Raw genomic sequence first — 144,179 nt, forward strand, 5'->3', positions numbered from 1 at the left:
CTACCACAGTCAATTATGGAACAATTTTCCCCTCCATAATCATTATTCATGTAATATATTTCACATACTTGCAAAAATGTATGTAACAAAACTTTCACCAGTTCAACAACTTCTGCATGTGTAATTCAGTGCCACTGACTATTCTTTTCATGTTGTACAACCATTATTTTAATCTCCCTGCATATTTTTCCACCACCATTAAAATTAATTCACTATCCCCTAAGCAAAAACTATTCCTCCTTCACACATGGTAACCATAGATCAAGTCCCCCCCCTTTCTTTTGTAATGTTCCTGATATAACATTCAGATTTCCATACTTAAAACACTTCTAGAAAAGAGTTGTATATCCATTGTCAAATAAGCTTAATGCTCACTCGTGCCTCACAGATCCACTAATTACTCCCTAATTCCCCTCCCCCTTCCATATAAACCATTGCCTCAGTTATTGTCTCCATGCATCCACTTCTTTTTTGCTTCCAAACAGGGAGACAATAGCAAAAACAATTAAAAACCCAAAAAAGAAACATAAAGAAAAATAATAATAACATAAAGATACAAATTTAAGTAGAGTATAAAACAGAGAAGGCACCTACTTCTCTTTTCCTGTCCTCCTCTTCATCTGCCTCCTTGGTTGCTGTGGTAGTTGCATAATCTGTTGTCAATTTGAGACTTAAGAATGAAGGGGTGGAGTTTAGTCTGTCAGTGCGGGTGCAGTTTGATGACCTCATTTGGAGGCATTGAGGAGATAAATAGTTCCCTGGAGGCGGGACACAAGCTCATGCCCTGTGAGACATTCCTGTGAACAAGACACATGAAGCGACACTAGAGCCCTGGAGCTGAAGGAGCCACGTGGAGACCCTTGACAGCATTGAGATGTTTCCGCCTCCACTGGATCCAAAAGAATTTCCACTCACTGGCATGTGGTCTTCCTGCATTCGACATCATTGTATATGTTGTGTGAGTCTGAAAAGAATTTATAGTCTGGTATTGGATATATGGGCTAATTTCAGACTTAGTGACTTCAACTGGACTGGGCAGGTATGCTTTCTTAATGTACAATTGCTCTTTGATATAAAGTTCTCTCTTGTACACATATGAATGTCTATGAATTTTTTCCCTAGTCAACCCAGAGTAACACAGTTGTGGAGTTTCACATGTTCACTTTCCAGGCACTAGGTAGAGGTGCCCATGGTTTATGACAAGATTTAGCTAGATCCAACCTCTAGGTGATCATATTCTGGGTACAAGATCTTAACATGGCTCTGTTCAATACTTACCTTCATTGAAAAATGAATGAAGATAAGGGCATTGCAGCAAAGTGGGGTGAAAAAAAAAGCAGATGGTGCCAGGCTATCAATTATCTGGGGTCTAAAAGGCTTGTCTTCAAAGAAGCAGCCATCTAAGTCAGGTGTCAAGGAAGTCCACAATGAAGAAGCACACCAGCATGTGGGATCCAAAGATAGTGACAATTAAATTCAAATGTAATGAAGGAAAAAGTCCCAGAGCTCAAATGATGAACATCCATCTTGTCGAAGGGTAGGTGAACAGCGAGAACTCAACATCCATCTGAAGAATATCTAGTCATATTAAACCTCTGGTACATCCCCTTGAAAAGGTTTACCATCAGACAGAGATGATTGTGAACTTGATCACAGTGGATCAGACCATGGCATAATATGACAATTGGTCAGTTGACCTACCTCTCGATCCAACCTGTACTTGCTCTAAGGTAAAGTATTTCCCACTTGTTCCATAACAGTATTTTTTTTTGCTGAACTTTAAAATATTGATGGTAGTCTTTCCTTTCTCATTCTTTATTTTCATTTTTATCTTTATATTATTATTATTTTCTTCTTGCAGCTTTATTTTAGTTTTGGTTTTGGTTGTTTCTATTGGGTTTCCAAAGTTGTAACGCACAGACACGGATCCCTAGAGACAATAACTGATGCAATGGTCTATAGGGCCCTAGGGGAGTAGAGGAGTAGCAAGGGTGAGGAAATTTTGGGAGCAAACAATGAATGTGGGAGGGGGAAAGAACATAAGAATTCATTATGATATATATGCATATATACATATATATTTTACAACACTGTAAACATTAAGTCAGTGAATATTTTTTTAACATTTTATTTTATTTTTTCAATCTTTTTATTGGGGCTCATAAGGCTCTTATCACAATCTGTACATACATCAATTGAGCAAAGCACCCTTACACATTCGTTGCACTCGTCATTCTCATAATTCACCTTCCACTTGGGTTCCTGGAATCAGCTCGGTTTCCCTTTTTTGCCCCTGTCCCCCTCCCTCCCGGATGCCACCCCTGGTCCCTTGATAGTTTATAAATAATTATTATATCTTATCTTACACTCCCCGGCGTCTTCCCCTTACCCACCTCCCCATTGCCCATCTCCAAGAGAGGAGGTTACACATAGGTCTCCGAGATCGGTTCTCCCTTTCTACACCCCCTTCCCTCCTGGTGTCGCCACTCCCACCGCTGGTGTTGAGGGGTTTGTCTGTCCTAGATTCCCTGTGTTTCCAGATCCCTACTGCACCGCTGTACATCTTCTGGTATAACCAGGCCCGCTAGGTAAAATTGGGGTCATGATAATTGGGAGGGGAGGAAGCGTTCAGGAACTAGAGGAAGGTTTTTAGTTTCATTGTTGCTACACTGAACCCTGAGTGACTCATCTCCTCCCCACTACCCCTCTGGAAGGGATGGGATGTCCAGCTGTCTACAGTTGGGCATTGGGTCCCCATCATGTACTCCCCCTCTTTCACGGTGATATGATTCTCACCACCACCCCACCTTTGTTGTTGGAGACCTGGTCTCCTCTGCCCTTCATGGTCACCTATATGTTGGTGTGCTGCTTCCGTGTGAGCTTGGTTGCTTCTGGGCTAGATGGCCGCTTGTTTGCTTTCAAGCCTTTAAGTCCCCAGACGCTATGTCTCTCAGTAGCCGGGCACCATCAGCCTTCTTCACCACACTTGCTTATGCACACTTTCGTCTTCAGTGATTATGTGAGGAAGGTGATCACACAATGATTGTTTTTGTTCCTTGGTGTCTGCTACATGGTCCATTCAACACCTTGTATTCGTTTAGGCCGTGTGCTTCTTCTCTTTGGGCTTTGTTGCTTCTGAGCTAGATGGCCGCTTATTTGCCTTCAAGCCTTTAAGACCCCAGACGCTATATATTTTTGATAGCCGGGAACCATCAGCTTGTCTGCTAGCTTAAGGTGGGTCTCTTGCAGGAAGCAGATTGATGGGTTATGTTTTCTAATCCAGTCCTCCAGCCTCTTACTTTTAATATACGAATTGAGCCCATTGGTATTCAGAGTGATTATTACTATCTATGGCTTCATAGTTTCCATACTCTGTTTTGTGTTTTGGGTCTTTACCTATCTCCCTTCATATCAGTGTGCTGCGTTTGAGTGAGGGTTTCTATCATGTCCTCTTTTCCATCTGAGACCCTGTTGTCCTGGTACTTGTTGCTGGCATGTTAACTTCTAGATGGAGATGGGATATATGGTGGCCTCCCGATGGTTCTAGTTGGAGCTTGATCTTCTGGCCATAGTGAGTCCGCCAGTATCTTCTGCAGGGTCGGGTGACTTGAAGCATATTTTTGAGTTCTTCCTTGTCCTGGAAGACCCTTACCCTCTATCTTAATGGATAACTTGGCAGGGTATAGGATTCTGGGTGAGGCATTTTTATCTTTCAGTTTTTGGAAGATGTTGCTCCATTCTCTCCTCCTTCATGGTTTCTGCTGATAAGTCTGAGCATATTCTTACCTGCGCTCCTTTGTATGTGACTGTCTTCCTTTCTCTTGCTGCTCATAAATTTTCTCTTTTTCCTCTAAGTTGGATATTTTTACTATTATATGTCTTGGCGTGTTGCTCTTGGTGTTTACCTTAGCCGGCGTCCTCTCTGCTTCCTGTATGAAAGTCTGATTCTCCTTTGCTAGGTTGGGAAAATCTTCTTCCAGAAATTCCTTTGCTATCTTTGCTGTCCATTTTTGTGTTATGTTGTGTTCCGGTAGACCGATTATTCGAACATTATTCCTCTTCATAGCATCTGTCATTTGATCTCAGGCTGTCTTCTGTTTCGTTAATTTTCCCATCTGATTGTTTTTCTTGCTTGCTTCGTTCGGTTTGAGTGTCCTCAGTTCACTGATACGGTTCTCAGCCTCCTCAAGCCTAGATGTAGCTTCTGTGACCTTTTGTGTGGCCTCTGCTACCTCCTCTGTTAGTTTCTGCAGTTCCCTTTGGTGGGTAGAATTCATCCCCTCTATTGTGGACTTCATCCCCTCTATTGTGTATTTCATCCCTTCTATTATTGCATCCTTATTCTGGGTTGCTTCTCTTAGCTCCTGTATTACTGCAAGCAGAGTTCTGAAGATTTCCTTTTGTGGCTGATCCATATCTGTTTCTTCTATGAGTGACATTAGGTCTGTTTAAGTGCCTCATTTCTCTTCTTTCTTTGTTGGGAGTGATGTGGTCTGTTGATTTTTTCTTGATTCTTTCATAGGCCCCATGCTTCTGGGAGACCGAGGTAACCTTATCTATGTTATTGTTAAGGATTCTTTCAGGCAAATGCCTATGACCTACTGTAAGGGTGGGTCAGACTGCTGTGTAGACCGAGTTCCCTGTCGGGTTGGTAACCCGCAGTGCAGAGATGTATCAGCAGCTGGAATGGGGGCTGGAGCCTCAGTGAGTGTCCTCAGGCTGCTTTGACCAGGTGTGACAGGGTACCCTTAGCAACCCCTTTATGGGGAGTGGAGGTTAGTAATAAAAAGGATTTAAAAGGTTAACGATTTAAAAATAGTTTTTAACAAAATATTGGGAAGGAGGAAGAAAAAAATTGGAGAGAGAGGGAGGAGAATCTGTAATAGAAGAGGGACAAGCTGTGATACTAGTAGAGGTGGAAGGAGAAGAAAAAAAGAGAGAGAAGGAGAATCTATAGAAAAGGGGCAGAAGAGAAATAAAAGCATTATTGAAAAAGTAGGAAGGAAGGAGAGAGAGAGTACAGCACAGAAAGTAAAATAACGGGAAGAAGAAATTAAAAACAAAACAAAAAACACAAAAAGGCAAAAAAAAACCTATGCTAGATGGAGGATGTGTAGATGTGTATATCTGAAAATTTCCCCCTTTTCCTCTAAGCGCTGGTGATGCCTAATAGAGCGCAGAGGTGGGTGAGTTCGTGTTGTCCCAAGATATGGTGCTGATCTATGTGATGGTGGGAATGCTCTTCAGCTCAGCAAGCCCTTCTAGGTCCAGCCGCTCCCCACTGGCAGTCCTTGTGCTCTAGCTGGGAAGTGCTAGGACAGCTAAGGGTACTGTGGGGGGGCACAGGCCACTGTGCCCGTCTCCTGTGGTGGCTGGGGAGGGCTGCGGCAGGCTTAGGGCTGGCACTGGGGACCCCACAGGGCCCCCAGGTGGTGAGAGCCGGCTGGAGCTCACTGACGGCTCCGCAGGGACTGCAAAGCTGAGTCCTAGGCTCCACCGCAGTTGGAATGTTTGATCTGCCCGGGCTGTGAGCGGGCACGGGAAGGCCCCTTGGACAGCAGCACGAAACGGCAGGGGGCAATGGCCCCTGTTCTCCGCCCAGGCTCAGAGCTCAGAGCCGTGTGGACAATGGCGGCTTGGCGCGAAACCGCAGGGGGCAATGGTGCCCGTCCTCTGCCCCCACTCAGAGCTCAGAGCTGTGCGGACAGCAGCGGCTTGGTGCGAAACTGCAGGGGGCAATGGCGCCTGTCCTCCGCTCAGGCTCAGAGCTCAGAGCAGTGGCTGCCGGGGTCCCTGCAGCACCCTGGGGAAGGCACCCACTCTTGTGCCTGGCACCGGGAGGGGCCCTCGGGCAGACTCAGCAGCGCGGGCCACGGTGCTCTGCGGAAGCGCAGGGTCCGGGACAGGCGCGGGTTGGGCTATGGCTCCCGCCGGCGGGAAATGCTCAGCGCAGGGTCCTTGCCGGGAGTGGAGCTGTTGCTAGGCTGCAGGGGGTGGGTGGGGGTGGGCGGCCGGCACACAGAGGGCCGGTGGAGAGGTCCTCGGCAGCAGTGTGAGTGGTGGTCACCCGTGAGGGTCGCCAGACAACCTGCGGGTCTGCCCCCCAGAGCTTGGATAAATGGAGGGAGGGACACGGCCCCAGGGTAGATCTCTGCCTTGAAGGGAGAGGGGAACCACGGGAGAGGAAAACTTCTCTCCTAGTGGGGATCCGCGAGTGGGCCGCTGGTGTAGGGGAGCGCGTGACCTGCTGCGCTGGTCTAAGCAGGGCAGGCAAGCGACTCTGGGCGGGGGTCCGGTTTGGGGATGGAGCTTAGGCTAGTCGCCAGTGAGATGGTGGCAGCTTAGTGACCAGAGATGTCCCACGAGTCCGGTCCTGTTTCACCTAGACCCCTGCTCAGGACAAATGTGTGGGGTGGTACTGGGGTGTTGTCCCAGGGGGATATTTCACTCACCAGACCCCTACTATTCAGCTACCTGGACACCAAATCTGCTTTGTTTGGAGGAGCTCTCAGAGTATGCAGGTGTCCAGGTCGGCCATCTTCCTGGCTTTAAACATTTTATTAGGGACCTATACAACTCTTAATACAATTCATACATACATCAATTGTATAAAGCACATCTGTACATTCTTTGCCCTAATCATTTTCAAAGCATTTGCTCTCCACTTAGACCCTTTGCATCAAGTCCTCTTTTTCCCCCTCCTTCCCCGCTCCTCCGCCCCCCTGTAATGTGCCCTTGATAATTTATAAATTATTATTTTGTCCTATCTTACCCTGTCCGGAGTCTCCCTTCACCCCCTTTTCTGTTGTCTGTCCCCCCAGGGAGGAGGTCATATATAGATCTTTGTGATTGGTTCCCTCTTTCCAACCCACTCACCCTCTACTTTTCCAGTGTCGCCCCTCACACTTTTTGTCCTGAAGGTATCATCCACCCTGGATTCCCTGTGCCTCCAGCTCCTATCTGCACCTGTGTACATCCTCTGCTCTATCCAGACTTGCAAGGTAGAGTTTGGATCATGGTAGTTGGGGGGAGGGGGGGAGGAAGCTTTTAGGTACTAGAGAAAAGCTGTATTCTTTATCAGTGCTACATTACACCCCGACTGACTCATCTCCTCCCCTAGACCCCTCTGATTGGGGATCTCCAGCGGCCTACAAATGGGCTTTGGGTCACTACTCTGCACTTCCCCCTTCATTCACTATGGTAAGATTTTTTTTTCTGACGCCTTATACCTGATCCCTTCAACACCTCTTGATGGCACAGGCTGGTGTGTTTCTTCCATGTGGGCTTTGTTGCTTCTGAGCTAGATGGCCATTTGTTTACCTTCAATGCTTTAAGACCCCAGACCCTATCTCTTTTGATAGCCGGACAACATCAGCTTTCTTTGCCACATTTGCTTATGCACTTGTTTGTCCTTGGCGATCATATCATGGAGGTGTGCACACAATGATATGATTTTTTGTTCTTTGATGCCTGATATGTGAATATTATATACATCTATTTTTAAAACTACATAAAAACAAAGCTTGACCAAGGGTTACCGTGGGTGGAGGAGATAGGGTTGTTGCTTAGGGGGAAGTCAGTTTATATGAATGGTGGCGGGATAATTTTGAATAGGATATCAATAATGGTTGTAAACATGAAGAGTATAATCAAAGACACTCAATTGTACATATAATAGTGGTTGAATTGGAGAATGTTTTCCTGTGTACATTTTGCCAAAATAAAAATGTAATGATATGAACAAAGAGGAAGAAAACATTTTAATTGATAGTGATGATAATTGTATACCCCCCACTTTATTAAAAAAAAAGAAACATATTTATTAATAAAGTATTTATTTGTCTTTCCTCTGTCAAACTCTGAGCCAATTATTTTCCCCAGACTGCCCGGGGAGGTGCAGAGAAGGGAAATTTTGGGCAGACAGACATGGGACAGAGAAATGTGGGGGGTGGATATGGCTCCTTCACATGGCAAAAGGGATGAGGAAGGCCACCATCCGGCAGAAAAGCCTGAGGGCCTTCAAGAAGGCAAAGTCCAGGATGGCATAGGAGAAGGGTGGCTGCTTCAGAGAAGGGTTCCTGGCATAACCCAGGATGAGGCTCCCAAACCCAGTCCCAATGTGGGCTCCATAGATGCCACTCTAACTGTGGCAGCCCCAATGAGCTTGGTTGCTGTGTCAAAGTCCATTGAGATATGCTGGTTTGAAAGCTGTGACTAGAGATCAGTGAGGTCAGGGAATGTGGGGCTGCCAAGCTGCTGAAGCGCTCCTCTGTCAGTGCCTGTGCTGTTTCTGCGCGACAGACAAGGGTCACCTCATCAGCTGGGAGGCGCTTCTGACCAGAGGAGGGGTGGAGAAGAATTTGGCGCTGACAAAAATTTTTAAGGGATGAGGGTAGTGGCAGGCGAGCTGCTCCTATGCAGAGAAGACTGACGTGTATGCCTCTTCTTTGTATGATTGAATTATATCATATGTGCATGAAATTCCAATAAAACTGTTTTTAGAAAAGAAACAGAAGATCATCTGTTACTTACACAGACCCTCAGTGTAGGGCTTTGGTTAACAGGCTCATGGCCCAGTTCCTGTCTTTGTGAATAGCATTCTATTATCACACTGCTATGCCCTTTTCTGCTGCCTGCTGTTGTTTACACAATCAGTAAGGTTGAATATTTGTCTCCAAGTCTATATGACCAATGCAATCATCAATTATAGTTTTCAGAGGTTTTTTTGAAAAAAAATTTACTGACCCCTGATCTAGGGGAAGAGTCTGGATGAAAAAGAGCAAGGCTTCATGAAATACATAATTTTAAAGTATGGTGATTTTTGACAGAATATAATACTTAAAAATTCACTAAAAATATGTCAGAACTACCAACCCCAGTTAGAGAGTGGTGACTTGCCTAGCTGTTAAATGAAAATTCAATCTTTCAGAACCACCAACTTCTCTGTGAGAGAATTAGTGGTAGAATAATCTCATAAGGAAATACAGGCTTGGAAATCTTATGGGAGCAGTTCTAGTTTGTCCTATAGGATTACTATGAGTTGGAACTGATCAATGTCAACAGAATTTTAGTTTGGGTGAAAAGCAACTTTTTACACTATATTATACTTGAATAAATGACACCAAGTTTCAAACCACCAACTGTACAGCCATTAGTTGAAGCCATAAGAGTTAGCACTACCCAGGCACTCCACTGAGTCTGCCTGAAAGATTCTTCGACTGGCAGTTACATGAACTCTTGTCAACTTAAGAAGGGGTGGAGTCTATCCTGTCAATCAGGTCGCATCTTAGTGACCTCATTTGGAGGTACGAAGGAGATAAATAGCTCACTGAAGGCTAGATACACTCTCTCCCTGTGAGGCATTGCTGTTGACAAGCCACATGGAGCTATGCTAATGGCAGCCAGAACCTTGGAGCTGGAGGAGCCATGTGGAGGCCCACGCCAGCAGTAAGATGCTTCTAATGCCACTGGATCCACAAGACTTTCAACCCACTAACCTGTGATCTTCTTGCACTCAGCGTTGTATCATGTGTTGCATGAGACTGAAGAGGAATTACAGGACGGTATCAGACATATGGGCTACTATTGGACTCATGGGCTTGTCTGGACTGGAGTGATATGTGTTCTCAATATGCCATTGTTCTTTATATAAACTTTTTTCCTATACAGGTAAGCGTGTCCATGAATTTGTTTCTCCAGTCTACCAGGACTAGCACATTGACCTTCTCAAAAGAGATGCTGATTACCCCTGGAAAATTTCTACTATCTATGGAACAAGCTCATTTTGGTTGGCTGTTTTTCTCTCTATGAGAATGTTTTCTTTTCTTACAATACAACTTTGAATTCACAGATATTAAGGGTAGGCACTGAATCATAAAAAACAAACAAACATAAATTCCTAGTGTGAAATAATGAGATGAAGAACCCTGGATCACAATAGAAACACAGACTAGAAACTCCCTTTCCAAATACTCATGATCCAGAATCCTTCCTTCTGTCCATGCTCTTACAGAGCCCTGCAAAACAGCTCCCTCCCTCCCTGCATAGGAGGTTTGTGTCTGTATTCACTATGACTTCTCTCTGTGTCTCTTCCCCACCATTATACATGGATGTGTGATTGACTTTTAGACTGTCCTTTAGCGGATACAGTGTGTTCTTGGCAATGTCTCTGGAGATGGTAAACCAGCTTTCATGGAATCTGTACAATACGTGATATAAACAGTACTGATAAGATACCCTGCAGGCCTTGAACTTGGCTGCTACAGGTCATGGAAAAGTTACTAAATGTAAATCCAGAGTTTGCACATTAGAATCTCAAAGATGTCTTATGCTCAATCAAGTCTCCTTCAGACTCATCCAGTTGCACATTACACACTCATCCAGTTGCACATTACAGTTGACATTTTCAAACAGTATATGCCGGTCATGAAAACGATCACACATGTCAACTGTCTGTAACTCATGCCCACTCACACACACTTGCTCTCAATAATAATACTTATTGAAATAGCTGCCTGAAAAACACAGCTTAGTACAGACTCCATGATGAGTCTGTGTTCATACAGATTGCATAATAGGGACTCTTGTAGATTATGGTACTGAGGATCTTCTCCAAGAACTGTATTGTTGGGATTGGGGTGTTTTTTTTTTATCAGCAGAAGGAGGGCCTTTATTTGCATATGCTTCTCCTTGAGAGAAAGAGCCAGGTTCACAAATAAAGCAGTCACAACACCTCATGCTTCAATCCCTGAGCGTTTCACCTCAGAGTTTCCCCAAGAAGAGGAAGAAACTGACATACTGGCAATGAGGCCTATTATCCCAAGTGTATTATTCAGAGTGAGTAAGACCTCAATTTGAATAAATACATCATGAGACTATATCTGATGGGCTATGTTGGTATGCATGCGATTTGTAAGTTTGTAATAAAGTTTAAAAGGAATCAATCTGGGATGAGAACCTTGACTGCTTCCTCAGAGAACACATTCCCTTCCATGATTTTTCCATTCTCCAAGACCAAGCTCCTGTTCTTTCAGGCCACAGAGAGTGATGAAGAAGATGGTTGAGAAAGGTGAGGATGACTAGGATGACTTTAGGAATAAAGGCAATTGTATTCTTCTCTCGGGGACTTACATCTTTATAAGACACTCAGAACAAAACCAGGAATACTTAAATTGTCAGATACACATTTTCTCTTCTGCAATAGATTATGGAAAATCATTAGATACTCAAAAGTTTGAAGGTCAGCTAAATCTAGAAATCTCATTGAATTCAGCCCAAAGTGGCTCCCATTCAATGTATGCTGTAAATAGGAATGGCTTTTGTAAGTCACTAAGAAGGAAGAGCTTTCCTTTGACAACTATACTCTTACATCTGCTCAAGAGTCATTCTAAGGTGAAAAGAGTACCTGCAACAATGAAAAATTTACCTTTGGCACAGGAAGACATTTCTTGTCCACAAAGTCATCATTGATAAAGTTATTCACACATAATCTTACATTTTATACAGGATCTTATACCAAAATAGCTGAAATTCCTCACCTACAGTTGTGTGTCACTGCATACTGGGAATGTTACCGGTAACAAACAGCAAATTAACTAGCAAAGCCACCAGGAGGATGAGAAGCTGATTAACAGGACAAATGTGGATTCTCTGGGTGAAACCAGAAAGAGTGTCCGACATTTTGTGCGGCTGTGAAGATGAAGATACAGCATCCAGCATGAAGAACTGAATGATCCTGTTTGGCCCTAGAATTCTCCCCGAATCCTGAATTTTCACAAAAGTTAGTATGTTTCCTGGACTATCATGGCCTGCAGGTTCTGAAGGATAGACTGATAGAGGATATTAGCACCCAGGTAATAAAATGCAATTGGTGAATTTATGTGTTTTTCAGATGGGATTGCAGAAAAGACACACACACACACACACACACACACACACACAGAAACATTAGGCCACGAATGTTAGGAAAAACAACCAAAGCTGTGCTGACTCCTGAGATTCCCAAATTTTGGAGACTTGACTGCAAAATTTGTGGTAATGGGGCCCTGAGTTTGCGCTCTCCCCTGGCGGGGAATAAAAGGAAAAACAACAAAAGCAAAAATCAGCAACAACAAAAATTGTGTCATTTGAAGAAATTCAATATAAAATAGGCAGACTGCCTACCTTTTAATTAAATCATTAGCTAGATCATTGCCAGAATTCCCCACAGAGTGTGATGGAAGCACATACTGTTAAGACTGTCAGCCAATACTCAAGCACCATTTTCCTGAAGTCTGACTGGAAAGTATTTTATCTGAGCGTCATGAGAACTCTGATGCAGGGACCACTGGCAGAGTCATTTCGTGTCCTTAAAGGTTAAGAAGCTGATTGTTGCTGTAGGACAGAATATATTCTTTTGTTACAATATAACTTTTTAATTCATAGATGCCAGGAGTAGGCAGAGAAGAATTATTTTTTTTGAATTAGAGATCTGTGAGGAACTGTGAGATTTAGAAGAATCCACATATAACCACAGGAAATCAGCCTTGAAGCTCCAGCTGCTCCTGGGTCTGAATCTTGTGCTCTGTGCATCTGGAGTGCCCCCTGGAGACCAGTATTCTCCCTGCAGGGGAGGTTTGTGTTTGGGCTCTTACTGACTTCCCCTCACTGTGTCTTGCACAGTAATACATGGCCGTGTCCTCGGCTTTCAGGCTGTTCATCTGCAGATGCAGCGTGTTCTTGGCATTGGCTCTGGAGTAGGTGAATCGGCCCTTTACTGAATCTGTATAGTATGTACTACCCCCAGTACTAATGCCTGCGACCCACTGCTGGCCCTTCCCTGGATACTGGCGGACCCAGGTCATCCAGTGGTCACTGAAGGTGAATCCAGAAGCTGCACAGGAGAGTCTCAGAGACCCCATGCTTTCTCAGATCGCCCACAGACCCCACCAGCTGCACCTCACACTGGACACCTGCAAACAGACACTCTGATTAGATGACTTACACACCAACACACGCACACACTATTATACACACACACAGCAAGCTCTACAATGATTACCATGTAAAATGGCCAAAATGAAAGCCAAGTTTGGTACGAAATTCATTATGTGTCCTCTGGACTAGCTCCTGATTTCAAAATATTAACAGCAGAGACCCTTGAAACTGGCACTGTCCTCTGAGATGTCCCACATCAGAGGTTGTGGTTGTTTTATCAGCAGGCAGAGAGCTGCATTTGCATGTCCCCTGATATTTAGAAGCAGATGAGTAGAGAATATGGACAAGAGTTCTCCCTCGAACTGAGAGAAACATGAGCACCTCCAACAGAAAACAGCTCTTAAACAGGTTGTTTATCAAGCATTGCTTTAATTGTTATGTATTATCAATCTTTTTAAAAATAGTTTTCAATGTGTGAACTTTATATTACATACATAACAGACTTCCTGTGTCGTATGAGCATTCACAATGCATCCTCTCTTGTTCACCTTACGGACTGGATACACATGATAGTAGACCATTCTATTACCTCTTTCTTGTGTGGGAACCTTACTGACTTTTCTTTCCTTCTAAGGCATTTCCATATTTCAGTGATATTTGTACAGTGTGGACAGGAAGTTCTTCATAAAGCATGTCCACAAAACATGCAGAATGGTGTCTCCTCTCTGGCTTCTGATCTGAGATTCCTGCCCTCCTGCTCTTGGGATGATCAGGAAACCTGGCTATTGATCACTTTTGTTCATCTTCTAAAAAAGTCACTTTTCATATAATCAGATTACTGGTTGTGTTCCTGTTATTTCATTTATCTTGGTTACTTTTTTATTGCCTCTCCCAGGCGTGTGCTACCTATGCCATGGATATTACCTATGCATGCTCATCTTTTTCTAGTTCCATTACTTGGAAACTGAACTAATCCATCTCAGTTTTACTTCTATACTATACAATTCTGTGTTGCTATGAATTCCTCATTAAGTTCTCTTCAGATGAACCCCACGGTTTGTGATCTTGTGATTTAATTTTCATTTAATCCAGTACAGCCATCCAGGATGTGAAAATCATTAAACACATGTTCATGATACAAATAGTATATATCCATATATTCATCACTCACACTCACTGCCATGAGTCAGTGCAGACTCATAATGACCCTATAGACAGGGTAGAATTGTCCTTGAGCACTTCTGAAACTGTAACTCTTTATGGGAGAAAATAGACCCGTTTTTCTACTGTGGAACAGCTAGTGCTTAAGAACTCCTGAAATTTCAGGTCTCAGCTTAATGAGTAACCAAAACACCACCAGGGTTTATTTATGCATACATGTATTTAAATGTGTTTACGCATACAACATATAAATGAATTAATATTTAAATTGATGTGGTGTTTTGTAATATTTAGGAAGACAAGATTTTCAGAGAAGATATTTTGGAGGGAAAGGAAACCCTAGTTACTAACAGGAAGCTCCTTGCTCCCATCCCTCCCCCATTGCCCTTGCCCAGAAGTCTGGCTCCTGTGCTTTGTGCAGGCCATGAGATCTCTATAGACTGAGGTCATTATTGCAGGATAGGTTGTGCCTGGATGGTACTGAGTCTTCTCACTGTTCCTCTCACACAGTAATGGACAGCTGTGCCCTCAGTGGTCATTGCGCTCAGCTGCCGGGAGAACGGATTGGTGGACATTCTTTTGGCGCTTGAGAGTCAACTCTATTGAAGCGGGTAATTGTTTTCTGCTGCTCAGACATACTGATAACAACCACTGAAAACTTTTTTGCAGGTTGTAGTAGATCCAGCTCCAAAAATATGGAGCCACCAGAGACAGAAAATCTTAAGGGGGAGGATTTGTGGTGCATTTGTCACTCCTGGGCTCAAATCCTGATGCTGTACCTGTAACAGGACACTCAGGGCATGGAAAAAATCCATGATGACAACTAATGCAAACCTCTTTTGTGTCAACCCATTTTTAGAATCTCTTGATACTATCAGGCCAAAGAATACCCAAAAGAAAATAAAAACTGATGAACAAGTGATGTAGTTCCTACAGAACTCTGACGACTATGTGGTGTCTTGCACCAAGTTTTGAACTTTAATCTGGAAATTGAAGGGGTGATCTACATGTTAGAATCCCAGGAGAGAAAAGTAGAGAAATTTTCCATCTTTTCTCATAAATCACAATGAGAAAGTCTAATGCCTTCCTTTTCTCTGGGATTACCGCTGTTTATTGAGAAATCAAGATTCTTAAGCAGAAGACCAGAGAAACTATTGGGACACAGAAAGCACAGAGAGTGTTAGGAAATTTGGATTATATTAAGACCCACAATTGATAATGGATATTTATTCTACCATGTTTTCTCAGTTCTCTGCATATTCTCTTGAGAGTTCTCTCCTCTTTCTTCTTCCTAACATCTCACTAAGCATCCGTTTGGAGAGTGAAACATGTACAGAATTTTGAGACTCAAAGTGGGTAAAGGACATGAACTTGACCAAAGGAAACATTCAAGTTGCAAAAAAACACATACAAAGATATTAACTCCCATTATTTATTAGTGCTGTTATTGTGTGGTCGGTTGGCTTTGTTTGGTTTTGAGATCATTTCTTGGAATGGTTACAGAATGCCTGGCCATATTTTCTGGAAAACATTTTAAGTACTTTCATAGAATTAAAAAAAAACATGTTCAATGCAATCTATAGTGTGATTTGTTTATTGTTTCCACTGATTTTCATTGTTCATCACAGTAATACAGAATCTTTGAAAACTTCAGCAGGTTCTTTATGCAACATGCTATACTGAGCAAATAAACTGAGAAGCTGTACAAAATGAAAACAATGACATCAAGATTGTAGGAAGCTGTATTAATAATCTGTCATGCAAGTAACATAGTACTACATGTTGTAAGATAGTATGACTTGTAAACCTTACTGATGAAGATCAGGGACTGCTGATTTCACTTTAGTTTAAAATTCATTGTAAAGATATTAACTGCCCACTAAGGGACCAATAGAAAATATCAAGATAAATGGAGATAATATTGAAGTTGTGAAGGAGTTCATCTTGCTTGTATCTACAATCAATACTCATGGAAGCCACAGTCAATCAAATGATGAAGTTCATTGAGCAAACCTGCTGCACAGAACTCCTGAAAGGTTGAAGATCAAGGATGACTCTTTGAGGACTGAGATGTACCTGGCCCAACCTATGTGGTTTCCAATTGCCTCATATACACGTGCAACTCAGAAAAAGAAAGAAAAATAAAAGATTAAACGGTGTATTTGAATTATGGTAATGGTGAATAATTTGATGGTAGGATGGACAGCCAGAAAAACAAAAAAATGTATATTGGATGATGTACTCTTATAATGCTTACTTGAAAGAAGTGAGGAGGTGATTACTTCATCTCAAGTACTTTGGACATGTATCAGGAAAATCAGAACTTGGAAAAGAACATAATGGTTGATGAAGCACAAAGTTATTTTTAAAACTGACCTTTAGCAAGATAGATTGGCACAGTAACTGCAACAAAGGCCTCATACATGACATCTGTGAAAATGAAGCATGACCCGTTTTTCATTCTGTTTTCTCGATTGTTGCTGTGAGTCCAAACTGAGTTAATATGATTTTAAACAGCAAAATGCAATGCCAGTGACAAATATTGTACTCAGTGGAGAGGGAGTGAAAGCATTCCCCTTTCAGATTGAAACCAGATAAGGATACCATTAAATACCAAACTTATTTCATATTGTGCTGAAACTCTATGATAGTTACATAATCTGGTGTCAACTTAAGACTATTAAAAGTGAAGGCGTGGAGTTTAGCCAGTCAATCAGATCGTAGACTGATTACCTCATTTTGGGGCGCTATGGAGATAAATAGCTTGCTGGAGGCAGGATACACACTCACTCCCTGCGAGACATTCCTGCTGATAAGAAACATGGAGCTACACTAGAATCCTGCAACTGGAGAACCACTTGGAGACCGCCTGCCAGCACTGAGATGCTCCCACCGCCACTGGATCCACAAGACTGCCCAGCCACTGGCATGTGATCTTTCTGCATTCAGTGTCATCACATGTGTTACATGAGTCTGAAGAGGAATTTGTAGATTGGTATCAGACATATGGGCTAATATCGGGCCTAGGGACTTGATCTGGACTGGGCTGGGATGTTTTCTCAGCTTTTTTTTTACACTTGCTCTTTTTATATAAAGCTCTTTCTTAAACACATGTTTCTCTAGTCAACCCTAACTAACACAAACTCTTAACTACAGCTATCAATTAACACATGTAAAACAAGGGCATTCAAAACGGCAACAAAGAAGTAAAACTCTTCTATAGTTGCTGATGGCATCATTCTAAACATAGAAAAGCCAAAAGCCATAGAAGACAATTATTGAAAGTAGTTGAAAGATTAAAAATTTTCACAGGTTATTAGGTCAACATAGAAAATCAGTTTGAGTTCCACATACCAATAGAGAAAGTTCTGAAAAGGAAATAAAATGTACACTGGTGCATATGGGCACTGGAGGCACAGGGAATCCAGGGTGGATGATACCTTCAGAACCAGGGTGTGAGGGGTGATACTGGGAAAGTAGAGGGTGAGTGGTTTGGAAAGGGGGAACTGATTACAGGGATCTACATGTGACCTCCCTGGGGGATGGACAGCAGAGAAGTGGGTGAAGGGAGATGCCGGATAGGGAAAGATATGACAAAATAACGATCTATGGATTATCAAGGGGTCATCGGGGGGGGGAATGGGGAGGGAGGGGGAAGAAAAAAAGAGGACCTGATGCAAAGGGCTTAAGTGGAGAGCAAATGCTTTGAAAATGATTAGGGCAAAGAATGTACAGATGTGCTTTATACAATTGATGTATATATATATATGTATGGATTGTGATAAGACATGTACGAGACCCTAATAAAATGTTTAAAAAATAATATAATTTACAATAGCCACCTAAAAGTTAAAATAAATTGAAATAAACCTAAGCAGAGAAACAAAAGTCTTACATAAAGAAAACTATAAGAAAAATACTACTCCTCCCCAACACCACCACAATAAAGAAAATTTAAAAGAAAAAGAAAAACACTTCCAAGGTACCAAATGACACACAAATAATTAGAATAATGGACCATGTTCAGGAAGATGAAGGCTTACGTATGTGAAAATAATACACTCTAAGTGATCTATAATTATAATGCACTTCTGAACAAGATACAGCGTCGGTCTTTAAGGGCATGGAAATTGCTGACCAAATTTTAAAAGAAAATACTCATCAAGTTAAAAAAAATGAAACAGACCCATGATAAGCAAGGTCAGAACTACCCACCCGTCATACCTCAGAGATCCTGTGGTGTTGTGGATTACACAGTCGACTATTAATTGAAAGTTCTGCTGTTCATGAGCACCATATACTCCTCAGGAGAAAGATGACACTTTCTGATCATTGAAAGTTTTAGTCTCAGAAATCCAAAGGGACCTTATGTTTTCTCCTGTATGATTTCTATGAGTCTTCATTGACTCAACAGCAGCCTTACCCATTTTCTATCACTTATTTTAGTGTAGTATATTTCTGTTTTTCTGTATATTTGCTTTCACAATAGTTTTTCCTCTTCTAAGTTAAGACAAAATAGAAGAGTTTCTACTGGAGTTTCCTCTCAATCAGTTGCTTAGCGGTGGGAAAAAAGCCAAACCAAGATACAGCAGAAAATCTCATCTGTGCTCACACACACACACCTGCTTCTGGTTCCTGGGCCTGCTAATTTGGACCTGACCTCCCCCTGCTGATCTTTACATCAGTCGCCCCTCCAATAGCCACCCCCCCACACACCCCAGCTGTCCTGCAGGGTTGTTTGTGTGGGGGCTCACACTGACTTTCCCTCTCCTTGGCTCCTTCCACAGTGGTCGTCAGGGGTCACAGAGCTCAGCTGCAGGGATGTGTCTGGATGAGGGACACTTGGTAGACCAAGCAACTAAGCGACAAAATGAGCAATCTCTTCCTCCAAAACCAATCCCACTGTGATTGCATCTATTCTGACTCATAGGAAACAGAAAACTGATTGGAACTGCTTGTTAGGCTTTCTCTGACTGTAATTATATACAGGAATAGAAGTCATCTTACTCAGGGGAACTGTTGGCTGGTATGAATCCCTGACCTTGTGTTGAGCAACCAAATCTTATCCCACAGCACCACCATAGCCCTTTATATCTCTGCACCAACAGACCCATATTACAGGGTTTCCTAAATGTCACTTTTAGAATCCAAATCATAATATTTTCAACATTATTATATACATATGAACTCTGCACTATGAATAAGCAAGGTCATAGTATAAATGATGGCCTTTGACTTGTGATGCTGAAAAAGAATGAGGAAAGTGCTGTGGGGAGACCTGGCACTATAACAATCAGGTCTGTTTTGAAGGGAGAACAGCCAGCAAGTTCCTTAGAATCATGGATGGTGAGACTCTTGATACCAGTCCCTTGAGAAAGACATCATCCATGATAAAGCAGGAGATCAATGAAGAGTAAGGCACATCATGAAATGGATTGACACATTGGCTGTAACAATGGGCTCAAAAATATTCATTGTGATTATGGTGCCGAAGAAGGCATTATTTCATTCTGTTGTACATGGCATCACTGAGAACTGGAACTGACTCTATGGGACTTAACATATTCAAACACACCACATTCTTCCCACGTTGAATGTCAGTGCTGGGGAAAAGGTATATATTTTATGTTGGAAAACACACATAGCAAAGGGAAATATGTAACAATACACTGTCTTTATAATAATTCTTATGTTGCCATTCACTTTGTCTCGGGTAATTACTCTTGTAAATGTCTTGTCTATGTAATGATATGACTATAAGCAACCAAGGTTGTTTGGGTGCAGGGTGGTTATTAGACCCTGAATCAAATAAAAGAACTGTCCAAATAGGATTTTCTTTTCTGTAATACTGATGGGAGACAGTTATCAGGTCTTTAGTCAACGGACTCACTGAGTGGTTTTAAACTGCCAATCTTTTGGCTAAAACTTGAGCATTTAATCATTGTGCTACATAGTTTTGTGGTCCAGGTTCACCTAAGTATAATTTACACGTACCGACCTTTACTTTCTGAAGATGAACATTTCTCTTCATGTTGACCAGAGTTAAGATTATATAGATTTCTTCAATGTCGGCACTACTGCTGAATTTTGATCCTTGAGTATTTATTGTAGGATGCTGTGCTATACATTGTGTGATTTTAGTAACAACCTGAACGTTATCTCTATTGCCTGAAACAGCAACCACAGTTGTGATAACCAAGAGTGACTCTAATAAAGGCCAATTACCCTATAAGAAATATCAAAGAAGAATTGATGCATTTGGGTTTTGGTGCTAGAGAATAATATTAAATATATCACAGGCTGCCTGAAGGACAAGCAGGTCTATCTTGGAATAAGCACATCTTGGATGCTTCTTGGAAGCATTCAGATAAGACTTTATCTCACTTATTTGGGCATGTTATTAGGAGGAACCAGAACCCGGAGAATGGTCTTGTGCTTGGTAGATTAGACTGTCAATGAAAAGGAGAGAGACTTTCAAGGAGGCGGATTGTCACAAAGGCTGCAACGATGAGTCAAACAGAGGAATGATTCTGAGTGCACTTCCGGGCAGCATTTCATCCTGTTGAACACGGGTCTCTGTGATATGAAGCCAGCTCAAGGGTGCCTAACAATATCAACGTATACAATTATGGTCCAGATCATTGTAAGTTCAAGTCATTACATAATGTACACTTGAGAGCATTCACTGGAATGAAAACATTGAACATCTACCTGATGGCTTGGAGACAATTTTGGGCTCACATGAGAATTTTTTCTGCATTAATATTTTTATAACAAGGCTGGTGGCATAGTGGTCATGTGTTGCGCTGAGATCTGCATGCCAATGCCCACTCCAAAGAAGAAAGACAGGGTTTTCTACTCCCATAAGCAGTTAGAATCTCAGAAACCCACAGGGTGCCACCATAAATTGCCATCAACTCGATGACAGTGAGGTTTTTTTTTTAATTATTTCTAACTTTGACAACACACAGCTCTTGCTAATCCTCTGAATTGTACACTGAGATCTCGTTGATACCTATTACTATTGAAAGGTGAAACAGACAAATCCTATTTCACTGAAAAGATGGCAGGTTCAGATACATGAAGGTTCCCTAGAATCTGTGCTTGGTGGTCCCTAGAGAGGTGCTGACAAGGTGGGGAAACCACAGCTTTTGAGAGGAAAACATCACTGACTTGTCTTTCACATCTGCTGAAACCATGCCTGATGTACTAAGGTTTGTGTTTGGGCTCACACTGAATTCCCATCACTGTGTCTCTAGCACAGTAATACATAGCTGTGTCCTCAGGATTCACGGAGCTCAGTTTTAAATAAACGTCGCCCTTGGAGGTGTCCCTGGTGATGCTGACTCGGGACTGCAGAGCTGGATTATAGTCTGTGCTCCTATTACTCCACATCACCCCAACCCATTTCAGTCCCTTTCCTGGAACCTGGCGAATCCAGTGCATATTATTGCTGGTTAAAGAGAATCCAGAGACGGCACAGGTAAGAGACAAGGTCTGTGAGGGCTTCACCAGTCCAGGGCTTGACTCCAGTACCTGCACCTGGGCCAGGACACCTGGGGATAAAGAGAAACACAGTGAGTCATGTGGTCAGATGCTGCATCCCCAGACTTCATGTGTGAATCCCTGAAGCACTTACCTTCCGGCGTCGCCACCAGAAAGAGAAAAACCCACACACAATTCATGATCATGTGGATAAGAATCGTTACACCCAGAAAATACTCTCCAGTTTGCGAAGGAATATGAATTTAAGTACATGCATGCTGTGATTTTATGGGACTGGTATTTGCATGTGGTAGGTGCACTTGTATTTAAAGGTGGAAAGGGTTGAATGGAGCTTGTAGCTCTGGGACTCAGACTATTAAAGTGATGCTGGTGGAGTCCTTGGGAGAACACAGTCTTCTCTCTGAGGTCTTCACTGTACCAATCACATGAATATCTGTGCAGATTTCATGTTCAATGTAACTTCATGTGCATTCCCATCAAAAGTACCCAAATGATCTATTGAAATTCAAGACAATCTTTATCCTCACCATGCTTTGGAATCAAGACCAGGTCAACCTGAATCTTTTTGTACATCTGAACACACAGGGGAAAAAGTGTATATCATCCCAAATTCTTCTTCCCCCCAATACATTTTACAATATTTGGAAAGAGGTAAAAAATACTTCAATGTTATTTTCTATATTTAGAGTTGGAATGAAAAGGTTTCCTAACAGCAGGGCTATTTGTGAGGCTAAAAGAAACCACAGAAATAAGAAGCTCAGTTTTCCACCCATGAATTAGTACCCGGGGTGGGTTTTGGGTCAATGTATTCTGAGAACCCCCTGTTGACAGCATCCCATCACATACAGGAGAGGTGTTTGCTGGGCTTACACTGTCTTCCAACTTCTGTGGGTCGCACATCAACATTTTCTCTGGCCCTAAGTGTTCAGACTATTGTCAGGAGTGTTACCTGGAGTTGTCTCAGCAGGTTTCCTGCCATGGGCAGTAGAGCTAACATAGTGGTCAGCGCAGCAGTTCTAGCTGACCAGGCACTGCAGTCCTTATCCAGGCTCCTGTCCTCACTTCTTTCTTCACTTGGTCCAGAGCTGATGGGTCCTTAGCATGCCTGCAGATAGCTTTCTCCCGGAGTTTTGTTTTATGTTTGGTCTCACACTGTCTCTCCCTCACGGTGAACAGCTTTGGATGTAGAGAGTGCTACAAGTTTCAAGCTCTATGAATTGTTTCCAGTGTCAGGAAGTATGATCTATAGATGTTTATATAGAGATTGAGATAGAGAGATATGCCACAATAAAATACTGATTTCAAAAATCTGGCTTAAAGACAATGGGGCATTGAACAGAGTTTAGGTTGCTTTCTTTCCAGAGGAAGAGGAAAAGTACTTAAATCAGAATTCTATTCAAAACAAGTGAAACAAGAAATTGATAGACTAATTTATTCCATGGTAGTGTGGAAGGGTTAAGTCGGAGTTCTTTCCGCAATTTCTGTTAAGTGTGACAGGAAATTAACAGATGTTGGTAATCATTGAAGCAATGATAAATCTCATGCCACTGAATTATGCATGAAACGTATGTTGAAAATATTTTTGAATATATATGTGCAATGAGAAAAATTTAAAATAAATGACAGATATATTTGTTCACACATCGTCAGAAACTGATGGAAATCTTTTTTTTCACATTTTATTAGGGGCTCATACAACTCTTATCACAATCCATACATATACATACATCAATTGTATAAAGCACATCCGTACATTCTTTGCCCTAATCATTTTCAAAGCATTTGCTCTCCACTTAAGCCCTTTGTATCAAGTCCTCTTTTTTCCCCTCCCTCCCCACTCCCCCCTCCCTCATGAGCCCTTGATAATTTATAGATTGTTATTTTGTCATATCTTGCCCTATCTGGAGTCTCCCTTCCCCCCTTCTCTGCTGTCTGTCTCCCAGGGAGAAGGTCACATGTGGATGCTTGTAATCGGTTCCCCCTTTCCAACCCACTCATCCTCTACTCTCCCAGTATCGCCCCTCACATCCCTGGTCCTGAAGATATCATCCACCCTGGATTCCCTGTGCCTCCAGCTCCCATATGCACCAGTGTGCAACCTCTGCCCTACCCAGTCCTGCAAGGTAGAATTCAGATCATGGTAGTTGGGGGGAGGAAGCATCCAGCATCTGGAGGAAAGCTGTGTTCTTCATCGGTACTACATCGCACCCTGACTCACCCATCTCCTCTCCTTAACCCATTCTGTGAGGGGATCTCCAGTGGCCAACAAATGGGCTTTGGGTATCCACTCTGCACTTCCCCCTTCATTGACTATGGTATATATATATTTTTTGCATGATGCCTTATACCTGGTCCATTTGACACCTCGTGATCGCACAGGCAGGTGTGCTTCTTCCATGTGGGCTTTGTTGCTTCTGAGCTAGATGGCCGCTTGTTCACCTTCAAGCCTTTAAGACCTCAGACACTATCTCTTTTGATAGCTGGGCACCATCATCTTTCTTCACCACATTTGCTTATGCACCCGTTTGTCTTCGGCGATCGTATCATGGAGATGTGCAGCCAATGATATGATTTTTTTGTTCTTTGATGCCTGATAACTGATCCCTTCGGGACCACGTGATCACACAGGCTGGTGTGTTCTTCCATGTGGGCTTTGTTGCTTCTGAGCTAGATGGCCGCTTGTTTATCTTCAAGCCTTTAAGACCCCAGTAACTATCTCTTTTGATAGCCGGGCACAACTGATGGAAATCTGTGGGTACAGCAACATTTCAAATTACACTTTAAAATATTGAAAAGGAAAAGTGATTTTCATATAATTCAGAGCCTTGAAATATGAACAGTATTATCAATGGAATAAGTAAAGTCTATATTCAATATATTATTTGTTTAATTGCACTAAAATCACTCTTAAAACAAGAGTACTAGCCATACATTATTATATAATTATAGCATATGAAAAAATGAAGAGATTAACCAAAGGACAAGGGATGTGAAAGTAGAATTGGAAATTCTACTATTATTTTAGGACCAAATGTGGGATCCTGGCTACTTGAACGTGAAGATCTTGCAGATTGACTACCTTTCCCAGGGCTTCTGGACCCAAAACCATCCTTTAGCAACTGTTGTCCTACAACATACTCTCTGTTCTGCAATAAAACAAGTATTGTCGTAAGTCTGTGCTTCTGGGAGATCCTATTGACTTTGACACAAGAGGCTTTAAACTATTAAATATTTTAGAAAAATCTTTATGCAGTTCCAATGTCATCTAAGACATCTTCTCTAGCAAAGTTAAGACTTTGGTGTGTTTCTGTCCTAATGGGAACGCTCTCACTAAAAATATGATATTTATTGTTAATATTACAATTGTGTTGAAGAAAAGTTTACTGTAAGGCCATGTCTGTTACTGTGATTTCTTGTAATATTAATGTGAATGCTTTTTTCTCTTCTCTTTTATTTCAACCCAAATAGTAACTTTCATTATAAAACCAGAAATGAGAAATAACCTAAATGTCTAAAAAGAGATAAATTGTAGTATATGCGTGTTCCTTCTCTAAGATGTTAAGCATTAAAATCAATTCATGCTGACTAGATATAAACTTATGGGTCTATTGCCACATAAATGAAATAAATTGAGTTAAATATGTTAAGCAAATGAGCATACATACTGTCTTAAATCAGCTATATATAAATCGCTTATTGTGTATGAAACAATATGAACAGGACTGTATTCTGTGTATCGCAATCACATAATAAGGAACCATTTCCAAGTAATAATCCCAATGAATCCTTCTAGGAGACTCATTTACGTTTAAGGTGGAACAGTGAGCATTTTGAAAATATTCAGCCATAGTTGCCACTGTATATTAGGAAGATATGCAAATACCGCCCCCCCCCCTTCTGCTAATAAAATCCACACCATTCCCAACCATACAGCTCTGGGAAAAGATCCTCAGTACCAGAGTCCCCAGGTAAGCTCATTCAGTAGTTTGTATGAACACAGACTTGTCTCACTCAGGTATTTTAACAAGTCATTTTATTGAGAGCTAGTGTGTGGAGCAGGAGACTGGAAATATGTCATGGTTTTCATGACCAGCATATTTTGTGTTTGCAAGTGTCAACACTAATGTGCAACCGGCTGGGTCTGAAGGAGACTTGAGGGAGATTAAGATGTCTTTGAGATTCTTTTGTGCAATCTCTGGATTCACTTTCAGTAGCACTGCTGTGACCTGTATCAGTCATGCTCCAGGCCTACAGTGGGTTTCACATATTAGTACTGTTGCTATAGCATATTATGTAGATTCCGTGAAGGCTGGTGTACCATCTCTAGAAACATTGCCAAGAACACACTGTATCAGCGAATTGACAGTCTAAAAGTCAATCACAATTCCATGTATTACGGTGGGTAAGACACACGGAGGGAAGTCAGTGTGAGTACAGATACGAACCGCCCATGCAGGGAGAGAGCTGTGTATTGTAGGGTGCTGTAAGGGCCTGAAAAGAAGGAAGCATTCTGACTCTGGAGCATTTGGAGAGGGAGTTTCAAGTCAGGTTTCTTACTTTGATCCAGGGTTCTTCATCTCATAGTTTCCCACTTGGAATCTATATTGTTTATGATTCAGTGCCTACCCTTAATATTTGTGGATTCAAAGTTGTAAGAAGAGAAAACATTCTGTTGGAGAGGAAAACAAACAAATGAGCTTGTTCTACAGGGAGTGTATATTACTCTGTCAGGGGTGATCAGCATATGTCTTGAGGTCAGTATGTTAGTCTGGGTGGATTGTAGAAATCAATTCATAGGCACTTCTATGTGTATAGAAAGAGCTTTATAGAAGCAGCAATTGTAAATTGAGAAAGCATACCAGCCCAGGACAGATCAAACTTATAAGTCCAATAGTAGTCCATATGTCTGACACCAATCTGTAAATTCCTCTCGATTCATGCAACATATGCAACAACGCTGAGTACAGGCAGATCACAGGCTAGTTAGTGGGTGGAAGGTCTTGTGGATCCAGTGGCCTTGAAAGCATCTTAGTGCTAACATGGGTTTCCATGGGACTCCTCCAGCTCCAAGGCTCTGGCTGCTATTTGCGTAGCTCCATGTGACTTGTGAACAGGAATGCCTCGCATGGAGAGAATGTATGTGGCCTCTAGTGAGATGTTTATCTTATTTGCACCTCCAAATTAGGTCATTTAGCTGCAAACTGATTGACAGGCTAGAGTTCATTCCTTTGCAAGTTGACAGGAAATCACTTAACTGCCACAGTCGAATAGCTTTCAGGCAGACTCAGTGAAGTTCCTGGGTAGTGCTAACTGTTAAGGACTCAACTAATGGCTGTAAAGTTGGTGGTTTGAAAATTGGTGTCATTTATTCAAGTATAATATATTGAAAAAAGTTGCTTTTCACCCAAACTAAAAGTCTGCTAAAACTGATCATTTCCAACTCCTAGTAATCCTATAGGACAGATGAGAACTTCTCATATAAGAATACCAAGCCTGTAGTTCCTTATGAGGTTATTCTACCAAAAATTTCTCCCACAGAGCAGTTGCTGGGTCTGAATGATTGACTTTTCATTTAACTACTGGGCAAGTCACCACTGTACAACCATGGTAGGTAGTTCTTACCTATCCATTCAAGTGAAAATTTTAAAATATTATATTCTGTCAAATAATCATTATAGTTTAAAATTATATATTTCCGAAAGTCTTGCTGTTTTTCTTCCTGACTCTTCCCCTAGATCAAGGATCAGCAAATTTCTTTTTTGAAAAAGGCCTGAAAATCATACTTTATGATTCCACTGGTCATATACTCTTGGAGACTATTACTGAACCCAACTGATGGAGTGTGAAAATAGCAGCAAGCAGTAGAGAAGGACATAGCCATGGGCTGATAGAATTTTATTCACAAAGAGAGACTCTTGGCCATGAGCCTGTTAACCAAAGCCCTATCTGAAGGTCTGCATAAGTAACAGACAACATTCTTCCTTAAAACATTTTTTTTGGAACTTCATGTACATATGCTTCAATTCAATAATTCAGTCATATCAAGAATAGGTGTAGAGCTGTCTATCTTCTCTGCACCAAGAGCAACTCCCCTGACACTACTCCTCATCCCCTGAAAATGTATGCCTGCACCAAATTCATCTCCACCCTTTCCCTGGTCAGGAACACCTCCCAGTTGTTGACTCGACCCTTGTCTGTGTAGGTGCCGAAATAACTGGAGACACTGACAGATGAGCACTTCATCAGCTCGAGAGTCCCACATTCCCTGACCTCACTGATCCCTTGTCGAAGCTTCTAGTCAGCACCATCTCAAGGGACATTGACATAGCAGCCAAGCTCATTGGAGCCGGGACTGGAACAGTTGGAGTGGTGTCTCTGGAGCCGGCATTGGGACTGGGTTTGGGAGCCTCATCCTCGGTTATGCAGGAACCCCTCTCTGAAGCAGCAGCTATTCTACATCATCCTGGGCCTTGCCTTCTTGATGGCTTTTAATGTAGGGGTTTTTAATATAATATTCACATGTAATACACTTGCATAGTTAAATCACTTTTTAAAATAATTGTAAATATATATATACCTATATCATAACAAATTCTTATGTTCCCTCCCCCTCTTGCATTCATTGCTTGCTCCCCAAATCCCCTCACCCTCCTGACTCCTTTGCTCCCCACATGCCCCAGACCAATGTATCAGTTATTGTCTCTAAGTATCCACTCCTTCTGTGCTTAACACACTTGGAAACCCAATAGAAACAATAAAACACATAGAAACAATAAAACACAAAAACAAAACAGCAGGAAGAGAATAAAAACATTATAAAAATGAAAGTAAAGAGTAAGAAAGGAAAGTTCACCTTCAGTATTTTAAAGTCCAGAGGTGAGTGGGGATCTGTTGTAGAACAAGTGAGAAATACTTGACCCTAGAGCAAATTCAGGTTGGGTCAAGAGGTAGGTCAACTGACCAAGTATCATATTATGCCATGGTCTGATCCACTATGATCAAGTTTGCAGTCATCTCTGTCTGATAATAAAGCTTGTCAAGAGGATCTGCCAAATGCCTAATATGACTAGATATTCTCCAGATGGACTTTGAGTTCCCACTGTCCACTTAGCCTTTAACAAATTGGAGGTTCACAATTGTAGCTCTGAAACTTTTCCCTTCATCATATTTGTATTTTGTTGTCACCATCTTTGGATCACACAGGCTGATGTGCTTCTTCAGTGTGGACTTACTTGACGCCTCACTTAGACTGGTGCTTGTTTGATGACAAGATCTTTAAGACCCCAGATAATCGATAGCCTTGCGCCATTTGCTTTCTTCACCACACTTTGCTCTAATGCCCTTATCTTTAGTGATCTCCCCATGAAGGCGAGGATTGTGCAGAGCCATGTTATAAGATCCTGTCCTCAGAATAAGATCACCTAGAGCACTGATCTAGCTAAATCTTGTCACAAACCATGGGCACTTCTATCGAGTACCTGGAAAGTGACAGGTGAGACTCCACAACCACCAAGGTAGATGAGGAGGACGAAATGAGAAGAGAAGTGGGTGCTCCCCCCTTTTTTGTATGCTTTATTTATTTATTTTTAAAATATTTTATTAGGGGCTCATACAACTCTTATCACAATCCATGCATATACATACATCAATTGTATAAAGTACATCTGTATATTCTTTGCCCTAATCATTTTCTTTCTTTTTTGTACATTTTATTAGGGGCTCATACAACTCTTATCTCAATCCACACATATACATGCATCAATTGTATAAAGCACATCCGTACATTCTTTTCCCTGATCACTCTCAAAGCATTTGCTCTCCACTTAAGCCCTCTGCATCAGGTCCTCTTTTTCTTCCCCTCCGTCCCTGCTTCCCCCTCCCTCATGAGCCCTTGATAATCCACAGATTGTTATTTTGTTATATCTTGCCCTATCCGGAGTCTCCCTTCCCCGCCTTCTCTGCAGTCCATCTCTCAGGGAGGAGGTCACATATGGATCCTTTTAATCAGTTCCCCCTTTCCAACCTACTCACCCTCCACTCTCCCAGCCTTGCCCCTCACGCCCCTGGTCCTGAAGGTATCGTCCACCCTGGATTCCCTGAGCCTCCAGCGCTATTATTCTATCTTTCTGTATTTGTTTATAGTTTCTGTTATTTGTTTCCTGTTTGGAGCACAGAAGAAGTGGATACATAAAGACAACCACTGAGGCAATGGTTTATCTGGAAGGGGAGGGAGAAGGTAATTGGGGAGTGATCAGAGGGTGCGGGAGGCAGGAGGAAACATTAGAGCTGATTGTGATGATGCATATGGAACTCTTTTTAGGTCTGGTTTAACAAGGGAAGTGTGAAAATTATATCAAGAAAATTATTTTTAAAAAGAAACCAAACTTTTTACTGTGTGTGAAGGAGGAAGAATTTTTGCTTAGGGGACAGTGAATTCATTTTAATGGGTGTGTAGCAATTCACAGAAGAATAAAAATAATAGTTGTACAACATAAAAAGAATGGTCAGTGGCACCGAAGCACACATGTAGAAGTTGTTGAATTGGTAACTGCTTTCTTGTGTATATTTTTGCAAAATAAAAAGTTACATAAATGATAATGATTATGGGGGAGAAAATAATGTAAAATTGATTGTGGTAAGGATTATACAACCCTTTTGATATGGTTGAATTACTGAATTGTATATTATGTGGATAAATTATCAATAAAATGTCATTTTGTTATTTTTTAAGAGAAGTGGATGCTCAGAAATAGTCATCATTTTACCCTCACTTTACCCAATAGCCTGAATCTCTCATAGACTAACCTTGTCCTTAGGATAGGATGGAGCTACCAAGAAAGAAGGTCACCAAGGAAAATGGCATCCTCGGGAATTTCCTTCATTGTGGCTCACAGCTCAGGCCAACCACGTGCATTTCTACCAAACTGCCCATGGTTTTCAGGGAGGACTTGTTTGTCCACAGTCAGTGTGAATGATGAAGAGGAGAGATTGAATCACAGAACGCGGGTCAGGAACATCCCCTCCAGGGGCCATTGCTCAGCCTTTCCTACTCGGAGCCAACCTTCTGCTTCTACAAACACAGCACACGTGGATCACCTGCAGTGTAAAATATGGCAGCACAACTCAAACTCATATTCTTCCCATGTTGATCAGAGATACCTGTGGCGGTGACACCCTTCTGGATTCTTCTTGGTGACATGGATGTCTTACCCTGTGAGCACCTTGAACATCAAACACAGTGCTTTTCATCTTAGAACTCTTTTAAATTAGATCTCCTCTGTACTCCTAGGTGTAATAGTGCAGGTAGAGCTGCTACAGACCAGTGATGGGCTCAGAAAGCTTTCTCAGAGGGCTATGTCTCACTGCCATGTCTGCAGATAGCAAGTTTCTAGATCTATCAGGCTCTGGGAAACAAAGCGTGTGTTATGTGGCAAAGAAGCCTAGTGATGACAATTTTAGCAACAGCCCCGTCTTCAAAATCAACACACTGCAACCATGATAGCTCAGCCAGCTAAGCATGTTTTAGCAATAATCTGAAACCTGGAGACACTGGCATGTATTATGTGGGAAAAGTACCAGGAGGCACGGTGAAAGGAATGTGGACAAACATCTCAAGCGTCAGGAGACCAAGAGGGCAGCAGAGGGAGCTCAGGGTACAGGGGACACAGTTTTTGCCATGGGAGCAAGGACAGGGGTGCTGAGTGCTTGTTTCCTCTTGTGTCTAGACTTTCCCAATTTACCCAAGCCGAGAGCCTCTCCGGGAACTCCTCCGGAAGGGCAGTTCAAATATCTCTTATTTTCCTGCCCTGAAAATGAAAATCCATCGTTCTTCCTGAGAAGACAGGGAGAAACACATCAAACTTGGGATAAGTTGAAATCAATCCCAGAAGGCCCAGTGTTCTCTCAATGTCATTAAATTCTGCCCTCAATGTGCTTCTTTCAACACATTCCGTTTCTCTCCACTGTTGTATTTTTCCCCAAATGCCAGTTGGTTGAAACTGTATGTGTGCACATCTGACGCCAAATATCTTTTGAAGAGAAAACAACTCAAAACAAAGCATGATTTTACAATTCCTGAAATAATTTATACTTAAATTATTAAGCGCCGGGAGGCACTGAACTGCATAGTGTCTGCTGGGAGAGAGGCGTAGTCTCAAAGTTTTTGGCATTTTCAGGGCCCCAGTTGGGAGGCGTGGTCGACCATACTGGTTAAACCCATTGGCTGAATCAAGCCCATCTGACCTAGATGGCGTCTCAACCAGGTGTGCCGGCTTCCTCCCACAAAGACCTGAATGTGAGCATGCCCTTTAGCCTTAAGCAGCTTCCAACTTCCTGTAAGGGTCGAGAGAGGCTTTGGCACGTAGAGTGACAGCCCATAGTTCTGCCTCACAGCATCAGTGTCTAAAGAAGACATGGGTGTTGGAGAGTGTGGGGCAATGATGATACTCTCGGGTGGACCTGATGGTTTCAAGGAACTCCATACTGCCCAGTCCTCGACACACAGGATAATTCCATACTGTCCAGTCCTCGACACACAGGATATACGGGAGCCTCAGTCAGGGCAGGAGCAATGAAGGCTGGAGGGAGAGAACACTGGGCTCAGAAATGCTGGGTTTTCCTTTGGCCATTCACACACACCTCTTAGGAAAAGAGATCTCTCATTGCAGCCTAACACACAAATAAGTTCAAAAGAAGAATTACCCTACAATGGCCTCAGAAGAAACAAAAGAACCTCTATTGATAAACACAGGGTTCCCTCCTATGCAAATCATTCTGCAGGCACTAGGTTAAAATCCCAGCCTTGGGTACTGAAAGCTATCAGTTCTCTTCTGACAGGGCTGTGGGTCCCTTGGGAAAGCAGAACTGTGGTCTAAAGATGCCATTTCTGTGAGTTCTGTGCCTGGTGACAGTTCCCCAACCTGAGGGTCTCATATATCAGTGTTGATTCTATGGGGATGGTTGTAACTGCAAGTGACTGACATATTCCAATTATTTTTATTTACAGGCGTCCTGTCCCAGGTGCCGCCTCAGGAGTCAGGGCCAGCACTGGTGAAACTCTCCCAGAAGCTGTCCCTCACCTGCACTGTCTCTGGTGTCTCCATCACCAGCATTGGTTACGACTGGAACTGGATCTGCCAGACCTGAGAGAAAGGACTGTGGTGGATGAGATACAGAGATTATGATGGTGGTACAGATTATAACCCGTCATTCCTGAGCCGACTTTCCATCACCAGAGACACATGGAGGAATCAGTTCTCCCTGCAGCTGAGCTCCGTGACTGCTAAGGACACCGCCATGTATTCCTGTGCAAGGAACAGTGAGGGAAGTCAGTGTGAGCCGACACAAGCCTCCCCTGCAGGGAACACATTGGGCAGCAGGGGGCGTGCAGGACCCACTGAACACACACACCCAGTCCTAGACAGACACATGAATGACAGGGAGGATTTCCTGTTGAATGAGGGTTTCCTCTCTTACCTCTCAGCCACACCAGGGACAATTTATTTTCTCTCCACTCACCTCTAAATTTACAGGCTTTTTAATTTCCTCCCTGCATACTTGAACGGAGGAACAAATATTAAAGTTACTCTGATCCTTCATACTCATCTTGTATGACCGATTTTCCTTCTCTACAAACTGATTATCATGGTCATTCTCATCCTATCTGTTACTCAAAATCTGTTGACAATGAAATACAGGCATGCACAGATTCATGAGTGCAAAGCATGATTACAAATGTCCTGAGCTCGCTGATCTATTACAGCCCGGGCAGGCCTCTGGAGTTCTTTCTACAATGCTCCCTGTGCACTGTGTGTGATAATTGACTAAAGATCTCTAAGTCTGAGAAAATAAATGGGTGACTTCTGGGGTTAAACTTGTGGCATATCCTTCATAATGCTTGCTCTCCACTGTCTCCCTTGATGCAAAAACAAGTGTTCCAGGCACAGAGGGGAACAGGTGAACTGGAATGAGCTGTCTGGTTCGCGGACTCCTTTGTAAGATTACTCATTGGAGTCCCAAGGAAGTGAACGCTTGTTGGAATGAAAACTTTGATTTCCAAAAGAAAGCAAATGTGTCATAAGAGGAGGACATTCCACACTCATATCTCAGAATGCTTTTTAGAACTGAGAATAGTGTGACTTCACACGTATTTTGAATCTGTGATCAGGGGAACTGGTTCCTAGAGAAAGGACATCCTGTTTGGTAGAGTGTCAGCAAAACAGAGGAAAACGCTCAGTTAGAAGCACAGACAGAGTGGCTGCAAAAATGGTATCAAACTTAAGAGCAAGTGAGGATGGTTCAGGACTTGGAAGTTTACTTATTTGCTGTAAGTCTTCATGAGTAAAAGTGACTCAAAAACACCCAGCATCTTTGATGGCCTGAGGTGCAGAATGGTCAGCTAAGTGTAATTACCTAAAATAATCTGAAACCGTTTTTTAAAATTTTAAATGTTAAATAATTTTAAAATTATTTAACATTTAAAATTTAATAAATGTACCAGTCCTAATTAAATTACAGCTATATGTTTTTCAATCAGGAGAACAAAGTATAATAAATAACTAATATATAATATATGCAAATAAAGGTTATTTACAACTCCACTACCCTGGTGGCATAGTGGATTTCACATTGGGATGCTAAGTACAAGGTAAGCAGTTCAAAAGCATCAGCCACTCCAAGGGAGACAGATGAGGCTTTAAAAAGATTTACAAGGAATGTAAATTATATAATCCAAATCCAAAGAAGCCAATAGTATCAGAGCTTAAAAAACAAAAATTTTTAAATAGTATCAGAGCTTAACTTGTGAGATTCTGGCATGCAGAAGGCCATGGATGACAGTGGAAGCTCAAAATACATTTGCAGGATCTCCACAGGGAATACACCTCCTGTGATTTCCCTCTGACCGTAACTGAGGAGTGGAAAAAGCTGGTGATCAGAGAGTATTGGAGAGATGACTATAGAATTTCAGAGTGACACATCTGACTTTGATGGTTAAAACTTTTCACTTGATCTCTCCTTTTATGAATTTTGTGCTGAATCTGGGTTTTAACATTTTATGTGATTTTTACAAATTTAAGGGATTATTTCTGCTGTGTTTTGTTATTGTTGGCAGCACTTTTGATCCTCATATATTTTTATATGTTTCTTAATGTATGAAGCACAGGGTGGGTGACTCTACAGAATAAGGGTTCCTGGGGGTTTCAGCAAGAGAGATGGTGGAGTTAATAGGAGTTGAAGAAGGAAAAAACATGTTTTCTAACTCTAAAACACTGCTGGATACAATTTAACTGTAGAATGGGATGATGTCTGGATTAGGTCTTGATAAAAGGGTTTTTGTTTGAAAGAAATAAAATGTTAAAACATATTAGTTTTGAAAAAATGTTTTAAAATATTTTTATTTTGAATACTTTCAAAATTATTTTAACAAAATAATATTGAAAATTAAATAAGAAATCTAACATCGATATATTATCTATTACATATTTCATAATAAAATTGCCAATTTCTCAATTTAAAAAGTTTTACAGTGCCTAAAACTCTAAGAGGCAGATTTACTCTACTCTAGACAGTCACTATGAGTCAGTGCCAGTGAGTTACGTTAATTGTGTTTCCAATTTGAATCTTATTTTGGTTGCTTATGTTCATTAGTTTATTTTCTGTATTTTGTTTAAACATATTTAATACTATTGTCAGGAATTGTTTTTTCCCCATTACCATGGTCTTCATAGAATTTCCTACATTGTGTTTTTAGGTTAATAATCTCATCTTTTCTGTGACATCATTTATGATATTGTTTATATTTATTAACATGTTAATGGTTTTCCTTTTAAAGATATTTTTTCTGGTTGTGCTTCAATTTACAAAGTAGCTTGATAAAAATAACCTTATTCTTCCATCCATTTGCATTTTCCCCTTCTTTTATAGTGTAAGGACGACTTAACAGAATATTTCCGTTCAACCAATGTCTGAGGTCACCAGAAAAAGCACACCTTATTCACAGGCATTGGATGCAATAGTTTTCTCACAGAGAGAAGAGACAGAGCCGGCTCATCATCAGGAATGGGCACCAGTCTCCACAGCCAGTGGTTTCACACTGTGGCCAGTGCAGGAATGGAGGTTTGCAAGCATCCCTCCTTTGTGCTGAAAGTGAAGAACAGTGTTCCCTCCTCAACAGCAGAGATAGAGAAATAAGGTTGTGCTATAAGGTGGAATCTACTGGAAGGCTGTGCTATAAGGTGGAATCTACTGGAAGGCAGTGATATGGTTTTGTTGTTGTTGTTTTGTATATTCCATGTAATGTATGTAACAATCAGTTTGGGGAATGTTGGCTTATGTTCAGAAGAAGGTAGGTGTGTTGTAGGATGCCAGCTACTAAAGAGTATTTTTAGATCCAGAAGCCTTGGGAAAGGCAGTCAGACAGCAAGGTCATCACATTCCAGTAGCCAGCCTGACACATTTGATCCTAAGCACACCTGGGTCTGTGATGGACTCTGGGGAAGGGCAGCAGACTGCACTTGGACTGCCTGCTTCTTCAATTTCCAATTCCTATTTGGGTTTATCTCAGATGTATTTTTGTCATGGGCGGTAACATTCTTGAATATTTGTTCTTTGTTTATCTGTTTTACATTAGATGACACCCAGAATTGATGAACATATCGAGATAGCAAAGAGAATAAGAGATTCTGGGGCCTACAGTAGGGGGTGGCGGGGATAAAAGGGAGCTAATGCCAAGGAGTTCAAGAAGGAAGGGGGTGTTTTGAAACTGATTCTGGTAACAATTGTTCAATGCTGCTTGATGCACTTAAACTAAGAATTGATATGATTATAAGCACCAAATAAAATGGTTTTGGAGAAAAAAATGAGAAAATAATTAAATAAAGACTATTCCATTGCTAACAATTTTTTAATTTCAAATTTCTGGCTTATATCATAATCTCTTTTCCAGCTCAATATTTTAGCTAGTGTTTTGAAGTGTTGTACCAGCAAGACTTTCCATCAGTTTCTGATTATGCATGAAGAAATTATCTTTCATTTTTAATTTATTTTTCTCATGGTACATGTATAGGCAACAAAATAAATTTTCAACAATTCTTTTCATGAATGATTCAGTGGCCTTAGATTATCATCATGTTCAACAATTGCCAACAGCTGTAAGCTTTCCTATCACACACATCACAGACACCCATCAAAAAGAATTGACTTGACAATTCCCTCCTTTACATGGGACAAATAACTTTTACTTTCTTGCTTCACTTATTTTGAATAGAAGTCTGCTTTAAGTATCTTTCTCTTCATGTGGAAAGAGTGAAGCCTACACTCTGTTCAATACCTTCATTGTCTTTCAGGCAGATTTCTTTCTTAATCAGTATTTTATTGCGGAATATATCTCAATATAATATCTATATAATTATCTATATCTATAGATCATACTTCCTTCCACTGTACCCAATTCAGATTGTCTTCAAGTTGTAGCACTCTCTACCTCCAAAGTTTTTCACAGTGAGGGAGAGTCAGTGTGAGTCCAGACATAAAACTAACCTCAGGGAGAAAGCTGACCTGCAGGAATGCTAAGGACCCATCAGCTCTGGACCAAGTGAAGAAAGAAGTGAGGACAGGAGCCTGGATAAGGACTGCAGTGCCTGGTCAGCGAGAACTGCTGTGCTGACCACTGTGGTAGCTCTACTGCCCATGGCAGGAAACCTGCTGAGACAACTCCAGGTAACACTCCTGACCAATATCAAGAATACTTGGGACCAGATGACGGAAGGGAGGTTCACTCCGCTATGGGAATGTGCTAATCTGTTCACTGAAATGTTGAAATCCACAGACACACGTGTATAAAAGAGAGTTGTAATTAAATATTAAATGCACATCAAGAAAACTTCCCTAAAAGATCTTTTTAATCTCATAAGCCCACCATTATGCCATAGGCCCCCCAGAATCCACAACCATCTACAAAAGAGATGGAATGAGGCTGACTGCTATTAAGAGCAAAGTCAGAGAAAGCAAAATAATCTCATATTTGGTGGGCATCTGCATATAGCTGGGGAGCACCCAAAGCTGTTTCACGTAGATAATGTGGCTTCTGCTCAGATATGTCTGAGTGTACGTGAAGTTTGGAAGGAGTAACATTTAACTGGCTAAGGCATCATCTCACTTTACTGAATTTCAAAATCAAGATGCTCAAGAACTTGCAATGCTAAAGTGACCAATGAATGAATCATTCCGCCCTTCAATTAACACCACCTGTGCATTTTGGACATTTGGCATGATAAGCTAACAATATGAGTGAGCATAACCTTTTGTGAAAAACAGGAAGATACAGAAAGCTCCACTGTTTAATGTAATTATTGTATACGGGAACATGCAGGATGTAAAATTTCCCATATGTATCTGAAGATGGAAAATGACAATGCCCCTTAACCAAACAAAACAAACAAACAAAAAAAACCATGTTGAGGCACTCTCAAAATGAAAAACGTAAATCTGGGTGAGGCAACACAGAAGGCAGCCAGTGAAACGCGGCATGTTAAGATTTCCTTCACATTCAAATAGTTGAAAATCTAAGGCATGAGCTGAGAATAGTAAAACTGTTTGATGCTCCATAATCGGTGCAGAGAAAACACCAGAATAATTGCCTCTTCCTTAATATACTTGAATCTGCTGGAGTTACATTTGGAGGTGAGATATGGGAAACTGTTTGAATTACAATAGTATAGAAGTAAAAGCAATTTTACACTGTGAGAAGCTCAAGTGTTTTCATTGGAATTGGTTGTCTGAATGACACCCACCTGGAGCTTTTTTTTTTTTTTCAGTTGTAGCTTTTGATTCTGTGTCTTCTCTTCTGCAGGCTAGGTTTTCACGGTATTGACTGCTCTTTCTAGACTTTTGACAAACCTTTAGTCTGCAGGTTTAAGGTCTGGTGCTGGCTGCACTTTTGTCTATGGGAAGGAGAGGGACACAGAATCAAAGGGTTTATTCAGATGGTCTATGTGTCCTAACGTAGAAGTCAGACAGAACAGTGTGGTTACTGTAATTACCATCCGCCTGGGACTGAGTTTTGGCTGCAGGAGAAGAATGATAGGGATAAAAGTGATGCAAACAGAAGCAAGTATCTTTAATATATTGATGCGTTCAGACTCCAGCCTAGACACTGATCCTTTCTGGGGACATTATATGCAGTCTCCCCTGACTCCAAAACAGTTCTGAGGAGTCGGTGATTGTGACTGTGTAGGAGGGCTCACTGCCTAGATATCACACGTCGTAGGTCCACATGAGGGCTATTCCACGTCAAGCGGTGTCTTAGTGTGCCTCAATCAGTGTTTCCACCCAAATCCCTAGGCTTCTGAATTTCCTAGTACCCTGTGTCCTGCAGTCCCTTTTACCCAATAACCCTGGTGTTTATACTTTATAACCACATTTTCATTTGTGGAGATTAAAAATTGTTGTTAAATAATGTGGTTTATGGAAATTGAAAAAATAAGCCACTAGAAGCTTACTTGGCTAAAAAAATATGCCAGTTTGCATGGAAATGGCTGGAGAGGCTGCGTAGGCAGTAATAGAGCCGGCTCAAAGTTGGCAGTCAAGAACTTGCTTCATTGAATGTGTGTCACTATCCACAGTGTTGGAAGTAAATTGGCGTCATGAAACAGGTTCCTGAAAGGTCCCCAAATCACTATTCCAAGGATTTAAACCATACTTTCCCCCATTCCATTTAACCTCCAGATCATTCAAGCTTTTAAAAAACAGGTCAATTTCACATTCAGTTCATCAGCCCACATCTCAATTGGCTCATATCAGTTCAAAGACCCAGAAAACACAATCTCTGAGTTGTGCTGTATTACACTTATGATGAGCTGCATTATGACCGTCTGCTTCACTTTCTGTTTTTAGATAGTTTATCATAAGTAGCATGCACTCATGCTATACCACACACCTCTAATGCCATTGTAGCTGTAAGTTTATATCCATAGTATTCAAGCCCCACAGACTGATGATGAAGGTGAGATATATAAAGCTAGGGGGTGGGAGTCCCCCATCCAGAGATTTTTCACTTTTTTTAATATTAACAAATACACACATTAGTTTCTCTTGTTAGTTTTTTACAATTTTTAAAAAGATGCCCAGTTACTGTTTTGTTGGGGATTTTATATTTTGTGTTTGTTTTTATTTTTTACCTCTTTTGTATAAGTAGGGAATTTATAGGGAAATATGTACTTTATGGAATAAAGTTTAAGAACTAATATATATTTTATCTTAAATAAATTAACGTATCTTTGATCTTACAGCTAAATCACTGATTATATATTTGCAGAGCCGACTTAAAGGATGAAAGAAAATTCTATCAAGAGTGTCACTTTTGACTTCAAAGCCTTCCTAATAAAGTCTTTTAACTACCTGTGGAAAAAAATAAGAAAAGATAAGCTAGTATCATGAGGTATTTGACTTTGGTCAGAACTGCCTCATGACAGAATCGTCAGGATGGGGCCAGTCATAACTCAGGACTGAGTATACTTGCATCCAAACTGTTACTGTTGGGTAGATTCCAAGTCATGGAACTACCAGGTGTGCAGAGCCAAACTGAACCTTGTGAGATAGGGGCTGCAAGGCTCTGTGAGGGTTCAAAAGCAAACCACCAGGTCTGCCTTCTGAGGTACCACGGTATGGGTTCAGATGATCGTTTAAGTTATGAATTGAGCACTTAACTGTTTGTGTCACCCAGAGATGGCATGGAGGAAAATAGCTTTTCACTGTTTAGTGACTTTCCTAAACGGAAACGGGTGCTTATTTGTGTCCTGCATTTTCTTATATTACTTGGGTTAGTCTGAGTACATTAGAGTACATGGAGAAAAAATCCCAAACCAGTGCAGCCCAAGTCTACAAGTCCAACATCAGCGCATTTGTCACACCTCAATCCACTGTGTCCTCCAACATCTTAACAAACACATGCAGTGAGGTTGGCTACAGGCGGAATGAACTGCCCATCTGGGTTTCTGAGGTTGTTACCTCTTTACTGGAATTAAAAGTGCCTTTTTTGCACCTGGAGCGGTTGGTGTTTGTAACCACTCAGCCACGAGGGTTCCATCTCCTTGTGCAGGACTACTCGTGATTTATTATCTACCCTAATGCTGCTCCCAGGGTGGTACATGGGCCGGTGATAAACTGTGAACTGTTTAAAATCTGTCCATTTGTAGCTAGGTACAGAAAAGAAGGTCAGAGGGCAGGTCACTGCTATTTCCAATTCCAGCAATGTCATGTAAAGGGCAAAGCGCATAGCAGGGATTCTAGACTAAGGACACACTGAGGATGACGAAATACATCGGGGAAAATTACTTGTGATAAATCAGAGCTCCTGAGAGGCTGGGTCAAAAGTCGGGGAGGGCCAGACTCCAGAGTGGGTGGCCTGGGTTCCCACCCTGGCTTTGCCAGTCGTTCACTGTATATCCTTGGCAAGGCATCTCACCTCTCTGGGTTCCACTTTCCTCAGCCATGAAACAAATCAGCCAACGAATCTAAAAACAAATAACCTCACTGCTGTTGAATCCCTTTAGACTCACAGTGACCCTATAGGACAGGGTAACACTCCCCATATGGGTTTTAGAGACTGGAACTCTTTATAGGACTAAAACTGCACCTTCTGCCCTCACCCCAAACTTAACATGTTTCTAATCCACACAATGTTTACAGCTTTAGGTTCTCATCCCTCTACTTCTTCCAAGACACCGAGGAGAATGGAGTGTTCGAGCAATATCCAGGTCACATGACCGTCTTTCTCAGTTCTTATCCCGCCTTTTCCTCTCCTGAGCACAACTGTCATGTTTTCATGAGCATCTGTGGCTATGATAAAGAATACACGTTTATGGGAGGTAATCAGGGCCTGGGTCTTCCATAAACCAGTTGCCAAAGACTTTTTACAGATAGGTAATAGTAGACCCATATGTTTTACTTACCTACTGCTGCCTAGTGACTTTCAATCCCACTCAGTGTGTTATTTGCTCACAATTCTGTAATTTGAGGAAGGTTTGACCAGGGCAGCTCAACTCCGCTCCACATGGCATTGACCAAAGCTGCTAAGGCAGCAAGACCGGGCAAGACGGGTTTGCTTTGGTTCATAGGTCTAGGGCCTTGGTTCTTGCTGTTGCATTGGCTCCCCAATTGTCCTCCATGTGATCGTACCATGTTCTTACCTTTAACTTCCTCACTGCAGGGTGATTTTCAAGATAGATTTTTTGTCAGGATAGTTGGGGTGACGGCCCATGAATAAATCCCTTAAAGGGATTAAATTGAATACACAATTTTATATGTGACTGCCGAATATCCCCCAGAGCACACAAGTTGAAGCCACAGGACATTCTCCCTGAGAGAGGTTCCTTGTAGCTTTTGATTGTCTTCTAAGTCTCTTTTCCTTTTCCACAATAATGTCTGGGTTGCTTTATCAATTGTCTTCCTTCTTTTTATGTGGCACAATCTCTGGCTGTTTAGTCCAAGCCAATGCAGTTCCTTCCCAAACTTACTGGGTTTCCCTTGCACTGGATTACATGATGCACTCCATTTTATGAAAGCCTATCCCCACATCTCTTTGAGATGGATCTCTCTCTGTTTTAGGCTGCAATTCAGCCTACTTAGGCTGTAGCACAGCCTCCTGAAGACTCTTAGAAAATATTTTGTGTATGTACATGAGACTGTCTACAAGGCACTGCATTACATTCTTTTGTGATCTCAATACAGGGTATTATAGCTATCTTGATCTGATCCAACACAGAAGCCATGCTTTCTTGGCAGTGCAGAGGCCATTCCTATTGTGAGACATTATTTTTTGGCAAGAAAGACTTGGGGTTGCAAAATAGGTTTATATTTAATTTCAGCAAGTCCCTTCATATTTTTTGCTAAAAACACAACTAAACCTCAAACAGAAGTAACTTCGTTAGCTTTTCTTTATCCTTCTGTAGTTTATTATTATTTGTCTGTTGTCTAAATTGTTAATGACGCTGAGAGTTCAGATTCTAGATAAAGGAGAAGAATGGCACTGCCGCCCAAAATAGTTGTTCTTGGCGTTAGTTGGTGTAAATCAATTCCAGCCCATCCACTCACTTACTGCCATTGAGTCAATTCTGACTCATGGCAACGGAGTATAATTGCCCTGGTAGGTTTCTGAGACTATACATCTTTACAGTAGAAAGCCTCAGCTCTCTCTCTCGGAGCAGCTGGTAGTTTTGAACTGCTGGCCTTATGGGTAGCAGGACAATATGTCACCAGGGATCCTTTTCAAGACTGTGACCTTTCAGTATCAGATTGTCAGGCCTGCTTTCTTAGGAACCTGTGGGTGGGTTTGAAGCATCAACCTTTTGGTTTTAATATGCAAGTGCTTAGCAAATGGGCTTTATCCTGGTTTGGAAAGCCTAAGTCACTGGTCTTTTGCCTAAAGATTCACTTTCAATGGCCCTGGCTTGTTTCATGGGAAGGGCCAGTTCAGGGGCTCCCGGACAGATGGTGGGGTAGGATCCTTATTTAGTAGGGCCATATTGGGTGGGAGCGGCGGGGCAGTGTGTGTGTGTAATCTGCATCTTTACCAAATGGCCCCCCAGAGACTCAAATGAGAAACACGGGCCACAATTGTCTTCTGCATCTCTTGTTGCTGCCTTTTGGGGATTTTTCTGTCTTTTAGCAGCCCTGGAGGCCCCTCCTATCTAGGCAGGAAAAGGAGCCAATTAATAAATACACACTAAGGTGTTAGACAGTGATAACAGCTAATCGCTTCCAAGGACAATTGCTCTCAGAAAGAAAAAAAAAAGAGAGCTCATGGGGAAAAAAATAAAAAATTATTTAACTCCAGTGAATAGTGTCTCCTGGATGATTTGTGTGTGTGGGTGTCTGAAGTCCCTCACATCAGGCTCTTCCTCTGCTTTCATGTAAATTGAACTTTAAACACATTCCCCAGGAAGGGTTTGAATGCCTCTGTGTATGGAAGCTTCTTGACAGAAGAGGGATTTTTGTCTCTTTTGTTCACTGAAAGAGTCCCAAGGCCTGGCACTTAATAAGTAAATAGCAAGCTGTTTGAATGAATGAGTGATTGAGGTAAAGAAGCCTTCTGCAGCCATCCAGGTTGAGACTGCCCTCTCAGAAGCCTGACTCTTGTCTAAAGTGAGGTACACCTCTCCCCCTCCCCATTCATGCTTCCCCGTGGTCTGCCTGGGATTGAGCTGAAAAATGATATTTCATACATGTCGTCCTCATTATAACATCATCCCTCAGAGCGAAGCTCTCTGACCACCCTGAAGACCTGTATTTAATGTGAGGAAAGGTGATTTAATGGAGTGGAGAGTGAAGCATAAAGCAGACAACCCTTTCAGAACAGCAGAGCAGGCTGATCTTCCAAGGGGAAAGGGACAAAAAGGGAAAGGAAAAAAATGGGGGTGGGGGGAAACCCTAACTCTCACTCTCCTAATAGACTGAAATTAGAAGTCCTTTTGGTCAGCTCCATAAGAAGACAAAACTGAAAGGGGGTTCATCCCACCCTCTTCCCCACCCCGCCAGCGCATAGCTGACTTACCATGCATTTACCTTGGAGCTGATTATGTGCTGAGTTGAGGCAGACAGGGAGAATTTATTGGCATTTGGTCTCCCTTCACACATTTTGTTACAGCCAGACATCAGGGACTGAGCTGCGGGATATTAAAGGATTTGGAAGAGTTATCAGGGAATGTGACATATTTATCAAAACCAGGGAGATATTAGAAAGCTGGGTTGCTGCTACACCTGGGTGTGTTACATGATTAAAAAAGTAATGACAATGCATCCTCTTGATGGATTTTGCACCTGGGTGAATACTGAGCAGGTCTGCTGGACCACCGTGGGTGGAGAATTCACACCTAACAACCCCGTTGGTCTCGGAAGAAAACTGTGGCTGCTAGGTCACACTTGGAATCCAGGTAGGGTCTTGGTTAAGCATGACTGCTAATCAATAGGACGGCACTTGGAATTCACCAGCTATCCCAAGTGAGAAAGATTACAGTCTTGGAAACCTTCCGGGAGGTTCTTCCCTGGCCTACAGGGTTGCTGTAGTCAGAATTGACCTGACTTCCATGGCATTGAGCTGTTTTGAGTTTTGAATGGCTGAATTGGAGACTTCAGGATTGGAGGAAGACTTGAGAACAACCTGAGATATGCAGGCGACTCACCTTGCTTGCTGCAAGGGAAGAGGAGTAGAAGCACTTACTGATGAAGTTCAAAGATGATAGTCTTCAGTATGGATTACAACTCGAGGTTAAGAGAACAAGAATCCTCACCACTAGACCAATAAGCAACATGAGAAACAGAGAAAAGATAGAAATGGTGAAGCATTTCATCTTACTTGGACCAATCCACAACCAGCGCTCATGGAAACATCTGTCAAGAAATCACTGGACAAATTGCATTGAGAAAATTTGTCACCTTAAGAACCCAGGAGCATCTTGACTCAAGGCATGATTATTTTCATGTGGAAGCTGGAAAATGCATAAGGAAGTCCCAAGAGAAGAATTGATGCATTTGAAATACGGTCTTTGTGAGGAATATTGAATACACCAAAGAACTTCTAGGAGAACAAACAAATCTATGTTGGAAGAATTACAGCCAGATTGATTCTTAGAAGCGAGGATGGTGACACTTGGCTTCATGTACTTTGGGTGTTATCAGGAGGGACCAGTCCCTGGAGAAGGGCAGCATCTTGGCCAAGCCAAAAGGAGGACAAACCTCCACAAGATGGGTTGACACAGTGGCTCAAATGTAGGAATGGCTGTGAGAATGGCGCAGGGAAGCGTGCTGTTTTGTTCTGCTGCACATAGAGTGGTCATGAGTTGGAACCAAATTGACAGCACCTGGTTACGCAATGGACTAACAGCAAGATCAACCATTCAAAACCACCAGCCACTCCTCAAGAGAAAGATGAGGCTTTTTTTACTCCCATAAAGAGTCACAGTGTCAGAAACTCACAGGGGGAATTCTACCCTGTCATATAGGCTCACTGTGAATTGGCATCGACTCTATGGACGTGAACAGCAGCAACAACAACAACAACAACAAAACACTAATGGTGGCTGGGTGCATGCGCAGACACCCATCCACTTGCACTGGGCTAAGTTAGTGGTTTCAGCAGGAAGCTTACCTCGGTGGCTTCCAGAACTCCCCTGGACTGAACCAATTTACACCAGGTCCTTCAAATATTCCTGGTACCCTGGGTATCTTTCATTTCCCGGAGTTGGTTGTGTGACTTAGGCTTGATGATCATGGGGCCACATGAAGGACACCTATGTGTTCCAACCACTGCCTTCCGAGAGAGTGCTGCGGCCCATTGCCTTCAAGTCAGTCAGCTCCTGACTCATGCGGTCTCCATGCGCTACAGAACACAATGCCCACTGGTCCTGCCCCGTTCCTTCAGTGGGTTGTAGATTTGGCCCCTTGTCAGCTGGGGGGTTTTCAGTGGCTGATGTCTGAAAGGAGGTCACCAGGCCTTCCCTCCTAGTCTGACTGTAGGCTGAAACCGTTGCTGAAATCTGTTCAGCATCATAGTAATATGCCAGCCTCCACTAGCAGATAGGTGGTAGCTGTAACAGGAGGCACACTGGCCAAGAATCAAACCCAAATTTCCTTCATGACTAGTGAGAATTGTGCCATGGAGCCACCATTTCCTCTCTTCTGGTTTCTAGTGTTTATGTATACAAGATCACAGTACCTTCTAACAAGCAGTAAATAAGACTGTACCACGAGTCACCTCTATTTAGCACTCCCCCCATTTTTCCACATGAATTATTCAGTGTATGACAGTTTCAATATGTCTGTCTTTTTAAAAATTGCTGGGTGAACTTAAAACAGCACAAGGAAGTGCCAGCATAGCAAAATGATACCCACCTGCTTATTTATCTTAAGAGAAGAAAAGTCTTGAATGCATTCACTCAGGTGAAAATATCATTAACAGAAAGAACTGACTAATGGTCACCAGGACCCATGGTTAATCCAGGCTTGGTCATCTGATTCCAATCCATCAGACCTAGCTATAAATCACTTATATATCTGGGTAATAAAAAGCAAATATAAATTTTCAAAAAGATTAACATTGCATGGGATATAAAGAGACTCCATAACAACTACAGGCATAAATATGTCTCAAGACAAACTCATTGTGTACATCTGGAATACATATTATCTCTTGCTGAAACACGTTTCCCACTAGACCCTACCCCAAGCCAGTAAAAGTCATTAATTCTACAGTAAACTCTGGATTCTACTACTCTGAAATGGGAGCTGTGTCTCTAGACCTAATTTGGGGCTGTTCATACTGAGGACTCACCAATACCCTTCTGTAGGGACCACAGTCCAGGTGAGAATCAGGAAATCTGGACGACAGGCAGGATATAGGAGCACTGAGACCTCAATATGCTTCTAGGGGAGCATGGCCCAATGGAATTCCATTTCTGCACCCCTGGCAGGAGGAAGTTGATCAGGAAAGTAATGGTTTCTAAGGCAGTATTTCTTAAACTTTCACATGCATGCACTTACCCAGGTTCCTGGAAATCAGGGTGGGAGGCAGATTCTGATTTTGTGGGTTCAGGGTGGGACCTGGGATTCTGCAGTTCTAGAGGCCCTGGTACTTTTGGGCTGTTAACCACAAAGACAGTAGTCTTAAACCCCCAGCCACTCCTTGGGAGAAATATGAGGGTGTCGACTCCTGTCAAGAGTGACAGTCTGGGAAACCCACAGGGGCAGTTGTACCCTGTCCTATAGGGTCACTATGAGTCTGCCAGTCCTGGGCCACCCTCATATCTGTCTGATGTTTGAACCCATCTTTGCAGCCCCCGTGGCCATGCGTCTTGCAAACGGCCAGGCTCTTTGTCACTGGCCCTCTCCTTTAATCTGACCAGAAGGGTTCGTCATCTGGCCCTCTCTCTGACAAGGTTCTGCCTTGGTTTACTAGTCCTCCACTACCTGACAGTGGTTCCATGATTAGCATAAGGTTTTCAGTGGTGTATTTCATCATCCTCAGTGTGTCCTTACTCTAGAAACCCTGCTGCGGCATTGCCCTTTACATGACAGAGCAGTGACCTGCACCCTGACCTTCCTTTCTGTACCTAGCCACAAATGGACAGATTTTAAACAGGTCACAGATTATCACCGACCCATGTACCACCCTTTGATCGGCATTGGAGTAGATAATAAATCACGAGTAGTCCTGCACAAGGAGATGGAGCCCTCGTGGCTGAGTGGTTACAAACAACAGCCGCTCCAGGCGCACCAAAGGCGCTTTTAATTCCAGTAAAGAGTTAACAACCTCAGAAACCCAGATGGGCAGTTCTTTCCACCTGCAGCTACCATCACTGCATGTGTTTGTTAAGATGGAGGAGGACATAGTGGATTGGGGTGTGACATATGCGCTAATGTTGGACTTGTAGACTTGGGCTGCACAGGTTTGGGATTTTTTCTCCATGTGCATTTACCCTTTATCTAAAGCTCTATTTTATACATTTCAGTTTCAGTGGATTTATTTCTCTAATGTACTCAGACTAACCCAAGTAATATAAGAAAAGGCAGGACACAAGTAAGCACCCGTTTCCGTTTGGGAAAGACACTAAACAGTGAAAAGCTATTTTCCTCCATGCCATCTCTGGGTGGCACAAACAGTTAAGTGCTCAATTCATAACTTAAACGATCATCTGAACCCATATCGTGGTACCTCAGAAGGCAGACCTGGTGGTCTGCTTTTGTAACCTCACACAGCCTAGCAGGCCCTATATCACTCGGTTCAGTTTGGCTCTGCACACCTGGTAGTTCCATGACTTGGAATCTACCCCACAGTAACTGTTTGGATGAAAGGTACTCAGTTCTCAGTTATGTCCGATCCCATCCCGACGATTTTGTCAAGAGGCAGTCCTGACCGAAGTCAAATACCTCATGATTCTAGCTTTTTTTTTTTCTTATATTTTTTTCCACAGGTAGTTAAAAGACTTTATTTAAAAGGCTTTGAAGTCAAAAGTAACACCCTTGATAGAATTTTCTTTCATCCTTTAAGTCGGCTCTGCAAATATATAATCAGTGATTTAGCTGTAAGATCAAAGATACGTTAATTTATTTAAGATAAAATATATATTAGTTCTTAAACTTTATTCCATAAAGTACATATTTCCCTATAAATTCCCTACCTATACAAAAGAGGTAAATATAAAAACAAACACAAAATATAAAAACCCCAACAAAACAGTAACTGAGCATCTTTTTAAAAAATTTTAAAAAACTAACAAGAGAAACCAATATTGAGTGTCTTAGTTAATATTAAAAAAAATGAAAAATCTCTGGATGGGTAACTCCCACCCCCTGGTTTTACATATCTCACCGTCATCAGTCTGTGGGTCTTGAATACATTGGATATAAACTTACAGCTACAATGGCATCAGAGGTGTGTGGTATAGCATGAGTGCATGCTACTTATGGTAAACTATCTAAAAAAAGAAAGAGAAGCAGATGGTCATAATGCAGCTCATCATAACTATAATACAGAACAACTCAGAGATTGTGTTTTCTGGGTCTTTGAACTGATATGAGCCAATTGAGTTGTGGGCTGATGAACTGAATGTGAAATTGACCTGTTTTTTAAAAGCTTGAATGATCTGGAGGTTAAATGGAATGGGGGAAAGTATGGTTTAAATCCTTGGAATAGTGATTTGGGGACCTTTCAGGAACCTGTTTCATGACGCCAATTTACTTCCAACACTGTGGATAGTGACATACATTCAATGAAGCAAGTGCTTGACTGCCAACTTTGAGCCGGCTCTATTATTGCCTACTCAGCCTATCCAGACATTTCCTTGCAAACTGGCATTATTTTTTTCAGACAAATAAGTTTCTAATGGCTTATTTTTTCAAGTTCCATAAACCACATTATTTAATAACAAAATTTTTTTTAATCTCCACAAATGAAAAGGTGGTTATAAAGTATAAACACCAGGGTTATTGGGTAAAAGGGACTGCAAGACACAGGGTACTAGGAACTTCAGAATCCTAGGGATTTGGGTGGAAAAATTGATTGAGGCACACTAAGACACCGCTTGATGTGGAATAGCCCTCATGTGAACCTACGACGTGTGATATCTAGACAGTGACCCCTACTCAGTCACAATCACCGACTCCTCAGAACTGTTTTGGAGTCAGGGGAGACTGCATATAATGTCCCCAGAAAGGATCAGTGTCTAGGCTGGAGTCTGAACGCATCAAAATATTAAAGATGCTTGCTTCTGTTTGCATCACTTTTATCCCTATCATTCTTCTGCAGGCAAAACCCAGTCCCAGGCGGATGGCAACTACAGTAACCAGACTGTTCTGTCTGACTTCTACGTTAGGACACATAGACCATCTGAATAAACCCTTTGATTCTGTGTCCCTCTCCTTCCCATAGGCAAAATTGCAGCCAGCACCAGACCTTAAACCTGCAGACTAAAGGTTTGTCAAAAGTCTAGAAAGAGCAGTCAATACCCTGAAAACCTAGCCTGCAGAAGAGAAGACACAGAATCATAAGCTACAACTGAAGAAAAAAAAAAAAGCTCCAGGTGGGTGTCATTCAGACAACTGATTCCAATGAAAACACTTGAGCTTCTCACAGTGCAAAATTGCTTTTACTTCCATACTATTGTAATTCAAACAGTTTCCCATATCTCACCTCCAAATGTAACTCCAGCAGATTCAAGTATATTAAGGAAGAGGCAATTATTCTGGTGTTTCCCCTGCACCGATTATGGAGCATCAAACAGTTTTACTATTCTCAGATCATGCCTTAGATTTTCAACTATTTGAATGGGAAGGAAATCTTAACATGCCGCGTTTCATAGGCTGACTTCAGTGTTGCCTCACGCAGATTACGTTTTTCATTTCTAGAGTGCCTCCACATGAGTTTTTTTTTGGGGGGGGGGTTAAGGAGCATTATCATTTTCCATCATCAGTTGTTGATGGGAAATTTTACATCCTGCAGGTTCCCGTATACAATAATTACATTAAACAGTGGAGCTTTCTGTATCTTCCTGTTTTTCACAACAGGTTATGCTCACTCATATTCTTAGCTTATCACGCCAAATGTCCAAGTTGCACAGGTGGTGTTAATTGAAGGGCGGAATGATTCATGCATTGGTCACTTTAGCATTGCAAGTTCTTGAGCATCTTGATTTTGAAATTCAGTAAAGTGAGATGATGCCTTAGCCAGTTAAATGCTACTCCTTCCAAACCTCACGTACACTCAGACATATCTGAGCAGAAGTCACATTATCTACGCGAAACAGCTTTGGGTGCTCCCCAGCTATATGCAGATGCCCACCAAATATGAGATTATTTTGCTTTCTCTGACTTTGCTCTTAATAGCAGTCAGCCTCATTTCCATCTCCTTTGTAGATGCTTGTGAATTCTGGGGGGCCTATGGCATAATGGTGGGCTTATGAGATTAAAAAGATCTTTTAGGGAAGTTTTCTTGATGTGCATTTAATATTTAATTACAATTCTCTTTTATACACGTGTGTCTGTGGATTTCAACATTTCAGTGCACAGATTAGCACATTCCCATAGCGGAGTGAACCTCCCTTCCGTCATGTCTATAGGTATTTCTCCTTCCTATGGGCAGCTGGACAGTAATTTATCTGGGGAACGTCTGGTAAACCAGGACAATGGTGCCTCCCCAGCATTCTGTGATGAAGGGCCAGGCCATTGGTTACCTTTATAAAAGTCTCCTGACACGTCCTAGTGATGTCTGTTTCAGGGACCATAGTGGCTTCCTCTTCCTCGGTTGGTCTTGTTGGTAGGTGCTGTCCAGTTGGTCTGCTTCAAAGCAACCCCAATGTACAGGACAAGGAAAGGCTTGCCACTCCTGGACCACCCTCATTTCTTTCTGATGTTTGAACCCATCGTTGCAGCTCCCATGGCCATGCATCCTGCAAACGGCCTGGCTCTTTGTCACTGATCCTCCCCTTTAATCTGACCAAAAGTGTTCGTCATCTGGTCCTCTCTCTGACAAGGTTCTGCCTAGTTTTACTAGTCCTCCACTACCTGACAGTGTATAAATGATTAGCATAAGGTTTTCAGTGGTGTATTTCATCATCCTCAGTGTGTCCTTATTGGGGGCTCTTACAACTCTTTTTACAATCCATACACCAATTGTATCTGACATAGTCATACGTATATTGCCATCATTCTTTTCTAGACATTTACTTTCTATTGAGCCCTTGGGATCAGCTCCCCCTTTTTACCTCCTCCCCCACTCGTGGTTCCTTGATAGATTATAGATTGTTATTATTTTCATATCTCACATCGACCATTGTCTCTTTTATCCTCAGCTTTCTGTTGCTCCTCTCCCTGCGAGGGGTGTGCAGTTATATGTCATTCATTGCTATCGGTTCTCCTTCCTCCCATCCTCTACCCCTCTTCCCCCTACCCTTTTGGTATCTCTATTCCCATTCCTGTTCCTGGGTTCCATGTGTTGTGAGTTTTATCTCTTGCTAATACCTATGCACTCTAGTCCAGAGTGGGAAGCGGCACTGGGGTGATGATAGTGGGGGGTGACAAGGCCTCAAGGGGTCAGAGGCAGATTGTGTGATTCATTGGTGCGATCCATGTCTCCTCAGGGGGGCCTCTACCCAGTGGGACACAGCATCTGGGAGGCTTGTGGCTTTCTCCTGAGACAGCATGGTGGCCAAGGACCCGGGCATTGAGGGTGGGACTCTGGGCCTGGGGTGGCAGCACTTGCCGAAGCCACCCCCTCCCCCAGGCACCCACCTGGATATGGACGAGCACGTGAGACAGTTGGCTGTGAACTTTGAGGGTGGCCTCAGCGTCACAGAGCAGGTGGGGTCTGGCCTGAGTCAGCTCCCACAGCTCCAACCAGGAAGCCCTGCCCCCAGCCGGGGATCAGCAGTTATCCCAGCATGCTCATTCTTCCCCCTCAGCTTCTGTCTGGTCAGCCCTTCAGCTTCCTGGCTGGGTTTAGAACTTGTCCTAAGCTCCCAGAGGGCCACCGTCCTGAGATCTTGCTCAGCGCTTCAGGCCTTTCTGCAAACTCTCCTCCCAGGAGCCCATTATCACTAGCAGTTTACCCCTTGCTCTAACAATGCTCCAGGAGGCCTGCTTGGGAAGTGTTGGGCTGTTGCCTGGTTCAGTCCCACTAACTGCTCCTCAGGAGAAAGAAGAGGTTCCCTGCTCTTGGAAAGATTTACTGGCTTGCAAACCCTCTGGAGGATCCCCATGAGTCAGCAGGTGGGGTCATTCTAAAGCCCGGCACTCCGCAGGTAGCCACGTTGTGTGCCACCCAGCCATGCTGTGTGTTTGGAGGAGACTGCACACCCTTCAAAGGTAGAAGCTGCACCCCTCCATGGTTCTTGCATGCAGCAAATGCAGGGCCCCTGAGACCCCGGGCCAGCCTCTGGGCTAGGATCATGGGCAAATCGTTATCTCGCCTAAGCTCCATCTGGGCTGGAAACGCAGTAGCTTGTACTGTGACCTGGGTCAGCCTGGGGCTGTGCAGGGCATCCTCAGCCCAGCTCAACTCTTCCCAGAACGCCCTTGCAGTTGTAGGGAGCCCCTGGCTTGGGAAAGTGACCCTGCTAAGTGGGCTTTGTGACCAGGCTCCCTGATCCACCGACCCAGGTTTGCCTCCTCCACAGGCTGCAGACAGCAGGGGCTGCCCTGGGTTTCCTGAACCCGGGTCCTTTCCAGAGACAGTGTGGGCAGGACCTGGAGGGTGTGGAAGTGAGTCGTGCTGGGAAAGTGGATGGAGGAACGGAGGGTAGGGTAGATGCTGGGTGGGCTGAGGGGGCAGGAGATGCCCTGCAGAGTTCTAGAACCAGGGCTGAGGAATGTGGGAGCTGTTGGGGCCAGCTGGCACTTTCGTGAGTTTTAGGAGCTCCCTGAATTCCATCCACATTGACCCTCTCCAGCCCCACCTTTGGCAGATGCTGGAAGAGAAGTTCAAGGTCTTCCGGGAGAAAGGGAAGAGTGTGGGGCTGCCAGGGTGCAGGCCCTGAGGGAGCTGGCAGGTGCCCTGGAACTCGCCTACCCAGCTCCATGGCCCAGAGTCAAGTCCACAGGAGCGGCGTTGAGGCCACATGGGTGAGGCTGGACAAGGCAATGAAAGCCCGCACAGAGGTGGGTGCCCAGAGGGACAGGCCAGTGACAGCCAAGGGGTTCTGGACACAGGGGCCTACCCCAGATGTGTGTGCATGTGTGTGCGTGTCTGTGTGTGCTCATGTGTAGGGGTGGGCATGTGGGTGTGTGCATGCATACTTCTGTGTGTATTCTCGTGTGCACATGTTTGTATGAAGGGGCATGGCTGACTCCAGCTCCCAGCATCAATCAGCCTTCCCCGTCCAACCACGCTCCTTCCTGCCCCCAGTTTGGAGTCGTTCAGCGCAGGTCACTCCTTGTGGCAGGACCACGAAGTGGGCTCTCCCAATGCTCCCTGAGCACGGGCCGCAGTTTCGTTGGGGGCACAGGCCCTGCTGGTCTTCTTGCTGACCGCCACTCTTAGAGCTCCCTGCCACCCCTCCCCACACCCTCCTTTCACGGGATCTGGTGTCTCAGTGCACTGAGCACCTGACAGGTCCTGCAACCGAAATCCTGGGGCTGGGTGGCCCCGGGGCCAGCCCTCTCCTCACTGACTTTTGGAGGTGCTACAGGCAGACCCCCTGACAGGCAGCCCACTCGCTCCCTGAGCCGCCGTCCTCATGTGCTCAGGGCTCCCCATCTTTTTGCCTTCCACCCAACATGCGTGTCAAGACCCTTGCCTCCCTCGGGCCCTGCCTGTGGCCCCCGGGCCTCATCAGGAACCTGCTGTGATCAGAGGAAACCATCCATCTTCTAACTACCGAAGGGCCAGAAGGCGCGAATGTACAGCGATGATAATAGGTAAAGGTCACGGTAAAGTCACAGAGGACAGGAAAGACAGGGGCGAGAGAATACAATACAGAGTCAGACATGTTTTATTAGGCATGCTCACTTCAGCTCCTTTGATGGACCACGTGGAACTGGGAGAAGTGGAATCTTTGCGATCTTGGGACGTGTATAGGGAGCCTGGAGACACACATCTTCAGTAGTGACATGGTCACAAGGTGGGCGGTATCTATCGTAAGGCCCCTGTACTTGAGCTCACCAAGGTGAGGAAAGCTAATACCTGCATTGGGGGAAGCTACAAGGGGGGCTGGGTGTCACGGGGGGAAGAGAGGGCAAAAGGATCATATCTGCTTCTACACAGAGATACAATCAGCCATGTGCTCACATTATGGCAGCCTAGCTGTTAACGGAGAATCCGTGGGAATGATTTTTAAAGCAGGATAATGTACTTGGACTTTACCTCTAACTTACCAAAGTAGAGGCTTTCCTACCGTGGGAATACCAGCTTTCCAGACTCTCCCTGTTATAAGTTAGGGAATAGAGTCTTCGTCCTATTTCCCTCCATGTTAAAGCCCCACAAATCCCCAAGCCACAGTCTGCTCAAAAGGAGGTGGCCCTGTTCTCAGGGAGAAAGTTGCTAGCCCTCCTTCCCGCTGTGCCCTCGACTTCCACAAGGCGGCGATCGAGCTATGGGGCCACATGCAGAAGGTGGTCCTGGTGGAGGGTGCTGTCCTTGGCCACGACCTGGTGTCTTTGGAGGTCCTGCAGCGCCAGCACTGCCTCCTGCAGGGGAGGGCCCCAGTCCCTCCCCCCCGCAAGAACCCCTCTTCTGTAGGCAATGGATGGATGAGGAACCCTCACCCCCAGCTGACCCCAGGCAGGATTGCAGCCCGCCCCTTCCCCCTCTGGGATGGGGGGTGACGGGCCTGGGCTTGACCTAGGCTAGGGTACAGCCAGGATGGCCTGCAGAGTCCTGGGTGGAGGAGCATTCAGCCTGCTCTCTGCCAGCTGCAGAGGGAGCTGGTGGCTGTGGACGAGGTGGTGGTTCAGATGGGGATGGAGGCCATCCAGGTACACCCTGCGGTCAAGGAGGGCCTGGCCGGGCAGCTGGCTGAGGTGCTGGAGGCCTGGGCCACCTGAACATGAAGGCCTGGGAGAAGGGCCAGCAGCTGGAGTGGGTAGCCCATGGCCACACCTTCCTCAGGCACTGCCAGGAACTGCTGTATGTGCCACCCCACCTGGATGGGGGCTCGCTCTGTCCCATGCGGGTGGGGGCACCCAGCTCTTCCCTGCCTCCTCCCTGTTCTGCCCTCTGGCCCTGAGACCTGTTCCCATGCCCTGTCCCCCACCCAGTACTGGGGCTCAAGAGAAGCAGGCGCTAGTCTATATCCTCAGAAGGGCCAGCTGGGGCCAAGGAGACACTGGGGCAGGAGCTCTGCCTGAGAGCACAGGCAGTGCGGCCGGCGGGGTAGCAGCTGCTGGACATCAGCCACGTCATGGCCCCAGAGATGTGCGCGCTGAGGGCTAGGGCCAGGGTGGTGCGTGGCCAGAGCTCCCTTTCCTGCTGCTCCCTGCTCCACGGTAACCCAGCCCTGCCCCACCCAGGCGACACCCTTGGCCCCTCCCAACAGCCCTCTGCCCCCCAGGTCACAGTGTCTCCGGGAGCTGGACAGGCAGCTGCAGGAGCTCCGGACGGCCTGGGCCCTTCACCAGGAGCACTGCCAGGTGAGTCAGGACTAGGAGGAGCTGCGTGGAATGCTGGGTCAGGCCGAGGTCTGGCTGGCCTCCTGAGAGGACCTCCTGCTAGACCCTGACTGTGGGGTGAGCAGGGATCCGCCCCTTAGAGGGCCACATGCCTGGCACCAGGACTTGGAAAGGCAGCTGGCGGCCCATGAGGAGAAGCTCACCCAGCTCCAAATGTAGGTGAGAGTGTGGAGGGCGGGACTGAGGAGGGGTCGAGGGGCCTCCACCTGTGGTGGGGTCTCCAGAGCATTGATCTACCCTGAGGGGCACCCCTTCGGGAAAACAGCCACAGGGTCCTGTCCTCCATGGGCAGTCTGGCTCTGTGGGGTCCATCACAGCTTCTTCTGCCCAACTGCTCCCTCCCCTCCTCTTCCTGGTTTCGCCCTCTGAGAGCTTCCCCCAGAGCAAGCCCTGTGGGACACACAGGGTCACTATGGGTGGAAACCAATCAATAATCTCATGGGTGCAGAGCACACTCTGAGGAACACAGGGGAGGTGACACTAGCTACAGAGAATCTGAGTGGAGCAAGGGTTTGTAATCCTTGTGTAGGTTGGGGGTGGGGCTGATAGGGGGGGGATTGATACCACAGGATCCTGTGGGACTGAAAGTGAGGACCTGAGGGTGGACGGGCAGAGGGAGTGCCCCATCCTCTGAGGCAGGAAGGTGGTCAGCTAGGGTGAGTACGGAGAAAGATGAGCAGGGGCTGCTGCAGTCACGCAAATGTCACGTAAGAATCTCACTTTAGTATAAAATGTTTGTCTCCATTGCAAAGCCACCTCTAGCAACTAGGATCCCCTCTCTCCCCATCTGGAGTTGACGAGTGAAGAAAATCAAAAACTGAAGTAAAGCAGTCCACAGGACTAACGGACCACCAACACCACAGCCCTCCATCCTTGTCCTGGAGACCAGGAGAGTTAGATGGTGCCCAGCCACCGCCTCAAACTGCTCTGGTTGAGCTCAAACTGGCAACTTGTGCACAGCTTGAAAGCCAATGGAAGGTGACTTCATGAAGAGAGGGCATTACAAGTTTGACAGGGACTGCTGGAACCCCGAGACCAGGGCCCTTCAAATTCAACACAGAGCCCAGCTCCGGGAATCACCCCTGCCCAAGCAACAGTCGAGCTGATAAAGTGAACGCATGGCACCTGTGAGGCAAGTGCTTCCCAGAGCAAAGAGGAGCATTTGCCCTCAAAGTTCAGGAGGGAGGGAGGGGCCAGGGAGAAGGCAAGAAGAGTGCTGTGTTATATTATGAGGGCTGCAAACAAAATGTGTATAAATTGTTAAACTGCTCTGCATGTTTCCATTTAAAACAAAACCCTCTATATTAAAATTCATATATATATGTGCATTATATGTGTGTATATATATATATATATTAGTCAAACCCAAGGTCAGAAAAAGGCATGCCTTGGGCTGCTGCTCATGGCAAGGTCAGTGGTCTGAAACCCATCACAAAGACGCGGCTCGGCTGTCTGCTCCCGTAGTGACAGCCTCAGCGACACAGGGGCCGTCGTGTGCTGTCCTACAGGGCCTCGATGATAGAAATCGACTCGATGGCAATGATTTGAGTGCTTTGAAGGTCAGAAACTGTAGACAGTGATCTATAAACGTCCTTCTCTCCTGTAAGGTGTCTGTAACACAATCAAAGTAAAACAATCGGTCTGCTCTCCAGATCTTCAATGGCACCATTTCCAGGGAGCCTGGTCATACCCTGCCAGACTGTGCCTTCTCAGATCCGCTGGCACTGATAGGAAGGTTGTGGGTCCTGCAGGGATGGGGGACTCTCCAGTCTGCTCCCCAGCAATAGAGGCACTAGGCCAAGACTGGAAGAGCCCTGGCAGGGGAGAGTGGGGAGGTTGAGGCAGTCACTGTGCCCTGCTTCTGACACTCTTCATATGGCTGCTATGGTAACCCTTGACCTCAGGGAAGGCCAAGGGTCACCAGGGCAGAAAACACTTCCTTTTTATGGTGAGGGCCATATCGGGTCTCAACTTCACTGCTAATTAGCTGTGGTCTCTAGCAAGTAACCCAGGCCCTCGGTGCACCCAGTTTCCCCAGTGCTATCTGGAGTCCCGAGAAGGGCCAGGTACAGCCAGGCTGCTTGCAGCTGGGGCAGAACCAGCAGCTGCCCTCACCGTGCCCTGAAGCCAGAAGCCCAGAACTCAAAGGCTGAGCTTTGCTGAAGGTCGTCTGACATGGCCTCTCAGCTTAAGTAAGGGGTCCCAACTCCAGGCTGCACAAGTTGCTCCCTGGAACACGTGGCCCGGGCCCCCAATGTGGGCACACAGAAAGCAAGTTCACCTCTCAGGGGTTTGGCAGAGCCGCAGCACAGCAAGGGTCTCCCTGGAAGCCCTTCCAGCCCATGCCCAACACCTCCCCCAAACTCACCCCGGCTCCAGGCTGCTGGTACTCACTGTAGGTCCTGTCACCACTGCTGGGCCCTGGGGGCAGTGCTGGGCCGCCACTCCAGCAGGCTCTCCGCTAGTGGGGCAGGCTGCCCCCTGGTGGCCACCCATCTTCACTTGGTGCTGAAACATTGCAAACTTGGTTAAGAGGAGCTGAGAAGAGAGGAGAAGGGTTCCAGGGGGCCCTGGCTGGTGTGGTTGTGAGACACCTCAGTGAGTGACTGGGCAGGGCAAGACTGGACAGCCACAGAACTTGCCCCTCTACGCTGAGAGGGGAATAGGAAGCCACAGCTGTCCTCAGTCCAGACTGATGTTCCCCATCAGCCCCTTGTGCATGCAGCCCCCCCTCCACCACCCGTCTTCCTTCGGCTCCTGGGCACCTTCCTTGCCCCTAGCCCCTTCCTCACTAGGGTGTGCTCATAGTCCTCTCTCCTCAGGCCACCAGCTGCTGGCTGCTCAGCCAGCTCTGCAAGTCCTCGGCTTCCCTCAGGAAGCCCTGCAGTGCCAGCATCCTCTTCAGATCCTGGCCCCTGTGGTGACAGCTGAGTCCCCCAACAGTTAGTGTGCATGTGTCCACACTCTGCAGGACAAGGGACCCAATCAAAGGGGCTCCCTGAAGGACAAGGTTCTTCATGGTCTTTGCCCAGGCTGCTCCTCTGGATTCAAGAAGCAAACCCAGGGCAGGGGGAGTTGGGGCTGGCGAGGGTGTGGCTGTGGGGAAGGGCAGGTGACTGGATCCAGGGAGCCGAGCCCCTGCCCTGCAGGCTCTCCTCAAAGGTTTGTGGGAAGAGGAAACAGTGAAGGACTCATCTTTTCCTGACACATGTCTACAGGCCTCTGTTACGGTTCTCTTCAAGGCAGGGGTAGCATCTAGGGGAATAAGCAACCCCAGCCAGTTTTCTGGTACCCCCGGATGCAGTGACCCTCACTGTTGGGCTGCCAACTCCCACAGTGTCTTCAGCTGCTTCCAGAGCCTCCCCTGCATCACACCCAGCTGCTCTGAGACCTCAGTTACAAGGATCTACATATAACTTCCTCCCTGGAGGATGGACAACAGAAAAGTGGGTGAAGGGAGACAAAAAATGTAAGATCTGACAAATTATCAAGGGTTCATGAGTGAGGGGGGAACAGGGAGGGCGGAGAAAAATGAGGACATGATGCCAAGGCCTTAAGTGGAGAGCAAATGTTTTGAGAATGATGAGGGCAATGAATGTACGGATGTGCTTTACACAACTGATGTATGTATGGATTGTGATAAGAGTTGTATGTGCCCCTAATAAAATGATTTAAAAAAATTAAATCATTTAAATTTCTTAGGACAATGCCATTTGTATTTCAAAGCAACATTCACGAAAACTATTTTTCACCTTCACTATCTTCTATTTAGTTTTAAACAGTGCAAAAACAATTCTTATGCCTTTTTATGAGATGTAATGCAAGTAGACATAAATTTATGCATAATTAAAAATGTGAATGAACAAAATATTTTGTTAAAAAATTTGAACTTTTGTGAAAATCATAGAAAGCATATAGCATTTTATTGAAGGGTTGGGAATGTTTTCCTCTATTTTATTCTAGTATTTGGTCTGAGGTTCTTACGGCATATTCTGATTGTTGTCGTGTAAGAGAATGTACATTCCATATAAGAAAAAACTTTCCTTATAATATTTTCCTATCCATTGCTTCCTGCTGAATCTCTCATTTGTTCTTTTATCATTTTTCCTATAAAACGCCCAGGCTGCTTAATTTTATTCTTATTAATCATTTATATAAGTTAGGAAAATATTTATTATATATACATTTTTATTAAAAATCTTTTATTGGAGACTCTTACAACTTTTGTTGCAATCCATATTGATTGCATCAGGCATTTTGTACATATGTTGCCTTCATTCATTTATAGACATTTCTTTCTTTTTCTTTTTTAAAATCATTTTATTGGGGCTCATACAACTCATCACAATCCATACATACACCAATTGTGTAAAGCACACTTATACATTCGTTGCCTTCATCACTCTCAAAATTTGCTTTCCGCTTGGGTTCCTGGAATCAGCTCATTTCCCCTTTCCCCTATCCCCTTCTCACCCTGCTCCTCTTCCCTCATGAACCCTTAATAATTTATACATTATTATTTTCTCTTATCTTACACTGCGCGGCATCTCCCATCACCCAATTTTCTGTTGCCCATCTCCCAGGGGGGAAGTTATATGTAGATCCTTGTGATCGGTTTCCCATTTCTATACCCACTTCCCTCCCAGTATCGCCACTCTCACCGCTGGTCCTGGGGGGTTCATCTGTCCTGGATTCCCTGTGTTTCCAGTTCCCGTCTGTACCGCTGTGTATCTTCTGGTCTAACCAGGTTTGCAAGGTAGAATTGGGATCATGAGAGGTGGGGGGAGGAAGCATTTAATAACTAGAGGAAGGTTGTGAGTTTCATTATTGCTATACTGAACCCTGAGTGACTCATCTCCTTCCCACGACCCCTCCGCAAGGGATGTCCAGTTGTCTACAGGTGGGCATTGGTCCCCCGTCATGTACTCCCCTCATTCACGATGATATAATCCCACCTCCCGCCTTTGTTGCTTGAAAACTGGTCCCCTCAGCCCTTCATGATCACACATGTTGGTGTGATGCTTCCATGTGGGCTTTGTTGCTTCTGGGCCAGCTTGTTTACTTTCAAGCCTCTAAGACCCGGGACGCTATATCGCTTGATAGCCGGCCACCATCAGCCTTCTTCACCACACATACTTATGCACACATTCATCTTCAGCGTTTATGTGGGGGAGGTGATCACACAATGATGGTTTTTGTTCTTTGGTGTCTGCTACCTGATCCCTTCAACACCTCGTGCTCACTTAGGCTTGTGTGTTTCTTCTCTGTGGGCTTTGTTGCTTCTGAGCTAGATTTCAGCCTGTTTGCCTTCAAGCCTTTAAGACCCCCAGAGTTTCATTATATTGTGCAAAGAGTGGCTATGAGCCAAACCCACTAGACTGCACCCAACAACAGTAACAACAGGACTTGTGCTTCTAACAATATGCTGAAGAAGACCTTAAGAGAATCTCCCCTTCGTTTAGAGCAGCGGCTCTCGACCTGTGGGTCATGTCTACTTAGGGGGTCAAACAGCCCTTTCATGGGGTGGCCTGAATTATAGCAGTAGCAAAATTACAGCTATGATGTAGCAACAAAAATAATTGTATGGTTGGTTGGTCACGACTACATGAGGAACTGGATGAAAGGGTCGTGAGTAAGAATGTTGAAAACCACTGTCCAAGAGGAAGACTCAATTCTTGATACAGTTGAAGGGCAACAAAATAGACTCAGCCCCAATATAGATGGGATAGCACAGTGGCTGCAACAATAAACACAAGCCAAAGAAACACTGCAAGGATGGCACAAGAAGGGGCAGTGTTTCATTATATTGACATAGAGTTGTTATGAGTCAAAACACAAAAGAAAAAAAAAAACAGGACTTGTTTTTCTAACAATGTACCTAAGTAGACCTTAAGAGAATCTCCAATTAGTTTAGCGCAGCGGGCCTCAAACTGAAGGTCGTGACCCCTTTTGGGGGATGAATGACCCTTTCACGGCAGTGGACCGTTCATTAAAGTGGAAAAATTAGAGTTATGATGTAGCAATGAAAATAATTTCATGATTTGGCAATCACCACTACATGAGGAATGGTATGAAAGAGTCGTGGCATTAGGAAGGTTGAGAACCACTTCCCTAGGGCAAGACACAAATCTGGTACAGAAGGGAAGGAAGAGAGCGGCAGTCTCCAACAAGTTGGATTAGCACAGTGGCTGCAACACTGAGGCCAAGCACACAAGCACGGTGAGGGTGGCACAGGTCAGGGCAGCTAAGAGTCAAAACCCACTCGACAGAACTTAATGACAATAACTACAGGACGTGTACTTCTAACAATATGCTGAACTAGATCTTAAGAGAAACTCCTCTAAATTTAGAGCAGTAGTTCTTAACTTGTGGGTCGCGACCCCCTCTCACAGGTGTTGCCCAATTCATAACAGTAGTGAAATCACAGTAATGGAGTAACAATGAAAAAAAAATTACTGTTGGAGGATCACCACAACATTAAGAATTGTATAAAGGAGCCATGCCATTAAGAAGGTTCAGAAACACTGCCCGAGAGGAATACACAAAACGTGGTACTGCAGAAGGGCAGCAAGTGAGAGGCAGACCCTACAAGATGGAATAGCTCAGTGGCTGCAACAATGAGTGCCATCAACGAACCACTGTGAGGACGGCACAGGACGGGGCAGCGTTTCATTATCTTGTGCTTAGAGTTGCTGAGAGTCAAAACCCACTCGACGGCAACTAACAGCAACACAAAAAGTACTTGAGCTTCTAACAATATGCTGACGTAGATCTTAAGAGAAACTCCTCTTAGTTTAGTGCAGGGTTCTCAGCCTATGAATCACGAACCCTTTTGGGGAGTGAGTGGGTTGAATGACCCTTTCACAAGGGTTGCCTGATTCATAAGATTAGCAAAATTACAGTTATGAAATATCAGCGAAAATTTTGTATGACTGGGGGTCCACCACTATTTTGGGAACTGCATGAAAGGGTCGTGAATTTAGGAAGATTGAGAACCACTGTCCGAGAGGAAGACACAAATGTTGGTAGAGTAGAAGGGCAGCAAAGGAGAGGCAGCCCCTCCAAGTTGGAATAGCTCAGTGGCTGCAACAACCAGCGCAAGCAAAGAACCACTGTGAGCAATGCTCAGGATGGGGGAGCATTTCGTTATATTTTGCATAGAGTTGCTATGAGCCAAAACCCACTTGAAGGCACCTAAATAAAATAACAACAGGACTTTTGCTTCTAACAATGTGCTGAAATATATCTTATGAGACATTCTTCATAGTTTGGAGCAGAGATTCTCAACCTGTGGGTCATGACTCCATTAGGGTGATGAACTACCCTTGCACAGGGGTGTCCCACTTCATAGCAGTAGCTACATTACAGTTATGAAGTAGCAATGACGATAAATTTATGACTGGGATTGTACCCACTACATGAGCAGTGGTATAAAAGGCCTGTGGCATTATAAGAAGGTTGAGAGCCACTGTCCTTGAGCAAGACAGAAATCTTGGCAGAGCAGAAAGGCAGCAAATGAGAGGCAGACCCCCAGATGATAGATTAGCGCAGTGGCTGCAACCATGAGTGCAGACAAGAAACCACTGTGAGGATGGCACAGGACGGGGCAGCATTTCATTATCTTGTGCGTAGAGTTGCTGAGAATCGAAACCCACTGGGCAACACCTAACAACAATCACTGTAGGACTCATGCTTTTCACAATATGGTGCTGTAGATCCTAAGAGAAACTCCTCTTAGTTTAGAGCAGTGGTTCTCAACTTGTGGGTCACGAGCCCTCTGGGGGGGGGGTCAAATGACCCTTTCACAGTGGAGGCCTGATTCATAACTGTAGCAAAATTAAAGTTACAAAGTAGCAATGAAAATAATTTTATGATTGGGGGGTTCATCACTACATGAGGAAATGAATGAAAGGGCAGTAGAGGGGCAGCAAAAGAGAGGCAGCCCCCCAAAAGTTGGATTAGCCCATGGTTGCAACAATGACAACAAGCAAAATAACCACTGTGAGGGTGGCACGACACGGGGTCACGTTTCATTATATTGTGTATAGAGTTGCTATGAGCCAGCACACACTCAAAGGCACCAAACAATAACAACAGGACTGTCCGTCTATGAATATGCGGAAGTAGACCTTAAGAGAAACTCCCCTTAGTTTAGACCAGTGGTTCTCAAACTGTGTCACAGTGCCTTTAGAAGACTAATGAACCTTTCACATGGGTGGCCTGATCCATAACAGAAGCGAAATTACAGTTATGATGTAGCAATGAAAATATTTTATGGTTGGGGAGTCACCACTACATGAGGACTGGTATGAAATAGTAGTGGCATTCAGAAAGTTGAGAACCACTATTCTTGAGGAAGACACAAATCTTGGTACGGAAGGGCAGGAATTGAGAGTTAGTCCCTAACAAGATGGATTACCACAGTGGCTGCAACAATGAGCGCAAACAGAAGAACCACCGTGAGGATGCACAGGGCAGGACAACGTTTCATTACATTGTGCATAGGGTTGTTATGAGCCAAAACCCACTCGAAGGCAGCCAAAAACAAGAACAGGATTTGTGCTTCTAACAATATGCTGAAACATACCTTAAAAAGAAACTCCACTTAGTGTAGAACAGCAGTTCTCAAACTGTGGGTCGTGATGCCTTTTGGGGGGTGGGGGGGAGAATGACTATATCACATGGTGGCCTGATTCATAACAGTAGCATAATTTTAGTCATAAAGTAACAAAGAAAGTAATTTTATGATTGGGGAGGGGGCGTCACCAATACATGAGGAATGGTGTGAAAGAGTCGTGCATTAGGAAGTTTGAGAACCACTGCCCTAGAGGAAGACACAAATCTGGGTACAGTTGAAGGTCAGCAAATGAGAGGCAGTCCCCCAAAAGATGGATTAGCACAGAGACTGCAACAATGAGTGAAAACAAAAGAAAAGTGTGAGCGTGTTAGAGGATGGAACAGTGTTTCATGATACTGTGCATAGAGTTGTTATGAGCCAACTATGAGCCAAACCCACTCGACAGCCCCCGAACAAAATAAGAACAGGACTCTTGCGTGTAATAATATACAGAGCTATACCACAGGAGAAACTCCTCTTAATTTAGAACGGCAGTTCTCAACCTGTGATTTGTGACCACTTTGGTTGGTTGAACAACCCTTTCACAGGGTGACTAGATTCATAAGACTTGCAAAATTACAGTTATGGAATAACAGTTGAAAAAAAAACTTTATGCTTTGGGGACCACCACTACACATTGGGAAGTGTATGGAAAGGTCGTAGAAATAGGAAGGGTGAGAAACACTGTCCTAGAGGAAGACGCAAGTACAGTAGAAGGGCAGCAGAAGAGAGGAAGTCCCTACAAGACAGATTTGCACGGTGGCTGCAACAATGAGCGCAAGCAAAGAACCACCGTAAGGATGATGCAAGACTGGGCAGGACTTTATTATATTGTGCACAGGGTTGCTATCAGCCCAAACCCTCTCCACGGCCCGAACAACAATAACAGGAGGAATCATACATCTAACAGTATGCTCAACTAAACCTTGAGAGAAACTGCTCTTAGTTTAGAGCAGCCGTTCTCAACTTGTGAGTTGAGTGGTATATCCTTTGGGGGTGTTCAAATGACCCTCCCATAGGCGTGGCCAGATACGTAACAGTAGCAAAATTACAGTTATGAAGTAGCAACAGTACAATTTTTTTGTTTGGGGGGTCATTACTACACGAGGCACTGTATGAAAGGGTCGTGGCATTAGGATTGCTGAAAACCACAGTCCTACAGGAAGACACAAGTCTTGATACAGTTGAAGGGCCGCAATATAGAGTCAGCCCCCAAATAGATGGAATAGCATAGTGGCTGCAGCAATGAGCTCAAGCTAAGGGAACACTGTGAGGATGGCACAAGATGGGGCAGCGTTACATTATATGGAGCATAGAGTTGCTATGAGTCAAAACCCACTCGACTGCACCTGACAACAAAACAACAGGACTTGTGTTTCTTATAATGTGCTGAAGTAGACCTTAAGAGAAACTCCTATTAGTTTAGTGCAGCGGTTCTCAACTTTTGGGTCACGAGCCCTGTTGGGGGATGAATGAACCTTTCATAGTGGTCGCCTAGTCATAACAGTAGAAAAGTTAGAGTTACAAAGTTGCAATGAAAATAATTTTATGATTTGGCAGTCAGCACTATATGAGGAACGGTATGAAAATGTTGTGGCATTAGGAAGGTTGAGAACCACTGCCCTAAAGGAAGACACAAGTCTTGGTAGAGTAGAAGGGCAACAAAAAATAGCCAGCCCCCCCAAATATGGCTCCAACAATGAGCACTAGCAAACAACCACTGACAGGATGGCACAGGTCTGGGAAGCATTTCATGATATTGTGCATAGAGATGCGATGAGCCAAAACCCCCTCCGCAGAACTTAACAACAATAACAACAGGGCTTCTGTGTTTAACAATATGCTGAAGTAAATCTTAAGAGCAACTCTTCTTAGTTTACAGCAGGGTTCTCAACATTGGGTCGTGAACACTTTCAGGTGGGGGGTGTTTCGAAACACCCCTTCACAGTGATGGCCTGATTCATAACAGTGGCAAAAGTACAGTTATGAAATATCAATGAATATAATTTTATGATTGGGGTCCACCACTACATTGGGAACTGTACGAAAGGGCCGCAGAATTAGGATGTATGAGAAACATTGTCCTAGAGGAAGACACAAATGTTGGTACAGTAGAAGGGCTGCAAAAGTCAGACAGCCCCTACAAGATGGAATAGATGCAGCTTGAGTGCAAGCAAAGGACCACAGTGAAGATGGCACGAGATGGGGCCGAGTTTCATTATATTGTGCATACAGTTGGTATGAGCCAACACACACTCAAAGGCACCAAACAATAATAAAAAGAACTTGGGCTTCTAAGAATATTCTGAAGTAGACCTTAAGAGAAACTCCTATTCGTTTAGACCATTGGTTCTCAAACTGTGTGTCGAGACACCTTTGAGGAGAGTAACGAACCTTTCACATGGGTGGCCTGATCCATAACAGAAGCAAAATTACAATTATGATGTAGCAATGCAAATATTTTATGGTTGGATGTCACCACTAGACGAGGAATGGTGTGAAGTGGTTGTGGCATTTGGAAAGTTGAGAACCACTGCTCTAGAGGAAGACAGATATCTTGGTACAGAAGGGCAGGAAAAGAGAGGCAGTGCCCAACAAGATGGATTAGCACAGTGGCTGCAAAAATGAGTTTGAGCAAAAGAACCACTGTATGGAAGGCACAGGACGGGAAAGCATTTTATTACATGGTGCATAGAGTTGGTATGAGCCTAAACCCATTCGAAGGCACCAAACAACAGGATTTGTGCCTCTAACAATATGCTGAGGGAGACTTTAAAAGAAACTCTTAGTGTAGAGTAACAGTTCCCTAACTGTGGGTCACAACGTCTTAGGAGGGAACAATGAGCATTTCACATGGGTGACCTGATTCATAACAATAGCAAATTTATAGTTATGGAGTAACAAGGAAAATTATTTTTTGATTGGGGGGGTTACTAGTACGTGAGGAATGGTGTGAAAGAGTCATGACATTAGGAAGGTTGAGAACCACTACCCTAGAGGGAGACATAGATCTGGGTACAGTAGAAGGGCAGCAAAAAGAGGCAGCCCACAGCACAGTGGAATACAACAGTGGCTGCAACAATCCGCGCAAGCAAAAGAACCACTGGGAGGATGGCGCAGGACAGGACACCTTTCCATCATATTGTGCTTAGAGTTGCTAGGCGTCAAAGCTACACAACAGAATCTAACAATAACTATAGGATTTGTGCTGCTAACAATAGGGTGAAGTAGATATTAAGAGAAACTCCTCTTAGTTTAGACCAGCGGTTTTTAACCTGTGGTTCGCGACCACTTTTGGTGATCGAATGACCCTTTCACATGTGTGAAATGATTCATAACTGTAGGAAAATTACAGTTACGAAGTAACAATAATATTATGATGGGGGTCACCACTACATGAGAAACTGTATGAAAGGGCCATGGCATTAGGAAATTTGACAACCATTGCCCTAGAGGAAGACACAAGTCTTGGTACAGTAGAAAGGCCACAAAAAAGAGGCAGCTACCCAAAAGTTGGATTAGCACAGTGGCTGCAACAATGCGCACAAGCAAAAGAACCACTGTGAGGATGGCATAGGATGGGAAAGCGTTTCATTATATTGTGCATAGTGTTACTATGAGCCAAAACCCACTCGATGGTACCTAACACCAATAACAACAGAACTTGTGCATCTACCAGTATGCTGAATTCTATCTTAAGAGAATCTCCTCTTAGTTTAGAGCAGGGGATCTTCAGCTGTGTGTCACGACCCCTTTGTGGATATGGAATGAAAATTTCACAGGGGTGTCGTGACTCATAACAGTAACAAAATTACAGTTATGAAGCTGCAATGAAATCATTTTATGGTTGGGGGGGGGGTCACCACTAAATGAGAATCGGTATGAAAATATCATGGCATTAGGAAAGTTAAGAACCACTGCTCTAGAGGAAGTCCCAAATCTTGGTATGAAAGGGCAGGAAAAGAGAGGCGGTCCCCAACAAGATGCATTAGCACAGTGGCTGCAACAATGAGCGCAAGCAGAGAACCACTGGGCGGCGTTTCATTATATTGTGCGTAGAGTTGCTATGAGACATACCCATTCGACGGCACCTAACAACAACAACAAATGGACTTGAGCTTCTAACAGTATGGTGAAATAGACCTTAAGAGAAACTCCTCTCAATTTAGAGCAGGGGTTCTCACCATGTGGGTTGTGACCCCTTTGGGGCTTAGACGAACCCTTTACAGGGTTGCACTATTCATAACTTGTAACAAAACGAGAGTTACGAAGTAGCAAAGAATATAATTTTATGATTGGGGTCTACCACTACAAAGGAAACTGTATGAAAGTGTCGTGAATTTAGGAAGGTTGAGAAGCATTGTCCTAGAGGAAGATACAGATATTGGTAGAGTAGAAGGGCAGCAAAGGAGAGGCAGCCCCTACAATTTGGAATAGCTCAGTGGCTGCAACAATGAGCGCAAGCAAAGAACCACTGTGAGGAATGCACTAATGGGGCAGCGTTTCGGTACATTGTACATAGAGTTGCTGTGAGCCAAAATCCACTCGACGGCACTTAACAACAACAACAGGACTTGGGCGTCTAACAATATACTGAACTACATCTTAAAGAAACACCTCTTAGTTTAGAGCAGCGGTTCTCAACCTGTGGATCGGGACCTCTTTGGGGGTTGAGCTACCCATTCACAGGGGTCGGTCTCTTCTTCATAGTAGCAAAATTACAGTTATGAAGTAGCAACGAAAATAATTTTACGAATGGATGTTCACCACAACATCAGGAACTTCATTATAGTGCCAAGGAATTAGGAAGGTTGAGAACCACTGGTTTAGAGCATAGGAAATCTGATGCAATACTGCATATTTTAACACACATGAAGGTGGAAAATAAAGGAAATTGGGAGAGGACAGTAGTATCAAATTCCTATGAGTCAGAATTGTTCTATATCATAGAGTAGCTAAGACAATGAGAAGAAATGACAAAGTCAAAGAGCTGAAGAGAAAATTCCATAGGACACGTGGCAACAGCTTTATGCTCTTGTTAGACCCTCGGGACCTCCTTATCTTTTGCTGGTGCACCTCCAAGATCCCAGAATCCCTAGTTGACAGTGGAATTTGCATAGCGAACTGGCTCATTGAGCCAAGCCGGAGGCCTCTGTCTGCGGAAGAGACCAAGCCCTGTGCTGCAGCTCCTGCTCCCATATGCAAGCAGTGGGGTCCAGATGCGGGTCCTGTGTCTGCTTCCTGTTGTAAAAGAAAGTGTTGGGACAAGTAGCCTTCTACTGAGTCTCTCCTCCGTCTACCTGGGGGAGCAGGCTCCTGGCTTGCTGTGGCCAGCTAATAGCAATTAGTAGGCATAGCGCTAATGAAGAGAGGGGACAGCTGGGCAGAGGGCCTAAACCTGCTGAGCGCCATGGCCCCTGAGACACTGGCGAGCTGTTGGCTCCCAGCTCCTTGTCCCTGACTCTTACCTGCCTCCCTCTCTCGAGTTCACTCTTGAATTTCAGTCTCCATGCAATCTCACCCAGCCTTGCTGCCTGACTGGAGAGGGAGCCTGGAGGCTGTTAGAATAGTGCTGCTCAGGCTCTTTGGGCTAAAGAGTCTGATGTGGGCCAGGAGCTCCATGAAGTTCCCTCCCTCAGGCAGTTTTCTGCCTCTCCATCCCCCTTAGTCTCCCTGCAGGCCTGGCCCTGGGCCCTGACCTTCCACTTGCTTCCTCATCCAACATGTGGAGGGCTGGCTCTTGCCATGTACACACATGGGTGCAGACATGAGAGATCCCACTCTCTCCTGGAAACCAGGAGGTCTGTAAACAAGGGCACAGCTGAGGCCTGTTCTTACGCAAATCATGTGCATCCTTCTCTCTGCCCTCTGCCCTGGGGTAGGGACAAGGGCTCTGGGAAGACCGGCCACCCCATCACTATGGGGCATGGCCCGATGGTACTGGTGCACAGAGCACTGGGCAGGCAGGGCTCCCTACAGGCCCTTGCACCGTGTGGGGCTACAGAAGGGGAGAAAGGCAGAAGAGTGCTGCCAGGAGCCAGCTGCACTCTGGCAACGTGGGGTCCTCTGGCTGGGCCACTGAGGTGGGGTGCTAAGGCTGTGCTCCCCTCTCCCTCTCCCCAGGTGTGTGGTTGTGCTCTTCAATCCCCGGAAACACAAGCAGCACCACATCCTCAACAGCTCCAGGTAAATGGGCTCTGGGGCTTTGGGGAGTGCCACCATTTCCCAGGGACGGCCAGAGGAGTGCCACCTGCTTCTCTGTGGCATTGGGCCCTGTTGGGCCCCAGGCCTGCAAGGGAAGCAGCACAAGGAGGGCGGATTTGCTGCCCTTTTTTTGAGAGGGGACTGTGAGAGGCCAGACCTGGGCCAGGCTGTCAGTGCCTCTCTTGAGCCTGCCCCCATTCCTTTCAGGAAAACCATCACTGCCTTTGCCTTCTCTCCTGATGTCAAGTACCTGGTCACCGGCGAGGTGAGTGAGGAAGGAAGCTCAGGCACTGCAGAGGGGGTGGCCTGGCCTTAGCAGAGAGTGACAGCCTGCAGCCCGCATAGGACTGGTGCCAAGTTTGACTTTCTGTACTGGTGTCAACTTTGGGTGTTTGGTCTGCCCTAGAGCAGTGTTCTTAGGCTGTAGCCTGCATCAGAAGTGCTATGGTGGCCCCGTAGTACAGACTGCTGGCTCTCGGGCTCAGCAGGTCTGGGGTGGCTCTCTTCAGTTTGCAATGCTAACAAGTAGTTCCAGATGAGGCTGAAGCTGCCAATTTGGGAACCACATTTTGGAAAACACCTCCTTAAAACATTCCTTATCCTGGAGTCCTCCTGTTGGTCACAGTGTGGAACAGGGCTGCCCTCCCATAGACTTGCCCTGTGAGGCTGTGGGAGCCAACCGCAGTAGTGGTGGTTCTTGCCCATCCAAATCACGCCAGGAGCCCATCTCTGAGAGTCCCTGTTCCCCAACACTGATCACATTCCCTCCGGGGGTGTCCTTGATTCATGTGCAGGCACATTAGGTTAGGTGTGCTTCATTTATGTGCAGGCTCTTGTCCAGTGGCTGGGAGAGCCAGGCCTCCTTGGATGGGGAGGGAGCTGGCTGCCTCTGGCCTTTACTTTGGGGTCTTCGTCCCCGCAGAGTGGACACATGCCTGCTGTGCGGGTGTGGGACGTGTCGGAGCGCATCCAGGTGGCAGAGCTTCAGGAGCATAATTATGGCATGGCGTGTGTGGCCTTCTCACCCAGCGCCAAGTACATTGTCTCAGTGGGCTACCAGCATGATATGATCGTCAATGTCTGGGCCTGGAAGGTGAGTGGGCTGCTGGCCTCAGAACAGGCAGGGCCGGGAGGGGAGCCAAGAAACTGCTGACAGGTGGCCTTCACTTCCGCCTGCTGTCGTCAGTCCCTTTCTAGAGAACTCTGAGCAGAAAGGAGCAACTGTGTATCTAGGATGCTGAAGAAGGGGCAGAAGGAGAGGTCAAGTTCACAGCTTGTCTAACCTCCTTCAGTGTGTAAGTTTCTTTTCCCTCAGCTCCTAGAAGCAGAGCCTTGATTTCCCTTGACTTTCTCTCCAGAAAAACATTGTAGTGGCTTCCAACCAGGTGACCAGTCGGGTGAAAGCAGTATCCTTCTCTGAGGACTGCAGCTACTTTGTCATTGCAGGCAACCGGCACATCAAATTCTGGTTCCTTGATGACAGCAAGACCTCAACGGTGAGGCAGCAAGTAGCCACCAGGGTGGGGTCTGCCCAGATCTGTTCCACCTGCGCCCCCTTCTGCATGCTCAAAAGCCCTTTGGAAGTCTCAGCTGGGCCAGGTGCTATGTCAATCTGCAAGGGAAGCCTTTTCCCTCTCTCCCCAGGGCCTGCTTTCCAGGGGGTAGCCTGCAGGGTGGGTGTGTGGGTGGCACCTGTGGTGTGCCTCCACAGGTGAATGCCACTGTGCCCCTGCTGGGCCACTCCGGGCTGCTGGGGGACAAGCAGAACTACCTGTTCTCTGATGTAGCCTGTGGCCGCGGGAAGAAGGCTGACAGCACCTTCTGTATCACATCCTCGGGGCAGCTGTGCGAGTTCAGTGACCAGAGACTGTTGGACAAGTGGGTGGAGCTGAGGGTAAGTGAATGCTTTGTCGGCACCCTCCCGTCTGTCACCTCCAGGCTCCAGGGGTCCTGGGGTTAGCAGCGGGGTCTGCATGCACGCTGGGGGAGGCCCCAGGCAGAGGAAGGTGTTTGGGAACCTCTCTGCTCGCTCGCGCTCTCTGTCTCTGCCGCTTCCTCTGCTTTCCTCTTCTGCTCAGCACAAAGACAGCATCACAGTAAGTGTGCTGGCCCTGTCCGCTGCCTCTGCTGCCTTTCTCTTGGCCGGCCTTTTCTGAGTGTGTGTTTGCCTAAAACTCAGGTGGCTTATAAGGCTTGCTGACTCCTTCTTCCTAATTGCATGGGGCTGTGGGCCCTCTGGCTAGCTGCTGTTAGAGGGAGGGGCATTGAGGGGCTCTGGCCAGGGCAGCTGTCCTACCTTGCACTTGTCCTTGCCTCTTGGCTCATGGCTGTTGAGGTGGGGTGAAGGAGTGCGCAGACGCCCTTGCTGAATGGGGCTTCTGTGCTCACAGACCACAGTGGCCCACTGCATCTCGGTGAGCCAGGACTACATCTTCTGTGGCTGTGCTGACAGCACCGTGCGTCTTTTCAACCCCTCCAACCTGCACTTCCTCAGCACGCTGCCCCGGCCCCATGCCCTGGGAACAGACATTGCCAGCATCACAGAGGCCAGGTGAGCGGTGTGGGTGGGCCCCTGAGTCCTGTCAGAGCCCCACTCTGTGCCAGGCCATCCTTGGCATGCTGCAAGGAGAGAAGGGCACACATAGGCCTCTGGGAAGACCCTTGCAGTCAAGCACAGGTGGGTCTTTTAGCATTTCTTGCTCACTGTGGGCAACCGTGGTAATCTGAGTCTGCCGTGTGGTAATGCATTGTCCTGTAAAGACCACAGCTGGGACAGACGGGCAGTTCCTTAGGGTTTCTGAGAGAGACTGGAAACCTGATGGAGCAGGCCTTTCTCCCTCAGGGTGGTCCTGGGTTGCAGCTGCGGTAGGAGGGGCTTATTGTAGCCTCGGGCCTTGGGTTGGGTGATTGCAGGAAGTGAAGTTTTGCTCTGGTTTCAGTGCTGTCAGGAAGCGGGGCAGTTCTGCAGTTGGGTATATTAATTTCTCTTTCAGGGCAGGACGGGACTAAATCTGCAATTGGTAGGAAATGATATATGACCATGGTTGTGGCTTGCACAGTGTCCTTCCTTGTCCTCTGACGTGAGTCTAGAAGGGCCTGACATCTGCTTGGCTGCATCACGGCCACACACTGTCCCTGCCTGACGTTGGGGGCTATGAAATAACTTGTGTTCTTTTGGAGAGCCCCATGGCAAGGAATGCCAGGCCAGCTGCTGCGTTCTTTCTCCAGTGACTGCTGGCCAACCTGCTGCTCCTCCCTTGAGTGCCCCATTTCATTAGCGCTCACTCACCAGTTTGCCCTGTCTGCCCTGGACACCCCGTCCCCCTCTTTCCTCAGTCACCTTTGCGCTGCAGTGGCCAATGCGAAGTATCCGGACACCATCGCCTTGACCTTTGATCCTGCAAATCAGTGGCTGTCTTGTGTGTACAATGACCATAGTATTTATGTCTGGGATGTGAAGGACCCAAGAAAGTGGGCAAGGTGTATTCAGCTCTCTATCATTCCTCCTGCTTCTGGAGTGTAGAGGTACGTGGGCCAGGTCTGCTGAGACTGACCGTGTTTCCTGGGCTACTATTAGGAGCTGGAGTTCCTCAAGTGTGGAATTTGTTTCCTCCAGCACCCTTGCTCCCCAAGCTGTGCCCCTGGGTCCTTTTGTATCTGTTAATTGGCTCTGAGGATGGGAGGGGATTTTAGTGCTGACTCATCTCAGACGTTTTTCAGTATGCCCTGTGCAGTCTGAGCTTTGCCTCTTTGGACATGTTCCTGAACTTGACCAAACCTTAGTTTCTGCAATTGTGAAATGACATACCTGATGCATTTGATTTTTACGAGAAGGAGACAATGAAAGTTGGAGATTTAGAATGCCTAGTACTTACTAGGTGCTTGGTTAATGTATATTCCTTTACTTGTTAAAGACAAGAGCTAATCATTATGACTTGCTTGCTCTGGGAAAAGCCTGGGGTTAAGTCTTGACCAACCTTTTCTCTACTCTCATCCCGTCCCATCTCTGTGGGCAGCCAAGGTCTGACCCAGGTCCCTCTGGTCCTTGTGCTCCTCCAGGTCTACCCTGAGGTGAAGGACAGTCAACAGGCCTGCTTGCCCCCGAGCTCCTTTATCACCTGCTCTTCTGACAGCACCATCCGCCTGTGGAATACAGAGAGCTCTGGGGTGCATGGCTCCACCCTGCACCGAAACATCCTCAGCCACGTGAGCCTGGTGCCCCCACACCACATTCTCAGGATCTGAGTCTCCAGACCAGACTCTTCCAGATGTTTCTGCAAGTGTATGAGTGTGAGTGTGTGTGTGTAAAAAGGACCCGAAGTCAGAAGCACTCTAGACATTCTGCAAGGTTGTGTGAGTGTGTGTGTGCGTGTGTGTGTGTGTGTGTGTGTGTATGTAAAAACGACCCGAAGTCAGAAGCCATTTACATTTTCTGCAAGTGTGTGTGTTTGAGTGTTTGTGTATGTAAAAAGGACATTAAGTCAGACACCCAACAGAGATTCAGAAAGCGTTTGTGTGTGTGTGTGTGTGTGTGTGTGTAAAAAGGGCACGAGTCAGAAGCCCTCTAGAGATTCTGCCATGGTGTGTGTGTGTTTGTGTAAAAAGAACAAGAAGTCAGAAGTCCTCTAGATGTTCTGCAAGGGTCTGAGTGTGAGTGTGTGTGTGTTTGTAAAAAGACACGAAGTCAGAAGCCCTCCAGAGATTCTCCAAGGGTGCGTGTATATGTCTTGTGTGTAAAAATGAAACAAAATCAGAAGCCCTCTAGTGATTCTGGAAGGGTGTGTGTGTGTGTGTCCTAAAAAGGACACGAACTCAGAAGCCCTCCAGAGATTCTGTAGGGGCATGAGTGTGTGTGTGTGTGTGTGTGTGTGTGTGTGTGTGTGTAAGTAAAACCTACACAGTCAGAAGCCCTCCAGAGATTTTGCAAGTGTTTTTGTGTGTATGTGTGTGTAAAAAGGACATGAAATCAGACGCCCTACAGAGATTCTGCAAGGGTGCGTGTATGTTTGTGTGTGTAAAAAGGACACGAAACCAGAAGCCTTATAGAGATTCTGGAAGTGTGTGTGTGTGTGGTTTTGTGTTGGTAAAAAGGACATTAAGTCAGAAACCCTCCAGAGATTCTGAAAGTGTGTGTGTGTGTAAAAAGGACACGAAGTCAGAAGCCCTCTAGAGATTCTACCATGGTGTGTGTGTGTGTGTGTGTGTGTTTGTATAAAGAGTACAAGAATTTCGAAGCCCACTAGGGACTCTGCAAGGGTCTGAGTGTGAGTGTGTTTGTGTGAGTGTGTGTGTGTGTAAAAAGTCCATGAAGTCAGAAGCCCTCCAGAGATTCTGCAAGGGTATGAGTGTGAGTATGTGTGTGAGTGTGTGTTTGTGTGTATGAAAAGGACACGAAGTCAGAAGCCCTCCAGAGATTATGCAAGGGTGTGAGTGTTTTTCTGTGTGTGACTAAAAAGGACACGAAGTCAGAAGCCCTCGAGAGTTTCTGCAGGGGTATGAGAGTGAGTGTGTGTTTTGTGTGTGTAAAAAGTACACGAAGTCAGTTGCCCTCCAGAGAAACTGCAAGGGTGCGTGTGTGTGTGTGTGTAAAAAGGACACGACATCAGAAGGCCTTCAGAGATTGTGCAAGGGTATTAGTGTGAGTTTGCGTGTGTGAGTGTGTAAAACGGACAAAGTCAGAAGCCCTCCAGAGATTCTGCAATGGTTTTCTCTCTGTGTGTGTGTGTGTTTGTGTGTGTGTAAAAAGACATGAAATCAGACGCCCTACAGAGATTCTGCAAAGGTGCGTGTGTGTGTGTGTGTGTGTGTGTGTGTGCTTGCAAAAAGGAAATTAATTCAGAAACCCTCCAGAGATTCTGCAACCGTGTGTGTGTGTGTGTGTGTGTGTGTGTGTGTGTAAAAAGGACACGAAGTCAGAAGACCTCTAGGGAATCTGCCATGGTGTGTGTGTGTGTTTGTAAAAAGGACACGGAATCAGAAGCTCTCTTGAGATTCTGCAAGGGTCTGAGTGTGAGTGTGTGTGTAAAAACGACATGTAGTCAGAAGCCCTGCCGAGTTTCTGCAAGTGTATGAGTGTGAGTTTGTGTGTGTGTGTAAAAAGGACACGAAGTCAGAAGACCTCCAGAGATTGTGCAAGGGTGTGTGTGTGTGTGTGTGAGTGTGTAAAAAGGAAAGGAAGTCAGAAGCCCTACAGATATTCTTCAAAGTTTGTGTGTGTGTGAGTGTCTAAAAAGGACACAAAATCAGAAGCCCTCCAGAGATTCTGCAAGTGTCTGTGTGTGTAAAAAGGACACAAAGTGAGAATACCTCAAGAGATTCTGCAAGGGTGCGTGCATGTGTGCATGTGTGTGTGTAAAATGGAAACGAAGTCAGAAGCCCTCCAGAGATTCTGCCAGTGTGCATTTGGGTGTGTAAAAAGGACAGGAACTCAGAAGCCCTCCAGAGATTCTTCAAGTGTGAGTGCTTGTGTGTGTGTGTGTGTGTGTGTGTGTGTATAAAAAGGACACGCAGTCAGAAGACCTGCAGATATTCTGCAAGAGTGTGTGTGTGTGTGTGTGTGTAAATTGGACACGAAATCAGAAGCCCTCCAGAGATTCTGCAAGTGTATGAGTGCGTGTGTGTGTGTGTGTGTTTTAAAAGGACATGAAATCAGACGCCCTTAAGAGATTCTGCAAGGGTGCATGTATGTGTGTGTGTGTGTGTGTGTAAAATAACACGAAGTCAAAAGCCCTCTAGAGATTCTGCAAGGGTCTGAGTGTGAGTGTGTGTGTGTGTGTGTGTGTGTGTGTTTGTAAAAAGGACACGAAGTCAGAAGCAATCCAGAAATTCTGCAAGATTGTGTGTGTGTTTGTGTAAAAAGTAACCAAATCAGTAGCCTTCTAGAGATTTGCAAGGATGTGTGTGGGTGTGAGTGTAAAGGAGACGATATCAGAAGCTCTCAAGGGATTCTGCAAGTGAATGAGTGTGTGTCAAAAGGGCACGAAGTCAGAAGCCCTCCAGAGATTCTTCAAAGTTGTGAGTGCTTGTGTGTGTGTGTGTGTGTCAAAAAAGGACATGAATTCAGAAACCCTCCAGAGATACAGGAAGGGTGCGTGATAGTGTGTGTGTGTGTGTGTGTGTGTGTGTAAAAAGGACAGTAATTCAGAAGCCTTCTAGAGATTCTGCAATGGTCTGTATGTGTATGTGTAAAATGGAGAAGTCAGAAGCCCTCCAGAGATTCTGCAAGAGTGCGTGCATGTGTGCATCTGTGTGTTATTGTTCAAAAAGGACACGAAGTCAGAAGACCTGCAGATATTCTGCAAGGGTGTGTGTGCGTGTATGTGTACAAAGGACACGAGGTCAGAAGACCTGCAGATATTCTGCAAGGGTGTGTGTGTGTGTGTGTGTGTGTGTGTGTGTGTGTGTGTAAAAATGACACGAAGTCAGAAGCCCTCCAGAGATTTTGCAAATGTTCACTTTGATAGTCCAAATGCCGCTAGTTAATCTACATAGTCCAAGGGCCCGTTAGTTAACCTACATAGTCCAAATACCCGCTAGTTAACCTAGATCGTCCAAGGGCCCGCTAGTTAACCTACATCGTCCAAGGGCCCGCTAGTTAACCTAGATAGTCCAAGTGCCCGCTAGTTAACCTACATAATCCAAGTGCCCGCTAGGTAACCTAGACAGTTCAAGTGACCACTAGGTTACCTACATAGTCCAAGTGCCCGCTAATTATCCTAGATAGTCCAAGTGCTCACTAGTTAACCTAGATAGTCCAAGTGCCCGCTAGTTAACCTAGATAGACCAAGTGCCCGCTAGGGAACCTACCTAGTCCAAGTGCCCCATAGGGAACCTACATAGTCCAAGTGCCCGCTAGTTAACATAGATAGCCAAAGTACCCGCTAGGAAACATACATAGTCCAAGTGCCCGCTAGTTAACGTACATAGTCCAAGTGCCCGCTAGGTAAGGTAGATAGTCCAAGTGCCCGCTAGGGAACGTACATAGTCCAAGTGCCCGCTACGTAACCTAGATAGTCCAAGTGCCCGCTAGTTAACCTACATAGTCCAAGTGCCTGCTAGGTAACCTAGATAGTCCAAGTGCCCACTAGTTAACCTACATAGTCAAAGTTCCACCTAGGTAACCTAGATCGTCCAAGTGCCCGCTAGTTAACCTAAATAGTCAATGGGCCCGCTAGTTAACTTACATAGTGCAAGAGCCCGCTAGCTAACCTAGATAATCCAAGTGCCCGCTAGTTAACCTATATCGTCCAAGTGCCCGCTAGTTAACCTAGATCGTCCAAGTGCCCGCTAGTTAACCTACATAGTCAATGGGCCCGCTAGTTAACCTCCATAGTGCAAGAGCCCGCTAGTTAACCTAGATCGTGCAAGTGTCCGCTAGTTAACCTACATAGTCCACGTGCCAGTTAGCTAACCTAGATAGTCCAAGGGCCCGCTAGTTGACCTACATAGTCCAAGTGCCCACTAGGGGACGTACTTAGTCCATGTGCCCGTTAGCTAACCTAGATAGTCCAAGTGCCCGCTAGTTAACCTAGATAGTCCTAGTGCCCGTTAGTTAACCTAGATAGTCCAAGTGCCCACTAGGGGACGTACTTAGTCCATGTGCCCGTTAGCTAACCTAGATAGTCCAAGTGCCAGCTAGTTAACAATGATCATCCAAGTGCCCGCTAGTTAACCTAGATCGTCCAAGTGCCCGCTAGTTAACCTACATAGTACAAGGGCCCACTAGTTGACCTAGATAGTCCAAGTGCCCGCTAGTTAACCTAGATAGTCCAAGTGCCCGCTAGGTAACCTAAGTAGTCCAAATGTCCGATAGGGATCCTACATAGTCCAAGTGCCCGCTAGGTAACCTACATCGTCCAAGTGCCTGTTAGTTAACCTAGATAGTACAAGTGCCCGCTAGGTAACCTAGACTGTCCAAGTTCCCGCTAGGTTACCTACATAGTGAAAGTGCCCGTTCGTTACCCTAGATAGTCCAAGTTCCTGCTAGGAAAACTACATAGTCCAAGGGCCCGCTAGGTAAACTAGATAGTTCAAGTGCCCGCTAGGTAACCTAGAGTCCAAGTGCTCGCTAGTTAACCTACATAGTCCAAGTGCACCCTACGTAACCTAGATAGTCAAAGTGCCCGTTAGGTAACCTAGATAGTCCAAGTGCCCGTTACCTAACCTAGATAGTCCAAGTGCCCGTTACCTAACCTAGATAGTCCAAGTGCCCGTTAGGTAACCTGGATAGTCCAAGTGCCCGCTAGGTAACCTACATAGTGCAAGTGTCTGCTAGATAACCTAAGTAGTCCAAGGGCCCGCTAGTTAACATACATAGTCCAAGTGCCCGGTAGTTAACTTACATAGTTCAAGTGTCCGTAGGGAACATTCATAGTCCAAGTGCCCGCTAGGGAACCTACATAGTCCAAGTGCCCTCTAGGGAACCTACGTAGTCCAGGTGCCCGCTAGGGAATCTACATAGTCCAAGGGCCCGCTGGTTAATGTAGATAGTCCAAGTGCTGCTAGTTAATCTACATAGTCCAAGGGCCTGCTAGTTAACCTACATAGTCCAAGTACCCGCTAGTTAACCTAGATGGTCCAAGTGTCCGCTAGTTAACCTACATAGTCCAAGTGCCCGCTCTGGAACATACATAGTCCAAGTGCCCGCTAGGGAATCTACATAGTCCAAGGGCCGCTAGTTTATCTACATAGTCCAAGGGCCCGTTAGTTAACCTACATAGTCCAAATACCCGCTAGTTAACCTAGATCGTCCAAGGGCCCGCTAGTTAACCTACATCGTCCAAGGGCCCGCTAGTTAACCTAGATAGTCCAAGTGCCCGCTAGGGAACCCACATAGTCCAAGTTCCCGCTAGGGAACCTACATAGTCCAAGTGCCCGCTAGGTAACCTACATAGTCCAAGTGCCCGCTAGGTAACTTACATAGTCCAATTGCCCGCTAGTTAACCTACATAGTCAAAGTGCCCCATAGGGAACCTACATAATCCAAGTGCCCGCTAGGGAACCTACATAGTCCAAGTGCCCGTTAGGTAACCTAGATAGTCCAAATGCCCGCTAGGGAACCCACATAGTCCAAGTTCCCGCTAGGGAACCTACATAGTCCAAGTGCCCGCTAGGTAACGTACATAGTCCAAGTGCCAGCTAGGTAACGTAGATAGTCCAAGTGCCCGCTAGGGAACGTACATAGTCCAAGTGCCCGCTAGGTAACCTAGATAGTCCAAGTGCCCGCTAGTTAACCTACATAGTCCAAGAGCCTGCTAGGTAACCTAGATAGTCCAAGTGCCCACTAGTTAACCTACATAGTCCAGGTTCCCCCTAAGTAACCTAGATAGTCCAAGGGTCCGCTAGGTAACCTACATTGTCCTAGTGCCCCCTAGTTAACCTACATTCTCCAAGTGCCCGATAGGCAACCTACATAGTCCAAGTGCCCGCTAGGTAACCTACGTAGTCCAAATGCCCGCTAGTTAACCTACATAGTCCAAGTGCCCGATAGGGAACCTATATAATCCAAGAGCCCGCTAGGGATCCTACATAGTCCAAGTGCCCGTTAGGTAACCTGGATAGTCCAAGTGCCCGCTAGGTAACCTACATAGTGCAAGTGTCTGCTAGATAACCTAAGTAGTCCAAGGGCCCGCTAGTTAACATACATAGTCCAAGTGCCCGGTAGTTAACTTACATAGTTCAAGTGTCCGTAGGGAACATTCATAGTCCAAGTGCCCGCTAGGGAACCTACATAGTCCAAGTGCCCTCTAGGGAACCTACGTAGTCCAGGTGCCCACTAGGGAATCCATATAGTCCAAGGGCCCGCTGATTAATGTAGATAGTCCAAGTGCTACTAGTTAATCTACATAGTCCAAGGGCCTGCTAGTTAGCCTACATAGTCCAAGTACCCGCTAGTTTACCTAGATAGTCCAAGTGTCCGCTAGTTAACCTGCATAGTCCAAGTGCCCGCTCTGGAACATACATAGTCCAAGTGCCCGCCAGGGAATCTACATAGTCCAAGGGCCGCTAGTTAATCTACATAGTCCAAGGGCCCGTTAGTTAACCTACATAGTCCTAATACCCGCTAGTTAACCTAGATCGTCCAAGGGCCCGCTAGTTAACCTACATCGTCCAAGGGCCCGCTAGTTAACCTAGATAGTCCAAGTGCCCGCTAGGTAACCTAGACAGTTCAAGTGACCACTAGGTTACCTACATAGTCCAAGTGCCCGCTAGTTATCCTAGATAGTCCAAGTGCTCACTAGTTAACCTAGATAGTCCAAGTGCCCGCTAGTTAACCTAGATAGACCAAGTGCCCGCTAGGGAACCTACCAAGTCCAAGTGCCCCATAGGGAACCTACATAGTCCAAGTGCCCGCTAGTTAACATAGATAGCCAAAGTACCCGCTAGGAAACATACATAGTCCAAGTGCCCGCTAGTTAACGTACATAGTCCAAGTGCCCGCTAGGTAAGGTAGATAGTCCAAGTGCCCGCTAGGGAACGTACATAGTCCAAGTGCCCGCTACGTAACCTAGATAGTCCAAGTGCCCGCTAGTTAACCTACATAGTCCAAGTGCCTGCTCGGTAACCTAGATAGTCCAAGTGCCCACTAGTTAACCTACATTGTCAAAGTTCCACCTAGGTAACCTAGATCGTCCAAGTGCCCGCTAGTTAACCTAAATAGTCAATGGGCCCGCTAGTTAACCTACATAGTGCAAGAGCCCGCTAGCTAACCTAGATAATCCAAGTGCCCGCTAGTTAACCTATATCGTCCAAGTGCCCGCTAGTTAACCTAGATCGTCCAAGTGCCCGCTAGTTAACCTACATAGTCAATGGGCCCGCTAGTTAACCTCCATAGTGCAAGAGCCCGCTAGTTAACCTAGATCGTGCAAGTGTCCGCTAGTTAACCTACATAGTCCACGTGCCAGTTAGCTAACCTAGATAGTCCAAGGGCCCGCTAGTTGACCTACATAGTCCAAGTGCCCACTAGGGGACGTACTTAGTCCATGTGCCCGTTAGCTAACCTAGATAGTCCAAGTGCCCGCTAGTTAACCTAGATAGTCCTAGTGCCCGTTAGTTAACCTAGATAGTCCAAGTGCCCACTAGGGGACGTACTTAGTCCATGTGCCCGTTAGCTAACCTAGATAGTCCAAGTGCCAGCGAGTTAACAATGATCATCCAAGTGCCCGCTAGTTAACCTAGATCGTCCAAGTGCCCGCTAGTTAACCTACATAGTACAAGGGCCCACTAGTTGACCTAGATAGTCCAAGTGCCCGCTAGTTAACCTAGATAGTCCAAGTGCCCGCTAGGTAACCTAAGTAGTCCAAATGTCCGATAGGGATCCTACATAGTCCAAGTGCCCGCTAGGTAACCTACATCGTCCAAGTGCCTGTTAGTTAACCTAGATAGTACAAGTGCCCGCTAGGTAACCTAGACTGTCCAAGTTCCCGCTAGGTTACCTACATAGTGAAAGTGCCCGTTCGTTACCCTAGATAGTCCAAGTTCCTGCTAGGAAAACTACATAGTCCAAGGGCCCGCTAGGTAAACTAGATAGTTCAAGTGCCCGCTAGGTAACCTAGAGTCCAAGTGCTCGCTAGTTAACCTACATAGTCCAAGTGCACCCTACGTAACCTAGATAGTCAAAGTGCCCGTTAGGTAACCTAGATAGTCCAAGTGCCCGTTACCTAACCTAGATAGTCCAAGTGCCCGTTACCTAACCTAGATAGTCCAAGTGCCCGTTAGGTAACCTGGATAGTCCAAGTGCCCGCTAGGTAACCTACATAGTGCAAGTGTCTGCTAGATAACCTAAGTAGTCCAAGGGCCCGCTAGTTAACATACATAGTCCAAGTGCCCGGTAGTTAACTTACATAGTTCAAGTGTCCGTAGGGAACATTCATAGTCCAAGTGCCCGCTAGGGAACCTACATAGTCCAAGTGCCCTCTAGGGAACCTACGTAGTCCAGGTGCCCGCTAGGGAATCTACATAGTCCAAGGGCCCGCTGGTTAATGTAGATAGTCCAAGTGCTGCTAGTTAATCTACATATTCCAAGGGCCTGCTAGTTAACCTACATAGTCCAAGTACCCGCTAGTTAACCTAGATGGTCCAAGTGTCCGCTAGTTAACCTACATAGTCCAAGTGCCCGCTCTGGAACATACATAGTCCAAGTGCCCGCTAGGGAATCTACATAGTCCAAGGGCCGCTAGTTAATCTACATAGTCCAAGGGCCCGTTAGTTAACCTACATAGTCCAAATACCCGCTAGTTAACCTAGATCGTCCAAGGGCCCGCTAGTTAACCTACATCGTCCAAGGGCCCGCTAGTTAACCTAGATAGTCCAAGTGCCCGCTAGGGAACCCACATAGTCCAAGTTCCCGCTAGGGAACCTACATAGTCCAAGTGCCCGCTAGGTAACCTACATAGTCCAAGTGCCCGCTAGGTAACCTACATAGTCCAATTGCCCGCTAGTTAACCTACATAGTCCAAGTGCCCGATAGGGAACCTACATAATCCAAGTGCCCGCTAGGGAACCTACATAGTCCAAGTGCCCGTTAGGTAACCTAGATAGTCCAAATGCCCGCTAGGGAACCCACATAGTCCAAGTTCCCGCTAGGGAACCTACATAGTCCAAGTGCCCGCTAGGTAACGTACATAGTCCAAGTGCCCGCTAGGTAACCTAGATAGTCCAAGTGCCCGCTAGTTAACCTACATAGTCCAAGAGCCTGCTAGGTAACCTAGATAGTCCAAGTGCCCACTAGTTAACCTACATAGTCCAGGTTCCCCCTAAGTAACCTAGATAGTCCAAGGGTCCGCTAGGTAACCTACATTGTCCTAGTGCCCCCTAGTTAACCTACATTCTCCAAGTGCCCGATAGGCAACCTACATAATCCAAGTGCCCGCTAGGTAACCTACATAGTCCAAATGCCCGCTAGTTAACCTACATAGTCCAAGTGCCCGATAGGGAACCTATATAATCCAAGAGCCCGCTAGGGAACCTACATAGTCCAAGTGCCCGTTAGGTAACCTGGATAGTCCAAGTGCCCGCTAGGTAACCTACATAGTGCAAGTGTCTGCTAGATAACCTAAGTAGTCCAAGGGCCCGCTAGTTAACATACATAGTCCAAGTGCCCGGTAGTTAACTTACATAGTTTAAGTGTCCGTAGGGAACATTCATAGTCCAAGTGCCCGCTAGGGAACCTACATAGTCCAAGTGCCCTCTAGGGAACCTACGTAGTCCAGGTGCCCACTAGGGAATCCACATAGTCCAAGGGCCCGCTGATTAATGTAGATAGTCCAAGTGCTACTAGTTAATCTACATAGTCCAAGGGCCTGCTAGTTAACCTACATAGTCCAAGTACCCGCTAGTTTACCTAGATAGTCCAAGTGTCCGCTAGTTAACCTGCATAGTCCAAGTGCCCGCTCTGGAACATACATAGTCCAAGTGCCCGCCAGGGAATCTACATAGTCCAAGGGCCGCTAGTTAATCTACATAGTCCAAGGGCCCGTTAGTTAACCTACATAGTCCTAATACCCGCTAGTTTACCTAGATCGTCCAAGGGCCCGCTAGTTAACCTACATCGTCCAAGGGCCCGCTAGTTAACCTAGATAGTCCAAGTGCCCGCTAGGTAACCTAGACAGTTCAAGTGACCACTAGGTTACCTACATAGTCCAAGTGCCCGCTAGTTATCCTAGATAGTCAAAGTGCTCACTAGTTAACCTAGATAGTCCAAGTGCCCGCTAGTTAACCTAGATAGACCAAGTGCCCGCTAGGGAACCTACCAAGTCCAAGTGCCCCATAGGGAACCTACATAGTCCAAGTGCCCGCTAGTTAACATAGATAGTCCAAGTACCCACTAGGAAACATACATAGTCCAAGTGCCTGCTAGTTAACGTACATAGTCCAAGTGCCCGCTAGGTAAGGTAGATAGTCCAAGTGCCCACTAAGGAACGTACATAGTCCAAGTGCCCGCTACGTAACCTAGATAGTCCAAGTGCCCGCTAGTTAACCTACATAGTCCAAGTACCTGCTAGGTAACCTAGATAGTCCAAGTGCCCACTAGTTAACCTACATAGGCAAAGTTCCCCCTAGGTAACCTAGATCGTCCAAGTGCCCGCTAGTTAACCTAAATAGTCAATGGGCCCGCTAGTTAACCTACATAGTGCAAGAGCCCGCTAGCTAACCTAGATAATCCAAGTGCCCGCTAGTTAACCTATATCGTCCAAGTGCCCGCTAGTTAACCTAGATCGTCCAAGTGCCCGCTAGTTAACCTAGATAGTCCAAGTGCCCGCTAGGGAACCCACATAGTCCAAGTTCCCGGTAGGGAACCTACATAGTCCAAGTGCCCGCTAGTTAACATACATAGTTCAAGTGCCAGCTTGGTAACGTAGATAGTCCAAGTGCCCGCTAGGTAATGTACATAGTCCAAGTGCCCTCTAGGTAACCTAGATAGTCCAAGTGCCCGCTAGTTAACCTACATAGTCCAAGAGCCTGCTAGGTAACCTAGATAGTCCAAGTGCCCGTTAGGTAACCTGGATAGTCCAAGTGCCCGCTAGGTAATCTACATAGTGCAAGTGTCTGCTAGATAACATAAGTAGTCCAAGGGCCCGCTAGTTAACATACATAGTCCAAGTGCCCGGTAGTTAACTTACATAGTTCAAGTGTCCGTAGGGAACATTCATAGTCCAAGTGCCCGCTAGGGAACCTACATTGTCCAAGGGCCCGCTAATTAACCTAGATAGTCCAAGTGCCCGCTAGGGAACCCACATAGTCCAAGTTCCCGCTAGGGAACCTACATAGTCCAAGTGCCCGCTAGGTAACCTACATAGTCCAAGTGCCAGCTAGGTAACCTACATAGTCCAAATGCCCGCTAGTTAACCTACATAGTCCAAGTGCGCGATAGGGAACCTACATAATCCAAGTGCCCGCTAGGGAACCTACATAGTCCAAGTGCCCGTTAGGTAACCTAGATAGTCCAAATGCCCGCTAGGGAACCCACATAGTCCAAGTTCCCGCTAGGGAACCTACATAGTCCACGTGCCCGCTAGGTAACGTTCATAGTCCAAGTGCCAGCTAGGTAACCTAGATAGTCCAAGTGCCCGCTATGGAACGTACATAGTCCAAGTGCCCGCTAGGTAACCTAGATAGTCCAAGTGCCCGCTAGTTAACCTACATAGTCCAAGTGCCTGCTAGATAACCTAGATAGTCCAATTGCCCACTAGTTAACCTACATAGTCCAGGTTCCCCCTAAGTAACCTAGATAGTCCAAGGGTCAGCTAGGTAACCTACACTGTCCTAGTGCCCCCTAGTTAACCTACATTCTCCAAGTGCCCGATAGGCAACCTACATAGTCCAAGTGCCCCCTAGGTAACCTACATAGTCCAAATGCCCACTAGTTAACCTACATAGTCCAAGTGCCCGATAGGGAACCTATATAATCCAAGTGCCCGCTAGGGAACCTACATAGTCCAAGTGCCCGTTAGGTAACCTGGATAGTCCAAGTGCCTGCTAGGTAACCTACATAGTGCAAGTGTCTGCTAGATAACCTAAGTAGTCCAAGGGCCCGCTAGTTAACATACATAGTCCAAGTGCCCGGTAGTTAACTTACATAGTTCAAGTGTCCGTAGGGAACATTCGTAGTCCAAGTGCCCGCTAGGGAACCTATATAGTCCAAGTGCCCTCTAGGGAACCTACGTAGTCCAGGTGCCCGCTAGGGAATCTACATAGTCCAAGGGCCCGCTGGTTAATGTAGATAGTCCAAGTGCTGCTAGTTAATATACATAGTCCAAGGGCCTGCTAGTTAACCTACATAGTCCAAGTACCCGCTAGTTAACCTCGATCGTCCAAGGGCCCGCTAGTTAACCTACATCGTCCAAGGGCCCGCTAGTTAACCTAGATAGTCCAAGTGTCCGCTAGGTAACCTAGAGAGTTCAAGTGACCACTAGGTTACCTACATAGTCCAAGTGCCCTCTAGTTATCCTAGATAGTCCAAGTGCTCACTAGTTAACCTAGATAGTCCAAGTGCCCGCTAGTTAACCTAGATAGACCAAGTGCCCGCTAGGGAACCTACCAAGTCCAAGTGCCCCATAGGGAACCCACATAGTCCAAGTGCCCGCTAGTTAACATAGATAGTCCAAGTACCCTCTAGTTAACGTACATAGTCCAAGTGCCCGCTAGGTAAGGTAGATAGTCCAAGTGCCCACTAGGGAACGTACATAGTCCAAGTGCCCGCTACGTAACCTAGATAGTCCAAGTGCCCGCTAGTTAACCTACATAGTCCAAGTGCCTGCTAGGTAACCTAGACAGTCCAAGTGCCGACTAGTTAACCTACATAGTCAAAGTTCCCCCTAGGTAACCTAGATCGTCCAAGTGCCCGCTAGTTAACCTAAATAGTCAATGGGCCTGCTAGATAACCTACATAGTGCAAGAGCCCGCTAGTTAACCTAGATAGACCAAGTGCCCGCTAGGGAACCTATCTAGTCCAAGTACCCGCTAGGAAACGTACATACTCCAAGTGCCTGCTAGGTAACGTACATAGTCCAACTGCCCGCTAGGTAACGTAGATAGTCCAAGTGCCCGCTAGGAAACGTACATAGTCCATGTGCCCGCTAGTTAACCTACATAGTCCAAGTGCCTGCTAGGTAACCTGGATAGTCCAAGTGCCCACTAGTGAACGTGCATAGTCCAGGTTCCCCCTGGGTAACCTAGATAGTCCAAGGGCCCGCTAGGTAACCTACATAGTCCAAATGCCCGATAGGGAACCTATATAGTCCAAGTGCCCGCTAGGTAACCTACATAGTCCAAGTGCCCGCTACGTAACCTACATAGTCCAAATGCCCGCTAGTTAACCTACATAGTCCAAGTGCCCGATAGGGAACCTACATAATCCAAGTGCCCGCTAGGGAACCTACATAGTGCAAGTGTCTGCTACATAACCTAAGTAGTCCAAGGGCCCGCTAGTTAACATACATAGTCCTAGTGCCCGGTAGTTAACTTACATAGTTCAAGTGTCCGTAGGGAACATTCATAGTCCAAGTGCCCGCTAGGGAACCTACATAGTCCAAGTGCACTCTTGGGAACCTACGTAGTCCAGGTGCCCGCTAGGGAATCTACATAGTCCAAGGGCCCGCTGGTTAATGTGGATAGTCCAAGTGCTGCTAGTGAATCTACATAGTCCAAGGGCCTGCTAGTTAACCTACATAGTCCAAGTACCCGCTAGTTAACCTAGATCGTCCAAGTGTCCGCTAGTTAACCTACATAGTCCAAGTGACCGCTAGGGAACCTACATAGTCCAAGTGCCTGCTAGGAAACCTACATTGTTCAAGTGCCCGCTCTGGAACATACATAGTCCAAGTGCCCGCTAGGGAATCTACATAGTCCATGGTCCGCTAGTTAACGTAGATAGTCCAAGTGCCGCTAGTTAATCTACATAGTCCAAGGGCCCGTTAGTTAACCTACATAGTCCAAATACCCGCTAGTTAACCTAGATCGTCCAAGGGCCCACTAGTTAACCTACATAGTCCAAGGTCACGCTAGTTAACCTAGATAGTACAAGTGCCCGCTAGGTAACCTAGACAGTTCAAGTGACCACTAGGCTACCTACATAGTCCAAGTGCCCGCTAGTTATCCTAGATAGTCCAAGTGCTCACTAGTTAACCTAGATAGTCCAAGTGCCCGCTAGTTAACCTAGATAGACCAAGTGCCCGCGAGGGAACCTACCTAGTCCAAGTGCCCCATAGGGAACCTACATAGTCCAATTGCCCGCTAGTTAACATAGATAGTCCAAGTACCCGCTAGGAAACGTACATAGTCCAAGTGCCCGCTACTTAACGTACATAGTCCAAGTGCCCGCTAGGTAAGGCAGATAGTCCCAGTGCCCACTAGGGAACGTACATAGTCCAAGTGCCCGCTACGTAACCTAGATAGTCCAAGTGCCCGATAGTTAACCTACATAGTCCATGTGCCTGCTAGGTAACCTAGATAATGCAAGGGCCGACTAGTTAACCTACATAGTCAAAGTTCCCCCTAGGTAACCTAGATCGTACAAGTGCCCGCTAGTTAACCTAAATAGTCAATGGGCCTGCTAGTTAACCTACATAGTGCAAGAGCCCGCTAGCTAACCTAGATAATCCAAGTGCCCGCTAGTTAACCTATATCGTCCAAGTGCCCGCAAGTTAACCTAGATCGTCCAAGTGCCCGCTAGTTAACCTACATAGTCAATGGGCCCGCTAGTTAACCTACATAGTGCAAGTGTCCGCTAGTTAACCTACATAGTCCACATGCCAGTTAGCTAACCTAGATAGTCCAAGGGCCCGCTAGTTGACCTACATAGTCCAAGTGCCCGCTTGGGAACCTTCATAGTCCAAGTGCCAGCTAGGTAACCTAGATAGTCCAAGTGCCCGCTAGTTAACCTAGATAGTCCTAGTGCCCGTTAGTTAACCTAGATAGTCCAAGTGCCCACTAGGGGACGTACTTAGTCCATGTGCCCGTTAGCTAACCTAGATAGTCCAAGTGCCCGCTAGTTAACAATGATCATCCAAGTGCCCTCTAGTTAACCTAGATTGTCCTAGTGCCCGGTAGTAAACCTACATAGTCCAAATGCCCGCTAGTTAACCTACATAGTCCAAGTGCCCGATAGGGAACCTAGACAGTCCAAGTGCCCGCTAGGTTACCTGCATATTCCAAGTGCCCGTTCCTTAACCTACATAGTCCAAGTGCCCGCTAGGAAACCAATATAGTCCAAATCCCCGCTAGGGGCCCTAATAGTCCAAATGCCCGCTAATTAACCTAGATAGTCCAAGTGCTCGCTAGTTAACCTAGATAGTCCAAGTGCCCGCTAGTTAACCTAGATAGACCAAGTGCCCGCTAGGGAACCTGTATAGTCCAAGTACCCGCAAGGAAACGTACATAGTCCAAGTGCCCGCTAGGTAACGTACATAGTCCAAATGCCCGCTAGATAACGTAGATAGTCTAAGTGCCCGCTAGGGAACGTACATAGTCCAAAGGCCGCTAGGTAACCTAGATGGTCCAAGGGCCCGCTAGTTAACCTACATAGTCCTAGTGCCTGCTAGGTAACCTAGATAGTCCAAGTGCCAGTAACCTAGATAATCCAAGGGTCAGCTAGGTAACCTACATTGTCCTAGTGCCCCCTAGTTAACCTACATTCTCCAAGTGCCCGATAGGCAACCTACATAGTCCAAGTGCCCGCTAGGTAACCTACATAGTCCAAATGATCGCTAGTTAACCTACATAGTCCAAGTGCCCGATAGGGAACCTACATAATCCAAGTGCCCGCTAGATAACCTAGATGGTCCAAGTGCCCGCTAGTTAACCTACATAGTCCTAGTGCCTGCTAGGTAACCTAGATAGTCCAAGTGCCAGTAACCTAGATAATCCAAGGGTCAGCTAGGTAACCTACATTGTCCTAGTGCCCCCTAGTTAACCTACATTCTCCAAGTGCCCGATAGGCAACCTACATAGTCCAAGTACCCGCTAGGTAACCTACATAGTCAAAATGCCCACTAGTTAACCTACATAGTCCAAGTGCCCGATAGGGAACCTATATAATCCAAGTGCCCGCTAGGGAACCTACATAGTCCAAGTGCCCATTAGGTAACCTGGATAGTCCAAGTGCCCGCTAGGTAACCTACATAGTGCAAGTGTCTGCTAGATAACCTAAGTAGTCCAAGGGCCCGCTAGTTAACATACATAGTCCAAGTGCCCGGTAGTTAACTTACATAGTTCAAGTGTCCGTAGGGAACATTCATAGTCCAAGTGCCCGCTAGGGAACCTACATAGTCCAAGTGCCCGCTAGGGAACCTACGTAGTCCAAGTGCCCGCTAGGGAATCTACATAGTCCAAGGGCCCGCTGGTTAACGTAGATAGTCCAAGTGCCGCTAGTTAATCTACATAGTCCAAGGCCCGTTAGTTAACCTACATAGTCCAAATACCCGCTAGTTAACCTACATCGTCCAAGGGCCCGCTAGTTAACCTACATAATCCAAGTGCCCGCAAGGTAACCTAGACAGTTCAAGTGACCACTAGGTTACCTACATAGTCCAAGTGCCCGCTAGTTATCCTAGATAGTCCAAGTGCTCACTAGTTAACCTAGATAGTCCAAGTGCCCGCTAGTTAACCTAGATAGACCAAGTGCCCGCTAGGGAACCTACCTAGTCCAAGTGCCCCATAGGGAACCTACATAGCCCAAGTGCCCGCTAGTTAACATAGATAGTCCAAGTACCCGCTAGGAAACGTACATAGTCCAAGTGCCCGCTAGTTAACGTACATAGTCCAAGTGTCCGCTAGGTAAGGTAGATAGTCCAAGTGCCCGCTAGGGAATGTACATAGTCCAAGTGCCCGCTACGTGACCTAGATAGACCAAGTGCCCGCTAGTTAACCTACATAGTCCAAGTGCCTGCTAGGTAACTTAGATAGTCCAAGTGCCCACTAGTTAACCTACATAGTCCAGGTTCCCCCTAAGTAACCTAGATAGTCCAAGGGTCCGCTAGGTAACCTACATTTTCCTAGTGCCCCCTAGTTAACCTACATTCTTCAAGTGCCCGATAGGCAACCTATATAGTACAAGTGCCCGCTAGGTAACCTACATTGTCCAAATGTCCGCTAGTTATCCTACATAGTCCCAGTGCCCGCTAGTTAACCTATATAGTCCAAGTGCCTGCTAGGGAACCTACATAGTCTAAGTGCCCGCTAGGGAACCTACATAGTCCAAGTGCCCTCTAGTTAACCTAGATAGTCCAAATGCCCGCTAGTTAACCTAGATAGTCCAAGTGCCCGCTAGTTAACCAGGATCATCAAAGTGTCCTCTAGTTAACTTACATAGTCCAAAGGCCTACTAGTTAACCTACATAGAGCAAGGGCCCGCTCGTTAACCTTGATAGTCCAAATGCCCACTAGTTAACCTACATAGTCCATGTTCCCGCTAGGTAACCTAGACAGTCCAAGTGACCATTAGGTTACCTATATAGTCCAATTGCCCGTTCGTTAACCTACATAGTCTAAGTGCCCGCTAGGTAACGTAGATAGCCCAAGTGCCCGCTAGGGAACGTACATAGTCGAAGTGCCTGCTAGTTAACCTAGATAGTCCAAGGGCCCGCTGGTTAATGTAGAAAGTCCAAGTGCTGCAAGTTAATCTTCATAGTCCAAGTGCCCGCTAGGGAATCTACATAGTACAAGGGCCCGCTAGTTAACGTAGATAGTCCAAGAGCCGCTAGTTAATCTACATAGTCCAAGGGCCCGTTAGTTAACCTACATAGTCCAAATACCCGCTAGTTAACCTAGATCGTCCAAGGGCCCGCTTGTTAACCTACATCGTCCAAGGGCCCGCTAGTTAACCTAGATAGTCCAAGTGCCCGCTAGGGAACCCACATAGTCCAAGTTCCCGCTAGGGAACCTACATAGTCCAAATGCCCGCTAGTTAACCTAGATAATCCAAGTGCCCGCTAGTTAACCTATATCGTCCAAGTGCCCGCTAGTTAACCTAGATCGTCCAAGTGCCCGCTAGTTAACCTACATAGTCAATGGGCCCGCTAGTTAATCTACATAGTGCAAGAGCCCGCTAGTTAACCTACATAGTCCACGTGCCAGTTAGCTAACCTAGATAGTCCAAGGGCCCGCTAGTTGACCTACATAGTCCAAGTGCCCGCTAGGGAACCTAGATAGTCCAAGTGCCCGCTAGTTAACCAAGATAGTCCTAGTGCCCGTTAGTTAACCTAGATAGTCCAAGTGCCCACTAGGGGACGTACTTAGTCCATGTGCCCGTTAGCTAACCAAGATAGTCCAAGTGCCCGCTAGTTAAGAATGATCATCCAAGTGCCCGCTAGTTAACCTAGATAGTCCAAGTGCCCTCTAGTTAACCTAGATCGTCCAAGTGCCCGCTAGTAAACCTACTTAGTCCAAGGGCCCGCTAGTTAACCTACATAGTCCAAGGTCCGCTAGTTAACCTAGATAGTCCAAGTGCTCGCTAGTTAACCTACATAGTACAAAGGCCCACTAGTTGACCTAGATAGTCCAAGTGCCCGCTAGTTAACCTAGATAGTCCAAGTGCCCGCTAGGTAACCTAAGTAGTCCAAATGTCCGATAGGGATCCTACATAGTCCAAGTGCCCGCTAGGTAACCTACATCGTCCAAGTGCCTGTTAGTTAACCTAGATAGTACAAGTGCCCGCTAGGTAACCTAGACTGTCCAAGTGCCCGCTAGGTTACCTACATAGTCCAAGTGCCCGTTCGTTAACCTAGATAGTCCAAGTGCCTGCTAGGAAACCTACATAGTCCAAGGGCCCGCTAGGTAACCTAGATAGTTCAAGTGCCCGCTAGGTAAACTAGAGTCCAAGTGCTCGCTAGTTAACCCACATAGTCCAAGTGCACGCTATGTAACCTAGATAGTCAAAGTGCCCGTTAGGTAACTTAGATAGTCCAAGTGCCCGTTACCTAACCTAGATAGTCCAAGTGCCCGTTAGGTAACCTGGATAGTCCAAGTGCCCGCTAGGTAACCTACATAGTGCAAGTGTCTGCTAGATAACCTAAGTAGTCCAAGGGCCCGCTAGTTAACATACATAGTCCAAGTGCCCGGTAGTTAACGTACATAGTTCAAGTGTCCGTAGGGAACATTCATAGTCCAAGTGCCCGCTAGGGAACCTACATAGTCCAAGTGCCCTCTAGGGAACCTACGTAGTCCAGGTGCCCGCTAGGGAATCTACATAGTCCAAGGGCCCGTTGGTTAATGTAGATAGCCCAAGTGCTGGTAGTTAATCTACATAGTCCAAGGGCCTGCTAGTTAACCTACATAGTCCAAGTACCCGCTAGTTAACCTAGATGGTCCAAGAGTCCACTAGTTAACCTGCATAGTCCAAGTGCCCGCTCTGGAACATACATAGTCCAAGTGCCCGCTAGGGAATCTACATAGTCCAAGGGCCGCTAGTTAATCTACATAGTCCAAGGGCCCGTTAGTTAACCTACATAGTCCAAATACCCGCTAGTTAACCTAGATCGTCCAAGGGCCCGCTAGTTAACCTACATCGTCCAAGGGCCCGCTAGTTAACGTAGATAGACCAAGTGCCCGCTAGGGAACCCACATAGTCCAAGTTCCCGCTAGGGAACCTACATAATCCAAGTGCCCGCTAGGTAACGTACATAGTCCAAGTGCCCGATAGGTAACCTACATAGTCCAAATCCCCTCTAGTTAACCTACATAGTCCAAGTGCCCGATAGGGAACCTACATAATCCAAGTGCCCGCTAGGGAACCTACATAGTCCAAGTGCCTGTTAGGTAACCTAGATAGTCCAAATGCCATCTAGGGAACCCACATAGTCCAAGTTCCCGGTAGGGAACCTACATAGTCCAAGTGCCCGCTAGGTAACGTACATAGTTCAAGTGCCAGCTTGGTAACGTAGATAGTCCAAGTGCCCGCTAGGGAATGTACATAGTCCAAGTGCCCTCTAGGTAACCTAGATAGTCCAAGTGCCCGCTAGTTAACCTACATAGTCCAAGAGCCTGCTAGGTAACCTAGATAGTCCAAGTGCCCGTTAGGTAACCTGGATAGTCCAAGTGCCCGCTAGGTAATCTACATAGTGCAATTGTCTGCTAGATAACCTAAGTAGTCCAAGGGCCCGCTAGTTAACATACATAGTCCAAGTGCCCGGTAGTTAACTTACATAGTTCAAGTGTCCGTAGGGAACATTCATAGTCCAAGTGCCCGCTAGGGAACCTACATTGTCCAAGGGCCCGCTAATTAACCTAGATAGTCCAAGTGCCCGCTAGGGAACCCACATAGTCCAAGTTCCCGCTAGGGAACCTACATAGTCCAAGTGCCCGCTAGGTAACCTACATAGTCCAAGTGCCAGCTAGGTAACCTACATAGTCCAAATGCCCGCTAGTTAACCTACATAGTCCAAGTGCGCGATAGGGAACCTACATAATCCAAGTGCCCGCTAGGGAACCTACATAGTCCAAGTGCCCGTTAGGTAACCTAGATAGTCCAAATGCCCGCTAGGGAACCCACATAGTCCAAGTTCCCGCTAGGGAACCTACATAGTCCAAGTGCCCGCTAGGTAACGTACATAGTCCAAGTGCCAGCTAGGTAACCTAGATAGTCCAAGTGCCCGCTATGGAACGTACATATTCCAAGTGCCCACTAGTTAACCTACATAGTCCAGGTTCCCCCTAAGTAACCTAGATAGTCCAAGGGTCAGCTAGGTAACCTACACTGTCCTAGTGCCCCCTAGTTAACCTACATTCTCCAAGTGCCCGATAGGCAACCTACATAGTCCAAGTGCCCCCTAGGTAACCTACATAGTCCAAATGCCCACTAGTTAACCTACATAGTCCAAGTGCCCGATAGGGAACCTATATAATCCAAGTGCCCGCTAGGGAACCTACATAGTCCAAGTGCCCGTTAGGTAACCTGGATAGTCCAAGTGCCTGCTAGGTAACCTACATAGTGCAAGTGTCTGCTAGATAACCTAAGTAGTCCAAGGGCCCGCTAGTTAACATACATAGTCCAAGTGCCCGGTAGTTAACTTACATAGTTCAAGTGTCCGTAGGGAACATTCGTAGTCCAAGTGCCCGCTAGGGAACCTATATAGTCCAAGTGCCCTCTAGGGAACGTACGTAGTCCAGGTGCCCGCTAGGGAATCTACATAGTCCAAGGGCCCGCTGGTTAATGTAGATAGTCCAAGTGCTGCTAGTTAATCTACATAGTCCAAGGGCCTGCTAGTTAACCTACATAGTCCAAGTACCCGCTAGTTAACCTAGATCGTCCAAGGGCCCGCTAGTTAACCTACATCGTCCAAGGGCCCGCTAGTTAACCTAGATAGTCCAAGTGCCCGCTAGGTTACCTAGACAGTTCAAGTGACCACTAGGTTACCTACATAGTCCAAGTGCCCTCTAGTTATCCTAGATAGTCCAAGTGCTCACTAGTTAACCTAGATAGTCCAAGTGCCCGCTAGTTAACCTAGATAGACCAAGTGCCCGCTAGGGAACCTACCAAGTTCAAGTGCCCCATAGGGAACCCACATAGTCCAAGTGCCCGCTAGTTAACATAGATAGTCCAAGTACCCGCTAGTTAACGTACATAGTCCAAGTGCCCGCTAGGTAAGGTAGATAGTCCAAGTGCCCACTAGGGAACGTACATAGTCCAAGTGCCCGCTACGTAACCTAGATAGTCCAAGTGCCCACTAGGGAACGTACATAGTCCAAGTGCCCGCTACGTAACCTAGATAGTCCAAGTGCCGACTAGTTAACCTACATAGTCAAAGTTCCCCCTAGGTAACCTAGATCGTCCAAGTGCCCGCTACTTAACCTAAATAGTCAATGGGCCTGCTAGTTAACCTACATAGTGCAAGAGCCCGCTAGTTAACCTAGATAGACCAAGTGCCCGCTAGGGAACCTATCTAGTCCAAGTACCCGCTAGGAAACGTACATACTCCAAGTGCCTGCTAGGTAACGTACATAGTCCAACTGCCCGCTAGGTAACGTAGATAGTCCAAGTGCCCGCTAGGAAACGTACATAGTCCATGTGCCCGCTAGTTAACCTACATAGTCCAAGTGCCTGCTAGGTAACCTGGATAGTCCAAGTGCCCACTAGTGAACGTACATAGTCCAGGTTCCCCCTGGGTAACCTAGATAGTCCAAGGGCCCGCTAGGTAACCTACATAGTCCAAATGCCCGATAGGGAACCTATATAGTACAAGTGCCCGCTAGGTAACCTACATAGTCCAAGTGCCCGCTACGTAACCTACATAGTCCAAATGCCCGCTAGTTAACCTACATAGTCCAAGTGCCCGATAGGGAACCTACATAATCCAAGTGCCCGCTAGGGAACCTACATAGTGCAAGTGTCTGCTACATAACCTAAGTAGTCCAAGGGCCCGCTAGTTAACATACATAGTCCTAGTGCCCGGTAGTTAACTTACATAGTTCAAGTGTCCGTAGGGAACATTCATAGTCCAAGTGCCCGCTAGGGAACCTACATAGTCCAAGTGCACTCTTGGGAACCTACGTAGTCCAGGTGCCCGCTAGGGAATCTACATAGTCCAAGGGCCCGCTGGTTAATGTAGATAGTCCAAGTGCTGCTAGTTAATCTACATAGTCCAAGGGCCTGCTAGTTAACCTACATAGTCCAAGTACCCGCTAGTTAACCTAGATCGTCCAAGTGTCCGCTAGTTAACCTACATAGTCCAAGTGACCGCTAGGGAACCTACATAGTCCAAGTGCCTGCTAGGAAACCTACATTGTTCAAGTGCCCGCTCTGGAACATACATAGTCCAAGTGCCCGCTAGGGAATCTACATAGTCCAAGGTCCGCTAGTTAACGTAGATAGTCCAAGTGCCGCTAGTTAATCTACATAGTCCAAGGGCCCGTTAGTTAACCTACATAGTCCAAATACCCGCTAGTTAACCTAGATCGTCCAAGGGCCCACTAGTTAACCTACATAGTCAAAGGTCACGCTAGTTAACCTAGATAGTACAAGTGCCCGCTAGGTAACCTAGACAGTTCAAGTGACCACTAGGTTACCTACATAGTCCAAGTGCCCGCTAGTTATCCTAGATAGTCCAAGTGCTCACTAGTTAACCTAGATAGTCCAAGTGCCCGCTAGTTAACCTAGATAGACCAAGTGCCCGCGAGGGAACCTACCTAGTCCTAGTGCCCCATAGGGAACCTACATAGTCCAATTGCCCGCTAGTTAACATAGATAGTCCAAGTACCCGCTAGGAAACCTACATAGTCCAAGTGCCCGCTACTTAACGTACATAGTCCAAGTGCCCGCTAGGTAAGGCAGATAGTCCCAGTGCCCACTAGGGAATGTACATAGGCCAAGTGCCCGCTACGTAACCTAGATACTCCAAGTGCCCGCTAGTTAACCTACATAGTCCATGTGCCTGCTAGGTAATCTAGATAATCCAAGTGCCGACTAGTTAACCTACATAGTCAAAGTTCCCCCTAGGTAACCTAGATCGTACAAGTGCCCGCTAGTTAACCTAAATAGTCAATGGGCCTGCTAGTTAACCTACATAGTGCAAGAGCCCGCTAGCTAACCTAGATAATCCAAGTGCCCGCTAGTTAACCTATATCGTCCAAGTGCCCGCAAGTTAACCTAGATCGTCCAAGTGCCCGCTAGTTAACCTACATAGTCAATGGGCCCGCTAGTTAACCTACATAGTGCAAGTGTCCGCTAGTTAACCTACATAGTCCACATGCCAGTTAGCTAACCTATATAGTCCAAGGGCCCGCTAGTTGACCTACATAGTCCAAGTGCCCGCTTGGGAACCTTCATAGTCCAAGTGCCAGCTAGGTAACCTAGATAGTCCAAGTGCCCGCTAGTTAACCTAGATAGTCCTAGTGCCCGTTAGTTAACCTAGATAGTCCAAGTGCCCACTAGGAGACGTACTTAGTCCATGTGCCCGTTAGCTAACCTAGATAGTCCAAGTGCCCGCTAGTTAACAATGATCATCCAAGTGCCCGCTAGTTAACCGAGATAGTCCAAGTGCCCTCTAGTTAACCTAGATTGTCCTAATGCCCGGTAGTAAACCTACATAGTCCAAATGCCCGCTAGTTAACCTACATAGTCCAAGTGCCCGATAGGGAACCTAGACAGTCCAAGTGCCCGCTAGGTTACCTGCATATTCCAAGTGCCCGTTCCTTAACCTACATAGTCCAAGTGCCCGCTAGGAAACCAATATAGTCCAAATCCCCGCTAGGGGCCCTAATAGTCCAAATGCCCGCTAATTAACCTAGATAGTCCAAGTGCTCGCTAGTTAACCTAGATAGTCCAAGTGCCCGCTAGTTAACCTAGATAGACCAAGTGCCCGCTAGGGAACCTGTATAGTCCAAGTACCCGCAAGGAAACGTACATAGTCCAAGTGCCCACTAGGTAACGTACATAGTCCAAATGCCCGCTAGATAACGTAGATAGTCTAAGTGCCCGCTAGGGAACGTACATAGTCCAAAGGCCGCTAGGTAACCTAGATGGTCCAAGTGCCCGCTAGTTAACCTACATAGTCCTAGTGCCTGCTAGGTAACCTAGATAGTCCAAGTGCCAGTAACCTAGATAATCCAAGGGTCAGCTAGGTAACCTACATTGTCCTAGTGCCCCCTAGTTAACCTACATTCTCCAAGTGCCCGATAGGCAACCTACATAGTCCAAGTGCCCGCTAGGTAACCTACATAGTCCAAATGCCCGCTAGTTAACCTACATAGTCCAAGTGCCCGATAGGGAACCTACATGATCCAAGTGCCCGCTAGGGAACCTACATAGTCCAAGTGCCCATTAGGTAACCTAGATAGTCCATATGCCCGCTAGGGAATCTACATAGTCCAAGGGCCGCTAGTTAATCTACATAGTCCAAGGGCCCGTTAGTTAACCTACATAGTCCAAATACCCGCTAGTTAACCTAGATCGTCCAAGGGCCCGCTCGTTAACCTACATCGTCCAAGGGCCCGCTAGTTAACCTAGATAGACCAAGTGCCCGCTAAGGAACCCACATAGTCCAAGTTCCCGCTAGGGAACCTACATAATCCAAGTGCCCGCTAGGTAACGTACATAGTCCAAGTGCCCGATAGGTAACCTACATAGTCCAAATCCCCTCTAGTTAACCTACATAGTCCAAGTGCCCGATAGGGAACCTACATAATCCAAGTGCCCGCTAGGGAACCTACATAGTCCAAGTGCCTGTTAGGTAACCTAGATAGTCCAAATGCCCGCTAGGGAACCCACATAGTCCAAGTTCCCGGTAGGGAACCTACATAGTCCAAGTGCCCGCTAGGTAACGTACATAGTTCAAGTGCCAGCTTGGTAACGTAGATACTCCAAGTGCCCGCTAGGGAATGTACATAGTCCAAGTGCCCGCTAGGTAACCTAGATAGTCCAAGTGCCCGCTAGTTAACCTACATAGTCCAAGAGCCTGCTAGGTAACCTAGGTAGTCCAAGTGCCCGTTAGGTAACCTGGATAGTCCAAGTGCCCGCTAGGTAATCTACATAGTGCAAGTGTCTGCTAGATAACCTAAGTAGTCCAAGGGCCCGCTAGTTAACATACATAGTCCAAGTGCCCGGTAGTTAACTTACATAGTTCAAGTGTCCGTAGGGAACATTCATAGTCCAAGTGCCCGCTAGGGAACCTACATACTCCAAGGGCCCGCTAATTAACCTAGATAGTCCAAGTGCCCGCTAGGGAACCCACATAGTCCAAGTTCCCGCTAGGGAACCTACATAGTCCAAGTGCCCGCTAGGTAACCTACATAGTCCAAGTGCCAGCTAGGTAACCTACATAGTCCAAATGCCCGCTAGTTAACCTACATAGTCCAAGTGCGCGATAGGGAACCTACATAATCCAAGTGCCCGCTAGGGAACCTACATAGTCCAAGTGCCCGTTAGGTAACCTAGATAGTCCAAATGCCCGCTAGGGAACCCACATAGTACAAGTTCCCGCTAGGGAACCTACATAGTCCAAGTGCCCGCTAGGTAACGTACATAGTCCAAGTGCCAGCTAGGTAACCTAGACAGTCCAAGTGCCCGCTATGGAACGTACATAGTCCAAGTGCCCGCTAGGTAACCTAGATAGTCCAAGTGCCCGCTAGTTAACCTACATAGTCCAAGTGCCTGCTAGATAACATAGATAGTCCAAGTGCCCACTAGTTAACCTACATAGTCCAGGTTCCCCCTAAGTAACCTAGATAGTCCAAGGGTCAGCTAGGTAACCTACACTGTCCTAGTGCCCCCTAGTTAACCTACATTCTCCAAGTGCCCGATAGGCAACCTACATAGTCCAAGTGCCCCCTAGGTAACCTACATAGTCCAAATGCCCACTAGTTAACCTACATAGTCCAAGTGCCCGATAGGGAACCTATATAATCCAAGTGCCCGCTAGGGAACCTACATAGTCCAAGTGCCCATTAGGTAACCTGGATAGTCCAAGTGCCTGCTAGGTAACCTACATAGTGCAAGTGTCTGCTAGATAACCTAAGTAGTCCAAGGGCCCGCTAGTTAACATACATAGTCCAAGTGCCCGGTAGTTAACTTACATAGTTCAAGTGTCCGTAGGGAACATTCGTAGTCCAAGTGCCCGCTAGGGAACCTATATAGTCCAAGTGCCCTCTAGGGAACCTACGTAGTCCAGGTGCCCGCTAGGGAATCTACATAGTCCAAGGGCCCGCTGGTTAATGTAGATAGTCCAAGTGCTGCTAGGTAATCTACATAGTCCAAGGGCCTGCTAGTTAACCTACATAGTCCAAGTACCCGCTAGTTAACCTAGATCGTCCAAGGGCCCGCTAGTTAACCTAGATCGTCCAAGGGCCCGCTAGTTAACCTAGATAGTCCAAGTGCCCGCTAGGTAACCTAGACAGTTCAAGTGACCACTAGGTTACCTACATAGTCCAAGTGCCCTCTAGTTATCCTAGATAGTCCAAGTGCTCACTAGTTAACCTGGTTAGTCCAAGTGCCCGCTAGTTAACCTAGATAGACCAAGTGCCCGCTAGGGAACCTACCAAGTCCAAGTGCCCCATAGGGAACCCACATAGTCCAAGTGCCCGCTAGTTAACATAGATAGTCCAAGTACCCGCTAGTTAACGTACATAGTCCAAGTGCCCGCTAGGTAAGGTAGATAGTCCAAGTGCCCACTAGGGAACGTACATAGTCCAAGTGCCCGCTACGTAACCTAGATAGTCCAAGTGCCCGCTAGTTAACCTACATAGTCCAAGTGCCTGCTAGGTAACCTAGACAGTCCAAGTGCCGACTAGTTAACCTACATAGTCAAAGTTCCCCCTAGGTAACCTAGATCGTCCAAGTGCCCGCTACTTAACCTAAATAGTCAATGGGCCTGCTAGTTAACCTACATAGTGCAAGAGCCCGCTAGTTAACCTAGATAGACCAAGTGCCCGCTAGGGAACCTATCTAGTCCAAGTACCCGCTAGGAAACGTACATACTCCAAGTGCCTGCTAGGTAACGTACATAGTCCAACTGCCCGCTAGGTAACGTAGATAGTCCAAGTGCCCGCTAGGAAACGTACATAGTCCATGTGCCCGCTAGTTAACCTACATAGTCCAAGTGCCTGCTAGGTAACCTGGATAGTCCAAGTGCCCACTAGTGAACGTACATAGTCCAGGTTCCCCCTGGGTAACCTAGATAGTCTAAGGGCCCGCTAGGTAACCTACATAGTCCAAATGCCCGATAGGGAACCTATATAGTCCAAGTGCCCGCTAGGTAACCTGCATAGTCCAAGTGCCCGCTACGTAACCTACATAGTCCAAATGCCCGCTAGTTAACCTACATAGTCCAAGTGCCCGATAGGGAACCTACATAATCCAAGTGCCCGCTAGGGAACCTACATAGTGCAAGTGTCTGCTACATAACCTAAGTAGTCCAAGGGCCCGCTAGTTAACATACATAGTCCTAGTGCCCGGTAGTTAACTTACATAGTTCAAGTGTCCGTAGGGAACATTCATAGTCCAAGTGCCCGCTAGGGAACCTACATAGTCCAAGTGCACTCTTGGGAACCTACGTAGTCCAGGTGCCCGCTAGGGAATCTACATAGTCCAAGGGCCCGCTGGTTAATGTAGATAGTCCAAGTGCTGCTAGTTAATCTACATAGTCCAAGGGCCTGCTAGTTAACCTACATAGTCCAAGTACCCGCTAGTTAACCAAGATCGTCCAAGTGTCCGCTAGTTAACCTACATAGTCCAAGTGACCGCTAGGGAACCTACAAAGTCCAAGTGCCTGCTAGGAAACCTACATTTTTCAAGTGCCCGCTCTGGAACATACATAGTCCAAGTGCCCGCTAGGGAATCTACATAGTCCAAGGTCCGCTAGTTAACGTAGATAGTCCAAGTGCCGCTAGTTAATCTACATAGTCCAAGGGCCCGTTAGTTAACCTACATAGTCCAAATACCCGCTAGTTAACCTAGATCGTCCAAGGGCCCACTAGTTAACCTACATAATCCAAGGTCACGCTAGTTAACCTAGATAGTCCAAGTGCCCGCTAGGTAACTTAGACAGTTCAAGTGACCACTAGGCTACCTACATAGTCCAAGTGCCCGCTAGTTATCCTAGATAGTCCAAGTGCTCACTAGTTAACCTAGATAGTCCAAGTGCCCGCTAGTTAACCTAGATAGACCAAGTGCCCGCGAGGGAACCTACCTAGTCCAAGTGCCCCATAGGGAACCTACATAGTCCAATTGCCCGCTAGTTAACATAGATAGTCCAAGTACCCGCTAGGAAACGTACATAGTCCAAGTGCCCGCTACTTAACGTACATAGTCCAAGTGCCCCGCTAGGTAAGGCAGATAGTCCCAGTGCCCACTAGGGAACGTACATAGTCCAAGTGCCCGCTACGCAACCTAGATAGTCCAAGTGCCCGCTAGTTAACCTACATAGTCCATGTGCCTGCTAGGTAATCTAGATAATCCAAGTGCCGACTAGTTAACCTACATAGTCAAAGTTCCACCTAGGTAACCTAGATCGTACAAGTGCCCGCTAGTTAACCTAAATAGTCAATGGGCCTGCTAGTTAACCTACATAGTGCAAGAGCCCGCTAGCTAACCTAGATAATCCAAGTGCCCGCTAGTTAACCTATATCGTCCAAGTGCCCGCAAGTTAACCTAGATCGTCCAAGTGCCCGCTAGTTAACCTACATAGTCAATGGGCCCGCTAGTTAACCTACATAGTGCAAGTGTCCGCTAGTTAACCTACATAGTCCACATGCCAGTTAGCTAACCTAGATAGTCCAAGGGCCCGCTAGTTGACCTATATAGTCCAAGTGCCCGCTTGGGAACCTTCATAGTCCAAGTGCCAGCTAGGTAACCTAGATAGTCCAAGTGCCCGCTAGTTAACCTAGATAGTCCTAGTGCCCGTTAGTTAACCTAGATAGTCCAAGTGCCCACTAGGAGACGTACTTAGTCAATGTGCCCGTTAGCTAACCTAGATAGTCCAAGTGCCCGCTAGTTAACAATGATCATCCAAGTGCCCGCTAGTTAACCGAGATAGTCCAAGTGCCCTCTAGTTAACCTAGATTGTCCTAGTGCCCGGTAGTAAACCTACATAGTCCAAATGCCCGCTAGTTAACCTACATAGTCCAAGTGCCCGATAGGGAACCTAGACAGTCCAAGTGCCCGCTAGGTTACCTGCATATTCCAAGTGCCCGTTCCTTAGCCTACATAGTCCAAGTGCCCGCTAGGAAACCAATATAGTCCAAATCCCCGCTAGGGGCCCTAATAGTCCAAATGCCCGCTAATTAACCTAGATAGTCCAAGTGCTCGCTAGTTAACCTAGATAGTCCAAGTGCCCGCTAGTTAACCTAGATACACCAAGTGCCCGCTAGGGAACCTGTATAGTCCAAGTACCCGCAAGGAAACGTACATAGTCCAAGTGCCCGCTAGGTAACGTACATAGTCCAAATGCCCGCTAGATAACGTAGATAGTCTAAGTGCCCGCTAGGGAACGTACATAGTCCAAAGGCCGCTAGGTAACCTAGATGGTCCAAGTGCCCGCTAGTTAACCTACATAGTCCTAGTGCCTGCTAGGTAACCTAGATAGTCCAAGTGCCAGTAACCTAGATAATCCAAGGGTCAGCTAGGTAACCTACATTGTCCTAGTGCCCCCTAGTTAACCTACATTCTCCAAGTGCCCGATAGGCAACCTACATAGTCCAAGTGCCCGCTAGGTAACCTACATAGTCCAAATGCCCGCTAGTTAAACTACATAGTCCAAGTGCCCGATAGGGAACCTACATGATCCTAGTGCCCGCTAGGGAACCTACATAGTCCAAGTGCCCGTTAGGTAACCTAGATAGTCCATATGCCCGCTAGGGAATCTACATAGTCCAAGGGCCGCTAGTTAATCTACATAGTCCAAGGGCCCGTTAGTTAACCTACATAGTCCAAATACCCGCTAGTTAACCTAGATCGTCCAAGGGCCCGCTAGTTAACCTACATCGTCCAAAGGCCCGCTATTTAACCTAGATAGACCAAGTGCCCGCTAAGGAACCCACATAGTCCAAGTTCCCGCTAGGGAACCTACATAATCCAAGTGCCCGCTAGGTAACGTACATAGTCCAAGTGCCCGATAGGTAACCTACATAGGCCAAATCCCCTCTAGTTAACCTACATAGTCCAAGTGCCCGATAGGGAACCTACATAATCCAAGTGCCCGCTAGGGAACCTACATAGTCCAAGTGCCTGTTAGGTAACCTAGATAGTCCAAATGCCCGCTAGGGAACCCACATAGTCCAAGTTCCCGGTAGGGAACCTACATAGTCCAAGTGCCCGCTAGGTAACGTACATAGTTCAAGTGCCAGCTTGGTAACGTAGATACTCCAAGTGCCCGCTAGGGAATGTACATAGTCCAAGTGCCCGCTAGGTAACCTAGATAGTCCAAGTGCCCGCTAGTTAACCTACATAGTCCAAGAGCCTGCTAGGTAACCTAGGTAGTCCAAGTGCCCGTTAGGTAACCTGGATAGTCCAAGTGCCCGCTAGGTAATCTACATAGTGCAAGTGTCTGCTAGATAACCTAAGTAGTCCAAGGGCCCGCTAGTTAACATACATAGTCCAAGTGCCCGGTAGTTAACTTACATAGTTCAAGTGTCCGTAGGGAACATTCATAGTCCAAGTGCCCGCTAGGGAACCTACATACTCCAAGGGCCCGCTAATTAACCTAGATAGTCCAAGTGCCCGCTAGGGAACCCACATAGTCCAAGTTCCCGCTAGGGAACCTACATAGTCCAAGTGCCCGCTAGGTAACCTACATAGTCCAAGTGCCAGCTAGGTAACCTACATAGTCCAAATGCCCGCTAGTTAACCTACATAGTCCAAGTGCGCGATAGGGAACCTACATAATCCAAGTGCCCGCTAGGGAACCTACATAGTCCAAGTGCCCGTTAGGTAACCTAGATAGTCCAAATGCCCGCTAGGGAACCCACATAGTCCAAGTTCCTGCTAGGGAACCTACATAGTCCAAGTGCCCGCTAGGTAACGTACATAGTCCAAGTGCCAGCTAGGTAACCTAGATAGTCCAAGTGCCCGCTATGGAACGTACATAGTCCAAGTGCCCGCTAGGTAACCTAGATAGTCCAAGTGCCCGCTAGTTAACCTACATAGTCCAAGTGCCTGCTAGATAACCTAGATAGTCCAAGTGCCCACTAGTTAACCTACATAGTCCAGGTTCCCCCTAAGTAACCTAGATAGTCCAAGGGTCAGCTAGGTAACCTACACTGTCCTAGTGCCCCCTAGTTAACCTACATTCTCCAAGTGCCCGATAGGCAACCTACATAGTCCAAGTGCCCCCTAGGTAACCTACATAGTCCAAATGCCCACTAGTTAACCTACATAGTCCAAGTGCCTGATAGGGAACCTATATTATCCAAGTGCCCGCTAGGGAACCTACATAGTCCAAGTGCCCGTTAGGTAACCTGGATAGTCCAAGTGCCTGCTAGGTAACCTACATAGTGCAAGTGTCTGCTACATAACCTAAGTAGTCCAAGGGCCCGCTAGTTAACATACATAGTCCAAGTGCCCGGTAGTTAACTTACATAGTTCAAGTGTCCGTAGGGAACATTCGTAGTCCAAGTGCCCGCTAGGGAACCTATATAGTCCAAGTGCCCTCTAGGGAACCTACGTAGTCCAGGTGCCCGCTAGGGAATCTACATAGTCCAAGGGCCCGCTGGTTAATGTAGATAGTCCAAGTGCTGCTAGTTAATCTACATAGTCCAAGGGCCTGCTAGTTACCCTACATAGTCCAAGTACCCGCTAGTTAACCTAGATCGTCCAAGGGCCCGCTAGTTAACCTACATCGTCCAAGGGCCCGCAAGATAACCTAGATAGTCCAAGTGCCCGCTAGGTAACCTAGAGAGTTCAAGTGACCACTAGGTTACCTACATAGTCCAAGTGCCCTCTAGTTATCCTAGATAGTCCAAGTGCTCACTAGTTAACCTAGATAGTCCAAGTGCCCGCTAGTTAACCTAGATAGACCAAGTGCCCGCTAGGGAACCTACCAAGTCCAAGTGCCCCATAGGGAACCCACATAGTCCAAGTGCCCGCTAGTTAACATAGATAGTCCAAGTACCCGCTAGTTAACGTACATAGTCCAAGTGCCCGCTAGGTAAGGTAGATAGTCCAAGTGCCCACTAGGGAACGTACATAGTCCAAGTGCCCGCTACGTAACCTAGATAGTCCAAGTGCCCGCTAGTTAACCTACATAGTCCAAGTGCCTGCTAGGTAACCTAGACAGTCCAAGTGCCGACTAGTTAACCTACATAGTCAAAGTTCCCCCTAGGTAACCTAGATCGTCCAAGTGCCCACTAGTTAACCTAAATAGTCAATGGGCCTGCTAGTTAACCTACATAGTGCAAGAGCCCGCTAGTTAACCTAGATAGACCAAGTGCCCGCTAGGGAACCTATCTAGTCCAAGTACCCGCTAGGAAACGTACATACTCCAAGTGCCTGCTAGGTAACGTACATAGTCCAACTGCCCGCTAGGTAACGTAGATAGTCCAAGTGCCCGCTAGGAAACGTACATAGTCCATGTGCCCGCTAGTTAACCTACATAGTCCAAGTGCCTGCTAGGTAACCTGGATAGTCCAAGTGCCCACTAGTGAACGTACATAGTCCAGGTTCCCCCTGGGTAACCTAGATAGTCCAAGGGCCCGCTAGGTAACCTACATAGTTCAAATGCCCGATAGGGAACCTATATAGTCCAAGTGCCCGCTAGGTAACCTACATAGTCCAAGTGCCCGCTACGTAACCTACATAGTCCAAATGCCCGCTAGTTAACCTACATAGTCCAAGTGCCCGATAGGGAACCTACATAATCCAAGTGCCCGCTAGGGAACCTACATAGTCCAAGTGCCCGTTAGGTAACCTAGATAGTCCAAGTGCCTGCTAGGTAACCTAAATAGTGCAAGTGTCTGCTACATAACCTAAGTAGTCCAAGGGCCCGCTAGTTAACATACAGAGTCCTAGTGCCCGGTAGTTAACTTACATAGTTCAAGTGTCCGTAGGGAACATTCATAGTCCAAGTGCCCGCTAGGGAACCTACATAGTCCAAGTGCACTCTAGGGAACCTACGTAGTCCAGGTGCCCGCTAGGGAATCTACATAGTCCAAGGGCCCGCTGGTTAATGTAGATAGTCCAAGTGCTGCTAGTTAATCTACATAGTCCAAGGGCCTGATAGTTAACCTACATAGTCCAAGTACCCGCTAGTTAACCTAGATCGTCCAAGTGTCCGCTAGTTAACCTACATAGTCCAAGTGACCGCTAGGGAACCTACATAGTCCAAGTGCCTGCTAGGAAACCTACATTGTTCAAGTGCCCGCTCTGGAACATACATAGTCCAAGTGCCCGCTAGGGAATCTACATAGTCCAAGGTCCGCTAGTTAACGTAGATAGTCCAAGTGCCGCTAGTTAATCTACATAGTCCAAGGGCCCGTTAGTTAACCTACATAGTCCAAATACCCGCTAGTTAACCTAGATCGTCCAAGGGCCCACTAGTTAACCTACATAGTCCTAGGTCACGCTAGTTAACCTAGATAGTCCAAGTGCCCGCTAGGGAACCCACATAGTCCAAGTTCCCGCTAGGGAACCTACATAGTCCAAATGCCCGCTAGTTAACCTACATAGTCCAAGTGCCCGATAAGGAACCTACATAGTCCAAGTGCCCGCTAGGTAACGTAGATAGCCCAAGTGCCCGCTAGGGAACGTACATAGTCCAAGTGCCTGCTTGTTAACCTAGATAGTCCAAGGGCCCGCTAGTTAAGATACATAGTCCAAGTGCCCGGTAGTTAACTTACATAGTTCAAGTGTCCGTAAGGAACATTCATAGTCCAAGTGCCCTCTAGGGAACCTACATAGTCCAAGAGCCCTCTAGGGAACCTACGTAGTCCAGGTACCCGCTAGGGAATCTACATAGTCAAAGGGCCTGCTGGTTAATGTAGATAGTCCAAGTGCTGCTAGTTAATCTACATAGTCCAAGGGCCTGCTAGTTAACCTACATAGTCCAAGTACCCGCTAGTTAACCTAGATGGTCCAAGTGTCCGCTAGTTAACCTGCATAGTCCAAGTGCCCGCTCTGGAACATACATAGTCCAAGTTCCTGCTAGGGAATCTACATAGTCCAAGGGCCACTAGTTAATCTACATGGTCCAAGGGCCCGTTAGTTAACCTACATAGTCCAAATACCCGCTAGTTAACCTAGATCGTCCAAGGGCCCGCTAGTTAACCTACATCGTCCAAGGGCCCGCTAGTTAACCTAGATAGTCCAAGTGCCCGCTACGGAACCCACATAGTCCAAGTTCCCGCTAGGGAACCTACATAGTCCAAATGCCCGCTAGTTAACCTACATAGTCCAAGTGCCCGATAAGGAACCTACATAGTCCAAGTGCCCGCTAGGTAACGTACATAGTTCAAGTGCCAGCTTGGTAACGTAGATAGTCCAAGTGCCCGCTAGGGAACGTACATAGTCCAAGTGCCCGCTAGGTAAACTAGATAGTCCAAGTGCCCGCTAGTTAACCTACATAGTCTAAGAGCCTGCTAGGTAACCTAGATAGTCCAAGTGCCCGTTAGGTAACCTGGATAGTCCAAGTGCCCGCTAGGTAACCTACATAGTGCAAGTGTCTGCTAGATAACCTAAGTAGTCCAAGGGCCCGCTAGTTAACATACATAGTCCAAGTGCCCGGTAGTTAACTTACATAGTTCAAGTGTCCGTAGGGAACATTCATAGTCCAAGTGCCCGCTAGGGAACCTACATAGTCCAAGGGCCCGCTAATTAACCTAGATAGTCCAAGTGCCCGCTAGGTAACCTACATAGTCCAAATGCCCGCTAGTTAACCTACATAGTCCAAGTGCGCGATAGGGAACCTACATAATCCAAGTGCCCGCTAGGGAACCTACATAGTCCAAGTGCCCGTTAGGTAACCTAGATAGTCCATATGCCCGCTAGGGAACCCATATAGTCCAAGTTCCCGCTAGGGAACCTACATAGTCCAAGTGCCCGCTAGGGAACGTACATAGTCCAAGTGCCCGCTAGGTAACCTAGATAGTCCAAGTGCCCGCTAGTTAACCTACATAGTCCAAGTGCCTGCTAGGTAACCTACATAGTCCAAATGCCCGCTAGTTAACCTACATAGTCCAAGTGCGCGATAGGGAACCTACATAATCCGAGTGCCCGCTAGGGAACCTACATAGTCCAAGTGCCCGTTAGGTAACCTGGATAGTCCAAGTGCCCGCTACGTAACCTACATAGTGCAAGTGTCTGCTAGATAACCTAAGTAGTCCAAGGGCCCGCTAGTTAACATACATAGTCCAAGTGCCCGGTAGTTAACTTACATAGTTCAAGTGTCCGTAGGGAACATACGTAGTCCAAGTGCCCGCTAGGGAACCTATATAGTCCAAGTGCCCTCTAGGGAACGTACGTAGTCCAGGTGCCCGCTAGGGAATCTACATAGTCCAAGGGCCCGCTGGTTAATGTAGATAGTCCAAGTGCTGCTAGTTAATCTACATAGTCCAATGGTCTGCTAGTGAACCTACAGAGTCCAAGTACCCGCTAGTTAACCTAGATCTTCCAAGGGCCCGCTAGTTAACCTACATCGTCCAAGGGCCCGCTAGTTAACCTAGATAGTCCAAGTGCCCGCTAGGTAACCTAGACAGTTCAAGTGACCACTAGGTTACCTACATAGTCCAAGTGCCCGCTAGTTATCCTAGATAGTCCAAGTGCTCACTAGTTAACCTAGATAGTCCAAGTGCCCGCTAGGGAACCTACCAAGTCCAAGTGCCCCATAGGGAACCTACATAGTCCAAGTGCCCGCTAGTTAACATAGATAGTCCAAGTACCCGCTAGTTAACGTACATAGTCCAAGTGCCCGCTAGGTAAGGTAGATAGTCCAAGTGCCCACTAGGGAACGTACATAGTCCAAGTGCCCGCTACGTAACCTAGATAGTCCAAGTGCCCGCTAGTTAACCTACATAGTCCAAGTGCCTGCTAGGTAACCTAGACAGTCCAAGTGCCGACTAATTAACCTACATAGTCAAAGTTCCCCCTAGGTAACCTAGATCGTCCAAGTGCCCGCTAGTTAACCTAAATAGTCAATGGGCCTGCTAGTTAACCTACATAGTGCAAGAGCCCGCTAGTTAACCTAGATAGACCATGTGCCCGCTAGGGAACCTATCTAGTCCAAGTACCCGCTAGGAAACGTACATACTCCAAGTGCCTGCTAGGTAACGTACATAGTCCAACTGTCCGCTAGGTAACGTAGATAGTCCAAGTGCCCGCTAGGAAACGTACATAGTCCAAGTGCCCGCTAGTTAACCTACATAGTCCAAGTGCCTGCTAGGTAACCTGGATTGTCCAAGTGCCCACTAGTTAACGTACATAGTCCAGGTTCCCCCTGGGTAACCTAGATAGTCCAAGGGCCCGCTAGGTAACCTACATAGTCCAAATGCCCGATAGGGAACCTATATAGTCCAAGTGCCCGCTAGGGAACCTACATAGTCCAAGTGCCCGCTACGTAACCAACATAGTCCAAATGCCCGCTAGTTAACCTACATAGTTCAAGTGCCCGATAGGGAACCTACATAATCCAAGTGCCCGCTAGGGAACCTACATAGTCCTAGTGCCCGTTAGGTAACCTAGATAGTCCAAGTGCCCGCTAGGTAACCTAAATAGTGCAAGTGTCTGCTACATAACCTAAGTAGTCCAAGGGCCCGCTAGTTAACATACATAGTCCAAGTGCCCGGTAGTTAACTTACATAGTTCAAGTGTCCGTAGGGAACATTCATAGTCCAAGTGCCCGCTAGGGAACCTACATAGTCCAAGTGCACTCTAGGGAACCTACGTAGTCCAGGTGCCCGCTAGGGAATCTACATAGTCCAAGGGCCCGCTGGTTAATGTAGATAGTCCAAGTGCTGCTAGTTAATCTACATAGTCCAAGGGCCTGCTAGTTAACCTACATAGTCCAAGTACCCGCTAGTTGACCTAGATCGTCCAAGTGTCCGCTAGTTAACCTACATAGTCCAAGTGACCGCTAGGGAACCTACATAGTCCAAGTGCCTGCTAGGAAACCTACATTGTCCAAGTGCCCGCTCTGGAACATACATAGTCCAAGTGCCCGCTAGGGAATCTACATAGTCCAAGGTCCGCTAGTTAACGTAGATAGTCCAAGTGCCGCTAGTTAATCTACATAGTCCAAGGGCCCGTTAGTTAACCTACATAGTCCAAATACCCGCTAGTTAACCTAGATCGTCCAAGGGCCCGCTAGTTAACCTACATCGTCCAAGGGCCCGCTAGTTAACCTAGATAGTCCAAGTGCCCGCTAGGTAACCTAGACAGTTCAAGTGACCACTAGGCTACCTACATAATCCAAGTGCCCGCTAGTTATCCTAGATAGTCCAAGTGCTCACTAGTTAACCTAGATAGTCCAAGTGCCCGCTAGTTAACCTAGATAGACCAAGTGCCCGCGAGTGAACGTACCTAGTCCAAGTGCCCCATAGGGAACCTACATAGTCCAATTGCCCGCTAGTTAACATAGATAGTCCAAGTACCCGCTAGGAAACGTACATAGTCCAAGTGCCCGCAACTTAACGTACATAGTCCAAGTGCCCGCTAGGTAAGGTAGATAGTCCCAGTGCCAACTAGGGAACGTACAAAGTCCAAGTGCCCGCTACGTAACCTAGATACTCCAAGTGCCCGCTAGTTAACCTACATAGTCCAAGTGCCTGCTAGGTAACCTAGATAATCCAAGTGCCGACTAGTTAACCTACATAGTCAAAGTTCCCCCTAGGTAACCTAGATCGTACAAGTGCCCGCTAGTTAACCTAAATAGTCAATGGGCCTGCTAGTTAACCTACATAGTGCAAGAGCCCGCTAGCTAACCTAGATAATCCAAGTTCCCGCTAGTTAACCTATATCGTCCAAGTGCCCGCAAGTTAACCTAGATCGTCCAAGTGCCCGCTAGTTAACCTAGATCGTCCAAGTGCCCGCCAGTTAACCTACATAGTCAATGGGCCCGCTAGTTAACCTACATAGTGCAAGTGTCCGCTAGTTAACCTACATAGTCCACATGCCAGTTAGCTAACCTAGATAGTCCAAGGGCCCACTAGTTGACCTACATAGTCCAAGTGCCCGCTTGGGAACCTTCATAGTCCAAGTGCCAGCTAGGTAACCTAGATAGTCCAAGTGCCCGCTAGTTAACCTAGATAGTCCTAGTGCCCGTTAGTTAACCTAGATAGTCCAAGTGCCCCCTAGGGGACGTAATTAGTCCATGTGACCGTTAGCTAACCTAGATAGTCCAAGTGCCCGCTAGTTAACAATGATCATCCAAGTGCCCGCTAGTTAACCGAGATAGTCCAAGTGCCCTCTAGTTAACCTAGATTGTCCTAGTGCCCGGTAGTAAACCTACATAGTCCAAATGCCCGCTAGTTAACCTACATAGTCCAAGTGCCCGATAGGGAACCTAGACAGTCCAAGTGCCCGCTAGGTTACCTGCATATTCCAAGTGCCCGTTCCTTAACCTACATAGTCCAAGTGCCCGCTAGGAAACCAATATAGTCCAAATCCCCGCTAGAGGCCCTAATAGTCCAAATGCCCGCTAATTAACCTAGATAGTCCAAGTGCTCGCTAGTTAACCTAGATAGTCCAAGTGCCCGCTAGTTAACCTTGATAGACCAAGTGCCCGTTAGGGAACCTGTCTAGTCCAAGTACCCGCAAGGAAACGTACATAGTCCAAGTGCCCGCTAGGTAACGTACATAGTCCAAATGCCCGCTAGATAACGTAGATAGTCCAAGTGCCCGCTAGGGAACGTACATAGTCCAAAGGCCGCTAGGTAAGCTAGATGGTCCAAGTGCCCGCTAGTTAACCTACATAGCCCTAGTGCCTGCTAGGTAACCTAGATAGTCCAAGTGCCAGTAACCTAGATAATCCAAGGGTCAGCTAGGTAACCTACATTGTCCTAGTGCCCCCTAGTTAACCTACATTCTCCAAGTGCCCGATAGGCAACCTACATAGTCCAAGTGCCCGCTAGGTAACCTACATAGTCCAAATGCCCGCTAGTTAACCTACATAGTCCAAGTGCCCGATAGGGAACCTATATAATCCAAGTGCCCGCTAGGGAACCTACATAGTCCAAGTGCCCATTAGGTAACCTGGATAATCCTAGTGCCCGCTAGGTAACCTACGTAGTGCAAGTGTCTGCTAGATAACCTAAGTAGCCCAAGGTCTCGCTAGTTAACATACATAGTCCAAGTACCCGGTAGTTAACTTACAGAGTTCAAGTGTCCGTAGGGAACATTCATAGTCCAAGTGCCCGCTAGGGAACCTACATAGTCCAAGTGCCCGCTAGGGAACCTACGTAGTCCAAGTGCCCGCTAGGGAATCTACATAGTCCAAGGGCCCGCTAGTTAACGTAGATAGTCCAAGTGCCGCTAGTTAATCTACATAGTCCAAGGGTCCGTTAGTTAACCTACATAGTCCAAATACCCGCTAGTTAACCTACATCGTCCAAGGGCCCGCTAGTTAACCTAGATAGTCAAAGTGCCCGCTAGTTAACCTACATAATCCAAGTGCCCGCTAGGTAACATAGACAGTTCAAGTGACCACTAGGTTACCTACATAGTCCAAGTGCCCGCTAGCTATCCTAGATAGTCCAAGTGCTCACTAGTTAACCTAGATAGTCCAAGTGCCCGCTAGTTAACCTAGATAGACCAAGTGCCCGCTAGGGAACCTACCTAGTCCAAGTGCCCCATAGGGAACCTACATAGTCCAAGTGCCCGCTAGTTAACATAGATAGTCCAAGTACCCGCTAGGAAACGTACATAGTCCAAGTGCCCGCTAGTTAACGTACATAGTCCAAGTGTCCGCTAGGTAAGGTCGATAGTCCATGTGCCCGCTAGGGAATGTACATAGTCCAAGTGCCCGCTACGTGACCTAGATAGACCAAGTGCCCGCTAGTTAACCTACATAGTCCAAGTGCCTGCTAGGTAACCTGGATAGTCCAAGTGCCCACTAGTTAACCTACATAGTCAAATTTCCCCCTAGCTAACCTAGATAATCCAAGTGCCCGCTAATTAACCTATATCGTCCAAGTGCCCGCTAGTTAACCTTGATCCTCCAAGTGCCCGCTAGTTAACCTACATAGTCAATGGGCCCGCTAGTTAATCTACATAGTGCAAGAGCCCGCTACTTAACCTAGATCGTGCAAGTGTCCGCTAGTTAACCTACATAGTCCACGTGCCAGTTAGCTAACCTAGATAGTCCAAGGGCCCGCTAGTTGACCTATATAGTCCATGTGCCCGCTAGGGAACCTTCATAGTCCAAGTGCCAGCTAGGTAACCTAGATAGTCAAATTGCCCGCTAGTTAACCTAGATAGTCCTAGTGCCCGTTAGTTAACCTAGATAGTCCAAGTGCCCACTAAGGGACGTACTTAGTCCATGTGCCCGTTAGCTAACCTAGATAGTCCAAGTGCCCGCTAGTTAACAATGATCATCCAGTGCCCGCTAGTTAACCTAGATGGTCCAAGTGTCCTCTAGTTAACCTAGATTGTCCAAGTGCCCGCTAGTAAACCTACAAAGTCCAAGGGCCCGCTAGTTAACCTACATAGTCCAAGTACCCGCTAGTTAATCTACATAGTCCAAGGGCCCGCTAGGTAACCTACATACTCCAAGGGCCCGCTAGTTAACCTAGATAGTCCAAGTGTTCGTTAGTTAACCTAGATAGTCCAAGTGCCCGCTAGTTAACCTAGATAGTCCAAGTGCTCGCTAGTTAACCTAGATAGTCCAAGTGCCCGCTTGTTAACCTAGATAGATCAAGTACCCGCTAGGGAACCTATCTAGTCAAAGTACCCGCTAGGAAACGTACATAGTCCATGTGCCCACTAGGTAACATACATAGTCCAAGTGCCCGCTAGGTAACGTAGATAGTCCAAGTGCCCGCTAGTTAACCTACATAGTCCAAGTGCCTGCTAGGTAACCTAGATAGTCCAAGTGCCCACTAGTTAACCTACATAGTCCAGGTTCCCCCTAAGTAACCTAGATAGTCCAAGGGTCCGCTAGGTAACCTACATTGTCCTAGTGCCCCCTAGTTAACCTACATTCTTCAAGTGCCCGATAGGCAACCTATATAGTACAAGTGCCCGCTAGTTAACCTACATAGTCCCAGTGCCCGCTAGTTAACCTATATAGTCCAAGTGCCCGCTAGGGAACCTACATAGTCTAAGTGCCTGCTAGGGAACCTACATAGTCCAAGTGCCCTCTAGTTAACCTAGATAGTCCAAATGCCCGCTAGTTAACCTAGATAGTCCAAGTGCCCGCTAGTTAACCAGGATCATCAAAGTGCCCTCTAGTTAACTTACATAGTCCAAAGGCCTACTAGTTAACCTACATAGAGCAAGGGCCCGCTCGTTAACCTTGATAGTCCAAATGCCCGCTAGTTAACCTACATAGTCCAAGTTCCCGCTAGGTAACCTAGACAGTCCAAGTGACCATTAGGTTACCTACATAGTCCAATTGCCCGTTCGTTAACCTACATAGTCTAAGTGCCCGCTAGGTAACGTAGATAGCCCAAGTGTTCGCTAGGGAACGTACATAGTCCAAGTGCCCGCTAGTTAACCTAGATAGTCCAAGGGCCCGCTAGTTAACATACATAGTCCAAGTGCCCGGTAGTTAACTTACATAGTTCAAGTGTCTGTAAGGAACATTCATAGTCCAAGTGCCTGCTAGGGAACCTACGTAGTCCAAGTGCCCGCTAGGGAATCTACATAGTCCAAGGGCCCGCTGGTTAATGTAGATAGTCCAAGTGCTGCTAGTTAATCTACATAGTCCAAGTGCCCTCTAGGGAATCTACATAGTCCAAGGGCCCGCTAGTTAACGTAGATAGTCCAAGTGCGGCTAGTTAATCTACATAGTCCAAGGGCCCTCTAGTTAACCTACATAGTTCACGTACCCGCTAGTTAACCTAGATCGTCCAAGGGCCCGCTAGTTAACCTACATCGTCCAAGGGCCCGCTAGTTAACCTAGATATTCCAAGTGCCCGCTAGTTAACCTACATAATCCAAGTGCCCTAAAGGGAACCTACATAATCCAAGTGCCCGCTAGGGAACCTACATAGTCCAAGTGCTCGCTAGGTAACCTACATAGTCCAAGTGACGGCTTGGTAACCTAAATATTCCAAATGCTCGCTAGGGAAACTACATAGTCCAAGTGCCCGCTAGGTCACGTAGATAGTCCAAGTGCCCGCTAGGGAACGTACATAGTCAAAGTGCCCGCTAGGTAACCTAGATAGTCCAAGCGCCCGCTAGTTAACCTACATAGTCCAAGTGCCTGCTAGGTAACCTAGATAGTCCTAGTGCCCCCTAGTTAACCTACATTCTCCAAGTGCCCGATAGGCAACCTACATAGTCCAAGTGCCCGCTAGGTAACCTACATAGTCCAAATGCCCGCTAGTTAACCTACATAGTCGAAGTGCCCGATAGGGAACCTATATAATCCAAGTGCCCGCTAGGGAACCTACATATTCCAAGTGCCCGTTAGGTAACCTGGATAGTCCAAGTGCCCATAGGTAACCTACATAGTGCAAGTGTCTGCTAGATAACCTAAGTAGTCCAAGGGCCCGCTAGTTAACATACATAGTCCAAGTGCCCGGTAGTTAACTTACATAGTTCAAGTGTCCGTAGGGAACATTCATCGTCCAAGTGCCCGCTATGGAACCTACATAGTCCAAATACCCGCTAGTTAACCTAGATCGTCCAAGGGCCCGCTAGTTAACCTACATAGTCCAAGGGTCCGCTAGTTAACCTAGATAGACCAAGTGCCCGCTAGGTAACCTAGACAGTTCAAGTGACCACTAGGTTACCTACATAGTCCAAGTGCCCACTAGTTAACCTAGATAGTCCAAGTGCCCGCTAGTTAACCTACATAATCCAAGTGCCCTAAAGGGAACCTACATAATCCAAATGCCCGCTAGGGAACCTACATAGTCCAAGTGCTCGCTAGGTAACCTATATAGTCCAAGTGCCCGCTTGGTAACCTAAATATTCCAAATGCTCGCTAGGGAAACTACATAGTCCAAGTGCCCGCTAGTTAACCTACATAGTCCAAATGCCCTATAGGGAACCTACATAATCCAAGTGCCCGCTAGGGAACCTACATAGTCCAAGTGCCCGTTAGGTAACCTAGATAGTCCAAATGCCCGCTAGGGAACCCACATAGTCCAAGTGCCCGCTAGTTAACCTACATAGTCCAAGTGCCTGATAGGTAACCTAGACAGTCCAAGTGCCGACTAATTAAACTACATAGTCAAAGTTCCCCCAAGGTAACCTAGATCGTCCAAGTGCCCGCTAGTTAACCTAAATAGTCAATGGGCCTGCCAGTTAACCTACATAGTGCAAGAGCCCTCTAGTTAACCTAGATAGACCAAGTGCCCGCTAGGGAACCTATCTAGTCCAAGTACCCGCTAGGAAACGTACATACTCCAAGTGCCCGCTAGGTAACGTACATAGTCCAACTGCACGCTAGGTAACGTAGATAGTCCAAGTGCCCGCTAGGAAACGTACATAGTCCAAGTGCCCGCTAGTTAACCTATATAGTCCAAGTGCCTGCTAGGTAACCTGGATAGTCCAAGTGCCCACTAGTTAACGTACATAGTCCAGGTTCCCCCTGGGTAACCTAGATAGTCCAAGGGCCCGCTAGGTAACCTACATAGTCCAAATGCCCGCTAGGTAACGTACATAGTTCAAGTGCCAGCTTGGTAACGTAGATAGTCCAAGTGCCCGCTAGGGAACGTACATAGTCCAAGTGCCCGCTAGGTAACCTAGATAGTCCAAGTGCCCGCTAGTTAACCTACATAGTCAAAGAGCCTGCTAGGTTACCTAGATAGTCCAAGTGCCCGTTAGGTAACCTGGATAGTCCAAGTGCCCGCTAGGTAACCTACATAGTGCAAGTGTCTGCTAGATAACCTAAGTAGTCCAAGGGCCCGCTAGTTAACATACATAGTCCAAGTGCCCGGTAGTTAACTTACATAGTTCAAGTGTCCGTAGGGAACATTCGTAGTCCAAGTGCCCGCTAGGGATCCTATATAGTCCAAGTGCCCTCTAGGGAACGTAGGTAGTCCAGGTGCCCGCTAGGGAATCTACATAGTCCAAGGGCCCGCTGGTTAATGTTGATAGTCCAAGTGCTGCTAGTTAATCTACATAATCCAAGGGCCTGCTAGTTAACCTACAGAGTCCAAGTACCCGCTAGTTAAGCTAGATCGTCCAAGGGCCCGCTAGTTAACCTACATCGTCCAAGGGCCCACTAGTTAATCTAGATAGTCCAAGTGCCCGCTAGGTAACCTAGACAGTTCAAGTGACCACTAGGTTACCTACATAGTCCAAGTGCCCGCTAGTTATCCTAGATAGTCCAAGTGCTCACTAGTTAACCTAGATAGTCCAAGTGCCCGCTAGTTAACCTAGATAGACCAAGTGCTCGCTAGGGAACCTACCAAGTCCAAGTGTCCCATAGGGAACCTACATAGTCCAAGTGCCCGCTAGTTAACATAGATAGTCCAAGTACCCGCTAGTTAACGTACATAGTCCAAGTGCCCGCTAGGTAAGGTAGATAGTCCAAGTGCCCACTAGGGAACGTACATAGTCCAAGTGCCCGCTACGTAACCTAGATAGTCCAAGTGCCCGCTACTTAACCTACATAGTCCAAGTGCCTGCTAGGTAACCTAGACAGTCCAAGTGCCGACTAATTAACCTACATAGTCAAAGTTCCCCCTAGGTAACCTAGATAGTCCAAGTGCCCGCTAGTTAACCTAAATAGTCAATGGGCCTGCTAGTTAACCTACATAGTGCAAGAGCCCGCTAGTTAACCTAGATAGACCAAGTGCCCGCTAGGGAACCTATCTAGTCCAAGTACCCGCTAGGAAACGTACATACTCCAAGTGCCCGCTAGGTAACGTACATAGTCCAACTGCCCGCTAGGAAACGTACATAGTCCAAGTGCCCGCTAGTTAACCTACATAGTCCAAGTGCCTGCTAGGTAACCTGGATTGTCCAAGTGCCCACTAGTTAGCGTACATAGTCCAGGTTCCCCCTGGGTAACCTAGATAGTCCAAGGGCCCGCTAGGTAACCTACATAGTCCAAATGCCCGATAGGGAACCTATATAGTCCAAGTGCCCGCTAGGTAACCTACATAGTCCAAGTGCCCGCTACGTAACCAACATAGTCCAAATGCCCGCTAGTTAACCTACATAGTTCAAGTGCCCGATAGGGAACCTACATAATCCAAGTGCCCGCTAGGGAACCTACATAGTCCAAGTGCCCGTTAGGTAACCTAGATAGTCCAAGTGCCCGCTAGGTAACCTAAATAGTGAAAGTGTCTGCTACATAACCTAAGTAGTCCAAGGGCCCGCTAGTTAACATACATAGTCCTAGTGCCCGGTAGTTAACTTACATAGTTCAAGTGTCCGTAGGGAACATTCATAGTCCAAGTGCCCGCTAGGGAACCTACATAGTCCAAGTGCACTCTAGGGAACCTACGTAGTCCAGGTGCCCGCTAGGGAATCTACATAGTCCAAGGGCCCGCTGGTTAATGTAGATAGTCCAAGTGCTGCTAGTTAATCTACATAGTCCAAGGGCCTGCTGGTTAACCTACATAGTCCAAGTACCCGCTAGTTAACCTAGATCGTCCAAGTGTCCGCTAGTTAACCTACATAGTCCAAGTGACCGCTAGGGAACCTACATAGTCCAAGTGCCTGCTAGGAAACCTACATTGCCCAAGTGCCCGCTCTGGAACATACATAGTCCAAGTGCCCGCTAGGGAATCTACATAGTCCAAGGGCCGCTAGTTAACGTAGATAGTCCAAGTGCCGCTAGTTAATCTACATAGTCCAAGGGCCCGTTAGTTAACCTACATAGTCCAAATACCCGCTAGTTAACCTAGATCGTCCAAGGGCCCGCTAGTTAACCTACATCGTCCAAGGGCCCGCTAGTTAACCTAGATAGTCCAAGTGCCCGCTAGGTAACCTAGACAGTTCAAGTGACCACTAGGCTACCTACATAGTCCAAGTGCCCGCTAGTTATCCTAGATAGTCCAAGTGCTCACTAGTTAACCTAGATAGTCCAAGTGCCCGCTAGTTAACCTAGATAGACCAAGTGCCCGCGAGGGAACCTACCTAGTCCAAGTGCCCCATAGGGAACCTACATAGTCCAATTGCCCGCTAGTTAACATAGATAGTCCAAGTACCCGCTAGGAAACGTACATAGTCCAAGTGCCCGCTACTTAACGTACATAGTCCAAGTGCCCGCTAGGTAAGGTAGATAGTCCCAGTGCCCACTAGGGAACGTACAAAGTCCAAGTGCCCGCTACGTAACCTAGATACTCCAAGTGCCCGCTAGTTAACCTACATAGTCCAAGTGCCTGCTAGGTAACCTAGATAATCCAAGTGCCGACTAGTTAACCTACATAGTCAAAGTTCCCCCTAGGTAACCTAGATCGTACAAGTGCCCGCTAGTTAACCTAAATAGTCAATGGGCCTGCTAGTTAACCTACATAGTGCAAGAGCCCCCTAGCTAACCTAGATAATCCAAGTGCCCGCTAGTTAACCTATATCGTCCAAGTGCCCGCAAGTTAACCTAGATCGTCCAAGTGCCCGCTAGTTAACCTAGATCGTCCAAGTGCCCGCTAGTTAACCTACATAGTCAATGGGCCCGCTAGTTAACCTACATAGTGCAAGTGTCCGCTAGTTAACCTACATAGTCCACATGTCAGTTAGCTAACCTAGATAGTCCAAGGGCCCACTAGTTGACCTACATAGTCCAAGTGCCCGCTTGGGAACCTTCATAGTCCAAGTGCCAGCTAGGTAACCTAGATAGTCCAAGTGCCCGCTAGTTAACCTAGATAGTCCTAGTGCCCGTTAGTTAACCTAGATAGTCCAAGTGCCCACTAGGGGACGTAATTAGTCCATGTGTCCGTTAGCTAACCTAGATAGTCCAAGTGCCCGCTAGTTAACAATGATCATCCAAGTGCCCGCTAGTTAACCGAGATAGTCCAAGTGCCCTCTAGTTAACCTAGATTGTCCTAGTGCCCGGTAGTAAACCTACATAGTCCAAATGCCCGCTAGTTAACCTACATAGTCCAAGTGCCCGATAGGGAACCTAGACAGTCCAAGTGCCCGCTAGGTTACCTGCATATTCCAAGTGCCCGTTCCTTAACCTACATAGTCCAAGTGCCCGCTAGGAAACCAATATAGTCCAAATCCCCGCTAGAGGCCCTAATAGTCCAAATGCCCGCTAATTAACCTAGATAGTCCAAGTGCTCGCTAGTTAACCTAGATAGTCCAAGTGCCCGCTAGTTAACCTAGATAGACCAAGTGCCCGCTAGGGAACCTGTCTAGTCCAAGTACCCGCAAGGAAACGTACATAGTCCAAGTGCCCGCTAGGTAACTTACATAGTCCAAATGCCCGCTAGATAACGTAGATAGTCCAAGTGCCCGCTAGGGAACGTACATAGTCCAAAGGCCGCTAGGTAAGCTAGATGGTCCAAGTGCCCGCTAGTTAACCTACATAGTCCTAGTGCCTGCTAGGTAACCTAGATAGTCCAAGTGCCAGTAACCTACATAATCCAAGGGTCAGCTAGGTAACCTACATTGTCCTAGTGCCCCCTAGTTAACCTACATTCTCCAAGTGCCCGATAGGCAACCTACATAGTCCAAGTGCCCGCTAGGTAACCTACATAGTCCAAATGCCCGCTAGTTAACCTGCATAGTCCAAGTGCCCGATAGGGAACCTATATAATCCAAGTGCCCGCTAGGGAACCTACATAGTCCAAGTGCCCATTAGGTAACCTGGATAGTCCTAGTGCCCGCTAGGTAACCTACGTAGGGCAAGTGTCTGCTAGATAACCTAAGTAGTCCAAGAGCCCGCTAGTTAACATACATAGTCCAAGTGCCCGGTAGTTAACTTACATAGTTCAAGTGTCCGTAGGGAACATTCATAGTCCAAGTGCCCGCTAGGGAACCTACATAGTCCAAGTGCCCGCTAGGGAACCTACGTAGTCCAAGTACCCGCTAGGGAATCTACATAGTCCAAGGGCCCGCTAGTTAACGTAGATAGTCCAAGTGCCGCTAGTTAATCTACATAGTCCAAGGGCCCGTTAGTTAACCTACATAGTCCAAATACCCGCTAGTTAACCTACATCGTCCAAGGGCCCACTAGTTAACCTAGATAGTCCAAGTGCCCTCTAGTTAACCTACATAATCCAAGTGCCCGCTAGGTAACCTAGACAGTTCAAGTGACCACTAGGTTACCTACATAGTCCAAGTGCCCGCTAGCTATCCTAGATAGTCCAAATGCTCACTAGTTAACCTAGATAGTCCAAGTGCCCGCTAGTTAACCTAGATAGACCAAGTGCCCGCTAGGGAACCTACCTAGTCCAAGTGCCCCATAGGGAACCTACATAGTCCAAGTGCCCGCTAGTTAACATAGATAGTCCAAGTACCCGCTAGGAAACGTACATAGTCCAAGTGCCCGCTAGTTAACGTACATAGTCCAAGTGTCCGCTAGGTAAGGTCGATAGTTCATGTGCCCGCTAGGGAATGTACATAGTCCAAGTGCCCGTTACGTGACATAGATAGACCAAGTGCCCGCTAGTTAACCTACATAGTCCAAGTGCCTGCTAGGTAACCTGGATAGTCCAAGTGCCCACTAGTTAACCTACATAGTCAAATTTCCCCCTAGCTAACTTAGATAATCCAAGTGCCCGCTAGTTAACCTATATCGTCCAAGTGCCCGCTAGTTAACCTTGATCCTCCAAGTGCCCGCTAGTTAACCTACATAGTCAATGGGCCCGCTAGTTAATCTACATAGTGCAAGAGCCCGCTACTTAACCTAGATCGTGCAAGTGTCCGCTAGTTAACCTACATAGTCCACGTGCCAGTTAGCTAACCTAGATAGTCCAAGGGCCCGCTAGTTGACCTATATAGTCCAAGTGCCCGCTAGGGAACCTTCATAGTCCAAGTGCCAGCTAGGTAACCTAGATAGTCCAAGTGCCCGCTAGTTAACCTAGATAGTCCTAGTGCCCGTTAGTTAACCTAGATAGTCCAAGTGCCCACTAAGGGACGTACTTAGTCCATGTGCCCGTTAGCTAACCTAGATAGTCCAAGTGCCCGCTAGTTAACAATGATCATCCAAGTGCCCGCTAGTTAACCTAGATGGTCCAAGTGTCCTCTAGTTAACCTAGATTGTCCAAGTGCCCGCTAGTAAACCTACAAAGTCCAAGGGCCCGCTAGTTAACCTACATAGTCCAAGTACCCGCTAGTTAATCTACATAGTCCAAGGGCCCGCTAGGTAACCTACATACCCCAAGGGCCCGCTAGTTAACCTAGATAGTCCAAGTGTTCGTTAGTTAACCTAGATAGTCCAAGTGCCCGCTAGTTAACCTAGATAGTCCAAGTGCTCGCTAGTTAACCTAGATAGTCCAAGTGCCCGCTTGTTAACCTAGATAGATCAAGTACCCGCTAGGGAACCTATCTAGTCAAAGTACCCGCTAGGAAACGTACATAGTCCAAGTGCCCGCTAGGTAACGTACATAGTCCAAGTGCCCGCTAGGTAACGTAGATAGTCCAAGTGCCCGCTAGTTAACCTACATAGTCCAAGTGCCTGCTAGGTAACCTAGATAGTCCAAGTGCCCACTAGTTAACCTACATAGTCCGGGTTCCCCCTAAGTAACCTAGATAGTCCAAGGGTCCGCTAGGTAACCTACATTGTCCTAGTGCCCCCTAGTTAACCTACATTCTTCAAGTGCCCGATAGGCAACCTATATAGTACAAGTGCCCGCTAGGTAACCTACATAGTCCAAATGCCCGCTAGTTAACCTACATAGTCCCAGTGCCCGCTAGTTAACCTATATAGTCCAAGTGCCCGCTAGGGAACCTACATAGTCTAAGTGCCTGCTAGGGAACCTACATAGTCCAAGTGCCCTCTAGTTAACCTAGATAGTCCAAATGCCCGCTAGTTAACCTAGATAGTCCAAGTGCCCGCTAGTTAACCAGGATCATCAAAGTGCCCTCTAGTTAACTTACATAGTCCAAAGGCCTACTAGTTAACCTACATAGAGCAAGGGCCCGCTCGTTAACCTTGATAGTCCAACTGCCCGCTAGTTAACCTACATAGTCCATGTTCCCGCTAGGTAACCTAGACAGTCCAAGTGACCATTAGGTTACCTACATAGTCCAATTGCCCGTTCGTTAACCTACATAGTCTAAGTGCCCGCTAGGTAACGTAGATAGCCCAAGTGTTCGCTAGGGAACGTACATAGTCCAAGTGCCCGCTAGTTAACCTAGATAGTCCAAGGGCCCGCTAGTTAACATACATAGTCCAAGTGCCCGGTAGTTAACTTACATAGTTCAAGTGTCTGTAAGGAACATTCATAGTCCAAGTGCCTGCTAGGGAACCTACGTAGTCCAAGTGCCCGCTAGGGAATCTACATAGTCCAAGGGCCCGCTGGTTAATGTAGATAGTCCAAGTGCTGCTAGTTAATCTACATAGTCCAAGTGCCCTCTAGGGAATCTACATAGTCCAAGGGCCCGCTAGTTAACGTAGATAGTCCAAGTGCGGCTAGTTAATCTACATAGTCCAAGGGCCCTCTAGTTAACCTACATAGTTCACGTACCCGCTAGTTAACCTAGATCGTCCAAGGGCCCGCTAGTTAACCTACATCGTCCAAGGGCCCGCTAGTTAACCTAGATAGTCCAAGTGCCCGCTAGTTAACCTACATAATCCAAGTGCCCTAAAGGGAACCTACATAATCCAAGTGCCCGCTAGGGAACCTACATAGTCCAAGTGCTCGCTAGGTAACCTACATAGTCCAAGTGACGGCTTGGTAACCTAAATATTCCAAATGCTCGCTAGGGAAACTACATAGTCCAAGTGCCCGCTAGGTCACGTAGATAGTCCAAGTGCCCGCTAGGGAACGTACATAGTCAAAGTGCCCGCTAGGTAACCTAGATAGTCCAAGCGCCCGCTAGTTAACATACATAGTCCAAGTGCCTGCTAGGTAACCTAGATAGTCCTAGTGCCCCCTAGTTAACCTACATTCTCCAAGTGCCCGATAGGCAACCTACATAGTCCAAGTGCCCGCTAGGTAACCTACATAGTCCAAATGCCCGCTAGTTAACCTACATAGTCCAAGTGCCCGATAGGGAACCTATATAATCCAAGTGCCCGCTAGGGAACCTACATATTCCAAGTGCCCGTTAGGTAACCTGGATAGTCCAAGTGCCCATAGGTAACCTACATAGTGCAAGTGTCTGCTAGATAACCTAAGTAGTCCAAGGGCCCGCTAGTTAACATACATAGTCCAAGTGCCCGGTAGTTAACTTGCATAGTTCAAGTGTCCGTAGGGAACATTCATAATCCAAGTGCCCGCTATGAAACCTACATAGTCCAAGTGCCCTCTAGGGAACCTACGTAGTCCAGGTGCCCGCTAGGGAATCTACATAGTCCAAGGGCCCGCTGGTTAATGTAGATAGTCCAAGTGCTGCTAGTTAATCTACATAGTCCAAGTACCCGCTAGTTAACCTAGATCGTCCAAGTGTCCGCTAGTTAACCTACATAGTCCAAGTGCCAGCTAGTTAACCTACATAGTCCAAATGCCCTATAGGGAACCTACATAATCCAAGTGCCCGCTAGGGAACCTACATAGTCCAAGTGCCCGTTAGGTAACCTAGGGAGTCCAAATGCCCGCTAGGGAACCCACATAGTCGAAGTGCCCGCTAGGGAACCTACATAGTCCAAGTGCCCGCTAGGTAACGTACATAGTCCAAGTGCCTGCTAGGTAACGTACATAGTCCAAGTGCCCGCTACGTAACCTAGATAGTCCAAGTGCCCTCTAGTTAACCTACATAGTCCAAGTGCCTTCTAGGTAACCTAGATAGTCCAAGTGCCCACTAGTTAACCTACATAATCAAAGTTCCCCCTAGGTAACCTAGATCGTCCAAGTGCCCGCTAGTTAACCTAAATAGTCAATGGGCCTGCTAGTTAACCTACATAGTGCAAGAGCCCGCTAGCTAACCTAGATAATCCAAGTGCCCGCTAGTTAACCTATATCGTCCAAGTGCCCGCAAGTTAACCTAGATCGTCCAAGTGCCCGCTAGTTAACCTAGATCGTCCAAGTGCCCGCTAGTTAACCTACATAGTCAATGGGCCCGCTAGTTAACCTACATAGTGCAAGTGTCCGTTAGTTAACCTACATAGTCCACATGCCAGTTAGCTAACCTAGATAGTCCAAGGGCCCACTAGTTGACCTACATAGTCCAAGTGCCCGCTTGGGAACCTTCATAGTCCAAGTGCCTGCTAGGTAACGTAGATAGTCCAAGTGCCCGCTACGTAACCTAGATAGTCCAAGTGCCCACTAGTTAACCTACATTATTAAAGTTCCCCCTAGGTAACCTAGATCGTCCAAGTGCCCGCTAGTTAACCTAAATAGTCAATGGGTCCGCTAGTTAACCTACATAGTGCAAGAGCCCGCTAGCTAACCTAGATAATCCAAGTGCCCGCTAGTTAACCTATATCGTCCAAGTGCCCGCTAGTTAACCTAGATCGTCCAAGTGTCCGCTAGTTAACCTACATAGTCAATGGGCCCGCTAGTTAACCTACATAGTGCAAGAGCCCGCTAGTTAACCTAGATCGTGCAAGTGTCCGCTAGTTAACCTACATAGTCACGTGCCAGTTAGCAAACCTAGATAGTCCAAGGGCCCGCTAGTTGTCCTACATAATCCAAGTGCCCGCTAGGGAACCTTCATAATCCAAGTGCCAGCTAGGTAACCTAGATAGTCCTAGTGCCCGCTAGTTAAACTAGATAGTCCTAGTGCCCATTAGTTAACCAAATAGTCCAAGTGCCCACTAAGGGACGTAATTAGTCCATGTGCCTGTTAGCTAACCTAGATAGTCCAAGTGCCCGCTAGTTAATAATGATCATCCAAGTGCCCGCTAGTAAACCTAGATGGTCCAAGTGTCCTCTAGTTAACCTAGATCGTCCAAGTGCCCGCTAGTAAACCTACAAAGTCCAAGGGCCCGCTAGGTAACCTACATAGTCCAAGTACCCGCTATTTAATCTACATAGTCCAAGGGCCCGCTAGGTAACCTACATACTCCAATGGCCCTCTAGTTAACCTAGGTATTCCAAGTGCTCGTTAGTTAACCTAGATAGTCCAAGTGCCCGCTAGTTAACCTAGATAGTCCAAGTGCTCGCTAGTTAACCTAGATAGTCCAAGTGCCCGCTTGTTAACCTAGATAGACCAAGTACCCGCTAGGGAACCTATCTAGTCCAAGTACCCGCTAGGAAACGTACATAGTCCAAGTGCCCGCTAGGTAACGTACATAGTCCAAGTGCCCGCTAGGTAACGTAGATAGTCCAAGTGCCCGCTAGTTAACCTACATAGTCCAAGTGCCCACTAGTTAACCTACATAGTCCAGGTTCCCCCTAAGTAACCTAGATAGTCCAAGGGTCCGCTAGGTAACCTACATTGTCCTAGTGCCCCCTAGTTAACCTACATTCTCCAAGTGCCCGATAGGCAACCTACATAGTACAAGTGCCCGCTAGGTAACCTACATAGTCCAAATGCCCGCTAGTTAACCTACATAGTCCCAGTGCCTGATAGGGAACCTATATAATCCAAGTGCCCGTTGGGAACCTACATAGTCCAAGTGCCCGTTAGGTAACCTAGATAGTCCAAGTGCCCGCTAGTAAACCTACATAGTCCATGGGCCCGCTAGTTAGCCTACATAGTCCAAGTACCAGCTAGTTAATCTACATAGTCCAAGGGCCCGCTAGGTAACCTACATACTCCAAGGGCCCGCTAGTTAACCTAGATAGTCCAAGTGCTCACTAGTTAAACTAGATAGTCCAAGTGCCCGCTAGTTAACCTAGATAGTCCATGTGCTCGCTAGTTTACCTAGATAGTCCAAGTGCCCGCTAGTTAACCTAGATAGACCAAGTACCCGCTAGGGCACCTATCTAGTCCAAGTACCCGCTAGGAAACGTACATAGTCCAAGTGCCCGCTAGGTAACATAGATAGTCCAAGTGCCCGCAAGTTAACCTACATAGTCCAAGTGCCTGCTAGGTAACCTAGATAGTCCAAGTGCCCACTAATTAACCTACATAGTCCAGGTTCCCCCTAAGTAACCTAGATAGTCCAAGGGTCCGCAAGGTAACCTACATTGTCCTAGTACCCCCTAGTTAACCTACATTCTCCAAGTGCCCGATAGGCAACCTACATAGTACAAGTGCCCGGTAGGTAACCTACATAGTCCAAATGCCCGCTAGTTAACCTACATAGTCCCAGTGCCCGCTAGTTAACCTATATAGTCCAAGTGCCCGCTAGGGAACTTACATAGTCCAAGTGCCCTCTAGTTAACCTAGATTGTCCAAATACCCGCTAGTTAACCTAGATAGTCCAAGTGCCCGCTAGTTAACCAGGATCATCAAAGTGCCCTCTAGTTAACTTACATAGTCCAAAGGCCTACTAGTTAACCTACATAGAGCAAGGGCTCGCTGGTTAACCTACATAGTCCAAGTGCCTGCTAGGTAACCTAGATAGTCCAAGTGCCCACTAGTTAACCTACATAGTCCAGGTTCCCCCTAAGTAACGTAGATAGTCCAAGGGTCCGCTAGGTAACCTATATTGTCCTAGTGCCCCCTAGTTAACCTACATTTTTCAAGTGCCCGATAGGCAACCTATATAGTACAAGTGCCCGCTAGGTAACCTACATAGTCCAAATGCCCGCTAGTTAACCTACATAGTCCCAGTGCCCGCTAGTTAACCTATATAGTCCAAGTGCCCGCTAGGGAACCTACATAGTCTAAGTGCCTGCTAGGGAACCTACATAGTCCAAGTGCCCTCTAGTTAACCTAGATAGTCCAAATGCCCGCTAGTTAACCTAGATAGTCCAAGTGCCCGCTAGTTAACCAGGATCATCAAAGTGCCCTCTAGTTAACTTACATAGTCCAAAGGCCTACTAGTTAACCTACATAGAGCAAGGGCCCGCTCGTTAACCTTGATAGTCCAAATGCCCGCTAGTTAACCTACATAGTCCATGTTCCCGCTAGGTAACCTAGACAGTCCAAGTGACCATTAGGTTACCAACATAGTCCAATTGCCCGTTCGTTAACCTACATAGTCTAAGTGCCCGCTAGTTAAGGTAGATAGCCCAAGTGTTCGCGAGGGAACGTACATAGTCCAAGTGCCCGCTAGTTAACCTAGATAGTCCAAGGGCACGCTAGTTAACATACATAGTCCAAGTGCCCGGTAGTTAACTTACATAGTTCAAGTGTCTGTAAGGAACATTCATAGTCCAAGTGCCTGCTAGGGAACCTACGTAGTCCAAGTGCCCGCTAGGGAATCTACATAGTCCAAAGGCCCGCTGGTTAATGTAGATAGTCCAAGTGCTGCTAGTTAATCTACATAGTCCAAGTGCCCTCTAGGGAATCTACATAGTCCAAGGGCCCGCTAGTTAACGTAGATAGTCCAAGTGCGGCTAGTTAATCTACATAGTCCAAGGGCCCGCTAGTTAACCTACATAGTTCACGTACCCGCTAGTTTACCTAGATCGTCCAAGGGCCCGCTAGTTAACCTACATCGTCCAAGGGCCTGCTAGTTAACCTAGATAGTCCAAGTGCCCGCTAGTTAACCTACATAATCCAAGTGCCCTAAAGGGAACCTACATAATCCAAGTGCCCGCTAGGGAACCTAAATAGTCCAAGTGCTCGCTAGGTAACCTACATAGTCCAAGTGCCCGCTTGGTAACCTAAATATTCCAAATGCTCACTAGGGAAACTACATAGTCCAAGTGCCCGCTAGTTAACCTACATAGTCCAAGTGCCCGATAGGGACCTACATAATCCAAGTGCCCGCTAGGGAACCTACATAGTCCAAGTGCCCGTTAGGTAACCTAGATAGTCCAAATGACCGCTAGGGAACCCACATAGTCCAAGTGCCCGCTAGGGAACCTACATAGTCCAAGTGCGCGCTAGGTAACGTACATAGTCCAAGTGCCCGCTAGGTAACGTAGATAGTCCAAGTGCCCGCTAGGGAACGTACATAGTCAAAGTGCCCGCTAGGTAACCTAGATAGTCCAAGCGCCCGCTAGTTAACCTACATAGTCCAAGTGCCTGCTAGGTAACCTAGATAGTCCTAGTGCCCCCTAGTTAACCTACATTCTCCAAGTGCCCGATAGGCAACCTACATAGTCCAAGTGCCCGCTAGGTAACCTACATAGTCCAAATGCCCGCTAGTTAACCTATATAGTCCAAGTACCCGATAGGGAACCTATATAATCCAAGTGCCCGCTAGGGAACCTACATAGTCCAAGTGCCCGTTAGGTAACCTGGATAGTCCAAGTGCCCATAGGTAACCTACATAGTGCAAGTGCCTGCTAGATAACCTATGTAGTCCAAGGGCCCGCTAGTTAACATACATAGTCCAAGTGCCCGGTAGTTAACTTACATAGTTCAAGTGTCCGTCGGGAACATTCATAATCCAAGTGCCCGCTATGAAACCTACATAGTCCAAGTGCCCTCTAGGGAACCTACGTAGTCCAGGTGCCCGCTAGGGAATCTACATAGTCCAAGTACCCGCTAGTTAACCTAGATCGTCCAAGTGTCCGCTAGTTAACCTACATAGTCCAAGTGCCAGCTAGGGAACCTACATAGTCCAAGTGCCTGCTAGGGAACCTACATTGTCCAAGTGCCCGCTCAGGAACATACATAGTCCAAGTGCCCGCTAGGGAATCTACATAGTACAAGGGCCCGCTAGTTAACGTACATAGTCCAAGTGCCGCTAGTTAATCTACATAGTCCAAGGGCCCGTTAGTTAACCTACATAGTCCAAATACCCGCTAGTTAACCTAGATCGTCCAAGGGCCCGCTAGTTAACCTACATAGTCCAAGGGTCCGCTAGTTAACCTAGATAGTCCAAGTGCCCGCTAGGTAACCTAGACAGTTCAAGTTACCACTAGGTTACCTACATAGTCCAAGTGCCCGCTAGTTAACCTAGATAGTCCAAGTGCCCGCTAGTTAACCTACATAATCCAAGTGCCCTAAAGGGAACCTACATAATCCAAGTGCCCGCTAGGGAACCTACATAGTCCAAGTGCTTGCTAGGTAACCTATATAGTCCAAGTGCCCGCTTGGTAACCTAAATATTCCAAATGCTCGCTAGGGAAACTACATAGTCCAAGTGCCCGCTAGTTAACCTACATAGTCCAAATGCCCGATAGGGAACCTACATAATCCAAGTGCCCGCTAGGGAACCTACATAGTCCAAGTGCCCGTTAGGTAACCTAGATAGTCCAAATGCCCGCTAGGGAACCCACATAGTCGAAGTGCCCGCTAGGGAACCTACATAGTCCAAGTGCCCGCTAGGTAACGTACATAGTCCAAGTGCTCGCTAGGTAACCTATATAGTCCAAGTGCCCGCTTGGTAACCTAAATATTCCAAATGCTCTCTAGGGAAACTACATAGTCCAAGTGCCCCCTAGTTAACCTACATAGTCCAAATGCCCTATAGGGAACCTACATAATCCAAGTGCCCGCTAGGGAACCTACATAGTCCAAGTGCCCGTTAGGTAACCTAGGGAGTCCAAATGCCCGCTAGGGAACCCACATAGTCGAAGTGCCCGCTACGGAACCTACATAGTCCAAGTGCCCGCTAGGTAACGTACATAGTCCAAGTGCCCGCTACGTAACCTAGATAGTCCAAGTGCCCTCTAGTTAACCTACATAGTCAAAGTGCCTTCTAGGTAACCTAGATAGTCCAAGTGCCCACTAGTTAACCTACATAATCAAAGTTCCCCCTAGGTAACCTAGATCGTCCAAGTGCCCGCTAGTTAACCTAAATAGTCAATGGGCCTGCTAGTTAACCTACATAGTGCAAGAGCCCGCTAGCTAACCTAGATAATCCAAGTGCCCGCTAGTTAACCTATATCGTCCAAGTGCCCGCAAGTTAACCTAGATCGTCCAAGTGCCCGCTAGTTAACCTAGATCGTCCAAGTGCCCGCTAGTTAACCTACATAGTCAATGGGCCCGCTAGTTAACCTACATAGTGCAAGTGTCCGCTAGTTAACCTACATAGTCCACATGCCAGTTAGCTAACCTAGATAGTCCAAGGGCCCACTAGTTGACCTACATAGTCCAAGTGCCCGCTTGGGAACCTTCATAGTCCAAGTGCCAGCTAGGTAACCTAGATAGTCCAAGTGCCTGCTAGTTAACCTAGATAGTCCTAGTGCCCGTTAGTTAACCTAGATAGTTCAAGTGCCCACTAAGGGACGTAATTAGTCCATGTGCCCGTTAGCTAACCTAGATAGTCCAAGTGCCCGCTAGTTAACAATGATCATCCAAGTGCCCGCTAGTTAACCGAGATAGTCCAAGTGCCCTCTAGTTAACCTAGATTGTCCTAGTGCCCGGTAGTAAACCTACATAGTCCAAATGCCCGCTAGTTAACCTACATAGTCCAAGTGCCCGATAGGGAACCTAGACAGTCCAAGTGCCCGCTAGGTTACCTGCATATTCCAAGTGCCCGTTCCTTAACCTACATAGTCCAAGTGCCCGCTAGGAAACCAATATAGTCCAAATCCCCGCTAGAGGCCCTAATATTCCAAATGCCCGCTAATTAACATAGATAGTCCAAGTGCTCGCTAGTTAACCTAGGTAGTCCAAGTGCCCGCTAGTTAACCTAGATAGACCAAGTGCCCGCTAGGGAACCTGTATAGTCCAAGTACCCGCAAGGAAATGTACATAGTCCAAGTGCCCGCTAGGTAACGTACATAGTCCAAATGCCCGCTAGATAACGTAGATAGTCCAAGTGCCCGCTAGGGAACGTACATAGTCCAAAGGCCGCTAGGTAACCTAGATGGTCCAAGTGCCCGCTAGTTAACCTACATAGTCCAAGTGCCTGCTAGGTAACCTAGATAGTCCAAGTGCCAGTAACCTAGATAATCCAAGGGTCAGCTAGGTAACCTACATTGTCCTAGTGCCCCCTAGTTAACCTACATTCTCCAAGTGCCCGATAGGCAACCTACATAGTCCAAGTGCCCGCTAGGTAACCTACAGAGTCCAAATGCCCGCTAGTTAACCTAAATAGTCCAAGTGCCCGATAGGGAACCTATATAATTCATGTGCCCGCTAGGGAACCTACATAGTCCAAGTGCCCATTAGGTAACCTGGATAGTCCTAGTGCCCGCTAGATAACCTACATAGTGCAAGTGTCTGCTAGATAACCTAAGTAGTCCAAGGGCCCGCTAGTTAACATACATAGTCCAAGTGCCCGGTAGTTAACTTACATAGTTCAAGTGTCCATAGGGAACATTCATAGTCCAAGTGTCCGCTAGGGAACCTACATAGTCCAAGTGCCCGCTAGGGAAACTACGTAGTCCAAGTGCCCGCTAGGGAATCTACATAGTCCAAGGGCCCGCTGGTTAATGTAGAAAGTCCAAGTGCTGCAAGTTAATCTACATAGTCCAAGTGCCCGCTAGGGAATCTACATAGTACAAGGGCCCGCTAGTTAACGTAGATAGTCCAAGTGCCGCTAGTTAATCTACATAGTCCAAGGGCCCGTTAGTTAACCTACATAGTCCAAATACCCGCTAGTTATCCTACATCGTCCAAGGGCCCGCTAGTTAACCTAGATAGTCCAAGTGCCCGCTAGTTAACCTACATAATCCAAGTGCCCGCTAGGTAACCTAGACAGTTCAAGTGACCACTAGGTTACCTACATAGTCCAAGTACCCGCTAGCTATCCTAGATAGTCCAAGTGCTCACTAGTTAACCTAGATAGTCCAAGTGCCCGCTAGTTAACCTAGATAGACCAAGTGCCCGCTAGGGAACCTACCTAGTCCAAGTGCCCCATAGGGAACCTACATAGTCCAAGTGCCCGCTAGTTAACATAGATAGTCCAAGTACCCGCTAGGAAACGTACATAGTCCAAGTGCCCGCTAGTTAACGTACATAGTCCAAGTGTCCGCTAGGTAAGGTCGATAGTCCAAGTGCCCGCTAGGGAATGTACATAGTCCAAGTGCCCGCTACGTGACCTAGATAGACCAAGTGCCCGCTAGTTAACCTACATAGTCCAAGTGCCTGCTAGGTAACCTGGATAGTCCAAGTGCCCACTAGTTAACCTACATAGTCAAATTTCCCCCTAGCTAACCTAGATAATCCAAGTGCCCGCTAGTTAACCTATATCGTCCAAGTGCCCGCTAGTTAACCTTGATCCTCCAAGTGCCCGCTAGTTAACCTACATAGTCAATGGACCCGCTAGTTAATCTACATAGTGCAAGAGCCCGCTACTTAACCTAGATCGTGCAAGTGTCCGCTAGTTAACCTACATAATCCACGTGCCAGTTAGCTAACCTAGATAGTCCAAGGGCCCGCTAGTTGACCTACATAGTCCAAGTGCCCGCTAGGGAACCTTCATAGTCCAAGTGCCAGCTAGGTAACCTAGATAGTCCAAGTGCCCGCTAGTTAACCTAGATAGTCCTAGTGCCCATTAGTTAACCTAGATAGTTCAAGTGCCCACTAAGGGACGTACTTAGTCCATGTGCCCGTTAGCTAACCTAGATAGTCCAAGTGCCCGCTAGTTAACAATGATCATCCAAGTGCCCGCTAGTTAACCTAGATGGTCCAAGTGTCCTCTAGTTAACTTAGATTGTCCAAGTGCCCGCTAGTAAACCTACAAAGTCCAAGGGCCCGCTAGTTAACCTACATAGTCCAAGTACCCGCTAGTTAATCTACATAGTCCAAGGGCCCACTAGTTAAACTACATAGTCCAGGTTCCCCCTAAGTAACCTAGATAGTCCAAGGGTCCGCTAGGTAACCTACATTGTCCTAGTGCCCCCTAGTTAACCTACATTCTCCAAGTGCCCGATAGGCAACCTACATAGTACAAGTGCCCGCTAGGTAACCTACATAGCCCAAATGCCCGCTAGTTAACCTACATAGTCCCAGTGCCCGATAGGGAACCTATATAATCCAAGTGCCCGTTGGGAACCTACATAGTCCAAGTGCCCGTTAGGTAACCTAGATAGTCCAAGTGCCCGCTAGTAAACCTACATAGTCCAAGGGCCCGCTTGTTAGCCTACATAGTCCAAGTACCAGCTAGTTAATCTACATAGTCCAAGAGCCCGCTAGGTAACCTACATACTCCAAGGGCCCGCTAGTTAACCTAGATAGTCCAAGTGCTCACTAGTTAAACTAGATAGTCCAAGTGCCCGCTAGTTAACCTAAATAGTCAATGGGCCTGCTAGTTAACCTACATAGTCAAATTTCCCCCTAGCTAACCTAGATAATCCAAGTGCCCGCTAGTTAACCTATATCGTCCATGTGCCCGCTAGTTAACCTTGATCCTCCAAGTGCCCGCTAGTTAACCTACATAGTCAATGGACCCGCTAGTTAATCTACATAGTGCAAGAGCCCGCTACTTAACCTAGATCGTGCAAGTGTCCGCTAGTTAACCTACATAATCCACGTGCCAGTTAGCTAACCTAGATAGTCCAAGGGCCCGCTAGTTGACCTACATAGTCCAAGTGCCCGCTAGGGAACCTTCATAGTCCAAGTGCCAGCTAGGTAACCTAGATAGTCCAAGTGCCCGCTAGTTAACCTAGATAGTCCTAGTGCCCATTAGTTAACCTAGATAGTTCAAGTGCCCACTAAGGGACGTACTTAGTCCATGTGCCCGTTAGCTAACCTAGATAGTCCAAGTGCCCGCTAGTTAACAATGATCATCCAAGTGCCCGCTAGTTAACCTAGATGGTCCAAGTGTCCTCTAGTTAACTTAGATTGTCCAAGTGCCCGCTAGTAAACCTACAAAGTCCAAGGGCCCGCTAGTTAACCTACATAGTCCAAGTACCCGCTAGTTAATCTACATAGTCCAAGGGCCCACTAGTTAAACTACATAGTCCAGGTTCCCCCTAAGTAACCTAGATAGTCCAAGGGTCCGCTAGGTAACCTACATTGTCCTAGTGCCCCCTAGTTAACCTACATTCTCCAAGTGCCCGATAGGCAACCTACATAGTACAAGTGCCCGCTAGGTAACCTACATAGCCCAAATGCCCGCTAGTTAACCTACATAGTCCCAGTGCCCGATAGGGAACCTATATAATCCAAGTGCCCGTTGGGAACCTACTTAGTCCAAGTGCCCGTTAGGTAACCTAGATAGTCCAAGTGCCCGCTAGTAAACCTACATAGTCCAAGGGCCCGCTTGTTAGCCTACATAGTCCAAGTACCAGCTAGTTAATCTACATAGTCCAAGGGCCCGCTAGGTAACCTACATACTCCAAGGGCCCGCTAGTTAACCTAGATAGTCCAAGTGCTCACTAGTTAAATTAGATAGTCCAAGTGCCCGCTAGTTAACCTAAATAGTCAATGGGCCTGCTAGTTAACCTACATAGTGCAAGAGCCCGCTAGTTAACCTAGATAGACCAAGTGCCCGCTAGGGAACCTATCTAGTCCAAGTACCCGCTAGGAAACGTACATACTCCAAGTGCCCGCTAGGTAACGTACATAGTCCAACTGCCCGCTAGGTAACGTAGATAGTCCAAGTACCCGCTAGGAAACGTACATAGTCCAAGTGCCCGCTAGTTAACCTACATAGTCCAAGTGCCTGCTAGGTAACCTGGATAGTCCAAGTGCCCACTAGTTAACGTACATAGTCCAGGTTCCCCCTAGGTAACCTAGATAGTCCAAGGGCCCGCTAGGTAACTTACATAGTCCAAATGCCCGATAGGGAACCTATATAGTCCAAGTGCCCGCTAGGTAACCTACATAGTCCAAGTGCCCGCTACGTAACCTACATAGTAGAAATGCCCGCTAGTTAACCTACATAGTCCAAGTGCCCGATAGGGAACCTACATAATCCAAGTGCCCGCTAGGGAACCTACATAGTCCAAGTGCCCATTAGGTAACCTAGATAGTCCAAGTGCCCGCTAGGTAACCTAAATAGTGCAAGTGTCTGCTACATAACCTAAGTAGTCCAAGGGCCAGCTAGTTAACATACATAGTCCAAGTGCCCGGTAGTTAACCTACATAGTTCAAGTGTCCGTTGGGAACATGCATAGTCCAAGTGCCCGCTAGGGAACCTACATAGTCCAAGTGCACTCTAGGGAACCTACGTAGTCCAGGTGCCCGCGAGGGAATCTACATAGTCCAAGGGCCCGCTGGTTAATGTAGATAGTCCAAGTGCTGCTAGTTAATCTACATAGTCCAAGGACCCGCAAGTTAACCTACATAGTCCAAGTACCCACTAGTTAACCTAGATCATCCAAGTGTCCGCTAGTTAACCTGCATAGTCCAAGTGCCCGCTCTGGAACATACATAGTCCAAGTGCCCGCTAGGGAATCTACATAGTCCAAGGGCCGCTAGTTAATCTACATAGTCCAAGGGCCCGTTAGTTAACCTACATAGTCCAAATACCCGCTAGTTAACCTAGATCGTCCAAGTGCCCACTAGTTAACCTACATAGTCCAGGTTCCCCCTAAGTAACCTAGATAGTCCAAGGGTCCGCTAGGTAACCTACATTGTCCTAGTGCCCCCTAGTTAACCTACATTCTCCAAGTGCCCGATAGGCAACCTACATAGTACAAGTGCCCGCTAGGTAACCTACATAGTCCAAATGCCCGCTAGTTAACCTACATAGTCCCAGTGCCTGATAGGGAACCTATATAATCCAAGTGCCCGTTGGGAACCTACATAGTCCAAGTGCCCGTTAGGTAACCTAGATAGTGCAAGTGCCCGCTAGTAAACCTACATAGTCCAAGGGCCCGCTAGTTAGCCTACATAGTCCAAGTACCAGCTAGTTAATCTACATAGTCCAAGGGCACGCTAGGTAACCTACATACTCCAAGGGCCCGCTAGTTAACCTAGATAGTCCAAGTGCTCACTAGTTAAACTAGATAGTCCAAGTGCCTGCTAGTTAACCTAGATAGTCCATGTGCTCGCTAGTTTACCTAGATAGTCCAAGTGCCCGCTAGTTAACCTACATAGTCTAAGTGCCCGCTAGGTAACGTAGATAGCCCAAGTGTTCGCGAGGGAACGTACATAGTCCAAGTGCCCGCTAGTTAACCTAGATAGTCCAAGGGCACGCTAGTTAACATACATAGTCCAAGTGCCCGGTAGTTAACTTACATAGTTCAAGTGTCTGTAAGGAACATTCATAGTCCAAGTGCCTGCTAGGGAACCTACGTAGTCCAAGTGCCCGCTAGGGAATCTACATAGTCCAAAGGCCCGCTGGTTAATGTAGATAGTCCAAGTGCTGCTAGTTAATCTACATAGTCCAAGTGCCCTCTAGGGAATCTACATAGTCCAAGGGCCCGCTAGTTAACGTAGATAGTCCAAGTGCGGCTAGTTAATCTACATAGTCCAAGGGCCCGCTAGTTAACCTACATAGTTCACGTACCCGCTAGTTTACCTAGATCGTCCAAGGGCCCGCTAGTTAACCTACATCGTCCAAGGGCCCGCTAGTTAACCTAGATAGTCCAAGTGCCCGCTAGTTAACCTACATAATCCAAGTGCCCTAAAGGGAACCTACATAATCCAAGTGCCCGCTAGGGAACCTAAATAGTCCAAGTGCTCGCTAGGTAACCTACATAGTCCAAGTGCCCGCTTGGTAACCTAAATATTCCAAATGCTCGCTAGGGAAACTACATAGTCCAAGTGCCCGCTAGTTAACCTACATAGTCCAAGTGCCCGATAGGGACCTACATAATCCAAGTGCCCGCTAGGGAACCTACATAGTCCAAGTGCCCGTTAGGTAACCTAGATAGTCCAAATGCCCGCTAGGGAACCCACATAGTCCAAGTGCCCGCTACGGAACCTACATAGTCCAAGTGCCCGCTAGGTAACGTACATAGTCCAAGTGCCCGCTAGGTAACGTAGATAGTCCAAGTGCCCGCTAGGGAACGTACATAGTCAAAATGCCCGCTAGGTAACCTAGATAGTCCAAGCGCCCGCTAGTTAACCTAAATAGTCCAAGTGCCTGCTAGGTAACCCAGATAGTCCTAGTGCCCCCTAGTTAACCTACATTCTCCAAGTGCCCGATAGGCAACCTACATAGTCCAAGTGCCCGCTAGGTAACCTACATAGTCCAAATGCCCGCTAGTTAACCTATATAGTCCAAGTGCCCGATAGGGAACCTATATAATCCAAGTGCCCGCTAGGGAACCTACATAGTCCAAGTGCCCGTTAGGTAACCTGGATACTCCAAGTGCCCATAGGTAACCTACATTGTGCAAGTGCCTGCTAGATAACCTAAGTAGTCCAAGGGCCCGCTCGTTAACATACATATTCCAAGTGCCCGGTAGTTAACTTACATAGTTCAAGTGTCCGTCGGGAACATTCATAATCCAAGTGCCCGCTATAAAACCTACATAGTCCAAGTGCCCTCTAGGGAACCTACGTAGTCCAGGTGCCCGCTAGGGAATCTACATAGTCCAAGGGCCCGCTGGTTAATGTAGATAGTCCAAGTGCTGCTAGTTAATCTACATAGTCCAAGTACCCGCTAGTTAACCTAGATCGTCCAAGTGTCCGCTAGTTAACTTACATAGTCCAAGTGCCAGCTAGGGAACCTACATAGTCCAAGTGCCTGCTAGGGAACCTACATTGTCCAAGTGCCCGCTCAGGAACATACATAGTCCAAGTGCCCGCTAGGGAATCTACATAGTACAAGGGCCCGCTAGTTAACGTACATAGTCCAAGTGCCGCTACTTAATCTACATAGTCCAAGGGTCCGTTAGTTAACCTACATAGTCCAAATACCCGCTAGTTAACCTAGATCGTCCAAGGGCCCGCTAGTTAACCTACATAGTCCAATGGTCCGCTAGTTAACCTAGATAGTCCAAGTGCCCGCTAGGTAACCTAGACAGTTCAAGTGACCACTAGGTTACCTACTTAGTCCAAGTGCCCGCTAGTTAACCTAGATAGTCCAAGTGCCCGCTAGTTAACCTACATAATCCAAGTGCCCTAAAGGGAACCTACATAATCCAAGTGCCCGCTAGGGAACCTACATAGTCCAAGTGCTTGCTAGGTAACCTATATAGTCCAAGTGCCCGCTTGGTAACCTAAATATTCCAAATGCTCGCTAGGGAAACTACATAGTCCAAGTGCCCGCTAGTTAACCTACATAGTCCAAATGCCCGATAGGGAACCTACATAATCCAAGTGCCCGCTAGGGAACCTACATAGTCCAAGTGCCCGTTAGGTAACCTAGATAGTCCAAATGCCCGCTAGGGAACCCACATAGTCGAAGTGCCCGCTAGGGAACCTACATAGTCCAAGTGCCCGCTAGGTAACGTACATAGTCCAAGTGCCCGCTAGGTAACCTAGATAGTCCAAGTGCCCTCTAGTTAACCTACATAGTCCAAGTGCCTGCTAGGTAACCTAGATAGTCCAAGTGCCCACTAGTTAACCTACATAATCAAAGTTCCCCCTAGGTAACCTAGATCGTCCAAGTGCCCGCTAGTTAACATAAATAGTCAATGGGCTCGCTAGTTAACCTACATAGTGCAAGAGCCCGCTAGCTAACCTAGATAATCCAAGTGCCCGTTAGTTAACCTATATCGTCCAAGTGCCCGCTAGTTAACCTAGATTGTCCAAGTGCCCGCTAGTTAACCTATATCGCCCAAGTGCCCGCTAGTTAACCTAGATCGTCCAAGTGCCCGCTAGTTAACCTACATAGTCAATGGGCCCGCTAGTTAACCTACATATTGCAAGAGCCCACTAGTTAACCTAGATCGTGCAAGTGTCCGCTAGTTAACCTACATAGTCCACGTGCCAGTTAGCAAACCTAGATAGTCCAAGGGCCCGCTAGTTGAACTACATAGTCCAAGTGCCCGCTAGGGAACCTTCATAATCCAAGTGCCAGCTAGGTAACCTCGATAGTCCAAGTGCCCACTAGTTAACCAAGATAGTCCTAGTGCCCACTAAGGGAAGTACTTATTCCATGTGCCTGTTAGCTAACCTAGATAGTCCAAGTGCCCGCTAGTTAACAATGATCATCCAAGTTCCCGCTAGTTAACCTAGATGGTCCAAGTGTCCTCCAGATAACCTAGATCGTCCAAGTGCCCGCTAGTAAACCTACAAAGTCCAAGGGCCCGCTAGTTAACCTACATAGTCCAAGTACCCGCTATTTAATCTACATAGTCCAAGGGCTCGCTAGGTAACCTAAAACTCCAATGGCCCGCTAGTTAACCTAGATAGTCCAAGTGCTCGTTAGTTAACCTAGATAGTCCAAGTGCCCGCTAGTTAACCTAGATAGTCAAAGTGCTCGCTAGTTAACCTAGATAGTCCAAGTGCCCGCTTGTTAACCTAGATAGACCAAGTACCCGCTAGGGAACCTATCTAGTCCAAGTACCCGCTAGGAAACGTACATAGTCCAAGTGCCCGCTAGGTAACGTACATAGTCCAAGTGCCCGCTAGGGAACGTAGATAGTCCAAGTGCCCGCTAGTTAACCTACATAGTCCAAGTGCCTGCTATGTAACCTAGATAGTCCAAGTGCCCACTAGTTAACCTACATAGTCCAGGTTCCCCCTAAGTAACCTAGATAGTCCAAGGGTCCGCTAGGTAACCTACATTGTCCTAGTGCCCCCTAGTTAACCTACATTCTCCAAGTGCCCGATAGGCAACCTACATAGTACAAGTGCCCGCTAGGTAACCTACATAGTCCAAATGCCCGCTAGTTAACCTACATAGTCCCAGTGCCCGATAGGGAACCTATATAATCCAAGGGCCCGTTGGGAACCTACATAGTCCAAGTGCCCGTTAGGTAACCTAGATAGTCCAAGTGCCCTCTAGTTAACCTAGATAGTCCAAATGCCCGCTAGTTAACCTAGATAGTCCAAGTGCCCGCTAGTTAACCAGGATCATCAAAGTGCCCTCTAGTTAACTTACGTAGTCCAAAGGCCTACTAGTTAACCTACATAGAGCAAGGGCCCGCTAGTTAACCTTGATAGTCCAAGTGCCCGCTAGTTAACCTACATAGTCCAAGTTCCCGCTAGGTAACCTAGACAGTCCAAGTGGCCATTAGGTTACCTACATAGTCCAATTGCCCGTTCGTTAACCTACATAGTCCAAGTGACCGCTAGGTAACGTAGATAGCCCAAGTGCCCGCTAGGGAACGTACATAGTCCAAGTGCCCGCTAGTTAACCTAGAT

Source organism: Tenrec ecaudatus, chromosome 1 (genome assembly GCF_050624435.1).
Source record: "Tenrec ecaudatus isolate mTenEca1 chromosome 1, mTenEca1.hap1, whole genome shotgun sequence".
Lineage (NCBI taxonomy): Eukaryota > Metazoa > Chordata > Mammalia > Afrosoricida > Tenrecidae > Tenrec > Tenrec ecaudatus.